Source organism: Danio rerio, chromosome 14, assembly GCF_052040795.2.
Source record: "Danio rerio strain M-AB ecotype USA chromosome 14, GRCz13ab, whole genome shotgun sequence".
Lineage (NCBI taxonomy): Eukaryota > Metazoa > Chordata > Actinopteri > Cypriniformes > Danionidae > Danio > Danio rerio.
Window position 1 is genome coordinate 39,659,302 of NC_141034.1, and position 144,179 is coordinate 39,803,480.

Consider the following 144,179-nt stretch of genomic DNA (forward strand, 5'->3'; position numbering starts at 1 on the left):
ATTAAAATTAGCTGTATTTGTTCATTGTATCGGAAATGTTTTGTAAGATTCTTACTTTAAATTTTTGGACGTTATTGTGTACATTTTCTACCATGGAACATTGCCATGTAATTAAAACATTACATCATTTCACCCAGAAGTTATTCTTTCTTTCTTTCATTCTTTCTTTCTTTCTTTCTTTCTTTCTTTCTTTCTTTCTTTCTTTCTTTCTTTCTTAATCTATGTTTTTAGTAAGTAATTCTGTCCACATTAAATTAAATTTACAAGTGCCATTTTGAGGGATGTAAACAAAAACAATAGTCCCAACGAATTTCCTGTTTTACTTGTTTAATTTCTATAGAATCCGAAAAGAGTCACATTTTAATAAAAAATGTTGTGAAATCTGTGTTATGAGTGAATCGCCTCTTGCCACAGTTTTGAAATAGCTTGATAATAAGAAGGAAATGTTCATGGGCCTTTACAAACCATGAATATTAAATATTAGTAAAGTTACAGTTTTAAATAACATTTTCTGTGATAGATGAAAATTATATCATACAGCGGTCACTGTAAAGCAACATTCAGACATCTACGTATTAAAATAATTTGTAGATATATTCCACAATATGTGAATTATTTAGTTTGAATGTCTTTTATATATTTTTTGATTGCACACAAGTTAAAAACCTCGCTCATGAGGAATCGCTCACATCTGCAGCGCGCATCGTCGTGAACGCGCACCTGTTGCACGGTGTTCAGTCTATGGTTCAGCGTCTGACGCGCGGAACTGCAGTGACTGAAAAGTTTCCGTTTGTTCCGGGAGGACGTTTGTTTGGCAAAGCTGGAAGTCGGAAAGCTCACACGACAGAATAAACGACAGAAAATCCTGCGCCTTTGGTAAGTGAACATTTGAACGCATGTCGTAAAGCTTTTATTAGGTTTATCTGTTGAATGTAAGGAACATGTTTACTACACTGTTTGTTTATATTGTGCCTTCTGCAGTTTCCTTTGAGATACAACGAGTTTCTCTAGTGTTGTCATTATTAAGTCTTAATGGGCTGCATTTAAGACCTAAATATGCGTGCTAAGTTATCTTTTAATGTTCATGTACTTTAGCTGTTAGTTTTCTTTTGCAACTTAAGTTTAATTATTTTAATAAATTCGATTATAAGTTTAATTTTATCGTGTATAAGAGCAACATAGTTCTGTATAACAGGAGGAAAGTCCATTGTAGTGCTCACATTACTCCTCTCTGTTTTCCCTCAGACATTTAAAGAATGAGGAAAAGTTTGCCTCAGAATGTCTTATTTGTTTGGGATATAGACCAAACCAGTTTTAATGAAAGGTTATTATATTTTTTCCTCAACCTTTTGTCACCAGTTTATCTCTAAGGACATTTATAAGCCTTTTACTGTTAATGGTTATCATAAGTGTCTCATTTAGTATTGTAGGTTTACTAAAGACCTCCACCCATCGTTGTGTTTCCTTAAAGGGTGGCAACTCTTGTGATACACACACACTGAATGTTGTTCCTCTTTTCCTGATGACATTCCACCGCTTGGCCTCTTTTCCCAGACTCTGTTGGCCTTTAGTAATAAATTGTATTCATTAGCTGTCCATAATTCTCCAGCCAACAAATCAAAACAAGGTTCTCATGCTCTCTGGGTATGTTTTCCCCACTACTGTTTTTCCATTCAGAGGTAGCATGATAAGTCTTGTTTATAAATATTTATCATTCATTTTCTTTTCGGTTTAGTCCCTTTATAAATCAGGGGTCTTCACAGCGGAATAAACCGCCAACTTATCCAGCATATGTTTTATGTAGCAGATGCCCCTCCAGCTGCAAACCGTCACTGAAACAACCATACACAATCAGTCACACCCATACACTATGGACTATTTAGCTTACCCAATTCACCTATAGCGTATGTTTTTGGACTATGAAGGAAACCGGAGCACCCGTAGGATACCCATGTCAACACGAGGAGAACATGCAAACTCTACACAGAAACGCCAGCTGACCCAGCCTAGGCACAAACCAGCGACCTTTTTGCTGTGAGGTGATCGTGCTACCCATTGCGCCACCGCATCACCTATAAATATTTCTATTTTTGCTAAATAAATATATTATCATATATGAAGAGTGCAGATGCAAAACCCTCTAAGTGCCATCTGAGATTTTCTTCTAATATTAGCATTTTTATTAGGCTCCTATGTCTTGATTCCAGTGATGTTTTTCTCAGGAATTGTAATTTTTAGGTAGTAGTTTTAAAAATGTGAACTTTTACTTTACATTTTAGTGCAGTATCGGTACTTTTACTCTACTACTTTCCTTCAACCTGCAGTCACTACTTTATTTTTTCTTGTCTATGGGGATTAGAAAAATCAGTCCTGTAATTCCTGTCTAATCAAATCCCACATAGAAGGTAAGTCACATCATAATGAACTACCTCAAGACATGGTTGATTTACTGTTTGCAAGCGTTAAAAGTTTCCAAGAAAATGTCCAAAATTGACCCAGAGAATGTTTAGATACAGGTCACTGATGAAAATATGACGGATGTTTATGGTATGTTGACCAAAATGGCCTTGAACACCCAGCAGGCACAAGATGTCAAGATGATGTCAGATTGACGTTGTGCCCAAACTTCGTGGGGACGTTGCATTTTATTTGGAAATGAAAATCCGGTTGACATCAGAACCCAACGTCAGCCTGACATCAATGTCAAACATAAAATCAACCAAATATCAACTTCTAATGATGTTACAGCTTGACGTTGTGTGGACGTTACCACTATGACGTCTATCAGATGTTGGATTTTGGTTGCCATACCTGGCGAATAAATGTCTTTGACAAGTATTTGACATCAATATGATGGTTTAGGATGTTGGCTCAACGTTGGATTTTGGTCACTTTTCAACACAACCTAAAATTAACCAAACATCATTCATCCTTAGACGCTTGCTAGACATTGAATTTTGGTCACCTGACGTCACAAAGTAAATGTAACCTAATATTAACATCTTACGTTGTGTGCCTGCTGTGCAATAACTAAATGCACTACAGAATGTTATGTTTATACACATCCACAAATTACATGTAAATGCATCAGCTTTTCACAGCATAATACTCACTAGTCTTGAGTGCAATTGAATGGTCTACTTTTCACTCATACTTTGAGTAATATTCACAACAGATACTTTTACTCTACTTGCACAACATTTGTAGGCAAGTAATGGTAGTTTTACTTAAGCATGATTTTTCAGTACACTTTCCACCACTGCTTGATTCAGTAATTTCACCTTTATGGCAAAGAATAGGTTATTTTCATTGTTAAGAGGCTGAGAAAAATGTTCATTGTAAAAGAAAATTCCAGATGGCACTTAGAGGTTTTTGCATCTGAACTCTTTATATATTATATTATATTATATTATATTATATTATATTATATTATATTATATTATATTATATTATATTATATTATATTATATTATATTATATTATATTATATTACATTATTTTATATTACACTTTTTAGTGTGCTATGCAAGCCTTGTATCTTCACTGATTTAGAGGATTTTTGAAATTTCACTCAGAAATTAAAATAAAATGAAAATTAAATTAGCATGTTAGAATTTGTGCAGGAGAATGTGTAATTGAATAACCACTGAATACTCATGTAATAGCTCATAAAAGCCACAGCTACCACATACATAGATGACAATTTAAATATTAAAATGTATGTATTAAGTATATTATGTATTAATTTTCCTATACTGTAATTTTGCAAAAATAAATAAAGGCTGCCTTAGTGATTATATAAAATATGATTAAATTATTTTTATATCAATTTATTATTATTATTAAGAAAGAATTTTAAGTCTTAAAATGGTTTAATTTAAACAAAAGTAATTTTATAAAGCATTTATACTTTAAAATACGTATATTGTCTTGACTTTAAAGTTATTTCATTTAACTTATTCACCTTTTTTATTCACCATTTCAAAGCTTGACAGATTGAGGACTTGTTTCTTACACTTGTAACATAGGTAAACGTACTTTCAGCCATCTATGATTTCCAGTAATAAAAAGCAAACATAAAGATTAAAGTTAATATGCCTATATTTGATTTATGTGGTAGATGCAGGTGTGGGAATATCTCTGTTTTCCTACTGTGATATTGCCATTGCCTGCCATTGCTAACCAGCACATTTGCATGTTGAGCTGCATGTCACAGGGCGTCACTGTGTGCTTGTTTAATTACTAGAGGATCTTCTGACATACTGACAGACACTGCATGGAGAAACCGAGAAAGGTCACTCCCCTTATTTGTCAGTTCTGCTCCAGGTCTCTACCCATTTTACAAACAGCAGAGCTTCCTTTTATTTGTGTAGCGCTCGTTATATAGATATTACTGTCTTCCCTTCATTTGTAAGAAACAAATGACCTGTTCTTCCCAGTTTGGTGAGCTTCTGTATTTATTATATGTCTGTAAAGTAAGTGTTACGTGTGGTTCTACAAGTTTCTTTAATTTGCGTTTGTGTTGACACTTATTATGTTGGCTTAATGCATGCTGAGCTGTTTGTTTGATTTTTATTCCTCAGAAGCAGGGCTTGACTGTTGAAGATGGTGCAGAACATGGAGATCAACGTGTCCTTTCTGACTGACTCGGAGCAAGAGTTTATACTAGAAGTCCTCCGGCGGGACGAAGATTTGAGGCATTTGGAGGACCTGCGTGTGAAGTGAGTTTCACAGCTCAATCAGTCTGTATTATTAAAACTTTATTATTAAAAATAAATTGTCAACTTATATGGTTACATAAAACTTAAAATGTCAGGTTAAATCTTGATGAACTTGTGTTATTAAATAAAAGTAAATTAAAACATAAGTTGTCATTATGTGTTTAGCATTTAATTTTACAGTGTTAAAATAATTTTTGGTCTTAAAATAACCCTTAATTAGTGATTACTTAAATATTGCTTACTTATCTCTGCTTAATTTGTGGTATTTATAGTAGTTGTAATAACAATATTAAATATTTATTTTAGTTATATACACGAATAAAGAAATTATTTTCTCTCCAGTAAAACTTTAATACTTTTTTCAAATGTCTTCCAAGTGATGTAACAGACCAAAGAAACTATATTACACTATATTTTATTATAGTTTTCTTCTGGATATACAGTGTTCCAGATAATTGAGTACACGCCATTTTGAAAATGAATATTTGTATCCATTTCTCAGTGAATATAGGCAATGTATTTTGGTGCATTTAAGCAAAACAGATTTATTAAACAGATCTATTTATTGAAATATTATTTTAGTCACCAAACATATTTAGAAATTAAAAGAATACTATTCAATTCAAGCAAAATGTTGCAAAAAAATTACAACCTGCACAATTTCAACTAAATGTTTCAATTTTTTTGCTTCTGTTGATTTTTCCTCTTGTTTTTTAAAATTTGTATTTAATATTTTTCGATAACATAAATTTGGCTGTACTAGTTTTTGGACTGTTATTGTATGTTATTTTGGTAGATAAGCTCCAAATTTGGCTTCAGTACTGACTAATCTAATGTATATGCAGAAATATAATATTGTATAGCATCCTAAAGAAAATATTAATTTAAAAGATTTGTGAGGGCCTGAGCACTATGGATGGATGGACAGATGGATGGACAGTTAGATAGATGGATGGATGGATGGATGGATGGATAGATAGATAGATAGATAGATAGATAGATAGATAGATAGATAGATAGATAGATAGATAGATAGATAGATAGATAGATAGATGGATGGATGGATGGATGGATGGATGGATGGATGGATGGATGGATGGATAGATAGATGCACTAATTTTATTTGCTCCTTTTTTTTTTAATTGATTACAGAACAAACCACTGTTGTCCAATGACTTGCTTAACCTAATTAACCTATTTAAGCCTTTGACTTTAAGATTGCACTTTAAGCTGAATACTAGTATCTTGCAAAATGACTAGAAAAATATCAGATACTGCCATACTAGCAAAGGCACTATGAATTGGTTATTAGAAATTAATTACTAAAACTTATATATATATAAATATTTTGAAAGTAATGTTCTCTCTGTCTCTTATATATTTAAAAAATAATTAAAAAATGTTTAGAATGGCTAATAATTTTGTCTTCAGCTGTATATATAAATAACTTAACAAAATCAACGCAATATAATTTAGTTGAATATTTATTTTTTAGAAATCAGTCACATTATTTAGGGCTCAGACTCTATTTTATACAGACCCAATTTTGTAGTTTTTGTACTATTTTTGGGTTTAAGAAAAGGATGTTGGTCACTCAAATAATTCTGTGTAATAATTATATGCTCGCTTATGTTCCCACAGGAAGCTGAAAGCCGAGTTTCTGGATATCAGAAGAAAGGGTGCAAAACGTGGCAGTGGGAAATACAGTGAACGCAGTTGTGGCCGCTGCCAGGAGCCCTTGAGCCTTCTAAGCGGCAGCGGCAGCCAGTGCAGATCATGCAAACATCAAGTTTGCAAAAAATGCCAATCTGTTCGACCCAATGGATCATGGGTGTGCACAGTGTGTGCCAAAGAAATGTGAGTGTGCACCCCATGGCTCCCAGCATCCCGCTCTGTGGCCTCAGTCTATTTAGAAACCTATCATTAAGAGGCACATTAGGCTGGAAAATGAGGCCCATGCTTAATGGAAAAAGTTAATGTTCAACAAAAGTTTTTTATTATTTTTCCCTCTCTCTCTCAGAGACCTGAAGATGAGCACTGGAGACTGGTTCTTTGACGAGAGGGTTAACCGCTTCTCTTCAGCTCCTGGACATGACTTAGTGCGAGTGTCCCTCAGGAAGAGGCCTCTGAGTGAGTGCAGGAAGCTAGACGGTCTGATGATAGTGCAATGTGAACTAACTTCAACTTTCTGTTTTTACAAGGGGTGGAAAGCAGATTTTTTTTTTGTGTGTGAACAGGAGAAGAGAATGAGTCCTCTGTTTACTTGAGGGTTAAATGGCTGGCAGTTTGTTTAGATTAATCATTATACACCACTTCCCCATTCTGAAATTTACATCTCTCCGTTCCAGGTAAAAAGCACGAGACAGCTGGGGAAATACTGTTAAACAAAGTTGAGCTGAATCCCAGCCACGCTGCGCCTGTGCCCAAACCAAGACTAAAGGACATTGCACTTGCCAATAAGAGGTGTGTAATGTAGTCTTATGTTGATACTGATCAAACATTGAAATGTGCTTCATTTAAATATTGACCACTTTTTATCATCTCGTCGATGATTTTATCACATCACTTTGCTCTATTAATATCCACACAGTTCTGTGTTAAAGAGATAGTTTTCCCAAAATGCTAATTCTTTTAATATTTATTCAACATTATATCATTGCAAATGCACACAAATATTTAGAGAAACTTAACAGGTCTTTGCTGTACCACAATCATGTCCACAGACATTAAGCTGCAGTAAGTGAAGGTTTTACTTAATATTGTTTGATTACATACAAAATTAAATAGATTTGAGAATTTTAACACCCAAGCTGTTTAATTTGAGGGCCTATCAACTAATATATTGTACAAGACATAAGGAAAAATAACAGCATATAAACTCACTGCCCACTTGACATAAATCCCCTGATTTTAGCTGAAAGCCTTTACTGTGTCTACATGTCTGCTGCCATGTGATTTACTGATTATATATTTTAATAACAGTTAAATAAGTATATGTTGTCAATTTGCTGATCAATATAGAGTTTTGATGACAACAGGATGATCAATTATTCTTTTTTTATTTTTTATTTGTGAGTGTACTGTCCCATTCAGTGTTGGGGGTAATGCATTATAAGTAACATGTGTTACGTAATAATATTACTTTCCCAAATAATGAGTAATATAGCGCATTACTTAAAAAAAAAGTAATAATATTTGAATTAGTTTTTTAAAAATGTAATGCAAGTTACTTTTTACATTGCTTAGTTGGCTTTTACAAAATATATTGCGGAAAAAAAATTACCTTAGTCTGGTTGAATCACACACTCAATGAGAGACTGTGCTGCGAGGGAACAGACTGTCGGCTTGCACTCAGCATCATCATTAGGTCTGCTTTTTTCACAGCAGATGAGTCAGTCTCCTGTTCTAATAACTGAATAACTCAGGATTTTGGTTTATTTTTAGTTGGGGGGGGTATGTATCCGGTATGTTAAGTACTTACTGAAGACGCAAATCGTTTCACGACAACTCCGTTTAATTTAATGAACTAGTTCGGCTGGTTCACTTAGAAGTTCCGGTTAAAATAAATTATTTATTTGCGAATCACCCATCATCACTACAGACAGAAACAATCGTAGAGAAGAGACTTACATTTTTGCAATGGTTTCTAGTTATTTTGAACTCCTCAAAGAAAATAAGCGGATAGTCGTTAAGCGTAGATTATGTGCAAGTAAAACTCTTGACAACTACAAGAAACACAACATCGAAAAAAACAAAACTGGATGCAAATCACCCCACCTCCTGCTAAACAACAAATGATTGGCATTAGTTCACTTTCTCCAGGTACAATTATTAATTCGACTAAACTAAACATATATAGTTGTTTTTATCGTTGAGGAAATGCAGCCACTGTCTACTGTAGAAGCAACTATGTTTTGTAATATATAGTACGATTTTTTTCTCTTTTGGGAAACTATTTACACATTTGTTAAGACCACGTGAAGCAATTTATTGAAGCAATTTATTCAATGTGTAAAGCTCAAAGATTAATTTTTATTTAGGTTTTTATGGTCTTACTGTTCATTTTGTTATTAAACATTTTAAAGGTTTAAAATCTGTTTTTGCCTTAGTATAAATGATTTTATGTTAGTACTCTAGGTCTTCATTGCGATCTTTATCTAAATGGACAGTCATTTTACTTAACTAATATCACATTCAAAAGTAGCGAACAGATTATTTTACATGCTGTCATTAATCTATATATACAGCATGGATAGCTCAGGGTTCAGAAAGTTCTCAAAATATAATTTTATCCTACATTTTTTAAAGGAAAATGAAGGTGTAGGTACTATAGGTGGTTGTTAAATAAATGGCTTCTCTATAAAAAAGGTGAAAAAACACCTGCAAGTTCTGAAAGAGATCAAACCTCAGACAGGTAAGGAAAAGTAACTCAAAAGTATTACATTGCATTACTTTCCATAAAAAGTAAAAAGTAACTATGGAACTATGGAAAACTATGGTAAGTATGGAATTAGTTAATTTTTTTGGGGGTGGGGGGGCAGTAAGTTAATATTGTAATGCATTACTTTCTAAAGTAACTTTAGCATTTATGGTTTAGGTGTTTTAATGTAATAATTGGTATGCTAGTTCCGTACAACACAGTATACTTAGAGTAGCTTTGTTTCTTTCTCTCAGTTCACTTCTTGAGGGTGATGAGGGACAACAAAGCGACACAGAATCAATAGAAAAAGCCAGTCTGGACAGCGATCATGCAGAAACTAAATTCTCTCACAGTACCCCCCAAATGCAAAGGTAAGATGTAAGTTTGGGACACACAGATAGATGTCTTATCACAAAGTTGTGTGATTTAAGTTTGATTTGCTTCTAGAAAAGAGGAACTGAGAGCCAATAGTCCAGAAGACTGTGCTGTGTCCATCCTGATGAGCACTGTTAACAGTGATAGCACTGCTACCATCGAGACAGTAAGTGTTCTTCATCATCCATCACACTCTTCAGCTATGGATTTTCTCTGGCTTAGTTTGCTCATCTTTTGCACTCACCATCTTCTCTGCAAAACAAGGCCTCATTAATTCATCACATGAATGCCTGCTCGGACTCCTTGCGTGATGTTGATGGGCTTTTCAAGAAAAGTGTCAGAAGAGTGCACAAACTATCAGGTAATGTTGTGTTATGAGTATATACTACTGTTCAGAAGGCAGGGATTATAGAGATATGTTTAAATGTAGATTAAATTACAAACTGCAAAATTGTCAAAATAATTGTTTCGGAGCACAAATAAATATTAACAAGTCTATTTTTATGTGCTGTAATACATTTTGCAACAAGGGGTTCAAAGTTTTTATTGTGTTTCTGATCAAATCAATTTTGAATGGTAGTGTATATTATTTTTTATTTACTCTGTGTTTAAATGTCCGAACACTGTCCTCATGTAGAGATTAAACCAGCCTCCACACTTGATTTGCGTGAAGATGCATCAGAAAATACTACACCCTCTATGGGAGATAGAAGCAAGTCTGTTCCTGGCCTTAATGCTGTAAGTTTTTTTTTCAGAGAAATTATAAAAAAATTAACAAATTTGCATTTAATTTTTCACAACTAACTTGATTGCTGTTTCTCACCAGGATGATGAGGAGGAGGAGGAAGATATTGATAACTTGGTCAATATTCACAGGCAGAAATTTGGCAGTAGCATGGGAAGTCTGGGAGGCTCAAGGGTAACTCACTTAAATATAAAATAAATTTTAAACGTATATATGTATATAAGGCATGCTCTGATCGATTTTGGCCGATAATCACATTTCACGACTCGATCAGTAATCACTGACGCCCCATTTACACAGGGCTTCAGCATCAAAGCTTGACTGAAGGCATGTCTGAAGTTGGGGCTAACGTGATCATCATAACAGTGCAGCCAATGAAATTCAGTCAGCAATAGGCCACTGTCTAGCTGGTGTATTTGCATACAGCGATCTGATTAGGTGATGCTTCTGTCGCCGCTTGAAAAGTTGAGCTTGTCCCAACTTCTGCAACGAGCAAAGCCTCTTTAGTGGTGCCAACGGATCCACAATGCAGTTCGGCAACGCCTGACGTCACCCATTCAAAGTGAACAGGAAGCATTGATGCTGACGCCCCATGTGAAAAGGGCATGATCTTATGCACCAATCATAAGTGTTTGTTTAAGAGTTTACAAGCATATTTTAAAAATTTTCTCTTCTATTTTATTGATTATTTTTTGTAAAGCTGCTTCTACCCTATACATGTATGCAACATCCTTAATGTATTTTCTTAGGTAAGCCGATATCTCGTATATAGAGGGAAAATATGCTTATGAAATGGCAAAGTTATATAGAGATTGAAAAATCAGAATCAGTACTTGGTATCGCCGATCACCAGAACAAGAAATTGTCACTCTGTGTCTGCTGGAAAAATCCTGATCGGAGCATCCCTATATACACAGTGTGTCAAAAAATCCAAGCAAGATGACTTCTGTCAGAATTTTGTCAAAATACCTCTAACTTTAATTATATTTTGTAATTAAATGGCAAATATATGAAATTATATGATATGTATATCTTTTCTACCTCATCTGATTTATATCACTCTACTACTTTACTTTCTTTCTCTATATTATCTTTGGTTTCACCACACAACTACATCAGCATTCAAGTTACAAAAACACAAAAATATTGAAACACAAAGACATTCATTGTCATCATATAAAAAAAAAACTCAATTTAAAACCCCATACATACTTAAAGAACCTAGTATTTAAAGGACATTTGATTTGAGTAAAGGATCTTTAAAAATGACTTGTGCTTTGTTTAATTCTCATTGAATAAATTTCATTTGGTTGTCTTTGAGCTTTACCTACAATTGCACTGGCAATTTTTTCCTGTAATTACCTTCTTCTTCTGCGTCTTCTTGGCTCAGCACCATGTCTTCAACAGTGGTGATATTTTCAACAGTATGGGCAGTGTGCGGACGACCACTCTCCGCCACATGACATACTGATCCAGTACGATCAATTTTCACCAACAAGTAATCCAATCCACTTTTTGTCCAACTTTTAGTCGGAAATTCACGAATAAAACGTAAACACTAGCATTTCAGTTCTCGTAAACCCCAAACTCTCATCTTCATTTAAAACCACTATTTTCATTTAAGCCTTCTGCAGCTAAAAATAAATATGCCATCATTTTGTCATCGCCAAGGAAAGTAAATAAAAGGATTATTCTAATGCACAGATTGCGATTGTTATGTCTATACAAAAATTAGTCATTGCTTATCGTACTATTTTTGTATGATATACTGTATAATTGCTTTTTTTTATGTATATATATATATAAAATATATATATACATACACATACACACACACACACACACACACACACACACAGTTGAAGTCAGAATTATTAGCCCCACTGTTTAACTGGGCGGTTTATTTTTATTCTTTCACAGACGACTCTTGGCAGTATGATGAGTGTGTACAGTGAAGCGGGAGACTATGACCATGTGGAAGTGAGTGGAGAAATCGTCTTCTCTCTCAGTTATGATGAACCCAGCCAAAGCCTGTCTGTCATGGTCCATGAGTGTAAAGGACTGGCTTACGCTGATCCAGCAAAAAAGAAGTGCAACCCGTAAGTGGGCCTCCACACAGCCTGCGCTTAGTGATTTCCAAGTGATTTCCTGAAAGGGTCTCAGTTCTTTACCATCTTCCAAGAATAATAATTTTCCACCCTGAATCCTACCATTGCGTTTCCCCAGTACAGAAGGGAAATCACTCACTTTAGAAGGCTGCTAAACTCCTATGATTGCTTAATTTCTTTTCTCAGATACGTAAAGGCTTACCTCCTTCCAGACAAGAGCAAGAAGAAAACCTCAATCAAACATAACAACATCAATCCCAGTTTTAAGGAAACACTGAAGGTATTTTAATGAAATGCATTGATTCCACAGCAAAGCTAAACTCTTTTATCATTTAAGTCTTTATCATTCCAAGCTTAGAAAATGAACTAAAGCTTTTACAGCTGAGTCACTATGTAGTCTATATACTGTGCTTTAATGGCAGGTAATTAAAACACTGCAAACTTAACATCTGGTTTTGAATGGGCTTTATATTGACACACAAGATAAGTACCTTGTTATCGCAGAGTCACAGCGAGACAAATATTAGTTCTTTCTTATGCTTACCCCATGTTAATCTAGAGTAAACAACATGCGCAGTTTACAAAATATAAAACTAAACTCTTACATGGCAACATCTTAATTTAAAAAAAAAAACATTTAATCATGACAAGCTGTCTTGTGCTTGTTTGCTTTAGTATTCCATCAGCCGCACCCAGCTGATGACTCGCACGCTTCAACTCTCAGTTTGGCACTACGACCGCTTTGGCCACAATGCGTTTCTGGGTGAGGTTGAGGTACTAATGGATAGCTATGATATTGACTCTGCACATGAAGAGTGCATGGCCCTTAGAGGAAAGGTAATCAACTTATATGGTTCTTCTGATTCCACAGAAATACATCACTCTGTTCATCTTATATTTCTACTTCTTTTTTTCTTGTTCATAGGCAGTACCCCAGTCATTATTATCTCCATTTGATCAGTACAAAGGAGAGCTGGTCATTTCATTGAAGTACGTTACACCAAATGCCCCAAATGCAGAGGACTCTAAAGGGAAAGGTAAGGGAAATCACAGAAAAAAAAAACATGTATTAAAAAATCTCTACTTCTAAAAATAAGAATTCTTAAGGGAGCACAGCAGTCTGGTTCTGGATGATTTATTTCACCTATTTTACCCCCTTTTCAAGATTTAAGATAAGTCTTTTGTGTCTCCAAAAAGTTTCAGCTCAAAAACCCTATCAGATTATTTATTATACCTTTCAGAAGTTTGAAATTTACTTCTGTAAACATTATGTAGCTGTTCATGTGGCTTGTGCCTTTACTGCTGGTTCTCCTCGCCCACCGTTTCCACATGTCTGTCAGAGTGTGCCTCAATCTCTCCCTGTGTCAGATAAACCGCACAGTGACAGACATGAAGGAAGCAGATCTCGTGCAACGTTTTTGAGAAATACTACAGCAAGAAATTTCACAATGATTATTTGATGTTTTTGTTGTGGAGTTAATTCAAGCCTCTCTGCAACGATGAGTCACACACAATGTCATTACAAAGTTCACGCAAACGTAGGTGCCCTTTAAATTCCCAACAGGACATTGATTTTAAGCAATAATTGGCAAACCTTTAAAGAAAGGCCTGCTATAACCTCAACAGTTGTTAATCCATTTCAACTGTTCATACTAACTTATTATACAGATGTTTAATAGTCAAATTTGTTCATGATGCTGTCCAGAAAGTTCCTCAAATCAGAGTATGAGTAAAGCAAGACAAACATGTTTAACTCTGTTTGCTCACATGAAGCACTCCAAATGATGTAATCATGTCATAAATAGTGCATAAAATAAATATGTTATAAACCTGTATTATTAAAATGATATAAATTAAACTACTGGAACCAGCACTGCTAAAAAAGAAGGCAGGAACTAATGCATTGAAAAAACATTAAAATCCATGGAAAATTTCCATTGCACATTTATTTTTGTAAGTCCTTATTTATTTTGTGTGTGTGTGTGTGTGTGTGTGTGTATATATATATATATATATATATATATATATATATATATATATATATATATATATATATATATATATATATATAATTTTAATAGGTTCTTAAGATAATTGATTATAAATGCTCTTGCAAAATATTGTCATGTTAAGAAGTAAAATGTGGTTCATGTTGCATCACTAGTAAGAATCTGTATTTTTAGGAGTGTGCCTGGTTTTTACTTTGTGTACTTTTTGTCTAATAGGGAAAAAGAGCAAACCTGCTGATGGTTCTGAGTTACACGTGTTGATTAAAGAAGCCAAAAATCTGACAGCCTTAAAAGCTGGAGGCACATGTGATTCATTTGTGAAAGGGTATGCAAACATCTGTTTCATCACCTCCGCTAAAGTTTTTGTTTGTGTATTTCTACTAATACCTCTGCCAATCATTCTATCCCTCAGGTATCTGCTGCCATCAAAGAGCAAGTCCTCCTCCAAGAAGAAAACTCCAGTGGTGAAAAAGACAAAGAGCCCAAATTACAACCACACATTTGTGTACAACAACCTGAGTCTGGATGAGCTAAAGGACATGTGTCTGGAGCTCACTGTCTGGGACAGAGAGACCCTGTCCAGCAATGATTTCCTGGGAGGAGTTCGTCTCAGCTTGGGAGCAGGTAAGGACATCTTTGAATAAGTTCACTAATCCAGTAATGGAAATTGACTGTATTTACTTCTCCCATGAGTTTCGAAATGTCCTGTACAAACAATAGCTTACAATAGAGGCGTGATGTTGTCAAGTCCATTTTCTAGAAGTGACCATCACCTCTAACCACAGCGTCAGTAAATATCAAAAATATTAAATGGGCTTCACAAAAAAAAATGGTTGTGAGTTCTGAAAATTTCAGCTGTCGTTTAAGCTTGCTAGAGGTCTTTACAGTGTTTAGGTCCCTAAATTCAGCAAGTGCCTCAGACACGAATTGCATATAAAAGTAATAGTTTGCATCTCAGATGATTTCAAATAAATGTGCTTTTTCTAAATTAAACTGATAAGATTTATAAAAGTGAGGATGAGTGACTGACAGCTGAAAGATCCCATTTTGTCCCTCTCATAATTTACCAATCTGTGTGTGAACATAAAGAGTTTACACCTGTGTGAACATACATTTTTAAAGGGCTAGTTCACCCAGACAGTTCTGTCATTAATTACTCCACATCATGTCGTTCCAATCCTCTGTCCTTCATTCATCTTCAGAACACAAATGAAAATATTTTAGATTAAATCTGAGAGCTCCCTCATCTTTCATAAGGAGCAACCAAAAACACTGACAAAACCTTCCAAATGGGTTCAGTGGTTCAACTGTAATCATACAAATCTCCAAAAACTAAATAAAAACTGTTTGCCTATGTCTTCTCTCCCACATCAGGTCATCAGGGTGCACCTTTACTGCAGGCAGTCTGACATATTGCTATTAGAGTCAGCAGTGCAACACACAAGCAACATAATGTCTGTAGTAAATGTGCACTATGAAATGAGATGAAAGACATTAGCCATGTTTCCATCCACCTGTTTCTTGCTCATTTTGGATATGTGCATAAAATAAGGGTTGAAGGAAACGCAAAGATGCACATTCATTTTGAAAATGTGCATAAAAACATATGCACAACCGAGTAGGAAACTTTATTTGGTAAGAAAAATATTCATAAACTACGATGGAAACACTTTTACCGAACAAATTAGATTGTGCGCATTAAAAAAGTCATGTGATTTTGCTATAAGAGATCATGTGATGATAAAATGTGTGTGAATAGACAAAGCAGTTGGCACAATGTAAAACATCTGAAATGTTGTTTTGGTCATTCTAAAATGCCTAACGGTCTCAGTATTAGTGTTAATATGCATTCAAAAACCACAACGCGTTTATTGTGTGTCGGCATTGTGTGTCTTATGAGGCGCAAGTCATTTATTAAATGAAGAAAAGATTCACGCAACTATTACTAACACAGCAAATTCCGTTTTGACTGTTGATATTTGGCACCAGTTAATCAAGAAGTGACTGAAAGAAGATTTTGTTCTCTTTGACTCGTTGGATTTAAAAGCTGCTTTATTCGCATGTCTTTTATGCGATATTCCTGTTTTGCACATAAATTTAATTAGCATTTTTTGATGAAAACATAGCTAGTGACTTGTATTTTTACAGATGTTTTTGGCGCACAAAAATGTTCTTGGAACTTCATACTGTATGAGTAAAGTTGAACCACTGACGTCACAAGGAATGTTTGTACATTTTGTTTTGTTCCTATTCTGGACTTCGAAGGTCTCAGGAGCATTGGTGTCTATGGATGATGAAAGAGTTCATTTATGTACTAGGTGATTAGAGCAACATGAGTGTGTAATTAATAACAGAAGTTTCATTTTTGGGTGAACTAACCCTTTAAATATCTGATCACAACTGGTCAACCAAAATGCAATACCATGTGCTCTTGGTGTTAAAATGCCTTTTTATGTGGCTCTTGCGACTGCTTGTGTTCGGGTTTTAAACTTCCTTCTTGCGTTGCTCAGTCGAAATCATAGGTCTCTGTAAATTGCACAACTGTGTAGCTTTATATTTTTTGGAAATTTAAATGCAACTTGTGATCCTTTTAATGCATCTTTGCTGAAATTAAGTCATCTGAAACTGATGTCTGCGCAGTGACAGTGAAGGAGGGAAAGGAGGAGTGGATGGCCGACTCTACAGGTGAGGAGATTTTGCTGTGGAAAAAGATGATGCAGTACCCAGACTCTTGGGCAGAGGGCACTCTTCCCCTGCGCTCATCCATGGGAAAGAGCAAGTAAGGACATTGCGCAACACCTCCCAAATCATGATCAGGACAGGGGGTTACACATTCCACAACGTTTATGTGTAGCTCTGTTGCAGCTGTGCAATACAAGATCATTAATGCATCACAGTATAAAAAAATAATTCAAGAGTTTTTATATATAGATTTTATATTTGAAGCATTTCAGATGGTTTAAAAATAATGAAATGAAAAAGTGAAGTGTGTGTATCTGAACTTTATTTATTTCCCATAAATGTTGTATCAGAATTTTTGTTTTCAGGTACATCATCATTCTAATGATGTTCTTAAAAATATTTTAGTTCAGTTTAAATGTGATGTATAGCTCAGAATCTTTGACATATTTAACCACAATGCATTGTCATGTCATAAAGCTGATGTACTCCATTGTAAGCGCCTTATTGAAAATACCATTTTAATAAATATTAAATATTTTTAAGAATTCACACAATGTGCTGTGCACTTGAATATAGATGGTTAGTAATAGGACTGGGTGGATAATATGGGATCGATATTTATTGACTGAACACCATTGTCAATTACAATTTAAAAAAAAAAAAGGTTCAGTATGAAGTTTCGGTATGAAGCGATATAGTTTTATTAAAATGTGTCTGCTGGGCACGCGCCTTGGAAGGAATGGCAATAAGCTTATGGGTTATTTCCAATCAAGGCAGGCATGTGACGCCCCGCCACGCATTTTCCAAGCACACCTAGTTGAAAGCAATTCAGAATGCCATGTGCGCACCGTGATTCATGTAAGTAGAACTAATCAATCTGCTTCAAACTTTGTATGCAATATACATATTCGGTAATAATTGCTGACTCGGAGCACCCAAACACTGCAGTGCTTTTACATTCTCTTAATAAATACAAATTAAGATTAGAACCGCAGCAATGGTTTGTTCGTTTGTCATCCTCTAAGAAAATGGTTTATGTTCACCTAGTTAAGAGAGATGTCAGAGGTGCTTGAGCACAAAGCTCATTGAAAATAAAGGAATCCAGGTGCTTACGCTTTTCACATGCTTTTAGACCCAACATATGAACGGACTGCGGTTGAGTTTCGCCACCTCAGGTCAGAACAACCACACCCGAGAAAATGAGTGCCGTGACAAGCAGCAGTGAAGAGAAAAAGGATGTCACCAGAGTGGCTTTTTGGTTTCTTTTCTTGTGCTTCCCAGCCACTAGCATCCCCTTCTGAAAGAGTTTTTAGCATAGGGGTAATGTAGTCATTCAACTTTACAATTGCAATGTTGCAATATGTATTTGAATAATGATGGCTGGTACTGTACTTAAAAGCTTTGATTATCATAATTTGTTTTGTTAATAGAGTTTGTGGTTTACTGTGTGATTATTATTACAGACACCTTACAGGTGTTGATCAACCTTAAAGTTTGCTTTGATTGTTCAGCGTTTATGCTTTATCATTGCACACACTTTGTATCAATTTATTTATTAAATTTGAGTTTCTTTAGCACTTATTTTATTATGAGCCATAAGAGACGAGATATTTTTGTTTATTTTTTATTTTTGACTATTAAAACTATTAGCCTTTAGTAATGTTGATAAATTGAAATAAAATAGTTAAATAAAAAAAATTCTAATATTCCTAATAAGATTGTAAAAATTATTCTATAATTATTGATACCGAATCGTATTAAAAATTATATCGTGATGATTTTTTCCTGTATCGCCCAGCCCTAGTTGGAAATATTTTCTTTAGAATATGTATCTTTTGCAACCTCATCTGGCAGTTTTCCACTGGCAGATTAAAACCTGTTCCAAATCACATTTCCAGCTGTGATTCTCTGATAATAGTACCTCAAATGTGTAGTTATTCAGGAGAATCTTGAGGTATGTAGATGACCTGTTGACCAATTGATGAACATTTTTAGTTGCTCATTCACAGAAGTCCCCGTTCATCTCCAGTCTCTCTCGCTCCTCCTCTGTGAGCAGAAATTCGTCTACGTAGGAAAAAAGCTCTTCAGAGTTGGTAGGGTTAACAAAACGCTCTCGATCCACACCATATTCATCCAGAAGAACCATGGTGAAATATGCCATAGAGATATGCAGCGCCTGTCTGTTACAGACAAACAAATAACACATGCAGACATACATTAGATTGGAAACACACATGCATAGAGGAGTGCATCAGCAAAAAGATTTCCTTCAGCATAAAAGCACTAGCTGTGTTTCCATTCTGAGTGTGTAGGTTGCTAAGAGTTATATTTAAGAATTTTTGATACCACACAGAATGAAATTTAAGTCAGATTTTATAGTACAGAATTTACAGAAAAAAAGGAGGACTAACGACCATTCTTAACACTGTTAATAATACTTATAAAGTGTAAATAAATCAAACCAAACTGCATTAACAACACTGACAAAGCATAATTTTCCAATATCAATAACATGCTAATTATTAAATATAACAATATTGTATATGTATAGTTTTATTATTCTTTTATAGACACTTTTTTGCTGACAACTTTGTTGACACGACTGATGTTTTCTTTCTTTAAACTACCAGAATTTTTAGTTTTTTTTATCACACATCATTTTAAAAGCCGAAGCCCGCGCTTTACTTTTACCATGGGAGTATATAGAAAATGCCCAACAAAAGAAATCTATTATTTTTACAGACTCTAAATCATGCCTCCAAGTTATGAAATCTTCACCAACTACAAAATCAGTTTTATCACATCATTTTCTGCTGGGTTGCAGGACATGTCAGACTTTCAGGCAATGAGCGAGCTGATGCAGCTGCTAAAGATGCTTTGAAGCAAGTAGTGAACAAATGCCAAATCCCTCCATCAGAGATGAAACCTTTTATAAACGCTTACATTTTAAACAAGTGGCAAAAGGAATGGGTTGCATTAGAAAACAATAAAATACATGAAATCCAACCTGAAATTTCACACAGAATTTTAAGACATTTTAACTATCGATTTGATCAAGTAGTTTTTACCAGATGTGGTATTGGGCATATGAGAATAACACATGGTTTTTTGCTCCAAGGTGAAAACCTTACTCAGTGTTTGTGCTGCAAAACTCATCTTACTATAAAACACATTTTACTGGACTGTCCTGCTTTTACTGATTCCAGAAGACTTTATGAAATTAACTCTTTTAAGGACATTTTTAACAAAGTGAAACCAGAAAAGATTTAAGAATTTTTATCATGTATTAACACAAAAAATCTTATTAAATTTATGTTTTATTTTGTTTGTTGATTTTTAAATTGTATATTTATTGTTGAAAGATTCCTGCCATGAAAATAGCCTTGGTTGCTGACATGGCATTAAATAAAAAATACATTACATTATACATTTTAAAAGCCTGAAAGAAAAAAAAAAACATTTATTATAGCTTTGTTTACATTTTAAGGCATTTAACTTATCGTGTTACTATAGTGTCACTTTGGAAAAAGTTCTGCACCAATGTCTGCGGGCGTCTCTATGCCAACACTGCGAGCTGGTTACTGATGAAGCTGGTCATGTGAAAAAAACGTCAGACTCTGTGTTCGCTAGTTCTTTATTTGTCAATGTCAGGTTGACGCAGCTGGCAGCACGGTGGTGCAGTGGGTAGCACAATCACCTCACAGCAAGAAGGTCGCTGGTTTGAGCCCGGGCTGGGTCAATTGGTGTTTCTGTGAAGAGTTTGCATGTTCTCCCCGTGTTCGCGTGGGTTTCCTCTGGGTGCTTCGGTTTCACCCACAAGTCTAGAGACATGCACTACAGGTGAATTGGTTAGGCTGAGTTGTCCGTATTGTATGTTTGTGAATGTGTATGGATGTTTCCCAGTGATGGGTTGCAGCTGGAAGGGCATCCATTGCGTAAAACATATGTTGGATAAGTTGGCGGTTCATTCCGTCGTGGTGACCCCAGATTAATAAAGGGACTTTAGCCGAAAAGAAAATGAATAAATTAATGAATAAGGTTGACGCAGCTATTATAAGCCATTATACTGTAAAATCCCCATAAACATCAATTGTCAAAATCCCAGTAAGCGTGTATTTTGCTAGTTTGCGCAAAAGACTATAAACTGACTTTGGTTCTGCCTAAGTTGTTCTGCGTGATGATAGACAAAGATTTTGAAATGGATTTCAAAATGCAAACAAAATCTTCTTTACAGGGTTGGATCTATTAAATTTGTAAATGAGAATTTAAGACTGATTAGGCCTTATTTTTATAGTAAGGTATTTAAGACTTTAAGGGTCCACGGAGTTGTAAATGTAAAGTCACATTCTTGTTAAAGAAAAAAAAAATGTCACTGACACTTTAAATGGTTTGAACCGGCTGATTAAATCTTGATTATTGATGAATGATCACTTTAAATAATACAGATAATTGGGATGTCACTAATATTTTGCAAGTAAATGACGGATAGATCGTATGTGTCCAAAAGAAAAAAAAAAGTTGCTTCCTCAGAAACTGGTGCAAATAAGTGAAGTTTATTCATAAACTAATTTCGAGAGGATCACGTGCTTATGATTTATCACAGCCGGTCTCGTATTTGCTAATCACTATCTTCCAATCATATGAGCCCTAAGCTACTATAAATAACCACAGTTTTCAGTCCATTTTATCTTCGTTTGGAAGAAACCCCCTTCCTCCCCTATTCTCCTCCTTTACCTCAGATCGAGCGGCACGGCGGCCCAGTGGTTAGCACTGTGAGCCCCACAGCAAGAACACTGCCGGCCCTGGTCCCACCAGGCCGGCGGCCGTTTCTGTGAAGAGTTTGTATGTTCTCCCCGTGTCCGCGTGGGTTTTCCCCGGGTTCTCCGGTTTCCTCCCACCATCCAAAGACATTCAACATGCATAACAATCAATCATTTGTCTAACCCCTTTTGTTCCCTTAGCTACCGCAGCACGGGAGTTCTGAGATCCAACGAGCTCAGGCTCCCCTCTCGCTCTGCCAACGAGAAGAAGCCCCGGGCTCGAGGATCCCTTGAGCTCGGGGCTCTCTCCCGGGACAGCATGCCAAACAAGCTTTTATAAATCATCAGCTAAGTGTGAACTCTTGAATTGATAATAAAACAGAGGTTCGGACAACCAGTAGAAAAGTTGTAAGTCCCTATAAAGGCAGCATCCATTTAATAAATTGTCATTTACACTCAATATAGTATTATTAATAGTTTTATATTGTTTCTCACTACAATACTGAGGTGCCAATATATTTGCTACTATTTCCACCAGAAATACTGCTATTTTTAAATGGTGTAAATGGAATTGTTCTCCTCTCCTAAATAAAACATGGATGGAAACATAGCTGCTGTGGTGGAAAAATTCTTTGCAAAATATTTTGTCCAAGACTCTCGTGTGGCTTTTATTAAAATAAGGCCTGGTCCTGAATAAAAATTATACTGGTCAGTATGTCTCTACCAGAACAGCGAAGAAATCTAGATGCCAGTTTACTTGAAAATTTGTTGTTCCTACTAGCAATGATCATTTGTGGTTCTTTTTTTTCTAGTGATTGTGCAAAGTTTGATAATGATGAAGCCACAATTTACACATTGATCAACATGAACATCAAAACAAAGTGCAAAAAATTCATTTCAAGAACATCATCAACAGCATTTAAATACATAAACACAACTGTAGATATTTAGTAAGTTACCTAAGATCCTCGATAACCTCAGGCTGTAGACGCTGTTCTTTAATGCGGCCCACTGCTCGAGGAGGACTTCCTAACAGCTCGATCACAGTCACATGACGCAGATCTAGACCACAACCAGCCTTCTGTAACAACATTCCCACAAACACACACTTGTGAAGTTTTCCAGCAAAAATACTTCTTTCTTATGAAGATTTGTTTCAATAGTGTGTCTGTAGTACCTGCAGCATCATGTTCTGAAGCCTGTATTTCTGGTTACCATTATCTGGTGTAGATACAACAAGAAGTCTTCTTTTTTCATAAAACTGATCCAGCAGAGCACCAGCTGACCTTACGTCTGTTTTAATGTCCATTACTGTACCAAAAAATCAATATTTCATTCAGCACAAATGACTTCATTTTACATAAATACACTCATAAAGCCACTTTATTAGGTACACCTTACTGGACCCTCTTTTGCTTTCAGAACTGCCTTCATCCTTCATGGCATAGATTCAACAAGGTACTGGAAATATTTCTTTGAGATTTTGGTTTATAGTGACAAGATAGCATCATGCGGTTGCTGCAGACTTGTCATCTGCACATCCATAATGTGAATCTCCAGTTCCACCACATCCTAAAGGTGCTCTATTGGATTGAGATCTGGTAATTTTGAGATTATTTTCCTGCTGGAAGTATCCATTAGAAGATGGTTACACTGTGGTCATAAAAGGATGAACATAGTCAGCAACAATACTCAGGTAGGCTGTGGTGTTGACATGATGCTCAGTTGATACTAATGTGGCCAAAGTTTGCCAAGAAAATGTATTTGAACCATTGATACAAGACAGAAAGGATCCATGCTTTCATGTTTTTAATGCCAAATTCTGACTCTACCACCCGAACGTCGCAGCAGAAATCAGGCCTCATCAGACCAGGCAATGTTTTTTCAATCTTATATTGTCCAATTTTGGTGAGCCTGTGCGAGTTACAGCCTCAGTTTCCTGTTCTTAGCTGACAGGAGTGGCACCTGGTGTGGTCTTCTGCTGCTGTAGCCCATCCGCCTCAAGGTTGGACGTGTTGTGTGTTCAGAGATGCTCTTCAGCATGCCTAGGTTGTAACGAGTGGTTATTTGAGTTACTGTTGCCTTTCTATCAGCTCAAACCAGTCTTGCCATTCTCTTCTGGAATTAACAAAGCATTTGTGCCGACAGAACCTTTTTTCAGACCATTCTCTGTAAACCTTAGAGATGGTTGTGCGTGAAAATTCCATTAGATCAGCAGTTTCTGAAATACTCAGTCCAGCCCATCTGGCACCAACAACCATGCCATGTTCAAAGTCACTTAAATCACCTTTCTTTCCTATTCTGATGCTAGGTTTGAACTGGGCTAATTAGAAATTTGTGTTAACAAGTAGTTGGCCTGTTGTACCTAATAAAGTGTTGGTGAGTGTATATCAATATAAATGTATGTAAACGTTTGTTTTATTTATTTTGTCTAAACCTGATGATGAAATGAAGTGACAGTTAAAGGGTTAATGCATTAGTCACTTAACTTGCATTTAATATGATTTCTGTGTATATACAATTACATTTGTTCATTAAAGTAGAGGGAGTATTCTGTTTAAAGCTTACCAGAATTAAATGAATAAATAAAATGTGTGTGTGTGTGTGTATATACATAAAAATATTAAATATATAATTTTTTTTTTTTTAATTGCTAATATTTAATTAATGATAATAATAAAAAAAGGCACATACTCACATACACACTGAGCTGCTTCATCAGACCAGCTGCGGTTAAGCTGACAAACACGTGTCACAAAACCTGTCCTTTCAAAGCCAGGATCACAGTGGTATTCACATATAGCCCCATAATTATTCCCATCAGATGAGCATGTCAGATAACCATGCATCGGCGGCTTCAGCTTTGGACAGCGTCTCACTAAGAGAGAGAGAGTGAGAAAAAAATAACAATAAAGACATGTAAACCATCAGACTGTGTGTGTGTATATGTATATGTGTGTATATATATATATATATATATATATATATATATATATATATATATATATATATATATATATATACACATACACACACACACACACACACACACACATAGCGTATATAGAGTATATATATGTATATATACACACACATACACACACATATATATATATATATATATATATATATATATATATATATACACATATATAATTTTTTTTTCAATATTTGGTTCAATATTTGTGTTTTCATTTAACCTTCATCCATCCCTCAATATTTAAAAAAATGCTTTCAGGTCAAACTGATCTGAGGAACTGGTTAGAGTAAAGAAAGTTGCAATTTGGAACAACATGAGTAGATGACAGTGTTTTCATCTAAGCTTTTTAGATGTAACAATCAGTATGTTATTCTTACGGATGTCTAGTTTGCTTTAAATTGGTGACAAATTCACATTTATAAGATATAAACACCCAAGCTTGCAGTTTGTCACTTCCGCAGAAATGGATTTTTTCAAAACACGTCATACTTTTGTTTTTCATCAAAACTTAAACCAATCAAATGCTGTCTAGTATCTGACATGCCCCGCCCCCTTCAAGACAATTTTCTTTTGCTTTTCATTTGATGTGCTTGAGCTCAACTGCTCTCACTGGCAGAGCTGTGAGAAAAACTAAACGCTATTGGCTGTTTGTTTTTTTTAAAAAGGGAAGAAGCAACTCTATGGGACATCCTCTCTTCGTGTTTTAGTTGACACTATGTCAAATTTCGAATAAAAATCACAATTCTATACTGGTTTTACCTTCAACATGCACATTAAACTTGCAGGTCGCCATGTTGCCAGCCTGGTCATAGGCTTTATATCGAATCACATGTGTTCCTTCAGGAAAGTCAGATCCCGACTCTGGTCCATTTCGCAAAACCCTAATGAGAGATTACCAAAAGATCATTTACGGCCAGCAACGTGGTCTCTTTAAAAAGAACTGGAATGTCTTGCATAAAACGTGATCCACATACCGTAATGCTCGGTCAGCGGTATCTTTAGCTACAGGACGATCCCAGGAAACCATGACGGTTAGTTTTCCTGGTTCTGCTACCTTCTCTCTGGACAAAGGACATTTCAGTTTGGGAGGGTCATAATCTGAAAGTGCATATTTAATCAAATGTTACATTCTGATTTATTAAAAATGTGTGTAAATAATTGCATAATGGCATCTGAAACCTATCGGTCAATTCTTTTGACACCAAATGTGTAGTGCAGGGGTGCCCAAACCTTTTCTTACGAAGGGCGAAAAACTAAATTTGGCTGATGGCTGTTGGCCGAAGGTAAATAAACCAAAGTGTATTACATGAAAACTTCCATAAGTAATTTTCTAATTTGTTTCCTAATATTTAGAAATAAATATAAAACATTGCTTTGAGTTATATTAACGAATGCGGTGAAAAATTATGAGTTTATTAGAGTAAAAACATCAACAATCCCGTTAGTAACATCATAGAGTTCAATGCTGAATACACTAAGCTGCACCTGCTATTGTCCTCTATCTGTCGATTGACTATTTCTATTTTTAAAAATTTGACTCATTTACAAAACAAAATAAATTACAAAACAAACAAACAAACAAAAGGTTGCATTGAATTCAAAATGACGATTTCCATCATGTTTGCTCATCATTCTCCCTCTCTACTCAAATGGAATGGTGGGCCAAATCAAAGGTTAGCATGGGCTAACTTAGGCCCAGGGGCCCTACTTTGGGCATCTCTGGTGTAGTGTATGCTGAATAAGAGGTATATTCTGTGTTTTCTCTCACATGTGTACATTTTTATTACATGACAGATTGTTGTGCTTCATAAGATCTCAAAGTATCATCAGGAGCCACAGATATCAATTTTGTTTTGCCTGTATATGTATTTTTTGACTCTCAAAGTGCTGGTAGCCATCAAGTGAGTTTTATTATTATTATTTTTTCATCATCAAGGACTGCAATTTAAGCCAAAATCAGAGTTCTTCCAAAAAAAAAAAAAAAAACAACTTTTTTTTTTTTTTTTGGCTGAAGTATTTATATAGCCTTTAACATGTTCAGACTAGTTGCTTCAAAAAATCTGATTAAAGCTTTGTTTTATGAGATTTCCTTTGTTTTGATAAATTTAACCTACTTTGTAAATTTTTGGACTTTCAAAATGATAATTTTACATTACCTGTACATGTAGGTTCTGTGCCGCTCCACTTTCCATCTTCTTGGCACAAGCGGTAGCGATCGCCCTCAATCTGATAGCCTTCATCACAGGTGTAGTCACACCTGGAGTCCACCACAAAATCCCGATTACAACTGTACATACCGTGGTCAATCACAGACAGAACCTGGCAACGTATCCCTGAGAGATTCAGACAAAATATAAACACAACATTCAGGTCTAGTTCACTGCAGCAGCTGCTTAATTCATGCTTCGCTCAGAATCAAAGGACTATGTGAGGGGTTTTATAATTGCAGGTACATCTGGTGTTCAAAGTCATTATTTGCTTTCTGTGTGAAGTGAGCCTTGTCATGTCCATTACAGACCATAAAATATAGAGGTCCCATTTTATATTAAGTGAAGTTAACTATTAGGTACTTACGTCAAAAATAAACACAAAGGTAGACTACCTTTGTGTTAGGGACAGATTTGGTAATTTGTGTAGGTTTAAGGGTGGGTTATGGTATAAGGGATGGTCAACAGTGTTGTAATTATAAATGTAATTAATTTAATAAAACATTAATTAAATCAAAACATAAATACAATGTAAAAACATGTATTTACACAATAAATACATTGTAACAAATCACTGATTTAAGCGTAATTTCATATTATTTAAGGCCACTTAATATTAAGTGGGACCTAATGTTAGATTTTTCTGTGTGTTATAGTTTTTCTCAAACGCTTTGGTCCAATTCTCAGATCAGAATTAAAATTCTCAAAACTACTTGTTCAATCTTCAGATTATTGTGACAGTTGTGCACATCAAAAAAGCTGATTCTCATTTCTTTAAACAGGTTGCAAATGCTTTTGTACTCTGCTGTTTCCTACGTTATCAATTGCTTATGTCATGTTGATCAAAATGGATTATAATGGTCTCTGTCTGAATAGTCTCACCGCCACAACATTTAGGCATTAGTTTATAGCATAAGTCTTTACATGCAAAATGCTTTAACAAGCTGGCATAATATTTTGTCACAATGTATTTTTCTATAGACCAATTACCAACCTATGTCACACATGATGTGACAAAGAAAAAAAAGACCGGCTGCAATAGTAAAGATGTTGTGTTGTGCGGTAGGATACCAAATTCGAAGTCCAAAAATTGAAAGCGTAACTTTTACCATACACCACACTGCTTTACTGCCAACTGCAGACGTCTTTGGCTAAAGGGAGCTGAATGAAGTGACGAGTGACGACCTAATTAAGAAATGCTTGACACTGCAGTTCTCATGTTATATCCGGTAAGTTCACACTATGTGTAATTACCCAGGCCTTGTATAACGTTAACTCTGTCTTCTTTCCTTGTCTTTTGCATAAGATGTCATTCCCTCGCAGTAAATGCTAGTGCTCCATGTTTCTTTCTGCCACCGCCCTGCGCACGCATCCTGAATGTTTACAAACATGGTAATTGGTCTATACATTTCCATTATCTAAATCTGTCCTAAATTTGTATATTTCTCTCTAGTGAATCTTGACTTTTTCTAATAAAATGTTCACATTTTTACTTATGTTTTTCTTTGTTCTATGCAGTGTTGTGTATTTTCCTTTTTGTGTCACATTGACATGATCTGCCAACAAATTACAGTACAAACAGCAACAACAACAAAAAAATAGTTTACTCCAGAACACCGCTCCAGAGTACACTATTATATTGACAACACAACTAAGACTGTCTTATCCGTACACAATGACAAAAGGACTTTTAATTCTGACGACACTGACACTTGTATTAACACAGGAATGTAGTTTTGAGAGATGAACTAAAAAATTTTAGCAAGAGGCTGGCTTTTGCAGGTAATCCAAGGTGTTTTGCTATTTGTACGCGTTGTTTTAAGAAATTTACTTACTGTTTTGCAAAATTTCAATTCTGATCTGAGAAATGTACTAAAGTGACTGAGAAAAACTGTAAATAGACTAATGTGATTCTGTGTTGTCTGAATTTGTGTATTTTTTCCATTGTGTGTTATTGTGTTATTGATAGATCAAAATATTTGATTATACTTTTGTTTTGGAAAGATTTCATTTATTTCATTTCATTTTAAAAAGCCCTAAATGGTTTTTTTTTAATTTAGGGCTTTTTAAAATGAAATGAAATAAATGAAATCTTTCCAAAACAAAAGTATAATCAAATATTTTTCAGATTCAGATTTCAGAATACAGATTCACAAATTGCAATATCGATGCTCAGACAATATATTGTCCATTTAAAAAATAAATAAATAAATTATTTATAATTTATTTATTTATTTTTTAAATGGACAATATATTGTCTGAGCATCGATATTGCAATTTGTGAATCAGGATATGCAACGCTGAGTTGGGATTAGAGTTGATCAGAATCCAAAGGTCAAAACACATGAGATTTGTGGAGAGACACTGCAGAATTTAACCATTATAGAGTGAAAGTTTAAAATGTTTATGTGTTTTAAGGCATTTGTGAGGATTTTAAAAGAGCACAACGAGCATAAAGCAGTTCAATAAAGATGCATTTTATTGAATAATTTATAGAATTTTACATTTGATAATTCAGTTCCTGTACCTGAATACTGTTAGACTCTACCCGGAAAACCGTAAAGCTTTAGCATGTGCTCCATTGTGTTTATTTATTATTAGTTTATTATATGTACATAGATTTTTATACATAGAATATAATTATATTTGACTCCCATATAAAATCATCCCAATCAGTCTAAAGTAATGATTTTCCAAATAGAGCTATTTAAGTCATGTGGTGAAATTGTATTTGTATTGTAAAAAGTCACAAAGTCTATTTTTTCTAATATCATGCAGCCCTAATAAATATATATATATATATATATATAATTTGTTCCTCATTGATATAAGATCCAATGTTTGCATTCACTGAGAAAATATTCAGACTTAAAGATAAACATCAAAAGTGGGTTGTTTAAGTGTTTTTTTTTTTCCCCTGTAAGAGTAACAATGTTGACAGTATGTAACAAATGTACTTACTTTTTCCAATTTGTTTTACTTGAAATGCAAAACCTCCAATTATTGAATCACCCTTATGAGTTTTTAATTGTTATGCTACCTTTTAAGTAGACTTACTTCGACAGAGAGCACTTCCAGACCAGCGGCGGTTCGGCATGCACTGCACTGATGATCGTCCCAGTCGTTTATATCCACGATCACAGGACAGCATGCAGCGAGTACCAAGTGTGCTGTGGTGGCGACCTCCTCGAGGTGACGTACAGGACACCTCCCCGCTGGTGAGTTTGAGTCTATGACACCACTGCGGATCTGCCAGACAAATGGGTTTAATGTAAGTATAGACTTCGCTTTTAGACATACTGTCGGTTGTATTTGTGAGCCTACTTACGTTTGTAGTCCAACTGAGGGGTGTGGTAAATCTCATCCTCATGCACAACTTCATTGGTGTCATGATAAGTAAATGTTGAGCCTGAAAGCAAATGTTTATAGAGGTGTTTTTTGAAGAGGTATTATTTATACAATTTAAAACTATCGCTTATTTATAATAATATTTATTTTGCTTGTTTTTTTCATATATTTCCAGTGTACATTTGAAATTTGAGTTTTAGTAATTTTGTAGTGATTTTCATTGCTTTCAAAGCTTTTTAACTCAAGTTTGACAGCACTCTATAATATGTTGCATTTACTAACATGAACAGTGCATGTATTACAGTATTTGTTCATGTTAGTTAGCGGAAAATACAGTTATTGTTAGTTCATGCTAACTCACAGTGCATTAACTAATGTCAACAATCATACATTTTACATTTTAATAATGCATTAGTAAACATTAAACTATTATTACAGGGTTTCTGCAGGAGTCACAGAGTTAAATTTAAAACTTTTTAAGACATTTTTTAGACCATTATGAATTAAATTTAGACTCATAAAGGGCTAAAGGCTAAGGCATTTCTCAAATTACATTAACAATATATATATATATACATATATTTAAATTTTATTTCTTAGCAAACTATTTTAAATATTGTGTAAAATGAAGCTATACACTTTTTTCCCAACATAAACTTACTTAGAAATAAATAAATAAAATGAACATGTGTTTTAAAAGTTTTAAAGACTACAATAAACTAAATCTATGCACAACAATCTGTCCAGGTCGGTTTTGTTAGCAGTAAATACATGGAGCACTTTTAAACAAATGTTATTGTAAGGACAATAATTAAACCATTATGATAAACAGAGTTAAAAATGACTTTTTGAATAAAAAGTTTAATGTTTTATTGGTAATTGTATGGGTTTTGGCCAGATTGAGTAGCAATACATAAACAAAGAAAAATTAAGACCTGTTTAAAAAAAGATTTAAGACCTATAGCACAATATTGCAGTAAATTTAAGACCTTTTTAAGGCCTAAAATTTGGATTTTGAGATTTCAGAATTTTTTATGACTCGGTATTATAAATTCGGTAACACTTTATTTTAAGGGTCCAAAATAATGCATTAATTAAGTATCAAATAATGATTAATTTGTTTACAATTAAGCATTAGTTAAAAACAAAAGCACTAATAATTATGGTTAACTAAACGTTTTAAGGGTCCCAAGTTATATAATTATTATAATTATTTCATGCTAGTAAATGCATTAACCAATGAAGCCTTATTGTAAAGTGTGACCAGATTTTTCTTCAGATATTTATCAATTTTAAGTATTGTGAATTTAAAAGCAAATTTAACTGAAAAAAAAATCCACAAAATATTTCCTTATTTTGTAAAACTGATCCTATATATCCAAATAAATGATGCACAACTTCACCAGTGTCATACGTAATTGCTGAGCTTGAAAGCAAACTTTTGTAGAGATTATTGAGCATTTATTAAATAAAAATATTTTATAAACTACTGTATTATTTCTTAATGCCTATGATAATTAATCTCATATTTCCAGTTTATATTTTAACTTTAAACATTTTAACCTTAAAAAAATTATTTAGTGAAAAATCCACTTGATTGTTTTTCTTGTGAAATTCTCAGTAAGTTTGATGTGTCAAATGACCCTCTTCCTATTGAAAAAACAAAAGTTGGATCCAAGATGGCTGACTTCAAAACGGCCACCATGGTCACCACCCATCTTGCAAAGTTTGCCCCCTCACATATACTAATGTGCCACAAACAGGACGTTAATATCACCAACCATTCCCATTTTATTAAGGTGTATCCATATAAATGGCCCACCCTGTATTTGGAAAGCCATTACTTTAGATTGATTGGGGTGATTTTGTATGGGAGAACAATATAAATCTATTCTATGAAATTGATTATATACAAATAATTAACAAACTACAGTCATAAATAAATGCCGTGGAGCACATGTTAAAGTTAAATAAACAGTGCTTTATGGTTTTCTGGGGAGAGTCTATCAGTATTCGGTAAAGAAATTGAATGATCAAATGTAAAAGAGCATTGCATAATCTTCATCAAATAAATAATTCAATAAAATATATCTTTATTAAGCTTCTTTATGTTCTCTTCAAACTCTTAAAATCCTCACAAATGCCCTAAAATCATAACCATTTTAAACTTTTACTATATTATGGTTCAATTCTGCAGTGTCTCCCCACAAATCTCATGTGTTTTGACCTTTTGATTCTGATCAACTAATCCGGCTCCTCAACATTGCATATCCTAAGATGTGACTATTCCAGATGCACTTATTGCAATATCGATGTTAAAACGATATATTGTGCAGCCCTCATCTATTATATGAAGCAATGGAGAAAAACAAAAAGAGACCATTTAAAAACTCACTGCCTGAGTTAATTAGGTATGGTTTGAGTAAAATGTTAATATTGGTTTTAATCAAAAATGTTGATAACATTTTGTCCAAATTTCAATTATTTATTTTTTTATTTAATTTGACTATTTGTTTACAAATAACAAATGGTATTTGGTGTTTTCAATTCACAATGCATAAAGTCATTTCACCAAATATTTTCCCTGTTTAGAAAATCTGGTCCTAGATTTCCAAATAAATGATGCACAACTTTACCACTGTCATGAGGATAAAACTCTGAGCCTGAAAGCCAATATAAAAGTTTAGGCTTTGATCTCAAATAAGTCCTCTAAAAGTGATCTTCTAAAAGTTTGGCAGGCACATCACAGCAGCAAATCAGCTGCCTCATCAGTGTCCTGCGGCCTCAGCCATAGAGAAAAAGATCCCCGACCACCCTTGTTGTTGTTTCCATGAAGCACAACCACCACCATCATCATTCTTTCCAATCACACACTTTTTTTTTCTGGTTTCATATGCGTAGACATTTTTGAGGAAACCTTTAAGTCTATCAAAGTCAGTGTTGCCTATAAAAAAACTTTTATTTCAGGGGAAAATATACTGTGAAGTTTGTTAATGCAAACATAAAAAGCTGAGTACTGTACAGTGCGTAACCTGAAAGCTAGGACAGAACTTGTTTCAGCAAATGCCAAAAACACATCTGCCAAAAGTTGCAACTCTCTGAGTCTGCACACACACACACACACACACAAATTCAGATCCAGCCAAGTCAGGGTTTGCACGTCCGTGTTTACTGGATTAGGATTTTTGAAAACAGAGATTTATAGAGAATGTCTAACAGGAGGAGCTGAGTGTCTATGGAAGAGATACACTTACCGGCCACTTTATTAGGTACACCTGTCCAACTCCTCGTTAACACAAATTTCAAATCAGCCAATCACATAACAGAAACTCAATGCATTTAGGCATGTAGACATGGTCAAGAAAATCTGCTGCAGTTCAAATCGAGCATCAGAATGGTGAACAAAGGTGATTTGAGTGACTTTGAACGTGGCATGGTTGTTGGTTCCAGATGGGCTGGTCCGAGTATTTCAGAAACTGCTGATCTACTGGGATTTTCACGCACAACCATCTCTAAAATTTACAGAGAATGGTCAAAAAAGAGAAAACATCCAGTTCTGTGGGTGCAAATGCCTTGTTGATGCCAGAGGTCAGATGAGAATGGTCAGCCTGGTTTGAGCTGATAGAAAGGCAACAGTAACTCAAATAACCACTCGTTACAACCGAGGCATGCTGAAGAGCATTTTTAAATGCACAACACTTCCTGCCTTAAGGCGAATGGGCTACAGCAGCAGAAGACCAGACCGGGTGCCACTCCTGTCACCTAAGAACAGGAAACTGAGGCTACAATTTGCATTGACTCACCAATATTGGACAATAGAAGATTGGAAAAACACAGCCTAGTCTGATGAGTCTTGATTTCCGCTGCAACATTCAGATTGTAGGGTCAGACACCTACAGCCTACCTGAGTATTATTGCTGACCATGTCCATCCCTTTATGACTAGTGTACCCATCTTCCATGGCTACTTTCCCAGGATAACACGCCATGTCATAAAGCGCAAATCATCTCAGACTGATCTTGAACATGACAATGAGTTCACTGTACTCAAATGGCCTCCGCAGTCACCAGATTCCAATCCCAATAGAGCAACATTGGGATGTGGTGGAACGTGAGAATTGCATCATGGATGTGCAGCCGACAAATCTGCAGCAACTGTGTGATGCTATCATGTCAATATGGACCAAAATCACTGAGGAATATATCCAGTACCTTGTATCCCATGATGGATTAAGGCAGTTCTAAAGGCAAAAGGTGGTCCAACCTGGTACTAGTAATTTGTGCCTAATAAAGTGGCCAGTGAGTGTAGCGTATTTTATAGTAGTATTATTTATACACCATTACATTATTTCATTCTAAATCTTTGGGATTTTTTTATTTTCCCTAGTCTAAAAATCCTATTGCCATATCAGTTTAGTTTAATTTAAAGCATTAATTTTGTCTTTTTATTTATTTTAACTTAATTCTTTACTTTAAAATTTTATTTCAGCTATTCTCAGTGTTTCTGAAATTATTAGGTTTAGATTTGAGTAACATTTATATCTTTATTGAATCAAGTTTTTTGTTTTGTTTTCATGCAGACAAAGCCACTTTCCAGATTATCAATGATTGTGACAACCCTGAAAGAAATGGACTTATTATGTTTTTAGGAATGATTATCAGTTATTGAGCTGACCACTTGTCCAGGGTGTCTCCTTTGGACCAAGACAAGCTCTTATTTAAGAACTCACTGTTTTCTTGTACAGTTGTAAGAAAATGGGACAAGTCTGAGCAACAGAAGATCTGAATCTTCGCCAATGATGCATATGCAAAGAGGATAACCGTATGCAATGATGCTGCCAGGCCTTGCGGAATCTCATTTCAAAAACATCCATCCATTCAGTTCCTAAACCGCCTGTCCAATCTACGGTCGCAGGGATGCTGGAGCACATCCCAGCCGATAAAGCCTGAAGACATGGAAACTTCCTGGACAGATGGCCATATTTTAAATACATTCTTTTTAAATGTATAAATGCTGAAATCCTCCTCAAAGAGACTGACTGCAGCTGTCTAGAGTCTATAAAGTTGTAACATACCAAGACTTTGACTCAACGTTTGTCAATACCCAGACTGCTTTACTCTACCTGGAAAACATTATGATGCCGTTCCTCAAGGGAAAACTTTCCAGTTTGTGTGAAGGGAAAAATGTTGTTCTCATTTATTTCAGCTATTTGCAACTGTGCAGAAGCCAAACCAATTTTAATCAGGTAAATATGTAAGACTCTGGCAATAAATATTTTGAGTAAACTCATTTGTTTTGGCTAATCATTTCAATCTCGTAGCATATTCATGATTTTTTCCCTCTTTTTTTGTTATTTCTTGTTACGCCTCAGGGGTGGTAAACCCAAAGGTTACACAGGAGTAAAGTTCTTCCTTTAAAAGGTCAAATTAGGGATCTTTCTTTCACAAATGCTAAACTCACACTCATTCATTTTCTGGGTCACTGGGTTGTAATTACAGGACAGTATAGGCATCATACATCAGTCAGCATGTCAATAATATGTTTCTGGTAACAATAAACGCCTAATGGACAAAACTAAGAAGATGTTTATGTCTGTGATTTTGGTAAAACTGCTCATTTTGCCAAACGCACGTCACTAATTCCTCTGAAGTGTGAATCATTCATCAATCCAAACCATCCCAGATTAACTGAGAGTATTTGTAATTGAGAGTGTCAGTGAGAATATGTAAGGATCTATAAAACATAATTAGCATCCAGAAGTTTAAAAGTTATTTCGTCTAAGTTTAGTTTCATTAAATCCTAAAAAAATCCTAAATAAAAATCTCCATTTCTCCGCTAAGACCCGATAGTCCATAACCATAATGCTAAAGTAAACAAAATCACAGCTGTTTTTCATGTTAAGCCTTTTACGAAAAACACAACTAATCAGAAAGCTTGTGTAGAATACAGTTCTACATGATTTAATTCAGTGTGTATATAAAGAATGAGAAAATAAAGATGTCTTACCCTCAGTGTTATCACCCAGAGCCTGATAAATGATGAACAGCTCAACAAAAAGAATAATACATTTGAGCATTGTATTGGATGCCAGCGGAGAATGATTTAAATGTTAATATAAAAACTTAACCCAAGATAAATTCAGATATTTCCAGAGTAATCGTTCGGATAACTAACTCTGACAGAGTAGTCGCAAGCAGTGAATCCCACGCAGTAAAACCTTCAAATGCGAGTGGAGTCTCTGCACAGATTTCTACCACTAGTCGGATTTGCAGCTCTTCTATTGTTATTACGCAGCAGGACGGATGAGGGCGCTGCTGCACTGTGGTCGTTTACTAGAGATTTAGATTTCAATTATCCCAAACAAGTTTGTAAGTGCTTGATAATGACTGAATAAATCAGGGTGTTTCCCGTGCTTTCCACAAGACAAATAAATGAACTGTATATCCAACATTTAGAAAGATTTATAATATTAATTTTAATGAAATATATTGCTTTTATTTTGAAGTGTAAGTGCAAATGAAGCCCTTTAAGAACACCAAGATGCTGAGCTATGTGTGTATAGCCTAAATTACAACATAACTCCAACTAGCTAACAGATAAACTTGTTGTAGGACATCTTAAGATTTTATATTTTTGTCTCATCACCTCTACAGTACCTTAGTAATTGTTTTTATAGTTATTTACATGAATTGGACACATTTCGAGCATCATTATGACTTATAACCTACACATATTCAGAAATCACATATTCAAGCTGATTGTAGGTCCAGTATACAGTAGCTGCGTTCAATTTTGAATGCAGCCTTCCTGTCACTTCTTGTTCCATAGAAACTAAATGAGCACAGTGTTTGCACATCATTCATTGTGTGAGGAGTGTGTCAATATTTGTAAAAGATCTTTTGAGTATTTAGTAGAATTCTTCCTTTAAGCAGAATGTTCCATTTGGCACACTTTGAATATTTTACACTAGCCCGCAGTGTGAGTTTTAGTGCTCCATTTGAGACCTAGTCATTGGTAGCTCCCTGCCTATGGTGTAAATTTGTGACCTAGACATTCGTGGCCTGTAAATCTGAAAATTGGAAATAACTTTTGAATTAAATATTTTAGACCCACTAGTATGCAGAATGCTTGCTAGAGCATACCACGGTGAAGTTAGTTTGACATTTGACATTCATTAGACATTAGGTTTTAAACCAATTAAATTCTTTACTGCCGTTATAATTTGAGCCAAAATATGTCAGATAGACATAAAGATGTGCCCTTTATGTTGCACAAGGCTTAATTTCTCAATAATAAAAAAAAATTAAGCATACGAATAAATTAAACAATTCAACCATATGATATTATACAATAAGGCCAGTACCAAAATCTTCAGAAAAACATTCTGGCTATTGCACAATACTCTGTTTTTGGATTTAACACTTTATTTATTTTATCATGTTTTTAAAATAACCTTTCAAAATAACATGTCACAATGGTTAAAAGTCAATTAAACTCTGACACCATTTGAGATAAAATATTCAAATTAACTGTAAAATTGTCTGAATAGTATTCTCTATGATGCACAAGCTTTGTTTTATACAGTTATTCCTTTGTTGTTTTAATTTACAGTAATGAATCCATATTTTCGTTCATTCTTTGAATACACTGTAAACACCTAAATGAATTAAACTCTGACACCATTTGAAATAAAATATTCAAATCAGCTCTAAAATTGTCTAAATATTATTCTTAAATATTATTCTCTATAATGCACAAGCTTTGTTTTTTACAGTTATTCCTTTGTTGATTTTATGTACAGTAATGAATTCATATTTTCAGTATATCGGGTACACTGTAAACACTTAATAGAATTAAACTCTTAGGCCATTTGAGATAAAATATTCAAATTTATGCCTTATTTATGTCTATCTGACATATTTTTGTCTTAAAATATAAGAGGAGCAAAGAATTTAACTGGTTTGAAACCGAATGTCCAATAAATGTCAAACGTCAAACTAACTTTACCTCGTTCTAGAGCTTTACATGACACTAACAGGAATTCTGAATGCAAGTTTTGGAAAGGCAGTTTTTTTTTTTTAAAGATGAGGATTGCAAGATGAGGGTAAATTTAGTTGTGTCAACAATAAACAATAGTATTATTATGTAAACATGTCCTGTTTCTGTTCCTCCTAGCAATTACTTTTCACAACGTTGCATTTTGCTACTGTATACCATCCCTCACGAAAATGTCCATGTTTTCATTGTGAAAATATATTTACCAATGCTTTGTTTTTGTTTCTGTCAGATTGATCAGTTTACCAACCTATAGATCAGGGGTGCCCAATCTTTTTCTTATGAAGGGCCAAAATCTAATCTTGATTGAGAGCTGTGGGCTGAAAGTAAATATAGCACACTGTATTACATCAAAATTGCAATGGGTAATTTCCTAATTTATTATTTCATAATAATACTTCAACCATACCAATGCATCATTTTTTTTTTGAAAATATATATTATTTTAACGAACATATTACAATAAAAGCATAAACAAAATTCAATTTATAAGACAATGGAGTTCAATGCTGAATACACAAGTCATGCTAAACCTGCATTTGCCTTGGTTTGCACCCTGATGTCTTCTGCTTTGTCCCCTATTGATGACAGTATGTACATTTAAAAAAAAATCTGATTCATTTGCAAAATTTAATTGAAACATTTCATTTCAGTTAGTTTTGTTTTGTTTTGTAGCTCAACAGTAAAACAAAAGGTTAGTAAAGGCTTTGTCCAACCCTTCCCATTCCCAATCATTTCCCCTCTGACAGACCTACTTACTAGTGTAGCAGTACATGGGTGATATGGGGTTACCATTTATTTAGTTAAGTCATGTTAATATTCACAATAATAATGTCAATTAAAAGCATAGACTATTTCCCCTATAATAGTTATATTTAATGTGGTAAAGACAATGGAGTAGTGAGCTGAACCCCCATTTTAGTTGGTCAGTGTTGTTTTACATTTACGTTTTTGTTGTTTATATAATGTCGAAATAAATTCAGAGCCAGTTAAAGTGTGTGGGTATTTTATAAGAAATGACGTTACCGATCAGTCCCCCGATTAGCCAAGCAGCGTGTGTCTGTCTCTTTAATAGGCGAATTACTCCCGATCCGCCTCTTCCATTTAAGGGCACATTTACTTTTCTCGGCCGAGAATAAGTCTTCCTGGTTTCATGATAGAGTAGGCTGCCTTCCCCTTTAAATGTGTTTTGGACCCATGCAAAAGTTGTGGTCACAGGATTGAAATAACTAACGCGATTTCCAGAGGGAGATTCAGTTAGGAGGGAATCCTTTATAATTTCGCCGCGTTTCAGCGCATCAGGTAAGCGAACTCTCTCCATGTTTGGTCCGCCCTCCTTTGCTTTTCTTAAGGAACTGACAATGACAAGCATCGAGTCTTGGTGAACACAGCTGTGCTGGAGCTGCACAAGCATTACGCACCGACCTTCAAATTAAGCAGCTTGATTTATAGGTATGTTATATACTTTATCGACACATTTTTAAGCCAGCGATGAATCTGATATGACAAGGTTTCAAGTTTGTCTCGTTAAGTAACGTTAAAAGCTTGAGATGAGGTGTTGCATACTGTCAATGTGACGCTCAAAGGCGCGTTATTACGCTGCTATGTACAGCTTCAACCACACATTCCACATATACGACAGATATTTTTATATCTCGTGGCATTTCAGAGGTGATTGAAGCTTTATTATGAAGTGCCATGGATATGGCGAACAAATACCCGGCTTGTCTCCATCTTAGACAGCAGAACCATTTGGCTGTTTTATTTTCGCTTATCTGTCACGTTAACGTTACATAATTTATTTATGCGGTGACAATTTATTGGACATTCCACGAATACGGTTGACTACTCTTTGACTGTCAAGGATTAAATAAGAGGCATTCGAGGCATGCACATACATTCTTGTTTTGCTTTGTTTCCTATCTATCTATCTATCTATCTATCTATCTATCTATCTATCTATCTATCTATCTATCTATCTATCTATCTATCTATCTATCTTATATTATATAATATTATACCCTTAAAATAAGGATTTGTCCTGTTCTAGTGCAGAGGGCAGCCCCTTATGACTTAACATTTCTAACAATTAAAGTCAGTCTAACAATCAAATCAAATGCCATATTGTCATATTTTCACTGTAAATTAAAAAAAGATATACATTATGTATTTTTTTCCATCCTATTTCATTTATATTTGAAAACATTTTAGGAATGTGGTACAGAATGCATATAATATGAGAATATGTGTCTATTTCCTTAAGCACCTATTTACAAAATAAAGTAGTGTGAGGGTAATCTGAACATGTCTACCAATTTTGTTATTGTTACGTGACCCACTAGCACCACTTGACTGCCTTTTACCAACTCTCTCTCTCATGGCATCATGTAGTTTGTCGATGATCCACCCACTTTTTGTCTACACTGTTTGTGAGTACTGTGTATTTGTATGATTTATGATATAGCTAGCCCTTTTTCATCAAGGCAATTTACGAAAAACAAATCTTAACCACAAAAAAATGACATGACAATGAAGGTGATTCTGTCTGTCTGTCTGTCTGTCTGTCTGTCTTGATTTAACAGTTCTAACAATCAAAATCAATCTAACAATCAAATGCTATTGTCATATTTTAATTGTGAATTAAAAAAAAGATACATTAAGTATTATTTTCCATTCTTTTTATTTAAATTTGATTAAATTTTAGAAATGTGGTACAGAATGCAATCTATCTATCTATCTAATAATATAATTATTATCTAATTTTATATTATTATATTATATTATATTATATTATATTATATTATATTATATTATATTATACCCTTAAAATTAGGATTTGTCCTGTTCCAGTACAGAGGGCAGACCATTATGACTTAACATTTCTAACAATTTCAGTCTAACAATCAAATCAAATGCCATATTGTCATATTTTCACTGTGAATTAAACGTTATGTATTACTATTTTCATCCTTTTTTTATTTTGATAAAATTTTAGAAATATAGAACTGAATGCATGTAATATAAGAATGTGTCCAAAAATGCCTCAAGTACTTATTTGAAAAATAAAGTAGTGTGAATGTAATCTGAAAGTATTAGATCTGCCAATTTGTTACTGTTACTTGATCAACTGTTACTTTTACATAATGACGCACCACTTCACTGCCTTTTTACAAATTCTCTCCTATGGCATCATGTAGTTTGTAGATGATTCATCCACTTTTTGCCTACACTTTGTGAATTTGTATAATGTATGATCTCAAATTAGCCAGGCCTTTTTTTAAATCTATATATAAAACAAACCTTACCAACAAACAATGGCGTCATGTAGAAAGTGATTTTATTTATTTACATATCCCCAAACCCATTTGTGGATGTTAATAATAGAATCTAAGAGGGTGTTCTATACTAGTTGTATTGTGCATTTGATTCAGTATTGCATCTTTAAATGTGGTACCAACTATCAATTCATCATTTTCCCCCTCCATTTTTTTTTTGTGTCTTTTCAATTTAGTCAACAGTTGAGCTGCTTTAACTCATCTGCCGGTGTTAAAGCAGGATAACCGGCTGTGGAATGGCTTTGCTGACTCTGCACAGAGCGCCGTCTATTTGCACAACACCGGTGAGTTTTATTCCATCTGATAATGCAATGCTTTTCCAAAATACTGCAGAATGCAATTCTCCAATGTTTGCGCGTCAACGTCAAGTTCTCCGCACATTCCTTCACCTTCCTCCCACTCTCTCTATGTTACCCTAAACCGTTTTCTGTACGCAAATTAATGTATAATTAGGAGGAATGTCTTCTATGTGGCTTTCCAAAACGTGCTGTGAAACTGAATATGAAATCCATTTCACACCGCTCCAAAAATAAGGCCCTAAAATGAATAACTTCCATATTTTGAGGGAATTTGGACAATGTCTTTTAATCGTTTTCTATTTATGTTGATTGTCTGGGTTTGTATTCATTTATCTAGCACAACATTCCTTTTCCCACCCATAACCCATGCATACTATGTCTATCTTCTTCTTCTGTAACTATTTTGAGTAAAGCCTCGCAGTTGGTTTAACCTAAAACCTCAATGGCCCTCCTCTTCCACCCTCTCTTTCTTCTGTTTCTTCTTGTCTCTGTCTGGACACGTCAGTCACATAACAGGTAATGTTACTGTCTCCTCTTTCATTCCATAGAAGCACTGATAACAGCCTCTTCGGTGTCCTTCTCTGTCTTGCTATCTGTTTCTCACTTTATCGCCTTCAGTATGTGCTTCCTCAGTGTCTTATCATACTGCTGCTGCATTACACTTGACTATTTTTTTGGGGTCAAAATGCACTGTCATTGTATATCCGGGTTCCTTTTTTTCTATTTTCATCCCAATCACTCATCTCAGAGTGGGTTATGGGTGAGAAAAAAGGCTGACAAGCCCTTCCCAGGTGCAAGCTTTTATCCAGCTTTGCTTTTGTGCGGCACACATAGAGTCAGATGATCCAACCGATTCAGTCCAGTAGAAAACAAACAAGTGTTTGTTTGCAATTGAAGTGCATCACATAATCCGTTCACCCACCACACATTTGTAACATCACCATTCTCTGGGTAAATCTTAAGAGTTTTAATGTTCCTAATTTAATCTGCTGTCATTTTATTTTCAAGGACGAGCCTATCCCCAGACGAGGAAGACTTCAGAAAAGGTGAGCGTTTGATTGTAGCTCTTTAATCATGCATGCGTATTTCATCCAGAAATGGTTAACTGATTAATCTTTAATTTCTGCGCACCAGAGAAAGTTTCGCCCTGGTTAAAGGGGCCGTGCTCCTGGTGGAAGAGGAAGAGAGAGAGGGATTACAAGAAGAAACCGTATCCCCTCGTCTGGGTCCTCGGCACGGAGGCCAAGCTTCTGACACTCAACGCAGACATTTGCATGCAATGATTTCATTACTGCGACCTGAAGACACAGTCAAACTGGTGAGGATGGCACAAGACAAACCTACACACTCAAATATAAATCTAGAAATATGATTATATTAAAGTCTAGAAAAGTGGTAAAATAATGCGTGAAACAATCCATAAAAAAATCTGAATATAATATAGATAAAATTTTTTATAATCACAAATAGAGCTGCACAATATATTTCAGTATGAATATTTTCACTAGATGACTCTATTTGCAAAGAATGTCTAATTTTGCATTGTTTAGAAGGATTTTTTTTTTAATTTTTTTAAATGGTTTAAAATTATTCGCCCTCCTGTGAAATGTTTTTTTTTTAAATTTATTTATTTTAATTTTTTCGCTATTTCACATACTTCCCAAAAGATGTCTATCAGAGCAAGGAATTTTTCACAGTATTTCCTATAATAGTTTTTCCTCTGTAGAGTCTAATTTGTTTTATTTCGTATAGAATAAAAACAGTTAAAAAAAATTTGAAAAACATTTTACGGTCAATCCCTCTTAGACAATATTTTTTTCTATTGTCTACAGAGCAAGCTACTGTTATACAATGATGTGCGATGTGGCTGTATATCAACACTGGTGTAAGGGGTGGGTTAGTGTCCCACTGGTGATGATATACAGCCAAATCGCACTACTGCTACTTGTGTGAAATTGCATTTATACGACAGTTCGACGGCATATAAAATATATATATATATGTATATAAAATCAAACACAAGTCTAAAAATCCTATCGTAAGAGGGACTACTTTCTTCTGCCATTCATTCACATCTGCAGCTGACGCCAGAACAGCAGAAACCTTACTAATTCACCAACATCATTTTGGAGCTAGTATTTGAATGATTCTCTAGTGTAATGTCTAAAGTGATGACAAAAAAGGGGAATGCCATCAATCTAGAGACTTTTCCTAATATTTCTCTTTTGCAATTGTGATTTCACAATAATTACCCCAAAAAAGCCAAAGTGACACAATCACTACCAGATTACTGGTATGTTTGCGATAAGGAAAAATGTTAAACATATGCGGCCATTTCTTCTTTCTTTCTTTTTACTGAACTGGTTTACAGTAACTAAAACAGGAGACTCATTAGAAACAAAAAGATGGCCAAGCAAAAAGTAACTCGGGGTTTTACAAAGAGTGGCCAACACAAAATACATACATTCCTGATATGAGAGTCCCATGTCACACTCAATACAATACATTTACATGGTACAAATACAACACTACAACATACAGAGAGAGAGAGAGATCGACTTTAAAAATCACTTACCAATTTTATAGTGATTTGATCAGCTGTAGTTTGAAAATACACCAATCTTTTCTCCTCTAAGGGCTTATTATGTGGTCTCTGTCGCCATCTTATGGCTGAACGTCAACCATCTTTATTCTGCTTTATGACAGGCTGATGGATTCCGACGCTCTGTATCTCAGAATTTAAAAATATTTAAAATAGGCACTATCCTTATGAATAAACTGCATAGTTGCGATCTAAACAACTACATTCTTGCCTAAAAGACTCTCAAGTTCAATATGTTGTCCAACAGCAGCAATATTGGTCTAACTGTAGTGAGTTTATTGAATTGCTAATACTGATGTTCTGATATTGCAGAGTATAGCATGGCTATCAGCCAATCAGATTTGAGAACCAGACAGAACTGTTGTAAATAGAATGTATGAATGAATGTATGTATATCTCAATCATATTGTCAGTATTGACAGTATTGACCTACAGAAATTCAATAATCAAATATAAAATACCATGATATAATTATCATATAAATAAACACAATTAATTTTGGTAAAGTGGCAAAAATATTCTTGGTCCAAATGGTTTAACTACACTTGAAATTGCTTGACATCCTGTGACATGACTATTGCAGATTTGCACATTGCGATATCGATGCTGAAATATATTGTGCAGCCCTAATTAATGTAATGTTTGGCTCAGTGTATGCGAATGTACTGCTACCTTACGCCTTTTTATTCATGTGACTAAACTATTGCTTGTTTCAGAAGAATTAATACAAGTGTTCATTCTTGCATTTACCGTCTATGTTTGTCTGGTAATATGATTAGCATAACTAGCAACAAATGTTCTGCAATGTGCTTTAGGGAGGTGGTTCTTTCAATTTCAATAGCAATAACTTGCTTAACAAAAATGAACAAATGCTGTTGCTAATCTGTTTGTTAATGCGTTAACCAACATATACTAATGGAACCATATTGTAAAGTGTTGCCATTTGACTTTATACATGAGCAAATGCAAACACAGATATAATTCAGTATGTAAATCTGTGTACTAAACGAGTGTTTCTCAACCATGTTCCTGAAGGACCACTAGCACTGCTTGTTTTGGATGTGTCCTTTGTCTGTCACACCCATTACATTTCAATCTCTGCTAATGAGCTGATGATCGGAATCGGTTGTTGTTTTTTTGTTAAGGATGCACGTGGTTGAGAATCACTGTACTAAACAACAGAATGTCTTAACATAGCCCTACATGAGTTCTATTTTGAGATTGAATTATCTAGCCATTTAGAATGATTTTTAACGGATCCAGTTCAGACCTCTGTCATATTAATTCTGACTTTCTGTTTCAGGCTGTGCGTCTGGAGTCAGCGAGGCCAGTCCGAGTCCGATATTTGCTTATAATTGGTACACTTGACAATAAAGAAGAGAGCCTGCTACTTGGCATGGACTTTCCAAGCTTAAACAGGTAGCATATCTTTTATAAATAACATTGTTGTGTCATTATAATTCTGGATTTATTTCCAATTAAATAAAAGTTAATAGTTCAGTTAAATGACGTACCTGTTTATTTTTATTTTTTTTTTTTTTTGTTTTTGGAATATAGTAAGCAGTTATATGACAATTTTTTCTCAAAGTGTTTAGTTACCAGGGTATCCGCAGCATCTTAAAGTCTTAAATTCGCTAAAATATATTGTCTTGTTGGTCTTAAATCATTTTAAAGGGTCTTATCACCAACAGCACATCTTGGTAAAACTTTTAGCAAAACTACTCATAACTAATATTGTAACTGTAGTCTGTTGTGCAAACAATATTTTATTTTTTTAAGAGGTTTTTTTAAGTTATGTTGAACAAAAATGTATGTATACTACTAAGTTCTTCTTGTTTTGACACATTATTTAAAATATGTGGCAAAGAAATGACACACACAGATTTTTCATTTTCAGCCAGGCAGCCCGAGGTCTTTCCAATACATAATAGTCATGTTTAAGATCTGATTTCATTCAAAATCTGTGATCTTCACTGCCTGTTAGATATACAATATGAAGTGGGTCTCAGATCGTACAAGAAGCACTGCATTCAACTCCATGATTTGATTTTCATTTTTCTTATTTCAAATAACAAAAAATAACATCACTAGAAAACAAAAATGAATAAATGTTTGTTTTTATATTTCGAACCACATATATATATATATATATATATATATATATATATATATATATATATATATATATATATATATATATATATATATATATATATATATAATTTTTTTTTTTTTATACATATATTTACATATAATTTTTCACTTTCGCCAATTGATGAAGTTTTTTCCCTCGCCGCTGTTGCCACTGGCTTGCATGGTTCATGGAGCTGATTCGTTTGAACTCTTCGCAGTGAATATTAAACCACACTGAACTGAACTCGACACCGAAAACTGGGCTGACACCGTTTTAATTCACTATAATCTTCTATGTGAAGCTGCTTTGACATGATCTACATTGTAAAAGTGCTATTCTAACTAAAGATGCACTGAATTGAATATTATATTTATTATTTTTTTTTTACATGGCAGCATTTTTAATGGAACAACATATTTGACGATATATGAATTATTTGCTTTGCTTTACTGAACAGTTTTCTGAAAAAAAAGTTTTGTGTTAAAATCACTTCCACTTCAGGAGTAAAAGTAACATTGCACATTTGTTTATAATCATTGAACATTTTAACAAGTCATCTCTCCACATTCTAGTTTGAGTATAAAAATAAACATAATTAATTGTTTATTATGATACACAGCATGTTTCAAAAAACACGATCATAGGCATCATAAGCAATAAGCGTATGTATGTATGTATGTTTGTATGTTTGTATGTGAATGAATCTGGTTTCGAAATATAAAAAACAAGTTTTTATTCATTTTTGTTTTCTGGTTGTTTAATTTTTTTATTAAAAAAAAAAAAAACATTTTTTAATTTTGCTTTTCCTGTTTATCACCATGAAAAAGAAAAACACCTCGTATTTTAATATTCATTTTTTAATTTTAAACGAAAATCAAAAAATGGCTCGTTTTTCAATATCCGTTTATAAAATGAATATTTATTAAATAATAATCCTTAAATCATTAAATAATCCTTAGCCTCTAGCCCTATATAATTCTGAAATTTCATTGTTCATGGTCTTAAATTTGACTTAGTGAACCTGCAGAAACCCTGGCTACAGATTTAAAGAGATTGTTTAAACAGAAATTAAATTCTATCATAGTTTACTTGCCCTCTTCCGTTTTCCCCCTCATATTATAACTTTGGTAACCATTGACTTCCAATGGGGGGAAAAAGCACATTGGCATTTCCTCAAATCTCTTGTTTAATGTTTCACAGAAGAAAGTCAAATGATTTTGCATTCAGTAGGAGTAAACATGTTTCATTTTGAGTGAACTATACTTCTAAACAGGAACCTAACTTAGTTTTCTCTTACTTTTTTACAGTGATGAGTGCACCATTGGCCTTGTCTTGCCAATATGGAGTGACACACAAGTTTACCTAGATGGAGATGGGTAAGGCCAGAAAGAATAAATAATAGAATTTTAACAGCTAAGAAAAAAAAAACTGTGAGCAATCTTAACTTTAATACTATGAAACTGTAGTCTTGATATCAGTATCTTATTATCAAAACCAACTTTGACAGAAACAACAGAAAGATTTGATGTGGTTTTCAAAGTAAAGGTAGCTGTCAGTTCATGTAAAATAAAACATAATGACTGTCCTTCAAAGAACATTTCTATGTTTTCTGCACATTTCTGCAGAAGTTTTTGCACTGTAAAGCCTCAACTCCAGAGTTCTGCTTTTCTGACAGTTGGTTTTGCTCGTTCTCTTACAGAGGTTTCAGTGTGACATCTGCAGAAGTGACACGAATTTTCAAGCCTGTGTCCATTCAGACGATGTGGTAAGCGTCAAAGCAGGAAACGCTGAAGAAACAGCCAGTTTCCTCAAACTAGACTGATATGCAGTGTGACTTTGACACACACACTTACATTTGTTTTCAGTTAAAGTGCTGTTTTTTTTAATTCATTATTTTTCTTATTGGTTCTTAGGTGGTTTTAAATGCTATGTACTTGCTCGTTTGAAATAGTTTGCTGATTATTTATGTAAGGTATGGAAACTATTTAGTGACTTTTTTTTTGCATTTTTTGATGCATTGGATTTTCTAGGCATATGTGTGAGAGATTTACTTTTTGTTTAATTCTGCAAACAGTTAACTATAAATCCAGACATAATGACATTTCTGTAATTGCATAACTGTGCTTAAATTTAAAGTACTGAATCATTTAATTAACCCTTGTGCATTGTTCAAATTGACCACTCTTTCGTTATGTTAGTGGCTGTTTTACCCCATTGACTTCCATTATAAGGACATTTTTTGCTCGCAAAGCAATGCCAGCATAGTATCAAGCATTCTTGATTGCTGGTGGTTTTCCCTGTTGAGAAGTGGTAAAATGTGCAATTTTCACTATTGATCAATTGGCACCATTAACCATTTAGATAGGCCAGTTAAAGTGTCAGTGCATTACTATGTTCTGAGAGCTGAGCTGTTTATTTAGACTTTCTCAGACATGTCAAGGTAAGTGTGCAAAGGTGTCTCTCTCTCTCTCTCTCTCTCTCTCACACACACACACACACACACACACACACACACACACACACACACACACACACTATACTACATATAAAAACCAGAAATTAAGCTTTTTTTGCATGGTAACTGATGATCGACAAAAAAGAGAGGCAAATTTACCTCTTCCCAACTGGGAAAACCACCATCAATCAAGAATACAGAATAATATGCTGGCATTGCTTTGCAATCAAAAACTGTTGTTATAATGGAAGTCAAGGGTGCAAAAACAGCCACTAACATAATGAAAGGGTGGTAAATTTGCCCAGAGGGTATTTTTGAGTTTTTGAAAAAGTTCAAAGCATTTTCTCAAAATATGTGTCAAAATAGGATTTGTCACGAAAAATAATGCCATTTGCTAAAACACAAAGAACGTTATGGCCAAATTAAGTCTCAAAATCACTCCAGAGTGGATGAAAACCACCCAACAGCACACTAGAGTTAACAGTGGTTATACTGTTAACCCCATCAACCTACAAATAACCTTGAGCAAAACTCATTAGCAGTAAATGTAGGAATTTTCCAAAGTAACATGTTAGATAGTAAATAAATGATTTTGTAAGTATTTAATGTTAGTAAAGAGAGAGTTTACCCAAAAATGAAAATGTATTTACCAATTACTCAAGTTCAAAACCTGTATGAGTTTCATTCTTTTATTGAACACAAGATATTTTTATATATTTTTTGCTTGCCAGTTGAATTTGTACCATCAACTTTCTGGAAGCCGAAATTCTTCAAAATACCTTTTTATTTTGCTCAAGAAATCCATATAGGATGGAACATCTTTAGGCTGAATAAATTTTCAATTTTGAGCAGTGGTTTAAAGAGTACTGAAAAATCATACATAAGTAAAAGTACCATTACTTGCCTAAAAATGAAGTGCTAGTAGAGTAAAAGTTTCTGTTGTAAATATTACTCAAAGTATGAGTGAATATAGTTGGTATTACACTGTAAAAAGCTGATGCATTTACATCTAATTTATGGATGTGTGTAAACGTAACATTCTGTAGTGCATTTAGTTATTGCCAAGGCACATAACATCAAAAGACGTTAATGTTAGGTTAGATTTAGGTTTTACTTAAGGTGACCAAAGTTCAATTTCTCACCAGAGTCTAAGGGCAACGTTATTTTGATGACCTAAAATCAACCAAATATTGACATCATTTGACATTTGGACATGTTGTAAAGTGATCAAAATCCAGTGTATCCAATCGTAAACCAACGTCATATTGACGTCAAATACTGACATTTATTCATCAGGTCTGGCAGCCAAAGTCTAACATCTGATAGACATCTTAGTGGTAACGTCCACACAACGTCAAGCTATAACATTATTAGACGTTGATATTTGGTTGATTTTAGGATGTATGTTGAACATTGACATTAATCTGATCTGGGGCCTGTTTCAGAAAGCAGGTTAAGTGAAAACTCAGAGTAGTTTAACCCTGAAATGAGAGAAACTCTGGGTTTTCCGTTTCAAAATGGCAGGTTTGTTAAACTCGAGAAAGCAGGTTAAGTCAAGCCTGTTTCTAAAAGAGAGTTAACTTTAACTCAGAGTCCGTTACCGTGGTAACTTACTCTGTGAATCTAACCTGGTCCGGAGCAGGTTTTATTCTCTAAACTCTGAGTTTCTGTCGGTCTCCTCCCCTTTTTTAAAAATGAAGCGGCATTTCTCGCATTAGTCTTACATTTCCACACACCTATTTTAGAGCTCATTTTGGAGATGTGCATAAAAAAGATTGATGGAAACGTCATGATTCACATAACTTTTGAAAATACGCATAATATAACAAGTGCATAACTGAGTGGGTTAAACATTTATTTGATAAGATGCACATAAACTACAAAGTGCACTTAAATTACAGTATGTACATTAAAAAATAGTTTGTTAGAGATGATGATAAAAATGTGTGTGAAAAAACAAACCAGCAGACTGAGCACACTGCAGAACATCTTAAATGGTGTTTTAGTCAATCTAAAATGCCTTTACTGTTTCATTATTAGTGTATATTATTAATTACCTCAGAGCGTCTGGAGCGTGTCAAGATCTCCGCGTCTGGCTTCTTCTGAGGCCCAGGTACATTAATTAAATAAAAAAATCATTGATGCAGCTTCTTCTGCCGCAGTAAATTCTGTTTTTACTGTTGATATTTGGCGCAAGTTAATCAGGAAGTGACGATTGTGTTCTCTTCGACTCTTTGGATAAAAACGCTGCTTTATTTTAGGCATTATTCCAGTTTTGCACAAATTTATGTAATAGCCTATATTTTGATGAAAACACAGCTATTGCCTACATTTTTGTCACACACAGAACAAAGTCACGTACGAGGCTTGTCCTTTTTTTTCCATAAATAATTAGCTTAACCTTTGACATGCACTGTTACTAGATTAATGGGATTATTATTCTGTCTAAATTATTTTATTACTGCTTACCTTCTTAATGTTATATCAACCTCTATCACTTGATCAATAAAAAGGCAGACACACAACAAGTGCGCTGTTAAATCTATTAAAACTGATAAAAGTGTATAAAAGTTTAGAAAAAAGTATAAACGTCACACATTACTTATTTTATTATACTTAAAATGTTTAAATACTTAAAATTAAAAATTTACGCATTAACTTGAGCAGCTGTTTTCCCTCGCTGTTTCTGTTTCACTGATGGTTGCTTCATTTTAAATATATACACTCATATTTGCTATAACTTTGCATGAGAACATCAAGTTCAGCTTGAAAAAGCAATGCTGATCTCTTTTTTTTAAGATGTTGCCGCAGTCACTCGTAATGTCTGCACTCCATTGATAATGCCTTTTTATAGTCACGGTGCGCGCGCTTAACTCTGAGTTGGTCTACTCAAAGTTGATTGAACCAACTCAGATCAGCTGTTCTGAAACCGAAAACTCAGAGTTTTTAATCTCTCGGTAAATCAACTCAGAGTTCAAGTTTAAACTCCGAGTTGTTTGAACCTCCTTACTGAAACGGGCCCATTGAGTTCTGACGTCAACCTGATATTCATTTCCAAACTGGATGTCCCTGCTGGATGTTTAAGGCAATTTCGGTCATCATTCAGTAAACATCCGTCATCTTTTCATCAGTGACATGCATCTAAACCAGGCATGTCCAAACTCTGTCCTTGAGGGCCAGTGTCCTGCAAAGTTTAGTTCCAACCCCAATTATACCCACCTGGGCTAGCTAATCAAGCTCTTACTAGGCTTTCTAGAAACATCCTTGCTGGTGTGTTGAGGCAAGTTGGAGCTAAAATCTGCAGGACACCGGCCCTCCAGAACCGAGTTTGGACACCCCTGATCTAAACGGTCTCTGGGAAATGTGTGTAAAGATTTTGGACATTTTCTTGGACACTTTCATGCTTCCAAACAGTTTGTTGAAATTATAAATCGCCCATGTCTTGAGGTATTGTAGTTCATTATGATTAGATTTTCATTTCTACGTGCGATTTTTATTTTTTATTTATTTATTTATTTATTTATTTTTTGATTGGACCGGAGTCAAAGGACTGATTTTTCTAATCCTTTTAGACAGGAAAATATGTAGCAGTGCCTGCAGGTTGAAGGAAAGTAGTGGAGTAAAAGTAGCGATACTGAACTAAAAATGTACTCAAGGGAAAGTAAAAGTGCACATTTTTAAAACTACTTGGTAAATTACAATTCCTGAGAAAGACTACTCGATTGCAGTAATTTAAATATTTGTTATTTGTTACTTTACACCACTGATTTTGAGTGAACTACCCCTTTTTCAAGAGTTCACAATTACAGTAGCTGACGATTGTTAATAAAGCTAGTTTGGCGTGCTGTCCCGGGAGAGAGCCTTGAGTTTATAAGATCCTCAAGCCCTGGGCGCCCTCCCGTTGCAAGGCGAGAGGGGAGTTTGAGCTCAAGTAGATCTCGATGACTCCCCCTCCTGCTTATTGTAGCTAAGTGTCAGATATGGATGCTGAGAAGATGTACTCAAAGTTTGGCTAAAATATTTTGGATTAATTGTTTAGGGGGCTTGTTTTGAACTGTGGGAGGAAACCGGAGGACCCGGGTAAAACCCATGCGACCACGGGGATAATAAGTCATTAGCTAAAGTTGGAACAGCTGTGAACAATCATAAGCATGTGATCCTCTCGAAATGTGTTTATAAATAAACTTCACTAAGCCACCTTTTTAAGTGTTTATTTATTTATTTATTTTATTTTTATTTTTTTCAGATTTTTAGTCATCCAGCTCATGCGCACTGCTAGACAGAAGCTTTTCAGATGTGCTCTCTGACTTTCAAATGTGTTTGTGGTTTGTCGATTGCTTGTTCACAACTCTCTGCCCTATGTTGCTCTCCTTTTTCTGAAGGTCAGTTCTGCAGGCACTGCATGGCTGTTGTGAACGGGCCGTGCGTGGGGCTGTTATACCCAGCAGTGGCCTCGAGTGGGCACAGTTTTACAAACAGAATGTGGAATCTGACCAGCTCTGCCTTAATGAATGGGGGGCTATGACTGGCCTGGAGTCGGTGAGGAAAGACACTGGTGGAAGATCATCGTCGAACAGAGAGTCAGTGGAGAGGGAGATCAAGGCCCAGCTTCGAGATATCATGAGGACTGAGGACTTGGAAAACATTACTTCAAAGCAGGTAATAAAAGAGAGGAGGGTTTCTTTTGACTTTATTTTAATCAGTTAATTATTTTTAAGCCATTTATTATCATTATTATTATTATTATTATTATTATTATTATTATTGTTTTTATTATTATTACTCATCACTCATACTTATATTATTATTATTATTATTACTCATCACATAGTAGTCCCCTAAAACAGGTTTCAAGAGTTCATACATAGCTGATGATTGGTAATAAAGCTTATTTGGCATGCTGTCCCAGGAGAAAGCCCTGAGCTCATAAGATCCTCGAGCCCGGGGCTCCCTCCCTTTTGCAGTGCGAGAGCAGAGTTGGGTACATTTCAAGAACCCCCCACCGCTGGTTTAGGATTGCTATGAGGATATTCTGCTGGTTGAAATTCATGTATGGTGCTGATTTGGTTTAGTCAATTTACTTATGTCTCATGTTTTGGACTGTGGGAGGAACCTGGGGAAAACCCACACGAGGACTGGGAGAACATGAACTCCATACAGAAATGTCAACTGGTCGGGTAAAGACTCGAACCAGAGACATGCTTGATGTGAGGCAACAGTGCTAGCCATAGGGCTGCCGTGCTGCCCTATAGGGGAAAAGAGGGGGAGAGGGAGTCATGCCGAAGATGACTAAAGGCTGGCTCACACAGTGAGCTTTTTTATAATTCTGAATGATTATAGCATGTCAGACTGCACAAACATGGCTCCCATGTCACACTGCAAGATCTCAGCTGTCATAAAGTCAGACTGAATGACAATGAAGATGCGCCAAACACGGAAGAAAACTCTCCCGGAGTTTGACGTCATCCACCTGTGACTTTTTCACTGTCCCGCATTCTGAAATGATTCCTCACGGTAAACGTAAACAAATCTGTAGCAGCAATTTTGCACATGGCGTGTCTTAATAATAAAACCAGGAAGAAAAAAACTGTTTTGACATTTCCCCGCAGTCATCTAAATTGCTATATGGAATGCGTCATCGAATATGGAGCTCCGATTGGTTCTTGCATTGACGCTCATCCCAGCTGTTGTTACGCTGCGTGAAAGTGTCTCAAAACTTCTGACACTGCCAGAACTTCATCGGAAGGAAAATCTGATCACAACGAGCACTAAGTGGCTGTCTGTGAACATGTCAAACCACCAATCAAAAATCACAGATTTTAGCCAAGGATTTCTGGAATCTTTTAGGATTTCCCAAATTTGTCTCCGATGACAAAATAGTGGCTGAAATCTCAGTGTGAGCCGGGCTCTAGGCAAGACACTTTGGTTATTTATACTAAGTTAAGAATCGTCTGATTGGTGAATCATATGTTAGCTAATGCGGGACCAGCCGTGTCAATCACAAGCATGTGATCCTCTCGTAATAAGTTTATAAATAAATTTCTTTTGATTACAACTAAGGTCTGAAAACATTGTTAGCCTCATTTCAGAGGCTGCATCTTCCAAATGATCCATTCGAAGGGAGCAGTGTCATCGCAGGTTTCATTTTTAATAAAAATTCAAAGGCTCTTTCGTATGCAGCCTCACAATGCGTTCTTTATTTCTGAGGTAATGAAGGACACAACCGGTGAATCCTTTGCAGCCTTGAACATCCCAAGATTCATTGCGCACTCATAACAGCAAGACCTTTTTTAAAGAAAACTCTGGATTAAATGTATGAATTAGGTTTATTTGACTTGGATATCTAAACACATTCATTCATTCATTCATTTTCTTGTCGGCTTAGTCCCTTTATTAATCCGGGGTCGCCACAGCGGAATGAACCGGCAAATTATCCAGCAAGTTTTTACTCAGCGGATGCCCTTACAGCCGCAACCCATCTCTGGGAAACATCCACACACACATTCTCACACAGACTTTCATACACTACGGACAATTTAGCCTACCCAGTTCACCTGTACTGCATGTCTTTGGACTGTGGGGGAAACCGGAGCACTCGGAGGAAACCCATGCGAAGGCAGGGAGAACATGCAAACTTGCGACCTTCTTGCTGTGAGGCGAACGTGCTACCCACTGCGCCACTGCCTCGCCCCTTATCTAAACACATGTAAAACAAAAAAGAATTGGACGTGTCTTACTAAAAAGTGGTTTTATAGACAGTTTACATTTTTATGTGTACATGAATGGATCTAAGGAATTATCTCCAGCTACTTCAAACCTTGTTTTCCCTTCACATTGCTTAAAATAAGTTTTAAAATCACTGAAAAAAAGTCATTACAGATTTATTATCGCTTATTAACGGCAACTCTTATGGTTGCCTGGTGACGAGATCTGGTTGTCTCATTTCAAAATGCTCGGTGCTGCTTGTGAGGACTTCGAAGGACTCGCCTGAAATGAGACACAGCTATTGTCATTTTCTGAGTATGCAAATCACGTTACAAATATTTCCGGTTCATTTGAATTTACTTGGAGCTTACAATTTGTAAACCCTTTCCTTTTATAAGCCAACTGCCCTTATTGGTCAGCTGACACAAGCAGCCGTTTCTTCCCCAGCTGGTGGAGGATTTGCAAACATGTTACTTTGATCAAGTTGACGTAGGGAAAATTTTGGAAAAAAAAAACTGATTTGTTTTGTTAAGGTGATCAAGAGCAAGTGCTTACTTTTGAGAAGCAAAATCTTAATCATGCACTTGTTTTTAAGGGCAAACTTTTGAATTATTATTCAATTATATTATGATCCTATTATACCTGACTACGAGCAAACAGTGAATAAAAAGAGAAGCAAATTAAATAGAAGTGCACTCAAAATGTTTTTGGATTGAATGTTCAAACTAATTTAAAATGAGCTGCAACAACACAATTCTTAAGGGGTTTTTGGGACAACTTATTTGTTTTAGGTTCAATCCACTTAGATATGTAAATACTAATACGTTCATTTAATTCCTTGTTGTCTCAACACAAATGGACAAATGAATTCAGCATTTTTTTGGCTTGTCACAATACCGGAATTCGATACCAATTGATACTGAACTTTTAAAAACGTCAATTTTCCGCTAACATTTGAGCGCTACCAAGCACGTTCTTAAACCGCACTGATTTGCCATTGTGGTTATGTGCTCAACAGAAATGACTGTGATTGGCCGTAAAGGTCATCGATTCACCAAACTCACTGCTGTTTACTAAATGTAACCACAGATACAGAGACACTGGAGCGTTTCAAAGTCACGTCGATCAGCTAGTTTGTCTATAAGCTGACATATGAGAGATCTGCTGATGAATTGCGGCTTTATAACGCTCCAGTGTCTCTGTGATTACACTCAGTAAACAGAGTTAGGTTCGATAAACTGATGACCTTCACGGCCAATCATATATTTCTGTTGAGCATGTGAACACAACGGCAAATCAGCGCTGTTTAAGAATACTCAAAAGCGCTCTAATGTTAGCGGGAAATGGATATTTTTAAAACTTCAGTATCGATTGGTATCGAATTCCATTATTGTGCAACTCTAGTTTGGATGGTAAGTACTATTTATTTCATAAATCATGTTTTTGGTTCAGTAATGTAAAAAAAAAAAGTTTACTGCTTTATACATGTGCTGCTATAATATGTTTAATAGTGAATAGTGAATAGTGCTTTTTAAAAAATGTAGTTTGGGAGAACGAAAGAAGTGCAGTTGGACTGGACAATGATAATATCCATTGATGGAGATTTGTCTGTGCAGTTTATCTGTAAATATGCCCATGCAGCACAGGACTGCTAATACATATTATAGAGCAGCAGAGAAACACAGATGAATGTGAAGAAAATGCGGGATGTGTTTGATGAGTCAGTAACAGCACACCAAACTGCGAATGAGACTGGCAAATGGCATCTGTGGCACACACTGAATTCAATTAACTTTTGCGTCTTATTGTGCGTCAGTGGTGAAATACACTCTTATGTGTCAAAATGCCCATCTTAGCACTGTTCGTTATGTCTAAATTGAAAGTAAAGTGTTGGGAGTCATCTGGTCTTAAATCGACAGCTCTCTCATACACATTGCCATTAATATGTATGTTTTTATGTATATTATATATCTCTTATAACTAATAATTATAACAACTAAACATTTTTGGGTTTGTTGCCCATCCCTCAATAATTCAGTATTTTGAAGTTTTACTAAATAGTTTTTTGGTTTTCAAAGGAGTGCAAGCCCTAACAAGAAAGATAAAGGAGTGCAAAATCCCACCTTCAGATTTATTTCATTTTAAACAGGTCTTAATTTTCCAATGTCCATGAAAGGCTGCTTATTCAGGACAAAACCATTCGATCACCAGCAGTTCATCGTAATAGAACTTTTAACAAATAGTTACATTTTTAACTCTATTTACTGATGTAGTTGAATTATTTTCCTTACAATAATATTTATTTAAAAGTTCTCCATTTATTTCTGGCGAGGACATTGACCTGGAAATGTTACGTTAAAAAAGTGCAAAATTAGATTTTTTTTTTTTTTTTTTTTTTTTTTTTTTTAGGATAGTAAAAATCTTTTCCTTTTCTATTCCTTTTCATAATATATTCCTTTTCTAAAAATATCCTAATAGTGTTGAGCCCCATAAAAGTCTGAAATGTCATTAACATTGGTCTTAAAAGGTATTTAAAAGTCATAAATTTGACTTTAAAAAACCTGCAGAAATCAGTGCTCTGAATGGAATGAGTGCTCAGTGCCTAAAATAGGAAGAAAATCCGTTTTTTTATTTATTTTATTTTATTTTTATTTTTTTACTTAAGACATGTTTACAACCCCTAAAGGTCATTATTGCAACGGAAATCAAACTGTTAAACATCTTCTTGTGGAATGCCCTATTTTTATGTTATCAAACAATAACATTTATCTAGAGAGACTTTAAATGAAATGTTTTTTAATTGTGAATCCTTGTAAAATTGTACAATATTTATATAAAAAAAAACTTTTAGATTTGAATATTCCATATTATCATTATGATTATTTGTGTATTATTTATTGCTGTTGATGGCTTTTTAATTGTTTAAATATTTGTACAATTATAGAAAAGTGATATTCATAAAATGTGGTAAACTTTTTTTAATTTATTTATGTATTTTTTTTGCCATGACATAGCCAGAGAAGCTGATATGGCAATAAACTCAAAATGCTCACTCAAAGGTGTGCACAGGATTTCTTTATGGTGGCCTCTTTAAAGTCATCCAAAAATACTGCAGTATTATGAACTTCCGTATTGTTTCCATTTAAGTATTTACTGTATATATTTCTTTTTAATTATTGGAAAATTGAGATTTGTCAGCATTAAGTATCACATAATCTTTCTGAGGTCACACTAATATACATGTTTGCTGCTCAATTCGCATTTACTATTTGGAATATTGAGTTCAGTTGTGCTGCTTTAAAAACATTTAACATTTTACAATATCATTTTGTGAATAAATACAAACCTATTAGAACTCTTTAAAAGTCTTTAATGTCACCTTGCCTGTTTAGCATGTCTGTTCTGAATACATACAGCATATATTTCCATTCCAAAAAAAAAAACTTTCTGACCTACGATACATCTGAACAGCAGTCTAAAGACACATTTTTAAAGACCCCGTTCCTCCAGAACTCACTCAGTGTTAATGTGTCTGAGCTTGTTGTCTTATCCAGAGAATCTCTGTGGCATGACATTCAGGCAGTTACCAAGTCAGCAGCTTGATTAAATGTTCTTAAGCATTATTATATCATGTGACATGCCACTTAATGCAATCTGTATCTCAGACCTATGGTCTCTGTTATTAGTCTCTATGAATGAGCTACAAGCCCTGTGTGTGTTTGTGTGTGTTTGAAGGTGCGAACATCTCTGGAATCCAGAATAGGCATCGACATGAAAGACTACAAGGAGTATATTGACAACGAGATGATGGTCACAATGGCACAGATGGACAAACCTTCCAGAATATTGGACTACCTTTACTTGGTGAGTGATGATTAAGCCAATTTGTCCCACCAGAAATCAAACAAAATGATCAGTTTCAGTTCTTTTGAATGAAAGCTCTCCAAACAGGAAGTGCAACCCATACTTTGAAATGCAGTAGTCATGTGCAGAAAAAGGTGGATATGTTGAACCATTAGTTTTTTTTTTTCAGGGTTCAGAATGGAACGCTGCCAACTTTGAAGAACTACAGAAGAACAAGTATGTTGATTATTAGGACTATAATAATTATACATATAGCCTCTTTTATTTAGTTAGAGTTTAGTAGCCATTAAAGAAACTGCGGCTGGCAAATTTGTGTTTGTGTTGGTATTCATAATATTTTATGTCTTATTTCTTACATATATCCCCTTTAAATAAAGTCATATTTTTATGTTTTATGCAGAAGATGTATTAAAAACACTTGTTTTTGATAGTGTGGGCTACATCCTGAATGTTACCATGGAGATTGACAACTTTTTCCCAGAATGCTTCACCTATATGAATATTCGAGTGTATGATGTGGAGGCGACTGACCTGCTGTCACACTGGAACAACACATACATGTTCATCAATGAAGCAAGGTGCTACACACACACACACACACACACACACACACACACACACACACACACACACACACACACACTATTTGGGCTTGTTATTGGCAATTTGTAGGTTTGCACTTGGATTTAAGTTTATAAAAAAAAAAGTTAATAAACACATTATTTATAAATATTGAAATAATCTGAGGGTAGCTCAATGATTAGCACTATTGCCTCACAGCAAGAACGTTACTAGTTCGAGTTTCGGGTGGGTCAGTTGGCATTTCTGTGTGGAGTTTGCATTTTCTCCCCATGTTGGCGTGAATGAGTGTGTATGAATGTTTCCAAGTACTGGGTTGCAGCTGGAAGGGAATCCACAGTGTAAAACATATGCTGGATAAGTTGGCGGCTCATTCCAAGAACTGGGTAGAATTGATATATACATATATATATATATATATATATATATATATATATATATATATATATATATATATTAATAATCTTGAATTATCCTTTTTTTAGTATCCAGATTAAACATTATACTTACAGGGAAGGCAAGGCACATTTATTTATATAGCACACTTCATACACAGTGACAATTCAAAGTGCTTTACATAAACAGGAATAAAAGAAACGAGTATAAAAATAAAAACAAATAATAAAAATGATTAAAAAAACAAGAAAAGTTTTAAAGAAGAAAGTTATTAAAGAATGAAAAAGAAGAGAGAAACATAAAAGTAAAAAGAAATGAAATTAATGTTTGTGTGAAAGAGAAATGAACAGAAAATGGTGGCTCATCTTGAGTGCGTGTATTTATATATTTTTATAACTGCCAGGATTATGCAAACTGGGACATAATGAAGGCTATTTTGATATTTTGCCTGTATTGGCTGTTGGTCAAATATTACCACAATGATAATAAGTAATTATTAGTAGGCTAGTTATTGTGACATAAAGAGAATAGCTGGGAGAATTGCATCGGATAGACAGACAGACACACTGATTATGTTCTAGTATGTCTTACTGCCCTCTACCTCATGCTGACATTGTTGTCTTTTTCTCATGCTGGTACAGGAAGAGTGGACAGGCGGTCCTGGTGCATTGTAAGATGGGCGTCTCTCGCTCTGCCTCCACAGTAATTGCTTTCCTGATGAAACAACAGGGCTGGACTTTAGATCAGGCACTCAACCACGTGAGAGAAAGACGGCCTATTGTGCAGCCCAATGAAGGTTTCCTCAAACAGCTGAACACGTACAGCGGCATCCTTAACGCCAGGTGACTTAAGCTCTCATAGATCAACAAGTACTTGTGTAGCGTCTTAATAGACACGTTCAGGTACAGACATGTCAAGTGTGGTTTGTTGTTTAACCATGTGCACACTTTGTTTTTTTCCCTCAAGTTTTTAGTTTAGCCATTTTTTCCCCAACTTTGTCACAGGAGAACTATGTCGCATAAAACTGGAAATATACAGCTGAAGTCAAAATCATTAACCCTCCTGTGTTTTTATTTTTCAAATACTTCTCAAGTGATGTTTAACAGAGCAAGGAACTTTTCACAGTATGTCTGATATATTTTTTTCTACTGGAGAAACTCTTATTTGTCTTATTTCAGCTACAATAAAAGCAGTTTTAAATTTTTTAAGGTTAATAAAATTAGCATTTTTTCCCTGATTTTTCTACAGAAACAAAAGTCATTGTTCATTATACAATGATTTGCCCTAATTTGCCTAATTAACCTAGTTAAGCTTTAAAAATTGCACTTTAAGCTGACTACTGGTCAGTGTTGCCAGCTTGTAAATATCAAAGTATCTAACCAGAACCTCAAAATTATCGTATTTGAAGGAATATTATTATACACGAGTCAAACAGAGAGTATACAGCTATTATCTAGACCAGGGATTCTCAACCAGTAGTGGGCCTCCCTGATCCTGCAGGTGGGCCTCAAGAATAATTAAATTAAAAGAACAAAATAATTAAAAGAATAATTAAAAATTAACTTTCAGTATTATACTTTAAAGTTGAGTGAACTGTTTTGAAACAATGTGCAAATTACCATAATACATAAAAAAGCCATACCTTAGTGGGAAGGTTCCACCTCCAAGTTGCTGTTATTGGATACTTGTGTGTTGCCAGATGTTGAGGGATTAATTTTGTAGTACAATTTGGATTTCTTCATGGACCACAAGTGCTGGTTGGCTTGAAAGCAGTGCACCCTGCCAAATTTTTTAGCACACTTTGGGGTGTGATACCCATTCAGATTATCTGTAATGAGCCGATTTTTGTGGCTTTGTTTTGATGAGATTAACTTTAGAAAAAACCCACATTTAAATGGGGAGAAAGAGAACTTGAAGGGCAAACTCCCCTGTGCTTCTCACTTCCTTTTCAGCACTAATTTTTTTTTAACTTTATTTCTTAATTGATCGATCTCATCCTGAAAACTACTGATCTAAGCATGACCGCATGCGGCAAGAATGTTAACTCATGAAAGCCATTCTCCACATTGACTGGCTGAGAAGATGTAACATAGGATGAGATTGAACACGTGTAACTCCACATTCTCCTCAGAGACAATGACAAAAGATGTAGCTAGATCAATAAGTATAGAAGCCCTAAGATTACAATAAAAATAATTTTAAATACCATAAAATTCTGAAGTTATCATTCATTAAAGATTTTTTTTTAATTATTATTGATCGTACAGAGGTCAAAATTATCATACAAATGCAATAATTATTGTACATCTGGCAACGCTTCTACTAGTATCTTGAAAAATATCTAGTCAAACATTATGTACTGTCATCGTGGCAAAGAAAACCGTAATCAACGATTAGAAATTGGTTACTAAAACTATCATTTTTAGAAATGTGTTGAAACATAAGAATTCAGGAGGGCAAATAATTTTGACTTTAATCTGCAAAAAAGCTTTTATTAGTATTGCAAAAAAGAGAAAATATACAGTTAGAGTTTACACTGCATTGTTTGTTTACAGCAAGCAGCGCCACAGTGCCCTCTGGAGGAGGAAGTCCAAAGCAGATGCCCGTCAGCCGTCAGTACACAACGAACAAGCGACAGGGGATGAAAATGAAGAGAAAGAGGAAGAGGAGGAGGAATCACAGAGTCCAGATGAGGAAAGCAGCGAGGAGGACACTGATGTAAGGGAATTTGCCATATAACAAATATTTTATGAAGGTTATCTGCATTTCTTGATGAGTTTATTTATTTCTGTCCTCCTCAGGTGTTTGAACAGATGTGTGAGAATGTTCTGGATACTGGAGAGGCAGAATCCGCCACATCCAACCAGTTTCTTTCTATACAGGAAAGTGATAAGGTTAGCAAAGAGGCTGATATTTCACTACACTTGAACATTATTTAAAAAATATTTTTATAATGTAATAAATAATGGTTGTTTTTTAATGATTGCAACACTTGATTATCTAGGTGTCGTCCAGCCCGAGCAGAAGTGGCAGGATGGATTTGTTTTCTCTTATGCAGTCTATTCAGCTTGACGATGAGGATCGAGGGATGGATAAAGAGGTAAGAGGAAAAGTCTGGGTTAGAATGCAAATTGATTGATAAAAGAATTTGAAATGCATAGTCAAACAAATGCAAATTAAGGGCTAAGTCAGGGGCAGGGCCGGCGCGTCCATAGAGGCGACCTAGGGCCGTCTAGGGCGTCAGAATAGATAAGGCGGCGCCCGCGACACTACCCTCACCACCCGCGCCCTCAGTTATATCCGCGTCCCCAACACTACCCTCACCACCCGCGCCCTCGGTTATATCCGCGTCTAGGGCGGCAGAATAGAGAGGGTTGGGGTTCAGGATGGTCCAGGAGGGCCGGTGTCCTGCTCCAACTTGCTTCAACACACCTTTACAGTATTTAAAAGCTGGAATTTTGTTATTTTTATGAACCATAAAACAAAGCTTATTGTAATTTATTTATATAGATATATATGTGATGCATATATGCATATATATATATATATATATATATATATATATATATATATATATATATATATGCATATATATATATATATATATATATATATATATATATATATAGATATGCATGCATATATGAGTACACCCTCAGAAATCTCCTATTTAAATTAATATTTTCTTTAGGATGCTTATATTTGTGCATATACATTAGATAGGTCACGACTGAAGCCAAATCTGGAGCTTATCTAACAAAACAACTCGCACTAACGGTTCGAAAATTAGTAGCCTAAAAGTATCTTTTAGGAAAAACAATAAATAAAAATTTCAAAAATAATAACAATTTTGTTGAAATGTTGTAGTTTGTAATTCTATTTAGCAATATTTTGCATGAATTTTAATGTATTATTAAATGTGCTTTAATAAATATATCTGTTTAATAAATCTGTTTTCTTCAAATGCACCAATATATATTACCCATGTTCACTGAGAAGTGGATACAAAGATTTATTTTCAAAAGTTATGCTGAGCACTGTGTATTATTAAAGTTAAAGGCAAAATGATGAGCGCTCATGTAACAAGATTCATTATTTTTCAAATATTTCCCAAGTGATGTTAAACAAAGCAGATTATAAAATAGAATAGGTTTTAATGACTCATTTCTATAAACATTATTTACTGTCATGGCACAGACAAAAACTATTTCATTGTTTTTGTTAGACATCAAATTTGCTATTGAGAATTATTTTTTAACTTTGAAAATGGTTATTTTGCAAATATTAGTATTCAGGTTAAAGTGCCTTTTAATGGCTGAACTCTTGCTCTGTTAAACATCATTTGGTAAATATATACAGTTAAAGTCAGAAATATTAGCCCCCACTGAATTTTTAGCCCCCATATTTATTTTTTCCCCCAATTTCTGTTTAACGGAGAGAAGATTTTTTTTCAACACATTTCTTAAACATAATAGTTTTAATCTAGTTTTAGGCTAAATGTTTTTCAAGACACTTCTATACAGCTTAAAGTGACATTTAAAGGCTTAACTAGGTTAATTAGGTTAACTAGGCAGGTTAGGGTAATTAGGCAAGTTATTTTTTAATGATGGTTTGTTCTGTAGACCATCGAAAAATTTAGCTTAAAGGGGCTAATAATTTTGACATTAAAATGGTGTTTAAAAAATTAAGAATGATTTTATTCTAGCTGAAATAAAACAAATAAGACCTTTTCCAGAAGAATAAATATTATCAGACATACTGAGAAAATTTCCCTGCTCTGTTGATCATCATTTGGGAAATATTGAAAAAAGAAAAAATTTCAAAGGGGGGGCTAATAATTCTAACTTCAACTGCATATAAATAATTAAACTAATAGTTTTGCTGTATACAATACACAAGTCGGAAACCCTTTTATGCCAGGCTTTTATCACTGCAAGTCTCTTGATTTAGTGAAAATTATTTTTAAGGTATCATGGGGGATGTAGTTTTTTTTCTGAACAAATGTCACAATAAATTAAAGTAATAATATACTAAGCAGTGTTGGGTACATTCCTTTATAAAAGTAATTAGTTATAGTTGCTTCTCACAAATAGTAACTGAGTTAGTAACTGAGTTCCATCATTATAAAAGTAACTAATTACTGGAGAAAGCAACTATTGCCTTACTTTAAACACAATTTTAATCTGTCAAATGACTAAAATAAATATAAAACATTGTAGAGTGATATACACTATTTTAATGTTGTTTTGGGACAATGTGAGAGACAACGGCAGCACTATATATCTAGATATTATTTTGGTTTAGTTCTGTCTGAGTAATAAGTGTTTGCAGTGGAGTTTTATTTGCTTTGACGTCGTGGCTTCGTTTCCTCGTGTAGCCACTAATTTTGTAGCCTCATGACTACGACATAACTACGACTACTAGGTGCTTCATTAGATTAGAATTATCTGTACGATAAGTTGCACGATAAACATTCTCGTCTTTCACCTGTGTGAGGGGAAAAGTAGTGCTTTATATTTCCAGTTTGCCAATGCTACCTTTGAACTTGTAGAATTTGCCATCGTTCTGACTCTTGGTCATTGGTGTGTGCCACTGACTGTGTGCGTGAGCTTGTGTGTGAGTGTGACGGAGGCCAGCTAGTAAAGTTCTGTGCAGGTACACCTCACTCCTCTAGCATCTGTCGCTAGAGTAACCTTAGAGGTCAGAGGCCATAGTCTTTAGCCTCCTTGGTAGAGCAACAACTCCCATGCGGAAAGTTGCTGGTTCGATCTTAGCTCAGAAGCGTGTTTGGGTGATGCAGGACCGGTGGGGTTACATGAACACCCACACTACTGCTCTATCTAAGCCAATCATCACATTCTCATTCACACTACAGTTACATTCATGTACAACAATAATCATCACAGGTTGGTCATGTTCTGTGTCCTGCCCCAGCCTTAAATATACACACACACACACACACAGCCCAGAAAAAGAGAGGTCATACAGTTTGACTCAGAAAGACGCTGCTCGCTGGAAAACCGCTCCAGTGTTCTTAATTATAGTAACGCACATTTATTGTCACGTTAACGTTTACTCATTTCATTACTTGTTACTGAAAAAAGTATCACCTGTTAGTAACGCTGTTTATTTATAGTGCCGTTATTCCAATCACTGATAATAATAATATATTTAATCATGCATGTGCTTACAGCAGGGTTGTTTTTTAATGTATAGTTATTGTTAAAAATGAAATACCTTATTGAGAAAATGATTTAACTTTGAAAGAAAAATATTTAACTGGATTTAATCAATAACATCTGCCCTCTAAAACAATTTTGGTTGACACATTTATTATCTTTGTCTTTCGGGAATTTTTAATCTTCATTATCATTATTTATTTTTTCACCGAATGCAAAAATCCTTTAACTAAAAGATCTAAACACTTTTAGATGAGCGTCTGTCAGAGACTTTCTCCAGGACAGAGACGGCGGAGTCAGGGAAGAAGAGGTTTGACTTATCAGAGAGCACACGTGGATGCTTCCCCTGAGCCCAGCAGCCGACAGACTCAACACACAAACAATGATGAAGCCGGACTCTGAAACGCTTCAACAGCCTCTTAAAATGATGGAGAAATGTGAAAAGGTGAGGAAAAGGAACACAAACAGTCATGCTAACACAAATGGACGCTCTTGCACACAAGTCTTATCCTTCTGATTGTATCATTCCACGGTTTTAAAGATTACAAACAAGGTTCTTTATTCATATATTTGCTGTACTGAAGCTCATTTAGGTCATTTCACTTGGAGGTAATGAATATGTCATCCATTTTTCCATCCATCTAGCCTGAAAATCATAATCCGTGGTGATTTTTCAGGTGGATTGTAGTGAGTATTATTGATGCAGTTTTCTTCAGAGCATTATCATTCAAAATTGTGCCTTTTTGAAATCTCCGTATTCTTTGCACCTTCATATATTGAGCCATAATATTCAGTTATTTCACAGGTTTTACTATAGTGTTATAGAGTGAATGGAGTGTTTCGTTAGCTGTATCCATCGTAATGTTATACAGAAACATGACCAGAACAGCTATGGGGGAAATGTTAGGAGACCGCCTGAAAAATTCTCTAATGTTTTTTATGATAAATCATTAGTTCCTTTAGAACAAGTCTAAAACTCAGCCGCAGCTCTGCAGATTTTAGTTCCAGCCACCTCCAACTCACACCTACTTGATAGTTTCTAGTAGTCTTGAACTCTGTGATTAGTTTAGTGTGTTTGATTAGGGTTGGAGCGAAACTGTGCAGAGCTGCGGCCCTCCAGGAATCCAGTTAGAGACCTACATGTATGCTTTAGAACTGGGGTCACCAAACCTGTTCCTGGAGGGCCGGTGTCCTGCAGATTTTAGCTCCAACCCTAATCAAGCACCTCTGAACCAGCTAATTTAGCTCTTAGATATACTGAAGTGACTAGAAACTTCCTGGCAGGTGTGTTCAAGCAAGCTGGAGCTAAACTCAGCAGGATACTAGCCCTCCTGGACCGAGTTTGGACAAATTTCAAATAAAAATGTTGTCATATAAAGCTATAAAATTTTCCACACATGCATTTATATTCATTTTCAGACAACACCATTCCAGTGTTTAAACTTCAGACGTTAAGACAAAAAATTTATTTTCGTACATAGTTTGTGTCTTGTTTCTAGTCCAAATATCTAAAAATTCTTAAATCAAGAAAAGGTTTCTAGGCTAGCAAAACACATTGTCTTGTTTTCAGAAATAATATGCCAATATTAAGTGAGTTTTTCCTTAAAACAAGCAAAATAATCTGCCAATAAGGTAAGAAAAATAATCAAGTTTTTCCTTTTGACAAACGATTCTTTTGCTTACCCCATTGGCAGATTATTTTGCTTGTTTTTAGAAATAATATGCCAATATTTAGTATTTTACCTTAAAACAAGACAATACATTTTGCTTACCTAGAATTTTTTTTCTTGATTTAGAAATTTTTAGAAATTTGGACTAGAAATGACAAAAAAAATCCAAGCAAGAAAAGCATTTTTTGCAGTGTATTTGCTGGAATAACATTGATTCTTAAAAATAAGTGCTGTAAATGACAACATTTGGATAACATTTAATCAAACAGTTATAGATTTAAGTGAAATGTTAATATTTGTTTTATTCTATATCTAAATAACCATTAAATCATGAGAAACTGAGTTTTTTTTTAAGCGGCCTCCTAATTTGCACCATACCTTGTTGTTTTTTATGAATACGAGTGTGTGCGCACTCATTTGAACAGTCCTATGCAATAATCTACTTTTAATAGCTGTTTCTTCTCCATGAATGTGAAGCTTTATGCTGCCTGTGTGGAGATCAGTTTGAGAAAAAAAGTGTTGAGAAAGCAATTGAGGATTGAACATTTTAGTATTCTATATAGCAGGGGTGCCCAACCTCAGTCTTTGAGGGCCGGTGTCCTGCATATTTTAGTTTCAACCCCAAGCAGCTAATCAAGCTCTTTCTAGGTATGCAAAAAACTTCCATGCAGGTGTGTTGAAGGAAGATGGAGCTAAACTATGCAGGAGTTTGAGCACCCCTGCACTTCCATTTAATTCCATTTTGGTGTCAGAAAGATTTTTCTATTTATAAATCAGTGCTGTTTATTTAGAGAAGGAGCAATTAAATTGATCAAAAGTGACACTAGAGACATTTATTACTGCTTTTTTAACTTTTCAAGTTCTTACTTCTTAACAATATTATGTAAATAAATACAAATATTTAGTACCAGCATTGGTCATTATGAGAAATGTTTCATTCCGTATTAAAAAAAATCTAATATATTTCTGCTCATTCATTAAGCTGATGATTTTATCCAATATGAGAACATGTATATAATCTATTATAACTAAAGAATTACACTATACAATTTTTAAATAAACAACTTCAGTAACACTGTAGTTTAGGTCACGATTCTTGTGAGATCCAAAGGTTTGCATTCATATAATTATAACCTGTTTCTAAATGGTTTGGCTCTGAAAGTGAGGGGGGATGTATCCCCACCGTCCTCCCCATTGCTATGCCCCTGACCAGGTGATTAACTATGAGGTGCTGGAGTTAACAAAAGGCAAGCACACGCAGAAATCCCGAGTATGCGGTAGAGCTCATAATTACACTATTGATCAATCATGTTTACAAACAAAACGCCACATTAAATGGCGCTAATACCATTTTAAACGTCGCTAAACACAGCCTTCTGATTGCAAACGGCGCAAATAACGTGCGTAAATCTTAAAAAAATAAATATATAAATAAAATAAACACAGTTTTTGGTATTGGCGCCATTTTGTTTGTAAAGTTTATTGATTAATAGTGTAATTGTGAGCTCTTTGGCTTGCCATAACTGAGTAGTCTCTCCCACGTACTCTGTCTCTCTCGCGCTTACTCACTCTCTTTGAGTTCGCTTGGGTTTTGTTCACTCCCGTGCCTGATAACTAACAGTACATCAGTAGTTCTGAAGTATGATCTTATTCTACATGCCTAATCATCCTACCCAATACCTAAACCCAATTTCTACTCTACTAATGTTACTAAATATTAAGCTGGTATAGTGTTAGTTAATACCATGAGTTGTGACCAAAAGTGTCAGCAAAGCTTTTTATTATGACCTGTAATAAACATCACATTTTTACTGTGTTTTTAAATAAATAATTGCAGCATTTTAAAAAGTCTTTCTGACTCCACTTTTGAATGGTTAAGTTGCTAGACGGTGATGTTTTTAAAACTTCTGAGCTATTTTCACATCTTTTGCAATTAAGCAGATGTTGTCTAATATGTTTTTAAAATGTACAGTATGTAGGAAACAACCTGAGAAGAAAAAAAAAACAAAATCAAACCCTGAGTGTTTTCCTGAAAAAAAGTGCCACGCTTATTTGTCTGTACTCTTTCGATCATTCTGCATGATGGCTCAGTGCCTTTAGTAGATAGAGGTGGACTGAAAGAACTACATTTGTTGTAACTAACTAACTGTTTGTTAAGCTGTTATGGGCTGGTTGATTGGTGTGTGTGTGTGTTTGCATGATGTCGCGTGTATGCATGCTGTTTGTACTGTATGTGAAGCATGTGTCCTCTGTATGTTTAAAGTATATACAATCTGCTGTAAAACATTTGTTTATTCTGTCTTCGCACAAAGTGCCAAATGTTGTGAGACCAAAGTTCTGTTGCGGGATGTTTTTAGTTTGGGGCTCCACCAGTTTTGCATTGTTTTTCCACAAGAATGTCTTTTTAAATGATGATTTATTGGTTCTAGATGAGGACACACAGCCTTCAGAGCGCTGATTTGTTTCCTCTCACCGGGTGTATAATGTGCCATGCCTTATCAGCTTCACAAAAAGGTTCTTTCATTTGGTCTGATGTATAACTGCAGTTTTCTTGTTCATTATTGGCATTAAATATGTCAAGGTTGCTGTTGCTTTTTGTTTTCTATTTATGACTGATCTGAACAGGTATGTTTTTAATTTGATATTCAAGGTTGTGTGTGATATAAGAATTAAAATGAATTTGTTATGGGATGTGGACTTTTTTTTTAATTGCTTGTTTGTTTCATAAAGAAGATATTTGTTCTCATTAATATGATTGTGTCTGTGCTCGAAATTTATGAAAAGAAAATTATGGAAATGTATTATGCTTGTGCACTTTTTTCTATAAACTGTGATAGCATTGACACATTTCAAATAAACATTGTTTGTAATAATTTTTTTTTTTCATAAAATGAACTTATAAACATTCAATGTTGTCTAATTTATATATATATCTGTATATGAATATACAGCACAAGTTGGTTCATGCAAAAGTTATTTTCTTATTTAGTTTAGCAAGATCATTAAATGTAAAACTCAATACAAATCTCTTCAAATATGAAAACAAAAAATTCAGATTTATACTATAGTATATTAGTTATTGATCATTTCTAGCAATTAGTACATTAACGCAAGACACTGTGCCTAAAATATAACTTAAAAAGGGGGGGGGGGGGGAACTGTGAGACTGCAAGCTATTCTTTGTCTTTGAACAAAAGTTTTATTTTGAAATACCAGTAACAAGTAATCTATAATGGATTACATTTTAGGAGGTAAATTGCTCAATGCTAGCTATATATATATATATATATATATATATATAAAAATATATAAAAAATATATATATATATAAATAATGCATGTCCAGACTGCGGATCTGCCCAAAACATTTGACCAGAGGGGAACTCTGGCACCCTGGCTGATCTTGGTTTCTCAAAGGTTTGTTCTTCACTTCTATCAATTGGTAAAAGTTTGTTTCTCTGACACCATAGCCTGTGGGGTTGGAGTAAGGGTTGAAATGTGTTTTTGTTTTTTAACTCTCGTTTCATGTATATTATGCTGCCTTGACAATCTACAATGTCAAAAGTCTACAGAAACAAAGATTACTTGAGTATATATGATATTGCAGAAATAAACGTGCATGATTACTTTGTTGCATTAATCTATGCATAATTAATTGATTATTTACATGACACATTTCAGCGGTCCGTTCTTTGTACCTCACTTAAATGATCCTTGTAAATGATCTCAAGCTTATTTGGTTCTTCAAGCAAGTTCACGAATCAGATTCTATCTTCCTCAAAATCATGATCAGCAATGCAACATTTGTCTGACGGCATCATCTGATTAATATTCAATCATCCATGTGAGCAAAAGTACATAAATTCTTAGTAAACTGTTAAATATGATGCAAAATAACTTTCCACCTTTGTTGTGAGCTGCAGGCTTTACATTGTCATGTGTCAAGAGTATTAAGCAATTTAACAAAGTATACATTTTACAGTGGATTTATATATAAATATATATATATATATATATATATATATATATATATATATATATATATATATATATATATAATTTGCAAAGTGTATAACTACTACTGTAAGAAAATATCAGAATAAAACTTTCAGTATTATCTTTGTTTGAAAAGACATGCTCTAATCCTGTTTATATAAATGAAGCTGCTGCTACCAGGGGTCCGTTCTTCGCACGTGGATTACTCAGTTAGCTGGATTTGGATATTGACGGTTTGACACGATCCAGGATTGTTTTGTTCTTCAAAGCTGATCCGAGAGTTGTCGTCATAGCAACAGTTCTCCTAGCTCAAATCTGATCGGGAGCAGGTTCAATTCATATAAACAGGATTAGATCAGCTCAGTTCAAGCAAAGAAAATAGAGAAAGTACCGAATTCTGATATTTTCTTACAGTAGTAGTTATATACACTTGGGAAAACAGTAAATATTTTTTAACTATATATAAAGTTAAAATTATTAATAAAATAAATAAAGTTATACATATTAACAAAACGTATGCAATCTGCACCCCTAAAATGAAAGTACAAAGACTGCCACCTGGTGGTGCAAAGAGAAAACTTATTGATATTAACTTTTTAGATCGCTTTAGTACAATTTGTGTATGATAATAGAAATGCACAATATGTGACTTTAAAAAAAAGAAAAGAAATAATACATTAATGCAGTCATAAACATGTTTTGACAGTTAATATGCCAGTGATTATGCTTCACAAAAGTTGCAGATGCCTTTATCAATATCAAAATGCTTTTGTAAACATCCAGTTATTCCATACAGCAGGTAAAAAACAGCTACTATAATAAAGAAAATCTTTTCTAAATGTAGAACTAAATACATTGATTTGCATTGAAATACATGATGAATACTTTTGACACATGAAAGTGTAAAGCCTGCAGCTCACAACAAATATGGAAGGTTATTGCGTGTCATATTTAACAAACTGTTTCCTGCTAATTTGATGTAATGTTGCTCACATGGATAATTGAATATTAATCAGATGATGTCATTAAGCTGCTATGCCGTCGGCCAATCGTTGCATTGCTGATCATGATTTCGAGGATCGATAGATCTGTCCTTCACAACACACGCAGCGATCTCAGATCAGTTTATCCAGACATTCTAATCTGATTCGCGAACTTGTTTGAAGAACCAAACTAGCGAGAGATCAGTTATCAAGATTAAAAGATCCAGGATCTGCCAAATCATCTTAGATCATTTAAGCGAGGTACGAAGAACGGAACTGTTGCCATGACAACAACTCTCAGATGAGTTTTGAAGAAACAAATTGTCAATAACCAAATCCAGCTAATTGAGTAATAATGAGTATATATATAGAGTAATTAGGCTGCAATAGTAAAGATGTTGTGTTGTGCGGTAGAATGCTAAATTCCATACACCACACTGCTTTACTGCCAACTGCAGACGTCTTTGGCTAAATGGGAGCTGAATGAAGTGACGACCTAATAACAAATGCTGGACTCTGCAGTTCTTATGTTATATCGGTAAGTTCTGACAAATACAAACCTACGTTACACAGAGCCCAACATGGAAGTTTTTGATTGGGTCAGCCCAATGTCAATAAAGAAAAAAACCAATGGGCTGCAGATTATGTCACACGGCCGCTCTGTCCGGAAATAAACCTCTTACTTTCAGAGCGTGACAGCTCACAGCACCGTCAATCACTGAGGCAGAAAAACATGACAGTCTGCTGAGTGTTTTATGGGCCTATCAGATCATAAGAAGATGATCAGCCCGGCCCAAAAAGTACGTCGACCCAGCGGGAAACTGCCCAGTATGCCCCTGGCCACAACAGGGAAAAAAAAAAAAACTGCGTTAATTGCGTTAATTTTTTTTAACGCGTTTATTATTTCAAATTAATCGCATGCGTTAACACGTTAATTTTTACAGCACTAATTTATACAAAAGAAAATGTGCACTGCTTTGAATAAAGCCTAACAGAATTGAACATAATTGCTTTCTGGAACTGTGATATCTTTTGCAAAGAATCTGTAATTAAACACAGGTACTCACTATTATTACATCCTTTTTATTTACAGACAGACATATTTAAGCCCAATTAGAAAACAAAACAAACAGCAACTTAAACAAATTTTTGCTTTGGCTCATTGAGCACAACACCTCCCTCTTTCATGGCCCTCCAGAAAGACTGATTCTGCAAAGAAAGAAAAAAAAACATGCCATTAAAAACCATTAAAAGGACTTTTCACATCTTCAAATTGGTGTCTGTGTCACTTATTTCCATCCTATTAATCATAATAGCTTGTCACCAGGCTAATTTTTGGCTTTTATAAATAGATAAAAAAAAATTACTGTAAAAAGTAAATAACTGACTCCTTCACGAGGGTAATTTTCACAGGTAAGTGCCTTTTCATTTTTACTGAGGAAGTGAACTAATTCTTTTAAGAGCTGAAATGCATTTAACACCTTCCGCCACTCACCGCCTCGGAGCGAAACATCCACGGGACCTCTCGGTAATACAGCCGTGTGATGCCTGCTTCACAACAGCGCTGAGCGAGCACTTCACCCACAGCCCGACAAGCTGCTACAGAGCGCATGGAGCCCAGCTGACGCTTCAGTGCCCACTCTGTAGTGGAGCAGGACAGCACTGGATCTGTAGAGTCGCAGGAGTAAACCTCAGCTGTGGTGTGCTTCTGTGTGCGTCTTAACACCAACCTGAGCGTAAGAAAAACAGTTGTAGGTTACGCTTCTGGAAGATGCTTTTGAAGGGAGAGTTCACAAAAAAATCAACATTCACTCAACCTCAAGTTCTTCAGTTTCTGAAGCACCAACATTCAAGCCACGTTTAAAGTCACTTAAATCACTTTTCTTTCTCATTCTGAAGCTGTTTGAGCTGCAGCAGATCGTCTTGACCATGTCTACATGGCTCAATGAGTTGAGTTGCTGCTATGTGATTGGCTGATTAGAAATTTGTTAACAGGCAGTTGGACAGGTGTACCTAATAAAGTGGCCGGTGAGTGTATGCGACAACAGCTGTGCAGATCTATGTACATTGGAACAATCCAATTATTAATGTGTAGCTTTTGTAAAAAGATTACTTTTTTGTTGCTGTGAATTCATTTTTAGGTAAACTTTCCCAGCAAAACTGCATCTAGTCCTGTATATTATTCTAAACATTTGGATACAAACCTGTGATAGTATTTTCTGGAAGGCCACACTGTAGCCCAGCCTCGATCCTTCACTGCTAGGGCCATCTGCTCCAGGTTTCTTGGGTTTCGGTTAACAAATGTTTTATTGATGTCTTCATTATCACTAACCACTGCTTCTGGCTCAGGTGCCGCCTGACTGTATTTCCGAGCTGCTGAGGAGACACATCAGGAACATCATGTTTTAATTAAATATACAGATCCCTGGAGAGATTTCAGCTATATACTGTAAACCACTTGGACTTTAAGTGAAACCTCTATACACATACAGAGATTTACATTTACCACTTTACCTGACAAAGAGACATGTATGGTAACTTCATTGGCATTGATTATAATATACGGTGCTCATAGTACACACCTCACAAATCTAGTCCTGAAGCCAATTCTGGAGCCTATCAAACTAAATAACTTACAATAACGGTCCAAAATTTATGTTATAGAAAGATATTAAATTAATAACCCAAATTTATGTAATAGAAAGAAATTAAATTAATAACCCAAATTTATGTTATAGAAAGATATTAAATACAAATTTAAATAAGAGGAAAAAAAAATCAAGAAAAGCAATTTGCAATATTTTGCTTGAATTTAATTGTAATATCCATCAATTTCTAAATATGTTTGGTGACTAAAATATAATTTTAATAAATATATCTGTTTATTAAATCTGTTTTGTTTAAATGCACTAAAATACATTGCCTTTATTCACTGAGAAATGGATACATATATTAATTTTCAAAATGAGGTGTACTCAATTATGTTGAGCACTTTAAATTGAAGTCAAACACGTTTATATTAGGTTTATATTGATCGCAAAAAAAAAAAAAAGTTCACGAGATAAAAATAAGACATCTGCATCAGATAAAAATTATATTGTACGTTCTGAATTATTATAAAAAAGTCAGAATTATATATATATACACTGACAAGAAGAATAAGACCATGCTTATTTATTAAAATATATATGCTTGATTATTTAAAATGTATTGCTGACAAATGGGCAAAATACAGGGCTTTCAAAGAGCTGAAAATGTATTTGTATTCTAGGGGCTTCTTAAAAAAACATTTTACTAAGTCTTTAAATAAGTGATTGTAATCAAATGATGACATATGAAGATTTTTGCCACATAATCTATTACAATGAAGAATGAGAGTATATACAGGAATCAGAGAGTGTAATTCAATACCTTTTAAGGCTTTTTTAAAGACTCTTTCCATACATTTTAAGACCTTATAATCACTTTAAGTTTCAACCGGAAACACTGGCGAGATTTTAACTAAAACATTATTCAAATACTGAACAAAAATCTATTAAACCTAGCTAATTCAGTAGTTTTTTATTGCATTATAACACAATTACAATAAGGCAAAATTCGAATAACAACTTTCATCTACATTTATAGAACAGAGCACAAATAATAATATCGATAAAATAGTAATACAAAAAGATTCACTTAAACCATAGAATAGACACACAAACACAACTAAAAGAAAGAAAAAACAGGGGTCACCAACATGGTGCCCGCAGGCCTGTTCTAAAAATAGCTCACCATAGCACCACTTACCAGTAAGCTTCATCTAATATAGAAGTAATCATTTAAAAATTTAATATTTGCAGAGATATATAAAAATAAAGTGTTGCATATTGATACATTAAATACAGGGTATTTCCTACCCTGTTAAATCATTGTTGATAACTTTTGTGAGAATCATTAACATGATCATTGTCCTCACATGGATGAATATCCTTAATTATTACCAAAAACAAAGTATAATTAAAAGTAAATTGAGCAAATTTGTTATTTGAGAAGTGTTTATCAAACTGGTAGCCATCCACATTAATTGGTACCCAAGAAGTAGCTCTCAGTTTCATAAAGGTTGGAGACCCCTGGACTAAAAGGTTCTGCTCAATAAATATTCAAAAATAAATGTGCAATCGTTTGCATGTCAACCTCACAGAATGTACAATTGTTGCGATCAAAATTAAATCTATGTCTAAGAAACTCTGAAGATGGGTAAATATCATTAAAAATTTAAAATGTACTTCTTTAGCTTTGGGAGGTATGGGGAAGGAAAGAAACATTGTTCTTAAATTGATAATAGAGCTCATGGAAAAAAGAAAATACACATTATCTATTAGCTTGAATTGAAGCTAATTCAGCAGGTGGGCACCTTTAGAACTGTGAAAATAATGGTGTTGCCTTGGTTACTGGAGTAAACAAAGCACCATGAGGTCATGGGTCCGTTCTTCGTACGTGGATTACTTAGTTAGCTGGATTTGGATATTGACGGTTTGACACGATCCAGGATCGTTTCGTTCTTCAAAGCTGATTCGAGAGTTGTCGTCATAGCAACAGTTCTGCTAGCTCAAACCTGATCGGGAGCAGGTTCAATTCATATAAACAGGATTAGATCGGCTCAGTTCAAGCAAAGATAATACAGAAAGTATGTTCCGAATTCTGATATTTTCTTACAGTAGTAGTCACAACTGGGAAAATGGTAAATATATTTTAACTATATAAAGTTATAGTTATTAATAAAATAAATAAAGTTATATATATATATATTAATAAAACATGCAATCTGCACTCTCGAAATGAAAGTACAAAGACTGCCACTTGGTGGTGCACAGAGAAAACTTATTGATAAGAACTTTTTAGATCGCTTTAATACAAATTGTGTATAATAGAAATGCACAATATGTGACTTTTTAAAAGAAATAATACATTTTTGCAGTCTTAAACATGTTTTGACAGTTAATATGCCAGTAATTTGATGCTTCACAAAAGTTGCAGACCCCTTTACCAATATCAAAATGCTTTTGTAAACATCCAGTTATTGTTTACACCGATTAAAAAACGGCTACTATAATAAAGAAAATCTTTTCTAAATGTAGAACTAAATACATTGATTTGCATTGAAATACATGATGAATACTTTTGACACATGAAAGTGTAAAGCCTGCAGCTCACAACAAATGTGGAAGGTTATTGCGTGTCATATTTAACAAACCGTTTCCTGCTAATTTGATGTAATGTTGCTCACATGGATAATTGAATATTAATCAGATGATGTCATTACGCTGCTATGCCGTCAGCCAATCGTAGCATTTGATCATGATTTTGAGGATCAATAGATCTGTCCTTCACAACACACGCAGCGATCTCAGATCAGTTTATCCAGACATTCTAATCTGATTCGCGAACTTGTTTGAAGAACCAAACTAGCGAGAGATCAGTTATCAAGATTAAAAGATGCAGGATCTGCCAAATCATCTTAGATCATTTAAGCGAGGTACGAAGAACGGACCCCTGATCTAGCAGGATTTTATTCATTTCATAAACTACACAGAATCCTGATATTTGTTGATTTAATTCAGGCAAACTTTGACAAAAAACCATACATGTAAAATTTAATATCTTGAAAAATAGCGTTTAAGACAATTTCTTTACATTGGCTTATCAACTTTTAATACTTTTTAAGACTCCGCAGCTCTGCACCATTATAACTGTAAAATTGACAGTTTTTAAATTAAAAAAAAAAAAAAAAAAAAAAAGTAAAACAAAGAGCTGTAATTAACATTGTTCGAGTTTAGTCTGGTGGGAAAAGTCTTTGTCTAAAAGAAATGTAATTTGGAGATTAATCCCAGTTCAGTCTCACCAGAATCTTTTTGTGAACAGATTCCCCAAAAGTTTACAGTCCAGACTGACTTAAATATTCTGCCACTTTTGTGTTATTTTAATGTCTTCAGTTCCAAAACGCACTGAGAAATACACAGCGAGGTAAAGTTGGATTTATATTTGCACACTCAGACTTTGTTCCCAATAATATATTTTCAGAAAAGTATTGATTGAAAATTTTAAAATGGGGAAACCATATATCCCACCAATGACTATCAAAGACGTACAACATTGTTTAGTCAATTAAATAGTGCTGATATTGTTTTAAAGTTATACTTGCATGCAATTTCAGATCGAGTAACGTTGGCATAGTAAACAATACACAGTGTCACAACTTGTAACTGAACTAATGTGGTAATGTAAATTGAGGTAAAGATGGTTTTATAGTCACACATTTGTTCAGTGACAGCTCCACACATTGTTTACCATGGTACTTTGAGTATTCGGACTGAAATCACATGCAAGTATGGCTTCAAAACAACATTATCACTACTTAATTGACTGTGAACAATGCTGTACTTTGATGGTTGTTGGCTGTTGATATAATTTCGCTGTTTAGAATTTCCAATTAATACTTTTCTGACATCATATTATTAATGAGAAAGACTGAATGTGCGAATATAAAACCAACTTTACCTCAATGTAATGTAAAACCAGCTTCACCTCAATAAAAAAACACAGACGTCGCCTGTATGTAATGAACACACACGTGCTGCAGAGGATCAGTGGATAAAGCTAAAGGTTTAGTTGTGTTTCTTACCGGGCTGACAGTGAAGCCACGCCGCTGCAGCTGCAGATCTCTGACATTGAGCTAGCAGCACGCGAGCACAACGACAAACATCACTGAACAAAGCCATTTGACGGCTTTAACTATGCCTTTAATTCCAACGCCAGTTTATAACTGTTGTTTCTGTTCAATCAGCTACCGCATGACCTTTTCTATGATATTAAAATGATCTGTCCAGACTCTAGTGCGCAGCCATTTTGATGTCACTGAGAACACAGTCCGTGTTTCCGGAAAAAACTTGGAACTGCACATGGGTTCCGTTTGGAGATCCTTAAAATGAATAAAAACAAATGCAAACCCTTTTTTATGTTGTATAGAATATGCTCTTTAATGCATTTTAAAAAATCGTTCTTTTAAGGCCCTTAAACCAAAGTTTATTAAAATAGTTAATAATCGCATACTATAAAGCTGTCCACCAGATGTCATCAGTACACTTCATTCTAAAATAAGAAAACTTCACATATAGGATCCATCACTTCACAGTTATTAAAAAGTAATTTTATTGTGTTGGAGTAGCCTACTGTAGTTTAACCTTGGCCATTAGAGATCAATTTTATTTACAGTGGGACATTAAAAAAGCTTTTTTCCATGATTTATCAGTGCTAGCACTTTGGGAGATGAAAAAAACTTACATGTAACACAGAATCAACATGAATCACTGATTCACATTGAGAAACTATAAATGTAAACATTTGTCTATACAAAAAGCTGAACATTATTTACAACAATATGCTGTTACCTGTAATCAGCCATAATCATTTTTCTTAATATGTTTCTGTCTGAAAGGTCAGCCTTTCCGAATGCACTCATTCACTTACACATAAGATACTCTGTATTGCTACTAAGTTGTCGCATCCAGGACAGGTACACGCACCATTTTGGTGAACATTCTAACAGGATCTCTGTCTGCGTGATTTTTGCATACATACCATAAGATTAAAATTTGCTTCTCTTATTTTTATATTTCTATGATAGTTCTTGTTGTAAATGGTGTGTCTGTAAACTTCATTATTTTGTAAAAATTAATTTTCCCTCTGAAATATTTTTTTCTCAAAAGCCATAACCTTCCCCTGCATGCCCTCTTGGACCAAAGTTTCTTTACTTCTGGTCACATGGAATGGAACATCTTTAGGGAGGAGCTATGAAGACATATTTTGTTTTAGCCTTGTCTTGTCGTCCAATCTTGCTTCATTTTGTAAGAAATTTCTTCCAACAATCCATAGCCCCAAAGGGTGAAATCTTCTTGCACCGCCCAACCTTTTTTCTCATTTCCAGTTTTAATTGGACATTTGTCATGGAAAAAGAGGGCAATCCTAACTTCCAATTTTTGCCAACTTTATACATTCAATTCTTGTGAAAGAATCCAAAAAGCATTTTGTAGGAATTAAAATAAACATATGAATTTGTTTATATGGCAGAACATGTCTTTTTCAAGAAGATCCATACTGACTCAAAAGGCAGATACTGATGAGATCAGGGCCTGGTGTGTGGACTTTGGGGGTTTTACGATGTGATCACATGTTGATTGGTCAGTTTGTACGTCTCAGCATTTGGGCTTTGGTCACACAAAATAGTTGCTAAAACTCTTTCCTGATCTGTTCCTTTCCTGCTCTGGAGGCTATTTTCTCAGACTCTACTGCTATCAGTGTCTCTTTGAGGCCTACTTCCTGCTCTTTGCCTCTCTCTCCCACTCTCTCTTTTTCTTAGGTAACTTTATTTCACATTTAAGCTGGGTACAATTATTATCATATGTTTTTATCATTTCATGTTTTGTCATTTTATACAGTTATTTTGTAACTAATTCAGTTGTAACCATAGAGAATTATTGTCATTAAATCATCTCATTTTCAAGTATCTGTGAATTACTTTTGATTTAACATCAACACTTAGGGCCTACTCACACTATGCCATCCGTACCATGCCCAGGCCCGTTTCCCGGATCGTTTGAGAAGTGTGAGTGCGCTGAATCGGGCTCAAGCACGGTTCACTTGGCTGGCCCTGGCCCGGTTGGAAGAGGTGTGCCTGAGCGCGGTTCACTTGGGCTTTGGCGCGGTACGCTTGTGTGTGAGTGCAAAACGCGCCAAAGCCCGAAACTGAAAGCGAGACGTGACTTTTAAGGGACTGTTTCATATATATTTATTAATCATTCTTACTGTTCAGTGAACGCAAACTGCCGTCGTTTTTTAAAGACGCAAACTCCTCACTTCACGACAGCTGCGCGCCTTCAGCAGACCTCCTCATTCCTGCAGCACGAGAGCTTTATGATTGTTTATGAGCGCCAAAAGTGGCGGATCTGTTCGGCGAAATATCTGACTGCGTGTCCCCGCATCCCTAAGGACTGTTTGGCGAAATATTTGACGGCATATCAAACGACTGAAACGATATAACTAGAGGAATCTCCACTGTGCTGCTGAGTGAGAGAGCGCTTCTCACTGAACAGCGCAGCAGCGATAACGTAAGCATGCCGAAGCCCGTTTGTGGTGTGAGCGCGGGCCGTCGGGGGAGACGGGAGGGGGGACAAGCGTGCTTTGGCCCGGTTGGGGGCAACTGTACCTAGTGTGAGTAGGCCCTTAGTTGCTTCATATTGCAATGCAATACAATCACTAATCGCAATGCTCTCCCACATTTTTAGCTATTAACACTGCCCTTATTTCATTTTTGGTATAAGATTGCAGAAGGATGGTTTGACTAGAAATATAGTTTTTCACCATTATAGTCATTCGGCAAAACTACAGTTCGTATCGCTGTAGTTAAACCCATTCTTACGGTTTCATTCTACAAGACTGTCTAAAATTTAAGCATTTGCTTGCACAAGGTTCAAAGTGTTCGACATCCCCATCTGAAGTGCACACTGGTTTTCATTTCTCAGAATAGCATGTCTTGAAAACATGAAAGCAGGGGACGAGGCTGAAATGTGGATGTTCTTCGAGTGTCTGGCAGAGAATATTATGCAGACGTGACCATTGATATGAAGCTGATGAAATGGGGACATCTTCCAAGTAACCGGTGGAGAATCTTATGAAGCTGAGTGACTTACAGCAAAGTGATTGGCAACGAATATTATGTTCAAGATGTTTTTAACTCACTGCGTGTTTGGAAAAAGCTAGTTTTCCTTTAGTTACAATTGCCAACAAACATCATTATTTCTCACATGCTTTGTTATTATTAGAAGAAGCTTATACACCAGACAATCAAAGTTTCTTAAAGTGTATTCTACAATTCATGCAGATAGAGTGGATCACGTGTAATAATGTTGAAAATATTGTTTAGACTCATCATTTCATCTGATAAGACCTTCATTTAATGCTTGGAGCCATGTGCATTATAAATAGGTTTTGTAACTGAGTATTTTTCGACTGTCTATGGTCAGAACCAGCCACTGACTTGATTTTATAAACCAACAAGGAACACAGTTGCAGTCTGAAATGTTTAATATCACCCTAATATCAGTCAGCAACACCTTGGATGGCCAACAGTATCTGGATGCAGCCTTGAGGATGCAATGTCAGACACAATGCACTTAATGGAGTTTGTGATGTCACTGTGAGGAGTAGGGTTAGGGGTGGGGTTAGGTGAGCGCATTAAAAAGCATTGCATGCAGCTCAAATAGCACTGAATCTAGGCCTGGGAGTAAATAAAACAACATTTTAAAGATGAACTATCCCCTTGATAAGTTATCAATTAATTTTGATTAGGCTACTAATACTTTTTAAAAACTTTTTAAATTAACATACACCTTCGGATGACATTAAATTTTTTTACATTATGAAAGTTTTTCTATTTTTATTTTTTGCTCAGTCTCTACAGCTTGTTATAGCCTGCTTCTAGATTTTCAGGCAATGGTGGGCTCACCTCTGGACATTAAGGGATTTTCTGCATGGCTTGCCATTTTAATTTGGCCAATTTGTTTGTGCTGCACTTTTAGCATGCTGTGAAGAGGCTGTGCCCCTAGATAAAATAAATGGTTCTCTTGCCAATTGAACAAGCATGCTCCTGTAACCCAAATCCTTGCTCTCAGCAAGAGTTACAGCTCACTAATGTCTAGCATTTTGCTCGTCCAGACCATTCGAAACCCTACATTTTTGGGGAAGAATATGTACAGGTGTGCAAATCTATTATTGTTTTATATCTTTAATTAAAAAGCATTTCTGTACAGAAGTAGAGCATTTTAATGAAGGAATATTACTTTGTAGCAACCTAAAGGACCAGACAATTCACTTTACTACTGTGCAGTCAAAACAAAATAAGGTCAATAACCTGGACATGATGAGTGTTTATGTATCCATTTCCAGACGGCCCCTCATTCACACGAGGACAAATCTTGTCTGCTACTTGCTCCATCGCTTCATATTGAAATAACTAAAACTGAAAATCAATGCACTTATTAGATGCAAAAATGTTAAGGTTGGTGCAGAACTATGAGGAAAGATTATTTCATTTCAAGTTCTTTCAATAGAAATAACACTGTGACAATACATATTTCATTATCTTTATTTTTTATTATATTTTTAAACTGTTAAATAGAATGGATTAGAAATAGCTTCAGAAATAAAAAGCTGCTATTTTATGATGAATCACATGTTCTATATAAAGCATAAGATGTACATTAGAGCTTTTAATGTTTTAGAAAGTCTGTTATGCCATACCTGCCAACCTTTGTCTCTAAAAATCCGGGTGAGGGGCTTAGTGAAATTACAGGAGTTTTCCGGAAGATAGGTCTAAGACTCCAGAAAAAAACGGAAATGTTGGCAGGTATGTCTTACTGTATGCCCACCAATGTGCAAAGTGAAATATTCTTAAATGTTCACGGAACACCAAAACACAGGGGCTGTTTCTCAATTCCAAGAACGCAGAGAACGGACTTGCGTTCTTGTGGAGACTGGTCTTGCCAGGTGTCCTCGGAAGAACGAACTCTGGAGACTGTGAGAACAAAGAACGCATCCTGTGAGAAATTAGATGCTGCGATCTTCCTGATGGTCACGTGACTTTGACACGTTTTTAATGGTAAATAATTTAAACATTACATCATTCATAAAACACCTTATTGTTTTCCCCTTTTCATTATATATACTATGCATAAAACATTTTAAATAGACGTTGCACAATATAAATAAAACAAATTTTAATATGAATTTCAGCAAACAAACACCCTTAATGTGTTTATTCCTTTATTAAGATGTCCATGGTGTTGTTTATATTCACCATCTCATTTAGGGAAACTCCTGAGGTAAATAAATTATATTTTTTGAAATGTAATAATAAATTCAAATAAAACGCTGCGCTTTCCACATCCAGTCGCAATGACTTTTGGGACTTCTAGCATGAAATCGGTGCTCAAGTCCGCATCGTTGCGTCCTCTATATCAAGAACACATCAGGGAAGTTTCACGCGTCCTCCGTACTGGCGATCTTGAGTATTGGAACTGAACTTTGGCAGCTGATGACAAAACAGATGTGCTGAAAACTCAATGACGTCACTTTGTACCGGCCGGTACAGACATACAGTCTCCAAGCTGGATTTTACTAAATGATCTTATCGCTGTGACAATGCTTCAAAAGTTCTGTTAAACCAGAAGAACGAATTTGCTCTAAACAACACAAAAACAACCAATTTTCACCTTTTAGTAAAATATATGTCTTAATAGTGTTTTTAGCAATATGGGACATATAAATAACTGTCAACATCTCAAAAAATGTGTTTTGGTGTTTAGCGACCCTTTAAACTTTACAAGTTTCTATTCTATGTAATGTAATTTTGCTCTGAAGAAAATGCTTAACTTCTAATTATAGCAAAAAATGCTATTCAAGAAATGCTATTCCTGAAATTCAAGTGAGGTGTGCTGCTTAATATTTATTTGGAAACCAGTTTAATGTTTTCACTTTTAAAAATGAATTTGTTCCTGTTATGTTACTGTCAGTTGTGATCAAAATGCATCTTTGCCCCAAAAAAGGAAAAGATAAATATGTTGGTCATGCTGAAATAAATAAATGAGTGCCACAGAATACGACCTCTGATTCAGTTTGATCCCAAAAGTTTGAGTTGAACATTTCAGCTTGGATTGTTTTGACTGTGTCACAGTTTAATTCAGGCTTTTGAAAAAATAGGCTATATTTAAAGATGGGGGAGTTAACAACTATATTGGTTTTGACAGCAAACCCACAAACCGTTTGCGAGCACAGTTGAAGAAAGCACTCAGTGTTGTTGCTCATTTCACATGCAAAATGAATGTTCCTTTAAGATGTAACAGCAAAAACAAAACAAACAAAAAAAGGTCTGAGGGCACGGTAAGACAGAGAGAGATAGAGGGCAGAAAAAGGTCACAAAAAAAACTACAATTATTTGCACATTTAACCCAGCATCATCCACAAAGGCTTTTTAGAATTGATTGAAATTAAGTAGGGCAGTAGTTAGTGTTGTCACCTCACAGCAAGAAGGCCGCTGGTTCTCGCCTCGGCTGGGTCAGTTAGCGTTTCTGTGAGGAGTTTGCATGTTCTCCCTGCCGTCCCCCCTCTGGGGGCTCCGGTTTCCTCCAAAGTCCAAAGACATGCGGTACTGGTGAATTGCGTAGGCTAAACTGTCCGTAGTGTAGGAGTGTGAATGAGTGTGTATGGATGTTTCAGGCTCAGTTATGGGTTGCAGCTGGAAGGGCATCCGCTGCGTGAAACATATGCTGGATAAGTTGGCGGTTCATTCCGACCTCAGATTAATAAAGTGACTAAGCTGAAAATAAAATTAATGAATGAATATACTTATAAGAAACATTTCCAACAATAATATAAATAAAATCCAAAATTTAAATATTTTATTTCAGCTTTTTTTTAAAGCAACATTTCTCACTTGTTAATGCCTTATAATAAAATAAAAACGTTAGTTTATAATGTAATAAAAAAATAATATGATCTCAATTCCAGGTAGCAAAGAATTCTGGCCCAGATTTGGCATAAATCTGGCACAGCAGGCATTTATCCGGCATTGGCAAACAGCATGTGGGCAAAACATGGCCCTGGTTTGGCAGAGGTGGCACGGTCTTTAAGGTGGCACACAGTACTTAGGCCAGATGTTAATAATTGATATGTGGGCCATGTAAGTTTGACCTATCTTGACCTACATTTAAAATATATTGTTTTTAAATAATGAAAAAAAATTCTACCAGGAAAAAAAATTCTATCAGGTTGCTTCGAGAAAAAGCACGCCCATAGCACGCCTAAAGTGCAATGATTCATGGGTTTATCAATTTCATTGCAGTTGTGACACACCAACATATCTGGCCCAGTTTAGGCTCAGTTATGGGTTATTAACTTGGCTGAGACTTGGCCCAGATATGATCTATGTATAGCCATTGTCTGGAAGCCAGACTTGGTCCAGTCATGTACCGTTATTCACTGCGGCACGTGGGCCAAACAAAAGCTGATTAGCTGGGCCAGATATATTTTGCTATGTGGGATGATACTAAAATATGCCGGGAACCACTGTGGGAAACAAAAACAACATAATAAAATGAAGTTTGATATATTTGACAGAAATTAAACCCTCTTTCACTAAAAGTAAAAAATACAGTACATAACTTTTACACTAATTAATTTCTTAAATTGCTTTCTGTGATTGCTGTTGCAGACTCAAATAAATATGCAAATGCCAATGAGAACACCAGAGGTCACTTCTGATTCAAACATTTCACCACTCATTTTCATCACCTTCTTTATGACTTTATTTGATGAGCGCTTTCTGCTCTCTCACACTGATTGACATTCTCTGTATGATAACACATGCTTAATATGCTAACACAAAATAACACAATCTTAATATGCTTCAGTCAGTATAAGTATAAGGAATGAGACAAACTTCATGTTATTCTCAACAAGGTCACTTGCCAACTTGCTGTCTTTTCAAAAACCATAATAGGTTTTGCTATTCTATACCTATTTTACAGTAGTTTTAGAGTAAAATATCCATGGTGTGTAAATAAATATAAATTTACTCAGAAACAAATAAACTTGCCAGAAATTTGGAAGCGGTATATTTACGCCACAGCAGTTCGAAATTAAATTCCTGTGACACTCCTGTCAGTCAAATTATTATTAGTTTTTTTTTTTTATGGAAGAAAGAAACAAAAATCACAAAATACTTACACAGTTCTTTTGGAAAAACCTTTATGATAATCTTAACTAGGAGAAAATCAGGTCACTACAACAAAAATTCTCTCACAAATAAGGAAAAAGAGATTTATTTTAAAATGATCCATAGGTTTTATCCTGTAAAGTAATTTATACAAAGGTTTAGAGTTAACAATGACTTGAGCTGTTCTTTATGTGTGAATGCTGACAAAATGGTGATACATTCGTTTTGGTCATGTCATTACATTCAGGAGTTTTGGAGTAATATAGATTATTTTGTTAAGGTGACGATTCTACCAGAATTTTCTATACAAACGAAATTATTATATTTCGTTATTTTAACTGGGACACCACAAAAGAAAAATAATGTTTTTTTTAATCAATTTAATTATTTGCCTAAGTAAATTGTACTTTCCCAAATGTAAATTCTCAAATAGCAAACCTACATTTGAAGTCTTCATTAAAGATATGGAGAATTATATAAAGTTGATTTCAGAATCGATTCATAAGAAAGCTTTAAAAACTGTCATAATATGCTCTGCTTTTAAGATCTTCACAGTTATCTTAAATGAACCCTTGTATTTGTAAAATCCTTTAATGTTTTTTTTTATCCCCCCTTTCTCTTTTCTTTATTTTTTTAAATGCTATTTTTTCCCATTGTTTCATAATGTAATGTTCTTTTTGTCAATGTCCCTTGTTTATTGATACTGTAATGTTTTATGTACTGTTATGTGAGTTCCTGTTTTCAATAATAAAAAACAAAGTTTGAAATGAGTCAAAATGGTGCTATTAATCAAGTCACTGCAGTTGAAAACAATATACCACCTACACTATTGCTAGAGTTATTGTTAAAAACAAAGCATTAAAAAGCACTTGCTAAGGAAACCACGATAATAACCAACCCAGCACAACAGCAAAGGCTACAGCACTGTACCAGGTAAGTTACCGAGCAAGTTTACTAATTTGAAGACAGAATGAGTTTACAAAGTAAGTGTGACTGGGGCAATAACACTTTACAATCACCGTACATGAATAATACTGTGTTAATATGTAAACTAAATCATATTTTATTATGAATTAATGATGAGTTAACACATGTGCTAATTATGAACTAACTTTAAATACAACATGAGTTACAAGAGTTCATGTGTGAATAAAGGCTACCTTAATTACTTGTTAGTACATGCTTGTTTGTTATTAATGTGTTAATACATAAGGTTAACTACCAGGAACTCATGGTATGTTAATGTATAATTATGTCATGACTTTACTTGGAGGGACTCATCATCAACAACAAATTACCTACTCTTAACTACTTACAAACTCCTTTTGCACATCTGTCTAGTGCGTCTACACTGAATACCAAAGGAAAAGTGTTCTGTCAACAACAACATGAACAGTTTAAATGCAGGGGTTCATGATAAGTTAAGGATGAGTTAAGGGTGATGTTCAAGTAAAGTCATGACATAATTATATGTTAAGAGCCCATGAGTTCATGGTGGTTACATTTAGCTGAAACTTAAATGTCAATTAATACATTAATTAACAACATGCACTATCAAGTATTTAAGGTAGTCATTATTCCAACATGAACTGTTGTGACTCATGTTGAATTAAAAGTTAGTTCATGATTGGTGCACCCCTTGACTCATCATTAATTCATAATAAAGTAATGTTTAGTTTACATATTAATACATCTGTTCATGTCCTGTTATTGTAAAGTGTTACGCAAATGTACTTAGATCTATAGCAACAAAACAAACAATAACATTTTGCAGAAGTCCATACTCAATAAATCCAGAATTTTCATGGGCTCATAATTTGTCCTTAGCTGTAGGTGTTTTTGGAGTATTGCAAATATTTTGCAGGCACATTTTCCCCCAGTGAGTTATAGTAGCAACATTATATATGATCAACATAATGAGCATTTTGGTGAACCAAGACCTTAATGTTTTCTAGTTAAAGCACTGAGCAGTTCATCATGTTCGCAATGAAGAAAAGAGCGACGAGGAGAGGCTTGAATGAGGCTGGCTGCAAAACAGAAGTAACACTTGTCTGGAATGTGTTGGAGATGTGTTGCTATGCAACAGGGATTCTACAATGGTTACCCAGACATGGTTTGGCTGTGCAGATGATGGTGTGGGTGAGGGAAAAAAAAAATGACACAGCCTCCCACTTCACCACACACACCTCAGCTCTGCTTGAAATGTCAGAGCAAACACCTACACACACCAGACACAATGTCACTTCAGGAAAAACGTGATTCATATCCTGCTTACAACTCAAAACATGATGGTTAAAAAATGGAGGTTATAATTTCTGCATGTTCATTTGTCTACATGCAAATGAAGTAAACACAAAGGCTAATTCCAAGGAATGTGGGTAGTATATTTAGAGGGGTTTGATGATCGATAACAACCTTTAAAAGACTCATTCAGCTGAATCTTGTGAACGCCCCTGCGATCAATAAATGAACAAAGCACAGTTTTTGCTGTGTCCTCTGAGTGGCAGTGTGTCACACCGAGTGCCTTCCAGTTTGACCACCTGTTTGAGGATTTCTCTCTCTTTATGGCTGAGAAAAGCTGAGATGTTTTTCTCATATTGTTTTCCAGCTTTTGAGAACAGAAATAAGCAGCAAATAATAGGAGGGGACATTTTTCCCCCCTAGAAAGTTGTTAAAATTCTGGTGTGTGCAATGAAAAAAATTAATTTTCACCTAGAAATTGCCCTCACAAATTTTACTAATAAATCTGAAAAGTAGACTTTGTTACTTAAAGAGATAACCCCAATCTGCTCTTTTTTTTGCAACTTTCTTGAGAACATCATGTTGTGTTTAACAAAAGAAAATTCATAAAAGTTTGGAATCAGTGGCTCAGAGCTTAGCACCATCGCCTCACAGCAAAAAGGTCGCTGGTTTGAGTACTGACAGTTGCCATTTCTGTGTGAAGTTTGCAAGTTCTTCCTATCTTGGTGTGGGCTTCCTCCTGTTACTCCAGTTTACCCCACAGTTAAAAGACATGGTATAGGCAGGGTGCAATCAATTCTAGGAAAAATATCACTCAACAATCTGAAACTGGCAGTTCTAGAGCACTGATAGAAATCTTAAGTATTCACAAAACACGTTTCATGTAAAATAGGTGTTTATATCTGCATGTAGCCAAAAAAATAAATTTGACACAATTTGTATAGTTTAACCTACAGCAATCTCTAAAATAGTCACTAAATATGCTGCAAAACACTGAAAATGTATACAATTTATTAATAAACTAGATCTCATTCAAATAGATTCATGAATTTGATTCCCTGAAGCATGTATTACCAAACTACTACCGAGAAAAAGTTAACCGACCCCCCTTAATCATTAATGTATAATTCGCATGCTGGGTATAGGTGAAATGAATATCCAAATTGACCATTGTGTATGAGTGTGAACGAGAGTGTATGGGTTTTTCCAAATACTGGGTTGCGGCTGGAAGGGCATCCGCTGAGTAAAACAGTGCTGAGTAAAAATTTGCTGGAATAGTTGCTGGTTCCTGCCACGGTGGTGATCTCTGAAATAGAGACTAAGCCGAAGGAAAATGAATGAGTGTGATTAAATGGTGATGAAACTATTCTTGGAGGTAAGCTATTCCTTTAAAATGTTATATTACCCAAATCATGTTCTTTCTAAATTATCCCCTCTCCTACGAGTATGTTGTGGATGAATAAAAATGAATTGTACTTCTGCCAGGATAGTACTAGGACAGGGTTAATATTAACTTACATACCTGTATAGGCTACATTTACATATTAACATACAAGTATAATACAGATAAGACAACAATGGCTATAAATAATAAAAGCTTTTCCAATTATTTTTTGTAGGAAATAGTACAAAGTGGTCAAGAAACCTAAAGACCTAAAGAATTTACACTAAATTCAGTGAAGACGCTAAAACAAGAGAGAGAAGCGGGTTCAGGATGCATCTGAAGATAATGGAAATGTCTTTTGAAGCATAAGACCGACTTAGCCAACAACATTTTTCATGATCTTAGTTTGATGGGCTATTAAAATGCAAAGTGTGGAACAACAATGCAGTCCAAACGTTTACAGGATGATTGCACTAATATGGGAGGAAGCTCATACAGTCATTACTGTTCGTGTGTTTCCATGACTAGTTTCCACATTTTAATCATTTGATCTGGGAGTGTTGATTTCACAGATGCTGTGTTCTGCGTAGCCTGAGGCTACATATGACTTCCATTATTTATCATCCACTGTCAAAGCCCCTGAGAGAAGGAGAGGCAGAAAGAGAGGGAGAGAGATAGTAAGAGAGAGGATTACCAAAATATCTATTTATATGATTTACCTCGCATTGTAAATAATATAGCCATTAACATGAACAAATTTACAACATTATTTTGTTTGAAATTAAATTGGAGAAAGAGATAGAGAGAGAATACAAAAGAAAAGCTCCACATCATGTCTGCCAGTCTTTGATCCTCCTCCATAACTCTTGAAAGTGTGAATGGTTGTGTGGTTCTTACTAATGCTGGTTTGAGGTATGCACTGATGTTCCTCTGAAAATGGCCTGTAGCATTAGTATAGTGAGAAATCAGTATTTATATTTTTCACCATCATAGTTTGCATTACATATAATGTAACGCACTATACTGCAGTCAATATTTGAAGTGGATCAAAACCTTTCATCAAACTGGTCCTAAAACCACTGAATATCATCTATTTTTGTCTTAGAATGAGAATTTGTTTTTGATCCACTTCAAATGTTGACTAGTGTATACAGACCATCACACAAGGATTAAACTGTAATTCCAAAAGGCATTCATGCTGAATTTTATAATCACGAACATCCTGAATGTTAAAAAAGCTAAATCCTGGGATCCAAAACAAAGAATTACAAATCTAAGGCTATTTTATGTCCTACAAACCAAGATTTCCAGATTTCATTGCATTTAGCACTAATTTATTTATTGCCTAACAGCACCTAAGATGCCAACATATATATTTTTTTCCCCCAAATTCATTTTAAATTATGTATTCTGTGGTGGAAATGATGGTGCTGAAAATGAAGTGTATTCATATATTATTTTTTACTTTTGTTTTGTAATAAATAAACAAATGAATAATAAATAAACAAATGTAAACTACCTGACAACAGTCTTCTTGTCGAGTTGTAAGAGCAACAAATAAAAGCGACTTCTTGTTGATCATTTGGAAAAGTGGCATTTTCCCAATAAATCATCTGTAGATCATCACAAATACTGCGGAAGACCTATTGGAACCTGAATGGACATGAGATTCTTATAAAAATCAGTCAAGTTTGGTGAAGGAAAAATCATGGTTTGGGGTTACATTCAGCAAGAGATCTGCAGAGCGGATGGCAACATCAACAGCCTGAGGTATCATGACATTTGTGCTGCTCATTACATTACAAACCACATCAGGATAGTGCAAAATCTTCAGCAGGATAACATTTATTCTCATACTTCAGCCTCTACATCAAAGTTCCTGAAAGCAAAGAAGGTCAAGGTGCTCCTGTATTGGCCAGTCCAGTCATGAACATTATTGAGCATGTCTGGATTAAGACGAAGGAGGAGGCATTGAAGATGAATCCAAAGAAACTTGATCTCTGGGAGTCCTGCAAGAACGCTTTCTTTGCTTTTTCAGATGACTTTATTAATGTTATTTGAGTCATTGCAGAAATGTATGGATGCAGTCGTCCAAGCTCATGGGAGTCATACACAATATTAATTCTGTTTCCACTGCACTATGACTCTATACTGTGAATTATTTCTGTTAAGCGACAAGACTTTTGTCTAAGCAAAGTCAGATCTTACTGTCCTAATTAAATAATTAAAAATCAAGGCATGATCATATTTTATTTTGACAAAATAAGCGTAATCTAGATGCCTTTGCCTTTCATCTAAGCCACTTCTGATACCAAATGATCAACTAGACGTCAAGTTATTATTTGCTGTGCCTAACACTTGGATCAGGTAGTGTGTTATTTGACTCCTTGGTAACACGTACCATACAAACTATTAAAAAAAGTTATTTGTGGTAAAACTGGTGGAAGAGGGATGCCAAACATTAGCAGGGAGAAGCGTAGACACCCACCAAGCAATTTCTATTTTTAATATAGACATACAATATTTTAATATAAACATAAACATGTTGGCTAAAACAAAGCTGCATTTGGTCTGTCAGTGAAAATCTAATAGACGTGGAAATGGTAATATAAACATTAACAAAACGTGCACACATTTTTTGTTGTATAACCAATATTGTAATGCTAAATAAATTTATTTGTGATGTAACAGTTTGGTTCCCAGTGATGAGTTGCAGCTGAAAGGGCATCCGCTGCATAAAACATATGCTGGATAAATTGGCCGTTTATTCCGCTCTGTGGCAACCCCAGATTAATAAAGGGAATAAGCCGAAAAGAAAATGAATGAATGATTGTAACAGTTTGGGCATGACATTATATGGAAACTAATGACATTTATGTATATGGAAATAAGCAATAAATGCTTGCTAAATAGCATCTAAGACATATCAACCTGACCTAAATACTAAATATATTTTAATAATTTCAAAATAAATATTGCTGGGCTGCATGGTGGTGCAGTGGGCAGCATGATCGCCTCACAGCAAGATTGTCGCTGGTTCGAGCATCGGCTGTATCAGTTGGCATTTCTGTGTGGAGTTTGTATGTTCAAAGACATGCGGTATAGGTGAAATGGATAAGCTAAATTGTCCGTAGTGTATGTGTGTAAATAAGTGTCTATGGATGTTTCCCAGTGATGGGTTGCAGCTGGAAGGGCATCAGCTGCGTAAAACATATGCTGGATAAGTTGGCGGTTCATTCCACTATGGTGACCCCAGATTAATAAAGGGACTAAGCCGAAAAGAAAATGAATGAAATAATTAATATTGCTATGAGGTACTAAGTTATGTCCAAATGATCATAACAATTACTATTTTATGATGTATTTTCCTTATTTTAAAACATGAGAGAGTAATAAAATAACAACACCTGCATACAAAAGGTGTTAGAAAAACAGTCAGGCTAAAATGTTCCAAGATGGACTAGCATGACCTTCACACACACAAAAACTTAAAACATTAATATAAAACAGCTTTCTTGCAACATCTCATTTCCACCTTTATTCTACAACCTTTGACTGTCAAAACATATTTATCTGTATTTTCCAGGGAAATAACAAGACATACCAAAACACTAGTCATAGTTTTGAGCCTTGTGGAGAGAGAAAAGAGAGGAGAACATGAAGGCTTGAAAATGAGAGGGAGCTGTAATGAGGTAAGTGGCCACTTGTGCGTCTCCCGGTGGAGTTGACCCAGTTAAGAGTTTGATCATCCAGGTGTTCACTGTGCTGGGAGGAGAGCAATACTTCATCACTGTCATGCCTCTGCACTGAGAATACATTTACCCCCCAATAACCACCATTACCACTATTACCAGCAGTCACTGTTAAATGTTGCACATTGCTCCTTTAGACAGAGCTGCGCAATGACTGCCAAATCATTTCTGTGATATATTATATACATGCGCTAAAAAAATGACCTCATAAAGCATTTGGGTGTAGATGAGTGCATGACTGTAATGAAAAGCTCAACTATGACTTTAGTGCGAATGTGCAGCTGAAGTCGTAAAATAATGAAAAGGTATTTGAATAATATGGAATAAGCAGTTTATTCTTTCTGGGAATGTGGATGTTGATGGAAATTTCACCACTTACCAACAGATGATGTACATCAATTATTCAGGATACAGAAACATAGTTGTTGTTGTACAGTTATTTTGTGCAACACAATCATTTTCCACCTGTTAAATGATAAGTTGGAATGCCACTAACTTAATTATGCTAATAGCAATACCTGTAAAGTGTATTATTATTATATTTTACCATTGTTTTGTTAGAAATATATATATATAAATGTATGTAATGTGTCTTCTTGGGAACACAGTAACCTTCAAACTTAAAAATAGCTGTTTGTGGCAAAACCGGTAGAAGAAGAATGGCAAACATTAGCAGTTGTATGAAAAGTATGGACACCCACCAAGCAATTTTGTCTTTAATACAGACATCTAAATATAGATGTTTTGGCTAAAACAAAGCTGAATTTGATCTGTTAGTGAAAATCTAATAGAAGTGGAATTGGTAATGTAAACAATGACAAAATGCGCACAAACTTTTTTTGTTGCATAATAAATAGTGTAATGGTAAATAAGTTATATTTGTAATGTAACCGTTTGGGCATAAATGTATGAATGACCTTAGAAAATAATAAATAGATTCATGTCAAAATGGCATGCAAGACATATTAACCTGGCCTAAATCCTAAATAAATGTTAATGATTTCAAGATAAATATTGCTATGAGTGAAGATAGTTGTTGATTTAGTATTTTTGTGCAACACAATCATTTCCCACCTGTAAAATGATAAGATGGAAGACCACTAACCTAATTATGATGTATTGGATGCTAATAGCAATACCTTTGCTAATATTTCTGGATGTTCTTTAGAACGCAGGGTGTCTTGTGCAGTATAAACTAGAATTATTGATGTACAGTTAAAGTCAGAATTATTACCACCCCTTAGATTTTTTTTTTTCTTTTTAAAAAATATTTCCCAAATTATGTTTAACAGAGCACATTTTCACAGTATGTCTGATAATATTTTTTTTTCTTCTGGAGAAAGTCTTATTTGTTTTATTTCGGCTATAGTATAAAAGCAGTTTTCATTTTTTAAAACCATTTTAAGGTCAATATTATTAGCCCCTTTAAGCTATATATTTTTCCAATAGTCTACAGAACAAACCACCATTATTCAATAACTTGCCTAATTACCCTAACATGCCTAGTTAACCTAATTAACCTAGTTAGGCCTTTAAATGTCACTTTAAGCTGTATAGAAGCGTCTTGAAAAATATCTAGTCAAATATTATGTACTGTCATCATGGCAAAGATAAAATAAATCAGTTATTAGAAATGAGTTACTAAAACTATTATGTTTAGAAATGTGTTGAAAAAATCTTCTTTCCATTAAACAGAAATTAGGGAAAAAAATAAACAGGGGGGCTAATAATTCAGGGGGGCTTATATTTCTGACTTCAACTGTATATTAATTGCGTCCTGTCCAAAAGATAATTTAAAATCTGACTTTGCAAAAAAATACCTGTAACATTAATTTGAGTAGAAGTCACTAGAAGATTAGTAGAATCTTACTAGAAGTCAATAAAAGTTGAGTAGAAGATTGTTAGGTTAGAATTTGAGTCAATGAATGGTTAATGACATGAGTTGAATTATGGTGATAATTAAAATATGGTTTAATAAAAGCATATAAGAGGGACATTTTATAGTTCCTGTAGAAAAGGGGTGTCCAAACTCAGTCCTGGAGGGCTGGTGTACTGCAGATTTTAGCTACAACTTCCTTTAACACACCTGCGAGTATGTTTCTAAAAAGAGCTTGATTAGGTGCATCTGATCAGTGTTGGAACTAAACTTTGCAGGACATCGGCCCTCCAGGCCCGAGTTTGGGCACCCCTGCTATAGGACTATTAGTATTGGCATGTTCACACCATAGGAACTGGGAATAGTTTTACTCATAGTACCTTATTTTTAGGGACCGTGTTTCACACTGTAAAGTTACAGGAACTCATTCAAAAGCCTGGGTAAGGAAATGTTAAGAAAGTCTTGTTGTCGATTCCTGTTGTAAGAGCAGCAGATAATAACTTGACTTCTAGTTGATCATTTGGAAAAGTGACCTAAGGTTGATTTTTCCGCTGAATCATCTGTTGAACTTCCTAATCATCACAAATACTGCAAAAGACCTATTGGAACCCGCATCAAGATTCTCATAGAAATCGGTCAAGTTTGGTGAGGGAAAAATCATGGTTTGGGGTTACATTCAGTATAGGGGCGTGCAAGAGATCTGCAGAGATCTGCCTCAGGTATCAAGACATTTGTGCTGCCCATTACATTACAAACCACAGGAGAGGAAAAATTTTTCAGCAGGAAAGGGCTCCTTCTCATACTTCAGACACTTTCTACCAAAGATGGTTTTTGCCATTTAGGGACGTTTCTTTTAGGTGTTTGTCTTTTAGGTGAAATATTTTGAAAGTGTTTCTGACTATTTCAGTACGTCATTGGGAGTTAAAAATAATTTACACATTAAATTTTTATCTGTGATCAGAAACTTGTGACCCTAACCCAAACCCAGACAAAACGCAACCAAAGTGAGCAGATGTCTAAAGGGGACCATCAAAACAAAGTGCAACCATCAAACTCTGTTCTTGCCAGGAATAGATTGTATCATAGCAGAGTTAATGTAGGATCTGACAATGTGCCGAGAGGCCTAGTAAATAACTTTTCACTTAACTGTCCTTCACTGAGGCCCAGCCAACAGCAAACCATCTGCACCCGTTGCCAAAAATACTCACTGTCTGTGATGTTAAAACTTTTAGAGCTCAATGTTCCCAAAAACAAAGAACCTAAATTTAGCATAGAGACCAGCTCTTTGTAGCTGGATCAAAATGTTCATTGAGATTCACCGAGCGAAACAGCAGATATAAACAACAAAGTCTGACAAACACAAAAGACGTTGTAGAAGTGGTGCTGTGCCTGGTGTCTTACTTTAGCTCCATAGCCACTGAAATAAAGAGGGCAGGCGTATCTCTGGTTAAGATTGTGTAACAATACTGCCACTGAAATAGCCGGTGGCTGTAAAGCACAGCTGATGCCCTGCCAGACTGAGAAATGCCTTTGGCTGGAAGAGTGAAATAAAGCCTTTCATTTTAGAACTCTATTATCCTGACTGCCCGATCAATCTCTCCTGGGCCGGGGAATATAGACAGGAGTGTCAATCCTTTCAGAAGTGGCAATGGCAAACAAAAGATATATTCAATCCATTTTCAAATCCCTTTGCCAGTTACTAAACATGGATTGATTAACGTGTGAAGGAAGCACTTGCATTTTAATAGGATTTCAGAGAAGAAAGGATCACAGCTAACATGGTCATAACATTGTGCTTTTACAAAGTTTCTCTTTCTAATCTGTGTGTTTATGCTGTTTTTGAGTAGGACTTTTTAAGACTTAAGATAATTTTAAGACTGTAGCTTTCTAGATTCTGCTCTTAAACCGAACGTCAACAGAACTGTAGGTATTTTTGTATTTTTATGTATTTTTGTGTCAAGGTAATCTTAAAATCCATTTATCCTACCTAGACACCGTATATATTATATGGAAATATGTTTGCATTTAATAGTAAACATTTTGCGTTTCTTGGGATACTGTTTGTAGAGGGATCTCAATACCTTTTCAGGGATAGTCAGTTTATACAAAGTTTCTCTGGGGAACACGACACTTTTGTAAGGATATGCAAAGTTTCCCATGTTTACTTTTGTGCCAGTAGACCTTCAGCATACAAAGCTAATTTTCGTGGAGGAATGTGATACTTTGGCAAAAGTTTGAAAGGTTTCTTAGGGGAACACAATACTTTTACAAAACCATGCAAGCATTCTTTGAGGAATGCCTCACTTTTGCAAGAGTATGCAAAGTTTCTTGGGGTAACACAATACTTTTGCAAAAGTAATCAAATTTTCAAAGATGAATGCAATGCATCAGAAGGTATGAAAAGTATGGACACCCACCAAGCAGTTTTGTGTTTAATATAGATGTCTTGGCTAAAACAAGGCTGAAGACGTCAAACAATAGTCCAAAAATAGACTAATCATCAAATACACATTAGACTTTACATGTATTTATTAATTCCTGTTTATTTGATGATTTAAATCTCACTGACAGCCCAAATTTAGCCTTGATTTAGCCAAGATGTCTATGTAAATTTTCCCATCATCAGAGGTTACAATGGTGAGTATACTAACAATAATAACAAGGTCAAAATCTGGATTGTGTCAATTTGAAATGTCCTATAACATTTGTGACATCTAGCACTCATTCAAGAAATAAGACAAAAATAATGGTGAGAGCAGCTATCATTACTGACCTTGGACCGAGACAGAAGACCTCATCTGACATCATCTCTGTCTGCCATTTTAGGGTTCATTTATGTGTACCATAACTGCCAACATAAAAATGTGGAGCATCCAGCCCAGGAATGAGAATAGCTTACTTAATAGCTTAGCTTACTTTTTTTCCCCCCGAAACACTCCAGGAACGTTTTGCTGCATGTTTTAGATGAAAAATGCACTAGAGGCCACTGTCACCCGCTTCGAATGTCATCACTCGATTGAATGGCCGTTATCAGCTGATAAGTGCCAGTTGGTAGGCTCAGAAGGCTGTTATCATCCACCCACATGGTTAATCAGCTATACTAATAAAGAATTCAGATCAGTTTTTACATTACTGTGATGGCTGAGTTTAGGGTTGGGGTAGGGGTAGGGGTAGTATGTTAATAAAATTAAATTAATGGGAAATTTAATAAATAATAAAAATTATTCTCATTTACTTCTGGCCGCAGTTGTATGTGATCTATAGCTGATTAACCATGTGGATGGATGAAAACAGCATTCTGAGCCTACCAGTAGGTGCAGAAGGCCCATAGTGGTCCATATCTATCAGCTGATATCCACTGATAACACCTATTCAATCAAGTAATAACATTCAAATCATTTGGCACTGTCTACATTTTTGCAAATCTGAAATTCATTGCCTAGAAAACATTTTGTTTCAGATATACCTACTTCTTGTACATGTCTAGGAGAAGACAGGGCTTATACATATGATTACATATAATATAATTATAAAATATAATATAATATAATATAACATATAATAATAATATTACCTATAATGAATACTGAAATCTTCCCTAAACCCAACCAATAGTGTTTTCAAAAGTAAACATAATGGAAAAGTGCACTGTGAACACATAGTTTTACCTTGATTAAATTGATAATGCTTTTCCTGTTGAACTGTGCATCACTGAACTCAAACCCAAATACAACACCATACATAGTGAGCTACTGACTGACCAGACCAGAAAAGCTGTCCAAATAGAGATAGAAATGTGAGGCAATCATATTCAATAACAAATCATAGACATAGTGTGAGTTTTTTTAGTGCTGTGCAAAAAAAACAATCCTTTACTCATCAATAATATGTCCCTTTAAACATCATTAATGTGAAAAGGAACAAAAGCTGTTGGCGTCACACTGCCCCGTAGTGTTCATTTTACCTTGAAACTTAAAGTATGTACATCTTAACGGATGTTTTTGCAGTCTCACAAAAACGTAGAGTGAAACACTTATTTCACAGATTTTGGACTTAGCCATTGTGTTGCGAGCATCTCTTTGATCAACTTTCATATCAAATCACAGATTCTACCTGGGGCCTCATGTATCAACGCTGCGTACGCACAAAAACTTTGCGTACGCCAGGTTTCACGCTCAGAATCGCTCACGTTTGGATTTACTAACAATGAACTGAACGTGGGAATGTGCGCACCTTCACGGCAGCTTTCTGGCAGGCGTACGCACATTTTTTGTGCGTGTCAGTTTTATTTCCATTGGCGACTCCTAGAGGCAGTTGTGTTAAATTCCTCTCTACAAAGTGTCTGAGCCTTGCAATGGCAGCTGTATGAGACGGGTTCAGCAGGTATATAAGGTTTCCATACCATACATTTGACCAGCTAAACATTAAAGTACAATTTGCAGCAGTCGCCTGTTTTCCCAATGTAATCTGAGCGATCTACCGCACGCACATTGCTATAAAGACACTATCTGAAGATGAATTTGCATGCGTGAATCAGAAACATTTCCATTCAATAAATGTGCAAATAAAATATGATGCTTATTGATATAAACTTATTGATGATTCCTACTTGTCTTTCTCGTGATAAATAGTTGGCAAAATCTGATATGTAGCGAGGAAAAAACAAGTAAGAATTCATCAGACGCTGGATTCGAGCCGAGTCCATGCTCGAACGTATCAATTCATGATCACAAGCGTCTTGCGAATAGCGCCACTGAGACTGTTAAGCATCCTGCAACATTTTACAGATATAAACCACACTATTTCTTCTTTTTAATGCACACAGTGCGATGTTCAGACCCAACTGTGTTGACCGCATCAGCTAAACTCTCCCACTCTATTTTTTTCTTTTGTTGTTAATTCCGGAGAACAAACTTGCAAATAACACCGCTTTTCTCCGGTCTACCTCCGAAAGCAGCACCTCCAATTCACATTCTGTTCAAAGTTTCTCTTTTTGCTTGATTTTGCCGTTGCTTTTTCGTTGGGTTTTGCCATTAGCATAGTCATTAGCATATTCATACGGGGGAGGAGGCAGGGAGGGGTTTTGTGCTCGTGCATGTTGCGCTCAGTTTCACGTTCATTCAGATGTACAAAAGAATATGCGTGAGATTCAGCGTACGCAGTGTTTCATACATCTGAATTTTTTTCTGCGTACGCACATTTACAGCTTTGTGCGTACGCAATGTTTTAGTAAGATTTCCACGCAAGTCTTCGTACATGAGGCCCCTGATCTTTAGGATTATTTTGGTGTAAGCTATAGCAAATCTGCAAATATTGCCAAATGACTTAGATTTGGCTGCATATCATAATGGTGTATTCTTGATTCTGACTTGTCAGGTTAGAAATTAGATTATTTAATATTGATCGTAATTGATGGCAATGATGTATATTAAGGCCAATGTGTACTTTCCCTGCAGTCACAGGACATAATCACCATGATGTGTCATTTTGACCTTGTACCCCAACGTCATGGAGACATTGGATTTTGCTTGGTAAGGAAAAACGTGAGAACCCAATGTCAGGCTGTTGTCAGTGTCCAACGTCCAACCTAAAATTAACCAAATATCTTCATCTAATCATGTTACACCTTGACGTTGTGTTAACGTTACCACTTTGACATCTATCAGATGTTGGATTTTGGTCACTTTCCAACACAACCAAAAATCAACCAAATATCAACGTAATTTGACATTGTTATTGGATGCCAAAATAACATTGTACGCTGGCTGGTAGGGTTGGGCATGTCGACCAATTTTGCATTGTATGATGTCTAATGTGAAACATTGCGATAGACGATGGCATCATCATCATGTGAAAAGGGGGGTGGGGGTTTATAGACTGCGCTTGGGATCCAGGGGTGAGAAGGGTGCACAACCTATTTGAGGACCAGGAGGGAGAGGTGCGATTTCCGGCAGATTATCACTTGTTTGCGGGCATTATGAGTCCCGCAATTGCATAGAGACTCCCGGAACTTCCGGGAGACTTGGGATGTCTGAATATCATGTTTAATAACTATAGTGAGACGCAATCCAGCGTTACATCCTTGATAAATTGTGTGTGTGGTCACGTGATGTGCGTTTTCAGCGGACAGAGTGCTGTTCAGAAATGCTAGGTAAAACACGGTGTGGATGTGGATAATTTTTGTTCGAAAATGCCTTTTTAACACCAAGACGTATTAGTGTAAACGGGGCCTAAGTGTGAATGTTTCATGAGCGGGTTTGCGATGGGGGCGGGGTGGAGCATAGGCGATGCCGGCTCAGCATCGTGTTGTCTATTGGCCATCGGCGAAGGAATCATCTATCGGCCCAACTCTACTGGCTAGACATTGAATTTTGGTTACCTGATGTCACGACCTAAATCTAACCTAATAATAATGTCTTATAACGTTGTGTGCCTGCTGGGCTGTGACATACTAGCCTTTCAAAATTACTCTCATAGTCTTGTTGTTGAGCCAAATGCTTCATAACTCTAATTGTAGATGCTAATTTATGCTGTTAATATCAAATATACAGGTTAGGTGCCACTGTATTTATCAAAAGTTATTCAATCAGCAGATAATTGGTTCCAGCCACAGTATCTGTGACCAAAGACGCACAAAAATTAACCAGCACTCTAAAAAAGATGACAGATTATTCTCTCACAGAGATTAATTTGGCTGTGCATACTTGACAAACCGCCCAGACTAGATTAAGGTGTGACAGATGAGGTTACTAATGTTAATCCAATGAGGGGTCATGAAGACTAGAGAGAGTTTTGAAGCTGACAAATTAAGAATAAAGCTTCCATCATCGAGTCTCATTAAATGCTAATTGCAACATAATTGTATTTGTAAAATTAATGTACTCATATACCGAGTCAGTTTATGGAAACTATTATATTTTTCCATTGGTACCACAAACAAAATCCATCAGAATTAATAGGCATAACACACTGAAACAGATGGCAACATTATGTCCCATAAATCCCTAAGAACATAAGCCACTGTGAATAGAATGGATCCTAAAATGAAAAATGTACTTCTCTGATATATAATATTCGTTTAAACACCATTTTGAGGGATGTAAACAAAAACAATGGTCCCAAACCAGCTAGCAAAATTCATGTGGCTAAAATCTGGCCCACACCAGAAACTTACATCCGGCCCACATACTGCATGGAATGATGGTACTTGGGTGTTCTGTTCCTGTTTGCCAGATCTGGGCCACAATTAAGCCATAGCAATGCCACCTATCAGCCAGAGTTCAACCAAATGAACCAGAACTGACTCTATGCTGGGCTACAGTTTGCTTTTACTCTGGTCCAGATCAGGCCTACACCAGACACTTACATCCAGAATACATACTGAATGGAATGATGACTCTAAGGTGGTTCGTTCCTGTTTGTCAAATCTGGGCCACAAAAACGCCAAAGCAATATCACAAATCAGCCAGAATTCAACCAAATAAACCAGAACTGACCCTATTCTGGGCCACAGTTTACTTTTATTCTGGCCCAGATCTGGTCTACACCAGACACATACATCCAGACCACTGAATTTGATTTGATTGATGGCTCTAGGGTGATCCGCTTATGTTTGCCAGATCTAGGCCACAAATTTGCTATATTGCTATCCATATTTGCCATGTCAAAGAGCTATGATTTGTCCCCTGTAATTATGAAATGATCACTGTACTTAATTTTTACCAAAAGTGACCCATCATATGTTTTAGGATAACAGTACCATACATGCCACATCCTACCTCAGCTGCTTTGAGTTCACACCATCTTTAGCCAGCCAGAGATACACGCCCATTTTTGCCATCTGGGCCACTATAGGCTTACAGCCACATTGGTCAAAGCTTACTGTGCTGAATATTCCCCAAAAGTGGTCCACATATGTTTTAAAATAACTGGGCCACATTTGCCTTATTTTCTCTGGGCCACTTTAGGCTCAGCTGCATGAGCCAGAGCTTACGATGCCGAATATTTGCCAAAAGTGGCCCACATGTCTTAAGATGACTGGCCCACTTCTGCACCTACACATGTGAGCCACTTTGTGTTTAGACCCAGATTACCCTTAAATGATGCCACATTTTTGTCAACTGTGGCCCACATTTGTCCTCCATCATTTTGGCCAAATTTACCATTTTCCACATGGGCCACATTAGGCTCACATTCAGATTACATTTTGCCATAAGTGCCAAATCTTTGCCTTAAATGGCCCATATATAAAATGGAATCTTTGGCCCGTTTTTGCCATTGTACTGGTGGGCCACATCACGCTCACATTAATTTTGTCTGGGCCGAAGGAAGAACACCAGTGCCACATAACTGCCTAAAGTGGCTCACATTCGTATACTATCTGAAAACGTATTTCCTATTGTACATTTTTAATTATATATAGCTTCTGAGAATCCAAAAAGAGACAAATATTGATAAATAATGTCATGATAGCTGTTTTAACATTAAGTTATAATTAAATTGCCTCTTGTCACAGTTATGAAATAGTTTGATAACAAGCATGAAATGTTCATGGGACAATGACATGACCACATTGAAATGGTCTATTACTAGATGTTTTGATTGCTAATCTGTGTCTAAAATGACAAGACAATAATGCCGTAAGCTGGTACTAGAAGATCATACTATAGGTTTCCCTTCCTGAGAGCAAGGTTGTAATAGTTTTGGATTTTTCATTTGTTTTAGTTTCTATTTCGTTTTGACTTTTTGTTTTCAAATCAAGGTAGTTTTAAAATTGCAACCATTTTGGTCACATATGTGCCCAAAATTTAATCTATGCGACTTCATAATATATTTGGGAGCACTTGTGCGACTGCATATAATGGTTGTGGTGCGATCTGTTTTGATTTTTTCTAACGTGCTGAATCAGTCTTCCCTGCCGCTATACTGGTTCATATTAGCTGTCAATCACTCAAGGTTTTCCGCTGTCAGATAACAGGGAGCTTTTGTGACCGCGAGGAATGCAAACGGCTGAAGAGTGAAAAGTACACAGGTTTGCAGACCCCACCTAAAGTTAATGGCGCCGATGACATCGATCATGTGGTGAATTTTGATCCGCTAGTCGAGATCAATTGAGTGTTTTAAGAGAAGGTGCCCGAATCTCGATGCATTGCATTCACTGCGTGTTTAGCGCAAACGTCCGCTAAATGTAAAATCTAACATTGTACACATCATCGCCAAAGAATCTCACCTTTATCAAGTTTTAACTGAAACAAAGAACAGTATTGTGCAGGTGGTCATCTTGAGAATCCTGCTCTGCCCCACTCATATATTGTGCTGTCTGACCCGCCTGATTTCCAAAAACACAGAAAAAGTAAAATCAGCACAGAACGAGACTGAAGATTTAAAATGACACAAACCGAAACCAAAACTTTTAAAGAGTGGTAGAAGTGAGACTTTTCATCCTTTCTTTTGTCCATTCTTTTCTTGAGATGCATATTATTCTTCCATTTAGTTACTGATGACTGTTTAGCATTGAATTTGTTTTGTAGCAGAAATATTATTTATTAAATTGACATGCATATAAAAACAACCATACAAAATAGATATTTATTACTGCAATGGTTCATTTTTATTATATGTAAATCATAAATTTATTTTGCATAAACTAACAGAAGGACTTTTTTATAGCATACAACTCACATTTAAGCACATTCAAGGCTGCATGATGAAGAGAAATGTAATTCATTTTTAGTATTAAAGTCATCATCGTCATCATTAATATTTAATAATTATTAGACATTCATTTGGGAACTGTTGTGGGAATATCAATACGTCATCACAGCATTAGTTAGTTGTTTCTGGTTTTTGTTAGTCTTGATTGATGTTGTTTTCAAATACAATAAACCCCTAATATACGATTTGCAGTGATGCTCATTCATTTTTGGTGAGGGCTCCTACATTTTTTTCTGGTGCTTTTAAATATTTGAAGGTGGGGGCACCGGTGCAACCAAGTAAAAAAGTTAATTTCAAGCCCTGCACTACCATCTACCCATCTTCAAATTTAAATACAACAGCTCACAAGATAGCAACACTGAATATGTGCAAGGCTGCGTCTGAGGTTAGATACACAGTATGGAAAATTCAGATCTTTAACGCGGATGTTAGGACTCAACATACCAAAATTCTGTTGTCAGCAATAATAATTTCAGTCAGTTAAAACATCACCATGATCTGAAAAATGTCTTACAGTAAAGTTTTGCAACCCAAATGAAGCATGATTCACTTATTTAAATTCCATTACGATTTTCTGTTATGAAGTAAACTTACGCGACGCAGTGGCGAGTAATAAGAAGTGCTGTCACCTCACAGCAAAAGGTTGCTGGTTTAAACCTCAGCTGGGTCAGTTGGCATTTCTGTGTGAAGTTTGCAAGTTCTCCCCGCGTTCACGTGGGTTTCCTCCACGTGCTCCGGTTTCCCCCACAAATCAAAAGACGGTATAGATGTATAAAATGCGGTACAGGTAAATTGGGTAAGCTAAAATTGTCCATAGTGTATGAGTATGATTGAGAGTGTATGGGTGTTTCCCAGTGATAGGTCGCAACTAGAAGGGCATTCGCTGCGTAAAACATATGCTGGAAAAGTTGGCAGTTCATTCCGTTGTGGTGAACCCTGATTAATAAATTAATAAAAAAAGCCAAAAAGAAAATGAATGCATGAATGAATGAATGAATGAATGAAATAAACTTGCATTTTATGCAAGATCCTCTCTTTTAAGTCCTCGGTTTACCCGCGGTGCAGTTCAAGTTTAGTTCAGTCACGGCAGTCACGTACTGTTTGTGTTTGGTTCACTGAATCACACATGCAAAGTATTATCGATTCCTCAAATTTGATGTCAGTGTAATGTTACTAAATAACAGTGTATATTGCATTATTTAGAGTCAGAGGGGGTATTAGGCTTGTTAAAAAGTAAGTAGTTTTTGGATCAGAACTTACAGGAGACGCGAATTGTTTCAAATGATTCAGTTCGATTTGGTGAGCTAACCGGTTCACTTAGAAGATCCGGTTAAAAAGATTCGTTTGCGATCGCAATACGGGGATAAAACCCACTACTGGGCACAAATGTGTTAAAGTAATAATTTTAAGTCCTTATTTATGCTGTCACTGTGCTGCTGTCCTTTCAACTTATTGTTTTTGTCACGGGACTGCGGGAGCAACAGCGAGGATGACTGGGGGAGAACCGGCTCAATCTGGCCAATGGCAGCAGGATTACAGACTACAGCCGTACGGATCAAACACCTGGCAGCGCGAAGTAAACAGATTTACTTCTAAAATGCTTAAAGTAAGATTATGTATTAAATACACTTACAAAGACAATAACGAAGGAGGTTTTTGCTATATTTTAGTTAGTTTCAGTTAACGACAATCATTTTAAATTTTAGTTTTCATTTTTTTTGTTTGTTTTCGATAACCATAATAATCTTGCCTGAGAGTGAAAAAAACATCTCCTAAAACTGGTTTAATCTCCTAAAAATGCCTCTGAAGCAGAATCATTCATTTCGTTTTGAAGAGAGGGAAAAGAGCCAAGAGCCACAGGCGGCTAAGTCTCAAAACTGTAATCATACCTTGGACGGCCCTTTTAAAGGAAAAGAAATAATTAGGAGGGTTTAATGATACAGGGTTGGTAATTATGTGTAATCAAAATTTAACAGCCAAAGATTTTTTTCCCCTCATCATTGACATTGTAAACCGAGAAGAAAGAAAAGCAAAACAATTGTTGTGAAATTTATATAACCTCCTTAGAAGATGATTAAAAGGAAGCACTGTATGTTCAGATTATGCAATTTATGGTAAAAAAAAATCATTTGACATTACAGGTTACAATTTCATTCTCTTACCCCAGGCTACCTCATTCCTAATCATAAACACTATAGGCCTAATATAATAGAACTACTGAATAATTTAGCAAGATTGCATAATCACACACACGGGCAGCTTTCAAAATTGGCTGCATCTCATATTAACAATGGATTTCTCAAGTTATTGCGTGTCTGGAGTGGTTAGTTTTGCATAACTAACCCCTTTCATGGCAAGCACTTGGCTCTGCGTTGCAAGGGATGCCTTATTTCCATAGCAACACTATCTTGGAGCAGACTTGTATGAAAGGTTGGCATGAAAGGAAAGAGGGTGGGTGTGCCTTTCTAGGCTACTCTGAGAAAACGGCTTTGTCAGAGATCTACAGAAAAGAGAGAATTTTAAAACGAGAGCAACACAGATTTAATCATTCACCATTTAAGCGAACACTGAAATAAACCTTGACACTGAACAGCATTTGTACCCACAGATTATTACATTGAATGCCTAACATATGGGGCTGCATCAATATTATAATTTCTTCTAGCTCAGATTCTGTCATGCTCGGTCGCCTATTCTTCTACTCTCCTCCTTTTTATACCCCATCGTTTATCTCTGTCTTGTTTGTTCTGTGTTTTTGGCAGCCACACCCTCATAGCTCAAGTGTTATGACAGCTTTGATCAAATCTTTGGTCTGGACAATGTGATGAGTGGGTGGCCGGAGTGTCCTGCTGTTATACGCAACATGCAACTCAGCTGTCTTACTTTATAAAGTGTGCAAACGGTTTACAAATCATTTCATAATGGTTCTAACATGAAGGCAGTCATTTAGCTATGTTCAGAATGCACTGCTGAGGTCATGGCTTGATTTCCAGGGAATGCATGCAACCAGACGGGTACATAACAATCAGAAACATAGCTATTGATCGTACATATGCTGCAAAAACAACACCAACCTGCCAAGGTATTGACTCCCTGAAGGTGGAGCATTTCTGGCACCAAGACGTTGGCAGCAGATCCTTCAAATAGGTTATGGCCAGCTGCGGATCAAACTTGTTGGTCCAGCAAATCCCACAGATGCTTACTTGGACTGAGATCTGTTGAATGCAGAGGCCAGGACAACACCTTGATCTTGTTCTTCAAACCATTCTTGATTAACAATGTGTGTCAGAGTTCAAACTCGCTAAAAGTGGGCACTTTCACAAGAGGAATTTACTGTCATCAAGGGGTTTGCCTCAAGAATGTTTACTTAGGTAGCATGTAACAAGTTTAAATCCACATGAACGTCCAGTACAGGACAGTTTCCAAGCAAACTCTTAAGCATTTGTTTCCCTCATCCATCTCCTCAAAGATCTGTATTCCTCCCCATTTCTCCAACATCTAACACAAGATTATGAAAACTGATTGTTTGTTAACAGTCTAATCTACCCATTATCAGACCCATTGACCTGCATATTTACTCACAAGGACTGTTATCATTCTCAAGGCTGATATTGATAAGCTATTTGGCCACTTCTGATTAGATTCAAACCGCTCTCCCTGCAATCCTGATTTCTCCCAATTTTTTTTCTATAATTTCATCATTTGTTGGAGTTCCATACTACTGTCACCTTTGGCTTGCTTATCTGGGGTTGGTAGAAATCATCCTTCTACAATGACATTTATATTGAACTCAACTGAAACGTCATTCAATAGCCCCTATTATGGGTTTTTGAAAATGACCCTCTATGCAGTATGTAACACAGCTCTAAGTGAAGTGAAATATCCGGCTAAGGCTTAAATCTAATAGTGGACCGTATTAAAAAAATATTGATTCATCCATAAAAGAGATGACTCATAGTGGTTCAAATGAATCATTGTGGTAGTGAGTAGGGGTGTAACGATTTATCGTTGTACGATTTATTCCGATGCAAAAATGTCACAATATGCATTGTGGCGTTATGACGATTTGATTACGATATGACGTCCGTTTTCTCTTATTAGTTGAGCTGTTTGCACATGAGCTACGTTCCATCTGCTGTCGCACGTGAGTTCAGATTGCAGCAGCAGTAATGTTAGCAGACCAAGATGAGTGGAGTTGAAATGGCCCATCCTCTCAAAAGCAGACGTCTGGCAACATTTCGGTTGTACATTCATTGCTTTAGACTCGTCCGCTTTTTGACACGCATACTGGGTCAAACATAGCCGAAGTTTTAAAGTCTTCACAGTGATTTACATACTTTGCACAGCGACATGGATACCTCCTAATGGTGTTGAAAGAGTCACATACTGTATTTATAAGGTACAATTCACACTAAAATATCATTCTGTCTTCATATAATGATGTATTGGCGGCTGCAAAATCACACATGACGTGAGCTGACCGTGAGCTGTTACTACAGAGGGCGGACTATGATAGATGCGCGCGTGCGTCTGCTTCAGTGAACAGAACCTGCAGGTTGTGACTAACAGGTAATAAAGTAGTAAACAACATTCAGTTTGTGGAACAGAGTGATCGTTTAGGAGCCGCGTGGGAAGTATGAACAGCAGTGGAAATGAAACCGAAAGCGTGCACATTATGTAAATAATCATATCGCATTTTAGAGTCATGATTACGACGAGCATGAACTCTTTTGAGTACAGAGGTACACAAAAATGCACGTCAACATGATACACTTGATAGCGCCGACATCAGCAACGCCGAAGAAATAGTAAAACTGCCTAAACTGCTGAAAAGAGCCACGACTGTCCTGTGTAATGAAAAGACGGCCACCCTGTCACTCATCATGCCCAACATGAAGACAGCCATCCATAAAAACCCCTCAGACAGATACATAGCAGTTCAGGATTATTTTATAGAACTGCTGATTACCTGGAAATGTAGATTGCACACACAAAAAACACAAGTGACCAAGCAAAGCCTTAAGCTCTTACTGTTAAATTCAGTTGAATTGAATAATTTCAATAATATTTTATAAGAAGTTTTTAAATTGTTTTATTTTCCAGAGACAGTCCTGTTTAATTTATTTTCTTAAAGAAGGTTCAGTTTAACAAGTTGAAACAAAATAAATACATAAAAAATAGTTTACTTGGTAATTAAATTTAAAAAAAAATAAAATTTGCATTTCAGTTTAATTTTCAATTTTTATTCCAAATATCGTGATACATATCGAATCATGAACATTATATCGTGATACACATTGTATCGTGAGCTGAGTGTATCGTTACACCCCTAGTACTGAGTCTTTAGCTGTGCTGGTGTGACGTTGATACGGAACTCAAGCCCCCACCATTTGTTACATGTGGAGACCCAGTTAAAATTTAAACTCCCGGCCCACAAACACTCTAGAAAGAAATCTAAGATGACAAACGTGGTTACAGATCCCGGTTGAATCATGTCACGAAGATGCTGTGCTCTGAAGTGTGAGGGAAAGTTCCCTACCCAAAGATGAGGCTGTGAAGAGTCAGTGGTTGAAGATTATTTTTTGCAAAAATACCTCAGCATTAAAGCCCCAGCCTTGTGCTGCATTCCCGTCTTTTCTCTGACGAGTGCTTCAGCAATCTACATGCTTACAACAGGGGATTAATAGGTTGTTTTTTTAAAAGAAGGTTCAGAAAAGACTATCAATGTATGGGACTTTGTCAGAGCTTGTTAGGAACTTTATGGACCAGTTTCTTCCTCAATTTCTTAAGTGTAAGTGCGAATAAAATGCTTGCCTCCTTGTTTTCTCTAGCTTGTAAATTATGTATTTATTTGTGTTTTGTTACTTGTAATCACTCCACACGGCTTGTACTTTATCTGGTTAACTCTTTAAATTCTCATATCATGTCTAAAACCATGATGAAAGCACAATGCGTGCCACTTTGTTCATGGATTCAAATGGGTTTGTGAGCTCGCGATCTACTGCTGTTCGTCATTGCTATGGCCACCGTCAGCTGTCCCTACACGTATGGCGGTCAAGTTTCAAAATAGTTCAGCTTTTGCCACTGTGTGGATCAATCAGCCTGATCTCACAAAAAAACTTAAGTATTTTATGTTATGCCAGTTTAGTGGCTAAATCATACGAATTCATACAAGTTCAGTCGTATGAAATTGTACGATTTTAAAAAGGAAGCATTGCACCTAACCCCGCCCCTAAACCTAACCGTCATTGGGGGATGAGCAAATCGTACTAAATTGTACGAAGTAGATCGTATGAATTCATATGAATTAGTCACTAAATCAAAAAGTTACGAATTGCCGTGAGATTGTGTTGGGATTAATACTGCATGCGTGTCACAGTTTTTACTTATGGTTAAAAATAGAGCATTATGCTGGTGCTTAACTGCATTGCTTTAATGCACTCCTGCATTGGGCTCACACATACACTCTGCACTCTGACTATTTCAACAATGTTGATTAGTAGTGGAGGGCATTTCTCTCTGTCTCTTGCTGAACGCAGTTGACCAGTCGCAACAGACTGGTTCATCAGAACAATCAGTGCAGATTAGCAAAACACTAAGGAGGGTTTTGGAACAAATTAATCGCTGAACAAATCATATTGGAGTCGTTTGGATAATTAGGTAAAAGTAAATACATATTATAAGACAATGAAAGTGGTGTTTTGACCTTGCATGCATATCAGACTATTGTTGGAGACCCCCAAAACCAAAATATTACATTTTATAATGCATTATAGGAGCTCTTGATACTAAATGGAGCAAATCCAGCATTCTGGACAACAGAATGTATTGAACTTATGTGACCTGCTGATAGGACATGATCAGTTGCTATATTTCCAGCCAAATTCAGGATTTTATTTATGCACAACATTGAAATATTGCACAAAACATGTGAAAATAACACTTCCTGAAAAACTAGCACAACATATCAATAGTAAAATTTGAAGTTCCTGCAAACACTGTAGTACTTTTCCTCTATGAAAAATGCATTTGTGTTAGACATCACATGCAGTACCATCGCTGACATGTTACCTTTCATTTAGAGGCATGTGCCTGATGTTTCAGTTTCATATCATTATTTTATGATAGATTATATTAAGTCAGATATTTTAATATCAAATAAACATGACATGATTGAAATTAGTACACTGGTTAGTTGTCCAGTAATGTATCAGCTGAAGTAAAAAACTATATATATATTGCTATATACTCTATATTTTTATACACTTTTTAAATGTCTAATCATCTTGTTTAATCCCGCCCTTTTCGCAGCACCGTACGTCAGAACTTCGCACACACAAAGGCTGCATCCGAAACCGCCTACTACTCAGTAGGTACTGCATTTGAATGTAAACGTACTACTCGGCCGTTAGAAAAGTACGTTCTATACAGTATGAATGTGAAAAGTATGAATGGAATTCGGACATACTACATCTGCCATTTTGTCAAGGTCACATGACCTACCTGCGTCATTTGCGTCGCTTCACTTCCATTCTTGAATTCTATTGCGGGGCATCATGGGATAGCGCAGCGTGCATGAGATGCGCACTCCAGAATCTCGCCGGAAGTAGTAAGTCGTCCGGGTACTTCTCGCATACTGATTTTCGAATTCTATGAATTCGGACTTACTACTCGGCTCGCATACTGATTTTAGCGTACTATATAGTATGGAAGTATGCGCTTTCGTACGCAGCCAAACTCTAGTGTGACCGCAGCTTAAGAGCTTGATTAGCTAGCCCAGGTGTGTCTGATTGGGGTTGGAACTAAACTTTGCATGACACCGGCCCTCCAGGATCAAGTTTGGACTTGCCTGTTATAAGAAATTGGATGCAAGCAGAGTACAGTTGTTTGTAAAGCATACAGCAACAAAAGTAAGCTCAAAAAGAAAACTATAGGGGACCCAAGTTTGAGTTCAATTATTTCCCGGTTTCTGACTGTCCTAACTGCAGAAAGGCCGAGAAAATTATAATAGTGTGCTATTTAAACATATCAAGTAATGCAGTAATGCAAAGAGTGCAGCTGGTTGCAGGGTGTGGGGATGTGCTTGAATGTCCAGCTTGAGAGGAGGGAAAGGAAAATTGTTTGGTATTTTTGTAGCAGTTTATTTGGGCATGACTCTTTTGATCTGAATGAAAATCACCAGGGAATAGTGTTAACTGGTTTTGATCAAAATCAAAGAGAATGAACTCACAAGCACAATCGTGTTCCCATTGTAGTGTGAACAGTCCGTTCCTCTGGTGACCCGTGCCCTAACAGTGCCATCACTTTCATCTTCCTCCGCTGGGCTATTGCTCATGACTGGTTGGCACATCTAATGAAAATAGGCCATCCGTGCCAGCTGTGGGCGTCTTTGAGCTTCTGTTGAAGGAGAGAAGAAAAGAAGGAGAATCAGAAGCTGTACATTTCAACAGCTTGAGAAGAAAAGTCAAGCTCGGGATTGGGCAACAAACAAAGCATGGAGCAAATAAAGATGCCCATCTAAGCCATTTGCATGTTGGGCAAATGATGCTAATGGTCTTTAACTGTATTGTCTAATTTAAATGTGTTCACTTCACTGCTTTTCTGGGTTTTAGCCTGCACTTGTTAGTGAGACATCTGTGCTTTTCTGCCAATTTTCAGTCTACACAAAGCCCAGCATTAGCATGTGGCTGTGAAATGACTACTATTCTTACTATTGCTGTGAACAATCATAAGCACGTGATCCTCTCGAAATTTGTTTATAAATAAACTTCACTCATTAATAAGTATGATTATTTTTTAATTTCTACCATTAAGGAGCACAGTCATGTCACGTTGCAATAACTCATAATTGTTTGAAATGGTTTGGCTAATGTAAAAAGTTCCATATTTATCTTAGTATAGTTTCGAGACTGCTAACAGATGTGAGAGAAATACATGTTCTCTGCTCTTAGTTCTGCACAAAATGTTTGGTCAGTGTGAAATAAAGATTTCAAAAGCTGAAATTTCAAATAGACAATATTCTAACCCAGGCTCATTCTAAAAACATACTGCCATATACATTTCTGGAGAGCACCAAATACATCCCAGGAGCTAAATTTTTTTGTTTTGTTTCGCAAATCCACCAGAGGCCGATGTGTATGCTTTTACAAATTTCAAATTTCTCTCACAAGTGCCATTTACGTCGGTTGTTCTCACTTAAATCCACCAGAGGCCGCTGTCCACTGAATGTTTGACTGGCTGACTGAATGATCAACTGACCCACCCACCTCCTTCCCTAAACCCAACCAATAGTGTTTTCAAAAGCACCAACTGATTTGTTCACCCACTTCTCTAAACTCAACCGTCAATTTTAAAAAGCAGTTCAGAAAAAGAAAAGCCCTCTTCTGATTTTTACCACGTTTTTAGATTTTACCACATTCTCACACTGTTATTTACTTGTTTATTTTATTTTTTGTATTCTGTGTTGTCTTACTTGCTTTCTGGAACTGTTCTTTAGTGGATTCGAACCCTGCCATCGTGGTCAACTCCTCTGTGTAACTCAATTCCACCAACGTACATGGAATGGTCGGACCACCACGTATATCATTTCAAAGATGAAATACAGCCATTCGTACATCTGGCAACAAAAACGTGTATAGGGCAATGCTTTCACAATGAGCCTGTTTTGCAACATAGTCTTGAAATTTCCACTTCAGGAAAAAAATAAGATTTTCACAAAAATATTTGAAGTACACTGTTAAGTTTTCCCCTTTTTGGGGGTTGTGCTTCACCCTGAACCTCATGATTATGGTTCACAGTACTGTACACAATGAAATACAGTACTTCACTCCCCCGATAGCTGGTATGTGCTGTTGTCCTTTAGCTGCTGTCGCATCATCCAAGTGGATGCTGCACACTGAAGGCAGTGTGGAGAGACGCCCCTTGGTTGTAAATCGCTTAATAAATGTGCTATATAAATGAATTTTATTAAAAAATATAAAATGAGTAGCAGCTAAGTATTAAATGTTGTTACTGAAAAAAGAAGGATTTCACGTGGAAGAAACACAACCAAAACACAGACTCAAGTGATAGCCATGTTTGGATGGAATGGGTTTCAAGTCAACTATTTTAAACGACTGAAAATGTTGTTAATTTGGCATCCCATTGTGTTTATTACCTCCACCCTTGAAAATAAAATCATGCAAAGCAAGAAAACAATAATGCATTGCTTAAAATAATGCATTGCTAAAAGAAACAGGACTGTATAAGAACTTAAGTAACACACTGGTACTATAAGTGCTAAATTTCTCTGTCACTTTATTTGTTAAGTTAAATTGTGTGATTATGCAACATAGTTTTCTGCGTTTAAATCAATAATAAAAATACACAGGCTGATTATGTACAGGACAGCACGGTGGCTCAGTGGTTAGCACTGTCGCCTCACAGCAAGAAGGTCACTAGTTTGAGTATTAGCTGGGCCACTTGGCATTTCTGTGAGGAGTTTGCATGTTCTGCCCATGTTGGCGTGGGTTTTCTCCAGGGGCCTCATGTATCAACGGTGCGTACACACAAAAACTTTGCGTAGGCCAGGTGTTACGCTCACATTTGGATTTAATAATGATGAAATGAACGTGAGAATGTGCGTTGGTCCAAGCCACCTTGTTTTATTTCCATTGGCGACACCTAGAGACAATTTTGTTAAATTGCACATTAAAAAGTATCTTAGAGCTGTGCAATGGCAGATGTATGGGACGGGATCATCCGCATGTCTAGCAGGTATATAAGGTTTCCATACCTTGTAGTTGACAAGCCAAACATTAAAGAGCAATTTGCAGCGATCGCCAGTTTTCCCAATGTAATCGGAGCGATCTACTACACACATATTGTTATAAAGGCGCCATCTGAAGACAAATTTGCATACGTGAATCAGAAACATTTCCATTCAATAAATGTGCAAATACTATGTAATGCTCAAATGCGCTTAACATAATACACACACTTGCTAATGATTCCTACTTGTCTTCCTCATGATGAAGAGTAGGCAAAACCTCATATGTAGTGGGGTAAAGAAAAATGAGTTCATCACACCCTGGACTCGAACGTGTCAAAAAACATGCTGCCATGTGCTTTACTAGCTACTCCACTCACGCTGCTGTAGACACAATTTTACACCTTTACATCGGACCATTTCTTTTTTAATTCACTCACAGTACGATGTTCAGAACGAACTGCATTGACCGCGTCAGCTAAACTCTACCACTCAATTTTTTTTTTGTTATTAATTACGGAGGACAAGCTTGCAAAAAACACATATGCTAGAATAGTTGGCGTTTTTTTTCCCACTGTGGTGACCCCTGATGAATAAGAAACTAAGCCAAAAGAAAAAATAATGAATGAATGATTATGTACATCTTTCTATGCAACTGTTGTTATAAGTTTTAGTGTACATTTGTAAAAGAAAATGAGCAAAAAGCAGCGTATTAAAATGGTTTCTAAGGGTTATTGTGACATACACTAGTACCTAGTGAAATTGTATATACCATTCCAACTTTTTTTACTGTATTTTTGATCAAATAAATGTAACATTGTTGAGCCCTGCTTTATCTCCAGCTACATTTCACAGCGGATAGACACCAGGCTGACCTGTACATGATATACTGCTTTGATTGTCATGAGAACTGAATCAAAGTGACACATGCGGATCTGATCTGGCTTTCAGCTTGTATTTTAAGTCAAAACCAGGGTCTTCACATCACACTGCTGCATCTCCTCTGAGAGTTCCTCCATCAACTCTATCACCCAACCTCCACATTGCACATCAACATGAATAAGAGCCAGAATGACACATTTGTCTCACACTGACAGCCCGAAACTGTCTGATCTCACACAATCCCTGGCTTTCAATCTTCTCCTTGAGGGAAATCTGGGGTTGGGTTAAGGAGGGGGCTGGAGCACAATTAAGGTGCCTGATAATTCTAGGATAAAAAGAAAGCATCCATATGCTTGTCAGGGGAAATTTGACATTCTGAAGAAAGACAGAAATGCTTTGTATCCTTCTTGATTCCTAAATGTATATAGCTATAAAAGGAAAGCGCAATCCACAAGGTCATCTTTCTGATGCTGCTAATGTTGCACTCCTGCTACATCCATATTTTTCATTTGCATTACGATCCTGTCATTTGAAATGATGTAATTTGAAACATAATGACCAGCAATTGTGTACCGAGCGCCCGAGTCTATTTGTCTTATTTATTCTTGAGACTCATACAATATGACTCTGCATTAAAACAGCGCAGTTTGCCTTGCTCCCAGCAGTCAACATAAATCCAGCAGAAATGAGACTGTTTTCCCACCCAGAATAAATGTCTGCCATTAGGCTGTCCGACTGGCTGCAGCTGACATGAGATATTACCTTTTTTCATGACTTAGGGGACTTTGTTAACTTCCACACGACTCTCTGTATCTTAAGAAAGGTCAGTGCGGAGAGGCGGCTTGCTTTGGAGTACATTTTGCAATCTATTTCTTTGCAAAAAAATCATTTTTTAGATGTCCAGATACTGTTGGGCCAAGTGTTTCAAAGCCAACAAAGGAACACTATATAGCCTACTGTTATGGCCTTCCTCACTAGTCCCTTTCACACATAGAGACCTCTCTGGAAAATCACTGGCAATTTTCCGGAAAGGGATCATGTGTGAACAGACCCTTTTTGAAAATACCAGTAAATTCGTTCTGGTGTTGTGCTAGGAGGTAACACCCCTGCCGTAAAATACACCCCCTCTGAAATGTGCATTTATTGAGTGAAATAGATTAAAAAAAAAAGAAAAAATATATATAAAAGACACTAAAAGTTAGGACACTAATGAGAGTGACTGAGGTCATTTCCAAGTAGCTGCTGCACACTAGTGATGGTGTGGAGAGACGCCCCTCATGATTGTGAAGCGCTTTGGGTGTATGGCCATACACAATAAATGCACTATATAAATACACTCATATGAAATAATAATAAAAATATATGAAATAAGTAGCAGCTAAGTCTTAAATGTTGCTCCTGAAAAAAAAAGAAGGATTCTGTGGAAGAAACAACCAAAACACAGACTCAAGTGATAACCATGTTTGAATGGTATGGTTTTCAAGTCAACTATTTTAAATGACTGAAATGTTGTTAATATGGCTTTATTTTATTTGTTAAGTCAAATCGGGTGGGAATGGAACATGGTTTTCTGCGTTTAAATCAATAATAAAAATACACAGGTTGTCGGCGCCAATAGCCTAGTGGCTAGAGTGTCGATACATAGCACCGAGGTGCTCACGGTGACCCGAGTTCAATTCCTGGCTCGAGGTCCTTTGCCGACCATTCCTCTATCTCTGATCCCCATACTTTCCTGTCTGTAAATCTCCACTGTTCTATCACAATAAAGGTGAAAAACCCCTAAAAAATACACAGGTTGATTATGCACAAGGGGCATGGTGGCTCAGTGATTAGCACTGTCACTTCAAAGCAAGAAGGTCACTGGTTCGTTCTGGTGTTGTGCCAGGTGGTGCACCCCTGCCGTAAAATACACCCCCTCTGAAATGTGCATTTATTAACTGAAATTGATAAAAAAAAAAAAAAGTTATAATATAAAATTATAATAGAGTTTGGGAATTTTCATGAATGGAGCCCTTCGCTTACAGAAGATATATATATATCTATTTAAATATATATATATGCATATAAATAAATAAATAGATTAACTTTAAATACAATACCAATGAGATTAAGTAAATTGTTTGATGTGTGGTTTCATTTAAAACAGCAACAACAATTTTGTGTGCTTCATGTAGCCAAAATGTCTGCTTAAAATCCACCAAAAAAGCCTAATTTTAAGCTACACTACAGTCAATATTATTATTGTACATTTATTTGTAAACCTACTGAATTTTAAAATGTGTTTACTTCTTATCCTTGCTTCATCCATCAAAAATAATAATCTTTTTACGTTTTAATTAATTATAGCTTTTGATTTTTGTTTAAAATATAGACTGAGATTGTTAATGAAAGTCTATGAGTGGGTGCATTTTGCAGTAGGGGTGCGTTTCTCTGCACAACACTGGCAATTTTCCGTGAGAGAAGTTGTAACATTACCCATAATTTGCTGAAATGCTGCGCTATGTGAACGCAGAAGGAAAATTGCCGGAAAGAGCATGTCCACGCTTACAACTCCACATGGGGGGGTGGAGAATATGAGACTGATTCCAGTGACGCTCCAGGGACAGACAAGTCTTTGCTGAGGCCAGCCTTTAGCCTCTGCCGCTGAGACTACAGCTCTGCGCAAAATGTTTGGCCAGCGGAGAAATTAAAATGGTCATGCCCAACTGAGTCTGGTTTCTCTCAAGATTTTTTTTTCACTCGCCAATCGGTGAAGTTTTTTTCCCTCTCCACTGTCGCCTGTTAGCTTGCATGGTTTGGGATTGGTAGAGCTACCCATCGATGAATTTGCTCATCAGTGTTTGGACTCTCAGTAATGATTTTTAACCACACTGAATTGAGCTAAACTGAACTTAAACACTAAAAACTGAAGCACACTGTTCCAATTTACTATGACCATTTATGTGAAGCTGCTTTGACACAATATACATTGTAAAAGCACTATACAAATAAAGCTGAATTGAATTTAATTGAATACAACACGTTGATGTGAGACGTCTACCCCAGCCAATCAGAACATTCAAACACATTCACATCCGCACTGTTTATGAAAATAAAAGCCTTTGAATATTTTTCCAGACACATTTTGCTGCTAGATGTTAGTCAGATAATGTTTCTGTGCTTCTTCTTAATGCCAACTGTGTAAAAAAATAATTGATAAAAGGCTTATAATAAACCGCTGTTTATTTCTTATCAAGCTCTGCTTCAGTTGCTTGATATATGTGCACGTGAAGAAGTGCTCCGGTGAGTGCCAGCACACACACTTATTATGTACATCTTGACATGTGACAGTGTTCCTCCATATGTTTACATCGAAGCTGTTCACAATACTTACCCATCCACAGAATTTGTAATGTAGTAAAATGTGTAAACATTTAGCTGCGGTTTGCGCTTCTGCCTTTGAATGTCTTAAAAGTGCAGCCGTTTAGAATTTTTTTTCTGGTTTATGACGTCAGAATTTACCTGCATTTTGTAATGGATGTGTGTGAATGGTCCTTTTTAGAAAAATTCTGAAACGTCCTTGCTTGTGTGAAAACCTTTTTTTGAATTCATCGGTAAAGTCGTTTCGGATATTTTCCGGATATTTACTGGTATCACTGTGTGAAAAGGGCCTACTGTGTGGTTATGAGAGGTGTCGTAATACTGCCAACATGAGACTTCTTTAAAATAAAACAAAGCTCAAGACAGACAAAAAAGACCCTATTAGCATCGATTACAAACTCCCTGCTGAACCGACAGTTTTAATGCGTGTCAGAAATGCTGAACACTGACCAAATGTACAGTCTCCAAACGTTATTCCATAATCCCAGCCTGTGTTTCTGGAAGTTAGGTAATGCACACGGATATCTTTTTTAACATTACCACATGGTAATTCGGTGATGCTTTTATATTGAGCTGTTTGATCTTACAAATGGAGGACAGACTTCAAAGGCCTGTTGAGAGTAGACTGAGAAGTTTGATTTGCAATAAAAGGCCGTGGAATCAAGTGCGCTGAGAGGTATTATGTGAGACAGCACAGAGCAAGAAGGCATCTGATGTTACAGAGAACTTTGAAAAACTATTCCAAATATCCAATCTGCAGAAACCATCAAAGTTTGCACTACAAAGCTCTACGATTGATCATCAAAGAGCTCGGAAATGCTCTTAACAGATGCTTTGAAATTCGGAGACACTGTGTTTATATGGAGATACTTCTTGTTCTTGGCTAAATTAGTCACACAACTTTTATATATTGAAGGCAAGGCTGTCGAATGCTTAGAGGTTATACATCAGCTAAAGGCTCAGCTAGTGTTCGAACTGATTCAAAGAGGCATTGTGAGACTTTGTAACCTCTTACCATGGAGCGGACCAGTGATTTAGGTCAATGGCATCCCAGAGCAGCACCCTGCCTTGGAGAAAGGAGACCGTTTGCCTTGGACGGAGGCCATCTGAGTGAAGTCAAGCTAGTTCCTCCCTGTTCAGACTCCCACAGAGAACAGGGAGAGGGCTCTGGGTGTACGTTGACCTAAAATCATGACGAGTGAGAACACAAAACATGGCTAGTGCTGCCATTCTGCTCAGGAACAAGCTGGTAAAATTAAGATTAATTAATTTTGGTATTGACTGGAATTCCTCTGTTAGGGGTCATTTACCCAACAAAGTTTTCAGCCACAAACTGAAAACTGTTCAAATGTTGTTCCTATTCATTTACATGACAACTGTGTATTGAGACTTTCATAGTGGACATTATCTTCTCCGTATAAACACACAATGTGGACATTTCTGACAGCATGCACCTGCTTAGTTTATAATAGGTACAGTAAAGTACATAATAAAGTACCTAGGTAAAGTCAAAATGATTAGCACTCCTGTGAATTTTTCTTTTCTTTTTCAAATTATGTTTAACAGAGCAAGGAATTCTTTCCAGTATTTCCTATAATATTTTTTTTCTTCAGGAGAAAGTTCAGAGGTGGCACTGTCTTTAAGGTGGCACACAATTCTTGGGCGACGGTAGCTCAGTGGTTCGAATCCCGGCTGGACCAGTTGGCATTTCTCTGTGGAGTTTGCATGTTCTCCCCATGTTGGCATGGGTTTCCTCTGGGTGCTACGGTTTCCAACAGTATCTGGATGCGGCATTTATGATGCAAGCTGAGATTGCATCACTCAGTGATGCAACGTCAGCCACAATGCACTCAAATGGAGCTAATGACGTCACTGTGAGTTGTAGGGTTAAGGGTGGGGTTAGGTGAGCCCATTAAAAAGCATTGAATGCAGCTCAGATTGCACTGCACCAGGTCTGCATCCAGACCTCTCTCCCAGTTTCCCCCACAGTCGTTGCTGTAAAACATATGCTGGAATACTCGGCGGTTCATTCTGATTTCAGACTTGAAATAAAAACTGGCATTATTACTTTATATCAATAGCAATACTTTACAGCTACATACTATTTTTCCTTTAAATATTTGCTGTCTGAAAAAATTAAATATACTATCCTAATGTTGTTTTCTGCAAATAATTTACAATTTGCATACAAGTTATCAGTAATTTTTTAAATAAAACACAAAGAAATATTTTTCTTAAAACTCTTCACTATGAATGGCAAATCCAGAAGCCTGATACTAAGCTTGAGGTGAGTTTTCTTTCTTTCTTTCTTTCTTTTTTTTGTTTATTAAATTTTACAACTTAAATATCCTTGAATTGGCCATTTAAATGAGATTATGCAAACCAAAATTTGTATTTTTCAAACCACATCACAATTTTATTACTGTTTCTTTCATTTGAGTACCTTTTATTAGTTTTATTTATTTATTATTTTATTAGTTTGACCTTTTATTAGGTAGTTCTCAGTTTTGTCTTGTCATTGTTTTGTCTCCTGATGACTCTCGAGAGTATCTCATTAGTTAACATTGACTACGTTTGCATGGACATCAGTAATTAAATTATTTGCCTTAACCTGAATAAAACAATAATATGATAAAGGTGTTCACATCAGTTGCTATTTGAATGTTCCTTTCACCTTTTACATGTTACAGCACAGTTCGATTTACGTCATTTTGTCACCTCGCTATCCACGAGTGTTTCATTTTTAGTTTGTCGACTTTACCTGTAGTTTGGCACTTTCACTTTCTTTCAGGAACATTTCATGCATGCCCCCCATGACAAACGAGATTTTGGATGCAAGTATAAACTGCTGGAAGAGTGTTGTTTTAATGGAATGTGATATTGCAAGCCGTATGAAAAAAAAAACTCTGCAAATTTGATGGGGTGTCTGTGCTCCTTTACTGACTCAGTAGGTGCAGAGAATAATCTCAAACATCCATGTATATAGGCTATCCTGTTGCAAAATGAGGTGAAAATCCTACATGACGGTAATAGTTTGATTGCAGTGTTTACATGTCTGTACTGCATTTCGGTAATGCGACTAAAATCGGCATACTTCTCATGTCTTAATTCGATTTCTGTTTAGTTCGATTATGACCTTAATCGGATTAAATTATTTAAAAATCGCTGTTTACATGGTAGGCTCTTAATCAGAGTCTTAATAGTGTTAAAATTGGATTATTGGTGTCCTTTTAAACACACTCAAAGAGACAATGTCTTTGTGAATTTGTTGCTGTAACCGTCTGTTGCGGTCTCATATATCAAGTCATGTTGGTTTCTCAACACTGAGTAGCCTTCCGTGGATTCAACATTACACCAACACTGCAAAAAAATATATATTATACTATCCTATTGTTGTTTTCTGCAAAGAATTTACTATTTGGATACATGTTATCAGTCATTTATAAAATAAAACACAAAAACATTTCTTAAAACTCTTTCCTATGAATGGCAAATCAAGAAGCCTGATAATAACCTTAAGGTGGTTTCTAATTTTTTTTAGAGCTATACATCGTTGTTGTTTTTTTTGATGAATGGATTTTTCCACCTAAATGCCCTTGAATTGACCGTTTAAAGAAGTGATTATGTAAACCAAAAATTTTATTTTTCAGTTCAAACCACAGAATCTTATTACCAAGTGTCTTGATTTGAGTACTTGTTATTATAGTTTTTATTATGAGCAGATTCTCAGTTTTGTCATTATTTTTTGTCCTTATGCTTCTCAGGAGTATCTCATTAGTCAATAGTCTTACATCACTCTTGTTTTCTTTTTCTAGTTTTGTTGATGTAACCATCTGTTGCTAAATTTAACCAAGTCTCATATAACAAGTTGTCATGTTGGTTTCTCTACTTTGGCTTGCCTTCAGTGGATTCAACATAACACCAAGACTGCAATTCACAAAGTTCTACACATCCACTTCCCTTATGTGTTTGCTCATTAAATATTTTGGTAACATAATACTACTGAATGATGAAGAAAACGCCTGGTCATGACCGGAGTGTCCTTTATTAGACACGTAAGATTAATCCTGCCTTGCGCACCAAACTCATTTAAATCGTTTGGCTGTCACACCTCTTTTAAATCAACGAATGCTACTTTTTTTGATAGCGTTATTTAACACCGGAGGATTTAAGAGATTTATTAAGAGCCTTCCTTCCTTTTGGGCAGTTTATAAAGAGCAACAGGAGTTCTAAAGGCCGACTGACACACTATGTATGCCATGCATAGCGCCGTCCCCATGCCAAGACAAACAGACATTTTCCTCCCATTAGTCTCCAGCTGGGCCAATGGGTGCTGAATGCACATGGTGTATTCTTAGGGAAGTCTCCTAATGAAGAGGGACATCTAGATAAAACTTTCCAGGAGCTGGCTTGGAGAAGGGCGGAAACTTCTCCTTTTCAAAATGAGATCCTTCCACTGTGTTCGGCATCGGCGGTTTCCTAAATTTGTAAACCTTCAACCATTAAAGAGTAAACTGACCCCAGCTGTTGTTTTTTCTTCCCCTCTCTTCCCCCTTTTTTCTCGCGTCTCAGAACAACCACATCACTGATGTGGATTAGAGGGCCTGGAAAGTGGTGTTTAGATGTGAATGGCACATTTTGTGGACTGCTGACTTGTAATATGGGAGTCTTTACATGTGGTTTGTGACCCTCTTCTCAGTAAGGTCAAAAAGGAACGAGGGGAAAAATGGAGGAAACCTGCACCATTCTCCAGCGCCGTTAGGTCTGTGTGACTAACAAAGAGATGGTCTGTTAATAATGGCGGGATAAAACATGAAAGCTTGGGTCAAAGCGACTCGAGGTCACTTGTTTTCGAGCATTCCTTCTCTCTCAGGTGTTCTCTCATTAGTTTTCCCCCTCGCAATTCCGAGGAAGGAGAAGCGAAGGGCTGAGACGATGTTCTCATCGTTTGGGCTGCTTCGAAAATGACCTCCGCACATTTGGGTGGTCTGATGAAAACATTGTTCTTATACAAGCATGAGTAATTGCAAAACTGACTCATTTGACGGCGATGTCCAAAAGTGTGCAGTCGAACTTAATAATGAAGTGAATGTGTTCCAGGCTCGTACCCCTTCTGCTCCACCTTCTTAGCTACAGTGCTGAATGTTTCTCCGTTGTTACAAAGACTTGATTCACAGCGCAGTCCAAGGTCAATAAAAGCTCTCAATAAAATGTCTTGTGTAGGGTTCTTTGTATCCAGCTGGAAGAGCTTAAAATAAACTGTGATCATGGTGATAAGTTAGGGATGAGCATGTCAGTATTAATACATTGATACTCACAAGCTACTTGTTTGGTATTAATACCTTTTAAAAAGTATATCAAAATAAAATGATATTAATCCAAAACAAGGTATTCTTAATCACTTTCACATTTTAGTACTTTAGTATAATGTTTGCTGCATTTTCTAAATCAAAATTCAATTTACTTCATGCTTATTTCTATAGTGCTTTTACAATGTAGATTGTGTGAGCTTGTGAAAGCTCTAAAATGAAACTGTGTCAGTCCAGTTTTCAGAGTTGAAGTTCAGTTTAGTTCAGTTCAGTGTGGTTTAAATTTCACTGCTGAAAGTCTAACAATGAAGAGCATATCCATCAATGCGCAGCTTCACAAGTTTCAAATTGGATGAACAGAACTGACATAGAAATTTACATGAAAATTTAAGTTAACACAAATGTGTGTAAATACAGTATAATGCATTGTATGAGACACAGAAAGAGCTGAGTGATATGACACAATGCATAAACGTACATTAAACAATACATTAATACTCAGCAGTTTACATGTTTGTTGCCTTATTATGAACATAATCAGTAAATTTCACAATAGACACATTAAACTAACAAAAGAGAAATTTAAAGGTGCATTGTGTAAGTTTGACACCCAGTGGTTGAACTAGGTATTGCGCTCCTGGTTCAAAACACACCAAGCCAAGGTTGCTATATTGACGACACCAACAAGAGTGAGCCTGACTATCTAGCCTAATGGCCAATTAAAGGCTGATTTAAACTATGTTCTAAATAAAAGCAACGGCATGTAGTACAAGGAATATCTTCCAAATTAAAAGAATTTTTTGTACTAACCAACTCCTGAAATGTATATATTTGAAACGGAACAACAGAAAATTGACATTGATCACTTCAGGTAAACCTCATGTGCTTTTTTCAGTGGTAAATGCTAATAATGTGAGTTTGAATGCCATTTCACATGTAAAATGTAAATATGATACTACTAAAAGCAGCAGCAGATAGATCACCTCAGATCTTAAAAATGAAATAAACTATTGAAATTGAACTGAAATTGATCAAATTAGGACTGTCACTCAGTGCAAGCCAACAAATATCATGTATACCTTTATAGCATGTACATTTAATAATGTGAAAGAGGTTAAATATGTATTAATTAGATTATAAAGCTTACTATTTTAAGAATCATGCTTCTGCATATTCTATGCTTTCATTGCTTTGGTTGCAGAAGCATACTTTGAGAGCCTGCATGACTGAATGAATTAAATATGCAGTTTTCCACCAAGACAAACCGAGGTGCTAAAATATAAACCCACATAGCAAAATTTATCAGGCCCAGCTCTGGCCCAAACAATCAGCTTTTGCTGCAGTGAATTACGCTACATGACTGGAAAAAGTCAGATGTCCAGACAAGGCACAAACACGGACTATATCTGGGCCAAGTTACTAGCCCATGACTGGGCCAGACATATTGGTGTGTCATGATTGCAAAGAAATTGATAAACCCACAAAGCTTTGCGCTTTAGACTTTGTGCTTTTTTTAAAGCGACCTGACTGGTGTATTTTTTTTATTTAAATGTGGGTCAAGAAAGGCCAAACTTACTTGGCCCACATTTCAATTTTTAACATCTGAGCCAAATACTACATTTTACATCTGACCCAAGTCTTGTGTGCTGCCTTAAAGACGTGCCACCTCTGCTAAACCTGGCTCATGTTTGTCTCAAAAGCTGTATTTCAGTGCCAAAAGAATGCCTGCTGTGCCAGCTTTATGCCAAATATGGGCCAGAATTCTTTGCTACCTGTGATTAGCTGAACTGGCATTGGGTGGGTTAAAGGGAACAAAACAAAGACAGACATTCCTGCACGTAACGCACATTTTCAAAGCAGAATATCTGACTTCAGCATTGTTTTTCAGAGAAAAAAAGAATGTTCACTTGGCATGTTTCTCAAATATCTGCAAACATATTATGGTATTTTATGCTTTAGAAGAGTCAAAAACGTACATACAGCACCTTTAAATAGACTGTATGCCTCTTCGGGGTGGTGCTGAATAAAGTTATAATCTCTAAATCCTACATTTGCATTTTAACAAGCAGCAGATGCCTGTTAAACAAAAAGCTAATTTTCTCTTCCTGCCTCTCCCATTTTCAAAATAAGAGTCCCAAATCATTGACTACATTTACATAAACACCAGTAAATTATTTGCCTTAATCTAATTAAGAAAATAATATGATTAAGGTGTTTACATGAGTTACTTTTTAAAACATCTTTTTATGATCCAGCTTTACATGTTACAGCACATAATTAGATTAATGTCATTGCGTCACCACGCTATCCCCATTTCCTCTGGAGTTTTATGTAATTTCAGGTGTTTCATTTTTAATTTGTTGACTTTAACTGCCGTTTGGCACTTTCACTTCCTTCCGAGAACATTTCCTGCATGCCCCCCCATGACAAACGAGATATTGGATGCAACTGAACTGCTGGAAGAGTGTAGTTTTAGTGGAAGTTTGTACCGCATGCTCCGCCTCCACATTTGATGATGCAGGAGTCTGTGGTCTGCAATGACTCGGTAGGTGCAGAGAGTGTCAAACAGCCGTGTGTGTATGTATGTGTGTGTGTGTGTGTGTGTGTGGACTATACTGTTGCAAAACACGCCAAAAAGTCCTACATGACGGTAATAGTTTGATTAAGGTGTTTACATGTCTGTACTGCACTTCAATAATGCGACTAAAATCGGCATACACCACACGTCTTAATTCGATTTCTCTTTAGTCCGATTATGACCTTAATCTGTTTAAATCAATCCAAAAATTGCTGTTTACATGGTAGAATCTTAATTAGAGTATTGTCTTAATTACATTAAAATCGCATTATTGGTGTCCATGTAAAAATACCTATTGTTGTAATCTCTCTAGAAATCAGTGTGTCCCGTCAAACGCTGCCTGGGGCCAGTGTTATTTTTCTGATATGCCTGATTTTTACCAGGGTTTTACACTCACTGGATTTACACATGAAAGACAAACCAATAGTATTTCTCTTTACTAAATGCTATTTTCATTTACTAAATTCTTATTATTCAGTTATGCTCAAGGATGTATCCAGATTTTCATTACATGGCACCTGTAATATATTGGTGGCGGTAATATAGTGTTTATATCGAATGTTTATATGCCTTGATAAGTGGAGACAGATTTAACCTCAGTACCTTTCCCAATTAAAAGGCATTTTGTCCATCTCTTGTTTTTACATCTCAGCCAGAACCACAAGTAAATATAGAACCCTCACCAGTCATGTCAGTAGGACAGGCGGAGGGGGCGAATCCCAGCGAAATGATGGCCTGGACTGAAACACCATTGAGGAAGTTGTGGTTGAGTGGAGGTTCCTCTCTGGAAAGAATAATAAATATGATTAGATCTCATTCATCTCAGTCTAACACGCTCACATAGGGTCCCTTTTCATTTATGAGTGTGTTTTTGTGATATTCTTTGAAAGCCACATATTCAGAGCATTAGATGAAAGCCGTTGCAGTTGTCTATGTTTTAGACAGTGGAAAATATTCAGGATATATAATGGCAGGGAAAGAATGAATAGGAAACTTGAGCAGTTTTTGCAGAATCTCAATAACTGTCAGAATCGCTGACTTTACATTTAAATCAAGCCTCAAGACAAAACTCTTCAAGATGAACTCCTGACTTAAAGTTTTCATGATTTATAATGTAACATCGTGAATGCATTTGGAGGAGTTAGTATCCTTGCCATATTCTCAGTCCTTCACTTTATTTCTGAAAGTGATACGAAATAGCAGCAGGGTAAGCAGAGTACATCTCTCTGGTCAGCATTATGAATATTGTGTGTGAGTGTGAAACAGCATCTGTCACTGTCGTCCAGTAGGCTCAGCTCAACAGGGACGTTCTCTAGACTGATTAGCCATGAATCTTGGGGATTGAGTGAGAATGACCTTTCTGAGCCTCACGGCCATTTGCAGAAGGGAAAGTGTGAATGTGTGAGATCAGGCAGCAGACACATTCATATCCACTTTTTTCCCCCAATGCATTACTTTGCCATAAACACAGAAGGGTGCAGTTATTTTTACTAATAAGTAGAGCAATGATGTTTTTAAGGAACAACAATAATTTTTTATCACTGTAATTGTGAGAATAATCTGTACTGGATCATTATAGTTTGACTGTGTGTAATTTGACTTTGAATGTATAAATGAGGATAAACGAGGAACATTTGCAGCACTTGGGTACACCTTGTAATAAAACATTTTTTATTAATAAAAAAGGGAAAATTTATAATGGATAATGTTTCTCCTTTAAGGCTTGTTTTTCAGCTCTGGAACATTTAGAAATTTTGGGGGTTGAATGCACATCATGCATCATTATTCACAGACAACAATTTAGCATTTTGTGCTAAAAATGAAGCAAAAAATGAAAGCTATGCATGATGGTGAAAGATACCTCACTTAACGGGCACCTACAATGAAAATCAATTTTTGCAAGCTGAAACAAGTTTGAACAGAACTGTATGTAGCTATAGTGTGTCCACAGTCATATTGGGGTAATATATAGACAATAAATCTTTTTTTTTAACATTCAGAGTATAAAATAGGATCCAAATCCCACCCATTTTGAGGCCCTACGCAACATGATGTAGGTGTGCGGATTTCCCCATCCACCAAATTGATTGACAGGAGCCATATCTTCATAGTAACTGGTATACATATGTTCACAGATTTTTTTTGCAAAGAAACATGGATTATAACATATGTTACAACTCTGTGATCAGCTGCTCCTTAATGATTACTTTTATAAGTTTAAAACGTTTATAAAACAAAGCATGTAATTCAAAACCACTATAATCACCACGTACGGCAAGCATTTATATTTATAGTGCTTATATATTTATATATTTAGTATGTGTGTGTGTGTGTATGTGTATGTACTACAAATGAATTTTGTGTGACTCATCATTTCAGAAAGGCTTGAATAAACTCCAGCACAAATACATCAAATAAACTTACTTAGTATTTTTGACTAATGATTTTATTTCAGTTTCATCCGTGTCTGTGTCTATCACTGACTGCTGTTTATTTAATGTAATGCATTTAATGTAATACATGAGTAGCAAACATGCAAATCAGAGCAGTGGGAGAGGAGAAGCAGCACATATGAATTTAAGCCACAGCTACAGAAAGAGCTATGTAGCCTCCAGACACCAAAAATGGGCAGATTGTACATTATGTAATAAATAATCTGATAGGTATTTTGAGCTGAAACTTAACAGATACATTCTGGAGACACCAAAGTCTTATCTTATATCTTGTAAAAGGGGCAACATAGGTGCCCTTTAAGAACAATGTGTATTTATTTTATTTATTTTTACATTAAGACTAGACTAAACTTTACATAAAGAGAAGACTAGCTAATAAGATTAGCAGGTGCAGAACAGAAGTTTTAATTTGTTGCTGTAAAAAACAAAAACAGAAATGTTAAAGCTGTCCAAATGAGTTAGATGCAGTTTAGGTGTAGGTGCCCGGGACTCTAGCGACCAAGCAACCTTCTTGCAATGAGGTGACAGTGATATCTACTGAGCCACCCGTTACACACGAACATTTAAATATCCTAAATTAAAATAAATGTCAATGATAAAATTAATCTAATTCATAATTTTACTCTAATAGCTGATTTTAGTGGAGATATATTAAATGTACATCTCTTTAATAAAAATATAGAATAATAACCCGTTTGAAAGTTGTATCAACAACAGGCAATTTTGGACATTCTTTGCACTCAGAGATGCCAATATGACAAGAAGTCTCTAATAACACTGAAAATGCGTTTAGTGGACTTGTTTATTTTGGAGCAACAGGCTTACTAACATTTTAAAAGTAATCTTAACACTTCCAAGTTAAACAGCTATACTCATTTTTTTTTTAACGGAAGTCAACTTGTTGCTTAAGGTATCGGGTGTTCTCACTTTATAAAAGTAAATTAGCTAATCACTTTTTACACTGAATAAATATAATCTTTAAAATAAAAACTATAATTTTCCTAAATCTAAAAACACTGATGTGTCAACTGTGAAACATACAATTAAACCAGTTAACTTAAAAAAGGTTTTGACAAAATCTTATAAATGTTGATCTTCCAATAAAATTATATAATTAAAGACAGTCATTCATAAATAGTGTTGAGATTTGTCCCATTTATGATCAAGACAATAAAGCTGGTGTGAAGTGGTGGTTAAACAGTTTACCTTAATATGTATACAAGCATAATTAATCCAGAGGGCACAAAAAGGGCACAAGTGGCAGTGTTTTCTAGGAATGACCGCCTCAGTTGAAGGACATTGTGTGCTGAGTTTTCAAACTACTGCTGTTGGTATTCCCAGTGGGTCCCCTGTACAGTGTGCACAGGTCAGTGTTTACTGTGAGAATGTCTGAATTAGTGCATGAAATTCAACCTGCCTCAGCACATTGCAGAACAATGCTGTCCGGTGCAGAAGCGGCACTGTTACATATGAACGAAACAACCACCAGTCATGCAATGAAGGTCAATAAATGATGCCTTTTGACATGAATCAGCATTACATCTGGTGTTCTGAATTAACCTGTTTTATTTTTGCATATTGATAGCAGTCACTGAAATAGTAAAGATATCTGTAGTACCAATGTGAGTTATGCAGGGTTTAGTTGGGCTAATGATTATCATTTGAAATAAAGCATTACATGCATTTGCCCGGATTCTGTTCAATCCTCCTTTTCCATCAGATTTAAGATGTTCTCATTAACAGAAGATCCTTAAACCCAGACTCTAATCATCCAAAGCTCATTTGATTGATCTACACGTTTTAACACAAAGCAATGGCTGTCTGTGTGAAAGCTTTATTATACATACTGCTTGAAAGGCATCATCACGGCATTGATATTCCTTGAACACAATGATTAGGGGTTTGTTCAAAACCCTCAAGCATTAAACATTGAGCTTCCCCATTAAACCCAGCCATTTAAAGCTGTATTTGGTTTTCATGTAGATATTTTTGGCCTTTGTTTTGTTCTTTTTTTCTTTTCAAAGGAACACCACTTTAAAAAAAGGCTCATTTCATGAGTTTTACAATTTCTAAGCTGATCTCTGGGTCTGGTGAGCACTTTTATCTTAGCTTATAGACCAATTACCAACCTACGTCACATATGACGTCACACAGGTCCCCGGTTGCAAAAAAAAGACCGGCTGCAATAGTTAAGATGTTGTGTTGTGCGGTAGGATGCCAAATTCGAATTCCAAAAATATAAAACTTAACTTTTAACGTACACCACACTGCTTTAATGTTAACTGCAGACGTCTAAGGCTAAATAGGTGCTGAATGAAATGAAGACTTAATTAGAAATGCTGGACTCTGCAGTTCTCATGTTAAATCAGGTAAGTTGACGCTTTGCTGAATCATACACATCACTCGTTTTTGATTGCACAAATGATTTCAGCATAAACAGTTAAACATGGTAAATTAAACTGCTGACAATAAATGCTAAGAATGAAATGTGAAAGTAAGTTAAGGTAAACTAGGTTTTATATTCACATTCATTCAGTGACAACTTGTGACACACTCCCTATAATATAGCACCTTGAATATTCTGAAATAACCTGAAAGTGTGACTTGAAAACAACATTAACACTGTTTATTTGACTGTCAACAATGTTGTACTTTGACAGTCATTGGCTGCTAATATGATTTCGCTAATTAGAGTTTGCAAATAATACTTTCATGAAATTATATTTGTAACGAAGTGGCTGACACAGAGGGATCCATTTGCAGTGTTTTTATTAAACACAGTTTAATAAACAATAGCACAAAGATGTTGAGCGTGCGCAAACTCACATCAAACACAATAGTATGTAGTCGTTGGGCTGGCGGCAGGTAAACAGGATGAGTATGCAGGCATGGGTCAGAGGCAGGCGGCTAGTATCAGAGTCGGTAAGCAGGCTAGAGTTCACAGGCAGGCAGCTAGGATCAAAGTCGGGATTCAGGCTGAAGTACAAGGCAGGCAGCAGGCAAGACTGGGTCAGTAAACTAAGCAGGATCACAACGGGAAAGCAGGCAAGGATGAGACCGCTCAGTAGTGTTAGTCGGGGCAGAACAAGACTTCGCCATGAGGCTGTGTGTGTGTGCTGCTTATATGTGTGTGGAGAGTGATTACTGGATGTGCTTCAGGTGTGTCGGCAATCAGTGTAAGTGGATGACGTAATGTCAATAGTCCGGTGATGGTGACCTCTGCTGGCCAGCGAGGGGAATGACTGGGACCGAGTCGGTGACAATATTATTAAGCAGAAAGTCTGAATTTGCGAATATAAAACCAACTTTACCTCTATGTGTAAGTTCACATACCCTGCCGTACAGGTGCAGTTCGCTGCCAGAAAGCAGTTTTGCTTGTTGGTGATTAATTACCCAGGCCTTGTATAACGTTAACTCCGTCTTCTTTCTTTGTCTTTGGCTAGGCGGATCCTCGATTTTTAGCTCTACATAGTGTTGAATCTGGTCATCATGGAGCATTATTTCTTGCACATGACCACACAGAACAACATTGTTGGCATCCAAAGACTTGTAGGCCTTTAACTTCTCTGTTGTAAAATTATTTGGAGCGTCACTGGGTGACGAGCTGTTATAAGACACTGAAAGCATTATGTAAATAATATTCATAATATGTAATCAATATATCTTATTTCTAATACAACAACAAACTCTGTACTGCATCGGATGTCATTCCCTCGCAGTAAATGCTAGTGCTCCAAGTTTCTTTCTGCCACCTCCCTGGGCGCGCATCCTGAATGTTTACAAACATGATAATAGGTCTATAGCGAATGTAACCGGTTTTATTTTTGTAAATGTTATAGTGACACACGGAGGGTAGGATACACCCACTGGCGTTGGCACGTACTCTTTACTGCGTACACCTGGGTAGCTCATTAGTGGGAGTGCGTTGATAGTCAGCCCTTTAAAAAGGCGTCTGAGTAACTCGTATGACATCCCGAGTGAAGGTGAAGCCTCTGTGGTCTGAGAGCGTTTCCTTTTGTCCCTGGTTGGCCTTCTGTTGGTGAGCTGTTTGTTTTCTTTGTAGCTCTTAGCTAGTTTTAAGTGATCATCTTAACAACAACTGCTTTGATTATTAGAAAGGTGTATGCGTGTGCGCATAAAGTGACAGGTGCCGTTCGCAAAGTGTGCTCTAGCCTGGGTGAGTTGGTGATTTTTAGGGTTTCTCGTTAGTTTTCAATAATAATCTAAAGGATGTTTTTATTATTAGGAAAGTGTGTTTGTGAAGAGGTGAGCGCCGTTCGCAAAATCTGTTCTAGCCTATGAAACTCATCTAGGAGGTAAGAAGTTTGTTTGGATTTCAAAGAAGGGCTCGTTCACTTTTTAAAAATCCTTTTATCTTTCTCTTAAATTTGTATTTTTAGGAGGTGCGGCTTGAAGGTGCTAGCTGTTGTTTCATCGCCTTTATTCGCGGCTGTCTTTTTCTAAAACTGGTCTTATTTGCTGCGACTGCTCTTCGGACATTCCCTTTTTTAATTACTATGGCGAACATTTTATGTAATGTATCTTGCTCTTAATCTACTATCCATGTTCAACGTGATCCTATATGATTCATTGTGAATTCTATGCCCTGTGATTTTTGTGCAGTTTGTTTCCTGTGAGTATTTTTGGCTGTGTATATCCACAGGTGGGCGGAGGAGCTGTAATATTGATGCTGAATTGAAGGGGGGGTGTGTTGAATTGTATGGGTGTAATTTGCCACTTGCTTTAATATTTTGTATACACTGATTTGCTGTGTTTGCTGAGTGTCCCCGTCAGTTAGTGTCATTTATTGCGGTCCATTTGCACCGAAGCTGTTTAATGGGTAACTGTGAGAGCATTTTAAAATTGTTTTAAGGTTGTGTATGCCATACTGAATTTAATAAATTTTTGTATTACGTTTGTAAGTCACGTCTCTGTCTTTAATCAAAAACGAACCAGCAGGGTCCTTCATATTGTTGTAACTTTTTTGTGTTAATCAAACGAGTTTTTTTTTAGCTAGATGTTCCTGGGTAGTAACCTAGGTGGCGTAGTCGGGTTTTAGTAAATTATAGCCAAGGGTTACAATCTTGGCGTAGTCGGCAGGGTCCATTTGGTGTAAAGCAGAGACGTGACCCCAATTTTTATAATTTTCTTTATTATTTTTTTTTTTTTTTTGTGTGTGTGTGTGTGAATTGTTTGTTAGAATTTGGAAACAACAGCTAGCACCAGTATACTGTTTTGTACTTTTTACCTCTCTCTGTCTCATTTTAGACTGTCATTATGGAGGAGGAGATGCAGCAATTGCGAGACCTGGTGGCCCAGCTTAAGGCTGATAATGAGCGCCTTCGTCAAGAACGTTCTGAGGTTCAGGCAGGTCCTAGTGTTGTGCCCTCTGAGCGTACTGGTGGGGGGTTAGGGCCTGATATAGAACCAAGGTCTTCCTCCAGTGGTAATGCAGTAATGACAGAAAGGTTAATTTATGTTCCAAGAGAGAGGAAATGTCCCATTTTTAGAGGCCGCACTGGTATTTCATTGAGTGACTGGTTAGAGGAGGTTAAAACTAGTATGCGTGCACGTCACTTAGCCAGTACTGATAAAGCTCACTTCCTTTATGATCACTTAGAGGGGGAGGCTAGGGAGGAAATAAAATATAGACCACGGGAACATCGGGAGGATCCTGAGAAAGTTATTCAAATACTTTCGGAGTTGTATGGCTGTCCAGATTCCTATATTGTTTTGCAAGAAAATTTCTTTTCACGGCAACAACAAGAAGGCGAAACACTGCAGGAATTTTCACATGCCCTCCTTGCTTTAATGTCCAAAGTAATTAAAAGTGCCCCTAATGGTATGCCCAATTCTGAAACCCTTTTACGTGACCAATTCGTTGAGTACGTTTTAGATTCTGCCCTTCGTAGGGAACTGAAACCGTTTGTACGTCAACATCCGAGAGCAACATTACTTGATGTTAGAGGGGAAGCCATTAGATGGGAACAGGAGGGTATGGCTAGGAGTTCCAGGGGCCGCGGTTTGTCTACCTCCTCTGGAATTCAGTATGGGGTTTATGGGTCTAAATCATATGCAGGCTCTGAGTTAGTTGAGCTGAAAGAAATGCTTAAACGGCAACAAGAGCAGCTTGATCAATTAACTCATAACGTGACTTTGCTGCAGAATGCCCCTAGAAAATTTCAGTCTTCCACTGCTGTTAATCGGGGTGTAGTGATTTGCAGGAAGTGCCAACAGCCTGGTCATTATGCACGGGAATGTAGTTCTCAATCCGTGTCATCAAGAATAAACTCATCGCCTCCATGCCCCCCCCCCCCAGCCTGTTCCGTCAAGGTTGCAGCCCTCAGTTAGTTTTCAGGGAAACTAGAACCTTCTGTTCTTCGGAGCCACTGTTCAGAAGGAAATGTCTTGGGCTCAGATGTTGCATTCCATGCAGGGGACCATTTGGCCCCCCTGTTGTCTCCTTGCCCCCATGTAACTGTTAGTGTGGGTGGGGTGTTAGTTCCCTGTTTACTTGACACTGGATCCATGGTGTCTACCGTTACTGAAAGTTTTTTCTTGCAGAATTTTGAGCCATGGGGTGTAGAAAAATTGCGTTCTTGTCAATGGTTGCAGCTTAAGGCTGCCAATGGCTTAGACATTCCCTATGTAGGCTATTTAGAGCTTGATGTTGAAGTCTTTGGTAAGGTGATTCCAAAACGTGGTGTTCTTGTAGTTAAAGATCCACCAGGGACAACCACCCAAGTGTCCGGTGTATTGGGTATGAACGTTATTCGGGAATGTTACAATGAATTGTTTGGACAATATGGATCAATGCTTTTTGAGACCTCTTTACTGCAACATGCCCCTAATTCCTGGCAGCAAGCCCTACAGACTTGTCACCAAATTCAAGCCCATGCCCCTTTAGATGTTATATCTAGAGTTCGGGTCAGAGGGAAAAGGTGTGTTCATGTGCCTGGTGGCACTTTGAAATTTGTCCCTGCTACTTGTTCACAGCAGTATGGTTGTTCAACTGTGGCATTTGAGCCTTCTAGTGGGGGGTTGGCAGCTGGCCTTTTGGCATTGCCCTCCCTTGTTAAAGTAGCTCGTGGGCAGGTTTATATCCCGGTGATTAATGTTGGGGTAGTTGACGCTAATCTGTATGCTCAAACTGTTCTTGGCACTATTTCCCCCGTCGCTGTGGTGAGTTTGCCCGCAGGTGTAGAGGACTTCCCGTTGGACGTGCAAGCCACAGTCTCTTCCCAGATAATGGTGGGATCTGTACAGGAAAAGATCGATTCTCTTGATTTGACTCCATTGACCCCAGAAGAACAGCGTCAGGTGAGGGCCTTACTGTCAAAGTACTCCTCTGTGTTTTCAGCACATGATGCCGATCTGGGCTGTACTACGCTAATTGAACACGAAATTCCCCTGACTGATGAGGTCCCTGTTAAGCAACGTTATAGACGTATTCCTCCCTCTGAATATGAGGCAGTTAAGGCCCATATTAATCAGTTATTAGAAGCTCAAGTTATAAGAGAAAGTAGCAGCCCTTATGCATCCCCCATTGTCCTGGTAAAGAAAAAGGATGGTAGCCTGCGAATGTGTGTTGACTATAGACAACTTAACAGTAAGACCAGAAAAGACTCCTTTCCATTGCCCAGAATTGAAGAATCCTTGGATGCTCTGTCCGGTGCTAGGTGGTTCACTACAATGGACCTTGCCAGTGGCTATAACCAAGTCCCAGTAGCAGAGAAAGACCGAATGAAAACTGCCTTTTGTACACCTTTTGGGCTATATGAGTGGAATAGGATGGCCTTTGGCCTGTGTAACGCACCTAGTACCTTTCAGCGGTTAATGGAGCGCATGTTTGGTTCGCAACACTTCCAGTCATTGCTCTTGTACCTGGACGATGTTATAGTGTTCTCTTCTACAGTGATTCAGCACTTGGAACGACTAGAGGTGGTCCTGAAACGGTTACAGCGGGAAGGCTTGAAGGCTAAACTAGAGAAGTGTACCTTTTTTCAGCCTGAGGTGAGCTATTTGGGACACTTGATTTCTGATAAGGGTGTGTCTACTGACCCAAAGAAAATAGAAGCAGTCGCGAATTGGCCCACTCCAAGTAAAGTCTCCGAACTTCGTTCATTTCTGGGGTTTGCAAGTTATTATCGACGGTTTGTGGAAGGTTTTGCTAAGTTGGCTGCCCCACTCCATCGGTTGGTTGCGCTGGTGATGGCACCCAAACTGAAAAGTTCAGCACAATCCTGCAAAGAGGCCTGGACTGAGGAGTGTCAACGGAGTTTCGATTCCCTGAAGCAGCGTTTGGTGAGTGCCCCTCTGCTGGCTTATGCAGATTTTTCACTACCGTTCATCTTGGAAGTGGATGCCAGTCACAGTGGCCTAGGAGCTGTCCTGTCACAGGAACAGGAGGGCAGAGTCAGGCCAGTAGCCTATGCCAGCCGAGCGTTGAGGCCTTCGGAGAGGAATCCGTCCAATTATAGCTCTATGAAATTGGAATTCTTGGCCCTTAAGTGGGCCATGACCGAGAAGTTTCGTGAGTACCTACTTGGACATAAATGTATTGTATACACTGATAATAACCCATTGAGTTACCTCCACACTGCTAAACTAGGTGCCTTAGAACAGAGATGGGCTGCCCAACTAGCCACCTTTGATTTCAACATTAAGTATCGTTCAGGGCGTAGTAATCGTAATGCTGACTCCCTTTCACGGCAGTATCCTGCTGTACCTGTGCTGGAAGGAATGATTCCCGGAAGTTCTCTGCCAGAGCCCCTCCTACGTGTGGCCTCTATTAGGCCTCAGAGTGAAGGTACACAGGCCTCTATTACTGCCTTTCCTAGTTATACGCCTGCAGATTTGTGTTGTCTACAGGAAGCCGATTCTGTTCTGAGCGTGTTTCTGGAATGTTGGAAGAAAGGGAAGTACCCGTCAAGTGGAGAGCGGCAGGGGTTGAGCACAGATGTCTGTAAACTGCTGAAGCAGTGGAAGCGCTTAAAGATGAAGGATGGAGTATTGTATCGTCAGTGCCACCATTCCCAGGGTGGTGAGGCCTTTCTTCAACTTGTTCTCCCGGCATCCCTAAGAACCACAGTTCTGCAGCAGCTCCATGATGAGCATGGTCATCAAGGAGTGGAACGTACCGCAGAATTGGTAAGACGACGGTGCTTCTGGCCAGGTATGTCGGAAGATGTGAAGCGATGGTGTCAACAATGTGAGCGCTGTACGATGGCTAAGGATGTGTTTCCTCGGGTCCAGACATATATGGGCCATTTGTTAGCTTCAAGACCTAACCAAATTCTGGCCATTGATTTCACCTTGATTGAACCATCACAGAATGGAATGGAGAATGTTCTTGTCCTGACAGATGTGTTTTCTAAGTATACTCAGGCAGTGCCGACACGAGACCAGAGGGCATCTACGGTGGCAAAGGTGCTGGTTAATGAGTGGTTCTACAAATTTGGCATCCCAAGTCGCATCCACTCAGATCAAGGGCGGAATTTTGAAAGTACCCTCATTCAGCAACTGTGTGAGCTGTATGGCATTGAACGAAGCCGGACTACTCCAGCCCATCCCATGGGCAATGGCCAATGTGAGCGATTTAATCGCACTCTGCATAATCTGCTGCGTACTTTGCCTTCCCCAAAGAAGAAAAATTGGGCTATATACCTTCCACAAGTGGTTTTCTCCTATAACACCACTCCCCACCAGTCTACAGGTGAATCCCCGCATTTTTTGATGTTTGGACAAGACCCACAACTGCCTATTGATTTTCTTTTGGGAAGAGTTGATCCCCCTACACAGGGAAGTGTCCACGAGTGGATTTGTGACCATAAAGACAGACTCCGAGTGGCCTTTGAGGGAGCACGGAGTCGAATAAAACTGGCAGCAGACCGAAGAAAAGAGCGACATGATCGGCGGGTACAAGATGACCCTTTGAAACCAGGTCAGTTGGTGTATTTGCGGGATCTCTGTGTGCGAGGGCGGGCAAAAATTCAAGATCATTGGAGTCCCGTAGTGTACAGAGTGATGCGGGCTCCTATGCCCGGTGGGGCAGTTTACACCATTGCCCCAGTTGAAGACTTGGAGAGAGTGCGGCATGTTCATCGCACCCTATTGCGAGCCCAACCACCTAGGCCCAGTTCAGAGCCTGTTGACTCTCCCCTGTCTGTGTCTGACCAAGTGTCTGTAGCTGACGTTGAAGATGAGCTGCTAGAGGATATGTGGATGCTGGCACCTGCAGTGCAAGAAGTTCTTCCCTCAGTGACCGTACCAGCTGCTGCCAACTCCTCTTTGAATGATACTTTCAGTCAGCCTCAAAGTCCTGAAGGTGCCTCTAAGTCGTCCAGTGGGGTCCCTACCCCAGAGTCTGTGGATCATGGCCCCGGATCAAGTGATCTGGCCATGACCGTAGAGGACAGGAGTATCACTACAAGGGCACCTCTGCGGCGGACCACTCGAGCAACAGCAGGCTACCATTCTAATGTGCACCATCTGCCAGAGACAGTGGGGGGTAGTATGAGGGGTATTATGGGTTCCCTGGTCTCGAATAATGTTGCTGTCAATCTTTTTAGGCCTTGGAGTTAATATCGTCGGGGCGACGATTTCAAAACTAGGGGGTAGAATGTAACCGGTTTTATTTTTGTAAATGTTATAGTGACACACGGAGGGTAGGATACACCCACTGGCGTTGGCACGTACTCTTTACTGCGTACACCTGGGTAGCTCATTAGTGGGAGTGCGTTGATAGTCAGCCCTTTAAAAAGGCGTCTGAGTAACTCGTATGACATCCCGAGTGAAGGTGAAGCCTCTGTGGTCTGAGAGCGTTTCCTTTTGTCCCTGGTTGGCCTTCTGTTGGTGAGCTGTTTGTTTTCTTTGTAGCTCTTAGCTAGTTTTAAGTGATCATCTTAACAACAACTGCTTTGATTATTAGAAAGGTGTATGCGTGTGCGCATAAAGTGACAGGTGCCGTTCGCAAAGTGTGCTCTAGCCTGGGTGAGTTGGTGATTTTTAGGGTTTCTCGTTAGTTTTCAATAATAATCTAAAGGATGTTTTTATTATTAGGAAAGTGTGTTTGTGAAGAGGTGAGCGCCGTTCGCAAAATCTGTTCTAGCCTATGAAACTCATCTAGGAGGTAAGAAGTTTGTTTGGATTTCAAAGAAGGGCTCGTTCACTTTTTAAAAATCCTTTTATCTTTCTCTTAAATTTGTATTTTTAGGAGGTGCGGCTTGAAGGTGCTAGCTGTTGTTTCATCGCCTTTATTCGCGGCTGTCTTTTTCTAAAACTGGTCTTATTTGCTGCGACTGCTCTTCGGACATTCCCTTTTTTAATTACTATGGCGAACATTTTATGTAATGTATCTTGCTCTTAATCTACTATCCATGTTCAACGTGATCCTATATGATTCATTGTGAATTCTATGCCCTGTGATTTTTGTGCAGTTTGTTTCCTGTGAGTATTTTTGGCTGTG

The 144,179-nt window shown here is 36.3% G+C and overlaps 4 protein-coding genes across 9 annotated transcripts; 2 read left to right on the top strand and 2 right to left on the bottom strand.

Annotated features, from left to right (window-relative positions):
* The first annotated feature begins 770 nt into the window (after positions 1–770).
* sytl4 (synaptotagmin-like 4) lies at positions 771–17,609 on the top strand. 3 transcript variants are annotated; one of them, XM_087280499.1, is made up of 18 exons: positions 771–876; positions 1,246–1,324; positions 4,584–4,721; positions 6,363–6,578; positions 6,742–6,851; positions 7,070–7,184; positions 9,396–9,512; positions 9,589–9,682; positions 9,781–9,877; positions 10,154–10,254; positions 10,343–10,435; positions 12,182–12,360; positions 12,556–12,649; positions 13,045–13,206; positions 13,295–13,406; positions 14,595–14,703; positions 14,791–15,002; positions 17,019–17,609. In XM_087280499.1, exons 3-18 carry the CDS (start codon positions 4,606–4,608, stop codon positions 17,159–17,161), a joined length of 2,070 nt encoding a protein of 689 aa, XP_087136625.1. In that variant the 5' UTR covers positions 771–876; positions 1,246–1,324; positions 4,584–4,605; the 3' UTR covers positions 17,162–17,609.
* srpx2 (sushi-repeat containing protein X-linked 2) lies at positions 17,365–36,582 on the bottom strand. Its single transcript, XM_087281816.1, has 10 exons — positions 36,362–36,582; positions 30,336–30,416; positions 30,065–30,256; positions 26,957–27,133; positions 25,775–25,898; positions 25,560–25,681; positions 24,519–24,698; positions 22,998–23,131; positions 22,780–22,901; positions 17,365–19,240 (listed from the first exon to the last, which is right to left on the bottom strand). Exons 1-10 carry the CDS (start codon positions 36,429–36,431, stop codon positions 19,060–19,062), a joined length of 1,383 nt encoding a protein of 460 aa, XP_087137942.1. The 5' UTR covers positions 36,432–36,582; the 3' UTR covers positions 17,365–19,059.
* Positions 36,583–39,540: 2,958 nt separating this feature from the next.
* On the top strand, positions 39,541–71,319 carry si:ch211-203d1.3. 3 transcript variants are annotated; one of them, XM_087281809.1, is made up of 16 exons: positions 39,541–39,862; positions 41,922–42,029; positions 43,053–43,090; positions 43,179–43,362; positions 45,950–46,065; positions 48,088–48,156; positions 48,480–48,545; positions 53,618–53,894; positions 59,676–59,804; positions 59,974–60,020; positions 60,236–60,382; positions 61,421–61,621; positions 63,335–63,497; positions 63,581–63,673; positions 63,784–63,879; positions 67,211–71,319. In XM_087281809.1, the coding sequence occupies exons 2-16, from the start codon at positions 41,982–41,984 to the stop codon at positions 67,358–67,360; spliced, it is 1,824 nt and encodes a 607-aa protein (XP_087137935.1). In that variant the 5' UTR covers positions 39,541–39,862; positions 41,922–41,981; the 3' UTR covers positions 67,361–71,319. The 3 variants fall into 3 exon arrangements, with proteins under 3 accessions (XP_087137935.1, XP_087137934.1, XP_087137936.1); XM_087281808.1 differs by having other exon boundaries at positions 39,541–39,712; XM_087281810.1 differs by lacking the exon at positions 39,541–39,862 and adding an exon at positions 40,724–40,839.
* Positions 71,320–74,670: 3,351 nt separating this feature from the next.
* On the bottom strand, positions 74,671–80,514 carry mrpl18 (mitochondrial ribosomal protein L18). 2 transcript variants are annotated; one of them, XM_087280891.1, is made up of 4 exons: positions 80,272–80,514; positions 75,812–75,980; positions 75,103–75,337; positions 74,671–74,816 (listed from the first exon to the last, which is right to left on the bottom strand). In XM_087280891.1, exons 1-4 carry the CDS (start codon positions 80,366–80,368, stop codon positions 74,745–74,747), a joined length of 573 nt encoding a protein of 190 aa, XP_087137017.1. In that variant the 5' UTR covers positions 80,369–80,514; the 3' UTR covers positions 74,671–74,744.
* Positions 80,515–144,179: the final 63,665 nt, after the last annotated feature.

Bases quoted from the DNA above. Each gene is read 5' to 3' on its own strand.
- mrpl18 (XM_087280891.1), bottom strand. From the start codon at position 80,368: ATGGCTTTGTTCAGTGATGTTTGTCGTTGTGCTCGCGTGCTGCTAGCT. The intron at 75,981-80,271 runs GTAAGAAACACA...TCTCCTCAGCAG, and splicing joins GTGGCTTCACTGTCAGCCCG to CTCGGAAATACAGTCAGGCG. The intron at 75,338-75,811 runs GTTTGTATCCAA...TCTTACGCTCAG, and splicing joins TCCAGAAAATACTATCACAG to GTTGGTGTTAAGACGCACAC.
- srpx2 (XM_087281816.1), bottom strand. From the start codon at position 36,431: ATGCTCAAATGTATTATTCTTTTTGTTGAGCTGTTCATCATTTATCAG. The intron at 30,257-30,335 runs GTAAGTAGGCTC...TTTGTCTGGCAG, and splicing joins CCCTCAGTTGGACTACAAAC to ATCCGCAGTGGTGTCATAGA. The intron at 27,134-30,064 runs GTAAGTCTACTT...TGAATCTCTCAG, and splicing joins TGGAAGTGCTCTCTGTCGAA to GGATACGTTGCCAGGTTCTG.
- sytl4 (XM_087280499.1), top strand. From the start codon at position 4,606: ATGGTGCAGAACATGGAGATCAACGTGTCCTTTCTGACTGACTCGGAG. The intron at 10,255-10,342 runs GTAAGTTTTTTT...GTTTCTCACCAG, and splicing joins CTGTTCCTGGCCTTAATGCT to GATGATGAGGAGGAGGAGGA. The intron at 14,704-14,790 runs GTATGCAAACAT...TCTATCCCTCAG, and splicing joins TGTGATTCATTTGTGAAAGG to GTATCTGCTGCCATCAAAGA.
- si:ch211-203d1.3 (XM_087281809.1), top strand. From the start codon at position 41,982: ATGGCTTTGCTGACTCTGCACAGAGCGCCGTCTATTTGCACAACACCG. The intron at 59,805-59,973 runs GTGAGTGATGAT...TTTTTTTTTCAG, and splicing joins TATTGGACTACCTTTACTTG to GGTTCAGAATGGAACGCTGC. The intron at 60,383-61,420 runs GTGCTACACACA...ATGCTGGTACAG, and splicing joins ATGTTCATCAATGAAGCAAG to GAAGAGTGGACAGGCGGTCC.